The following is a 121,896-nucleotide window of genomic DNA, read 5'->3' as shown; positions in this document are numbered from 1 at the left end:
TAATTCTGTTAGTACTTTTAATTCCAGTAATGTATCCAGTACATGTCACTTTCTGACATCTCTGTAGGGATTCAATCATTTATATGTAGAATCAGGATTTCAGTGTGTGTAAATCTAGCAAAATCTAAGGATGCGTAGCAGGATGATGTGACAATAAGCTTTATCTGTTCATGTGCAGTGAAATCAACGGCTCTCCCATGCCTTATTTGACAGAAAATTGAGCATTTACTTGATATGTATGATTATTTGATGATCAAGAAACTGTATACTTGAATAAATCATGCAACAGTTTAGTTTAAAAAAAAAAAGTTTAGCAAAATTAATTTTACTACAACACTGATGACTTTCCTTTGGCTCTAGCTAGTAAAGTTGTTTTTTTGTTTTTTGTTTTAATTAAATGGACAGAAATAAAAGAAAACATACTATTACCTATTACAAAACATAGTAATCATACTCAGTCAGAGCCCTTTGAATAAAGCTTACTCAACAGCTCTGAGTGATGGTGGACTCCGACCCAGTGACGAGGCGTCACTGTCTAGAGGCTGGTGCAGTGTGGAGGTGGAGGTGGGGAACTGGGGCAGCCAGGTATCCCAGAATGCACTTCAACAATCAGGGATTTTCCAGGCTCTAAATCTAATCTGTTTTAATTTTATTAACAAAATTGTCCATTTCCTGTTGTTTCTGTCCATTTGATAAACAAATAATTACCTCGTGCTTGAAATAAAAGGTCACATACAACTAGCATTCTTACTGCAAAACATATTTGAAATGTACTAACTTTGCATGAAAATTCTCAGGAGTTTAGTGTAAGATAATCTGATTAGTTTGCAGTACTGTGCTAATTACCCTAAGTATGTTGGGGGTCACTGTTAGGTTACATGAAGTGCATCAGACATCAGATTAAATTAAAGTTGTTGATGCTGATCAGATTCAGACACTGACTTCCACCTTTACATTTTCCAGGGGTTAGAGGTCAGCCAAGACAAGTCACGTAACATCTGTTAGCTTGTTTAATCCAGTTAGCTAAATCCACAAAAAGCATCAGCTGATCACAGCCTGTACACAGAAAAATCTACTGGAGCTCACAACAGAAATTATTGTGACTCATTTCTAAGTGATTCTTTCCACCACACGGCGCCACTGCAACCAATCTGAGTCCCACTTTAACCCCTGACTCATTTTTCTGTTTAGATGTGGAGCCAAAGTCACCCATCTACAATGCAGGCAACATCAAGCTAGTTATTATTATTCCCTTTATTCTCTTGTTTTCTACAAAGCTGACGTTCAAACCAAATACATTCAGTAGTAAGAATTTAACTTGAAATAATGACTGATATCCCCAGTATTAATATAATTGTATCATGGCATTAATATGACAAGAGGTCAAGAAAGCTTGGCATAAATAAAGAAATAATTAAAAAAAAATTTAAGCCAATATAAATGTCCTACAAAGAGTTACTTTTACTTTAATACTTTAAGTAGATTTCAGAGCCTGTACGTTTTCACTTTTACCAGAGGTTTTTTGTTTTTTTGTTAAAGTATGTGTACTTCTACTTGTATGGGACTAATGTGTGTACTTTTGCCACCTGTGGTGAACAGACTTTCAGAGCTTGGCAAGTTGGAGCTACATTATCTTCTGTTTAGCACCACAGAGGAATTTACTGGGGAAGCACATCCTTTGCAGAGATTATTAATAATAATAATATTGCTATATTACATTTTAAAATATTTTAAGGCAGTAGTAAGATTTTTGTAACTGTGTGTTTATTGAGTTTTAAACTTTACACTGACACCAAGATTAAACAAAACAAAACCAACATAGCAGAACAAAACAAAACAGACAAAACAAAACAAACAGACTGGCAACCCGGCTCATGAATACAGAGAAATCAATGGAAAATCCAGACATTTTGATTATGAGATACGATTAGCAATACATATATGTGTATTGCAGTGATCTGCTTGCATTATACCAGGGCCCGTGAGAAAATAGCAGAAATATCCAAACCGACATAAATAATAAATGGGTCCCATATTTTATGAAACCTTTTGTCCCTACTATGTAGCCTGCATGTTAGCCATTGAGTCTTAGATGGGGCCGTGTCCGTGATCTAGTTCAAGAGGACACATTTCCTTGCACAGAATGTTAACAGTGCATAGAGCTGCTTTCCAAACTTCCCCCTGATTTTGTCGTTTGCCACTCCAAGTAGCATACACAGTGGATTGCATTCAGTGTCAGTGGTGAAGATCTTATCCAATTCACACTTTATGAGAAACCAGAATTATTGTATTTTCCGGCAGGACCATAGACAGTGCGTGAGGTTGCCCACCTCTATTTTACATTTAGGGCACAGCGGAGAAAGGTCTGAATTGTATTTATGGCATTGAGAAGGTGATATGTGAGCTCTGTGTAGGATTTAAATTTGGATTGCCTATACTTTATTAGACACGCTCAGAGATTTAGCATTCTCCCAGACTTCGTCACTGATCTCTATATGTAATTCCTTTTCCCAAGTGCTCTTCAAATAGGTTGTGTCAGTGACCCCAAATTCTGTTAACAGGCCATAACAAATTTTTATAGAAGTTCTGAGATTTGGCTGAAATATCTGCTTTTCACATTTAGAGACGGTTTGATTAGTGAGTATTGTTGTAGCCCTCTGTATATGGTCCCTCACTTGTAAATATCTAAAGAAGTCATGCCTATGAATGTTGTATTTATCGATTAGCTGGTAAAAGCACATAAGGTTAGACCCGTCCATTAAGTCAGAAAAGGTAGAAATACCATTCGCAGCCCAATTCGGAAAGCTGGGGTCAGTGGTCCCAGGCAAAAAAAAGAGGATAATCGGATAAGGGAGTGAAAAGAGATGTTAAGTGAGACCTTCCTTCTAGTTTTTGAGCCATTCGCCTTTAACAGTAGATAATGTGAGTGGGTTGCTACAGAACGTTGTTAAGGTCTTAAGTTTCCCCACAAAAAGCAAACTTTTCAAACGGAAGTTAGACATAGAGCTCTCAATATCCAACCAGACAGGAGTATACCCAGTCGGCAGCTATACGCATGGGTGCTCAGCTGATACTTCCTTATATCTGGAAAATCAAGGCCCCCTTTTGAGGATGGAAAACATAACGTGGATATTTTAAGACGAGGTTTCCTCCCTGCCCAAACAAAGGAGCTAAACCAGCCATTTAGAGTTAGGATAGTTTTATGTGGAAAAAGGGTCGGAACCATCTGTATTGGGTGAAGTAGCCTGGGTAGAATATTCATTTCAGAAGACCGAGCCAGGATAACGGTAAGGACTTCCATCTCTCCAGATCTAATTTGGCCTGCTCAAATAGGGGGGTAAAGTTATTTTTATACATCTGTTCAAAGGCAAGTGTGACCCTAATCCCCAGATACGTAAAGCCCTGTGGGGACCAAGTGAAGGGAGATGGAGAAGGGGCCCGTGGTTTTTGTTTCAGACTGCCCAATGGCATCTTCTGAGTGTAGTGTAAAAAACAGGTAAGACTATTCAACACGGTCAAATGCCTTCTCGGCATCAAGGGAAATTACCACACCAGGCAGAGATTTTTGTTGGAAGAACTGGATCATATTCAACAACCTCCGCATGTTATTATATGAATTGTGCCCTTTAATGAATGCCGTTTGGTCCTCATTAATAAGCGAGGGGAGTAAAAGTTCCAGACGTTTTGCTAATATCTTGGAGAGGATTTTCAGATCCACATTCAACAAAGAGATTGGCCTGTAGGAGGCACAATCTTCAGGTAGCTTACCTTTTTTAAGTATAAGGGATATATTGGCTTCCCTTAAAGAATTGGGCAAGAGACCCTTTTTAAAGGAGTCATTGTACATGTTCAGCAGCGGGCCAGCTAAAATTTCTCTGAATTCTTTATAAAACTCGGCACATAGTCCGTCTGGTACTGCTACTTTGCCAGCCTTCAGCTCTTTAATGGCATCTGTTTTGATATGGGAGAGTCCAATTTGAGGTTCTGGTCTCCAGACACCCTGGGAAGGTTAAGAGGGGCAAAAAATACATCCAATAGGTCTGCTGTATTAGTCTGAATTTGTGGTTTATAAAGGTCTTCATAGAAATTTCTAAATATATTATTAATACTGGTGTTGTCAAAAAACTGTTTACCATTTACATCTTGGATTTGCCTAGTAAATCTAATTTTAGTCTCTGCATCTTTTGTCAGTAGACAGTCTAATGCCGAGCATAGAGCATAAATTTCTTTGAGTTTACCCTTAGAAGGTTTTTTAAGATAATCTCCTTCTGTGTGTTTTAGCTTGGATTCCAAAACCTTCCTTTGCTCTGCTTGTCTACGCTTCTTACCTTTAGTATATGAAATAATGAGACCTCTTGAGTAGGCCTTTAATGTCTCCCAGAGTAACGACGGGTTATCCGTGGAGGGTGTATTAATTAACAAGAACTGTCAATCCAAGATCGTACAGGATAGAGGGGTCAAAGTGCCAATGGCTATCCTGGGGGGCGGATTCCTGACGTTGCAATGAAGGAAAACTGTCGCATGGTCTGATATAACTATGTTACCAATCGAGCTAAACGTAACTGATGGCAAAATAAGGTTTGGGACGAAGAAGTAGTCAATTCTTAGTAGTAAGATTATAACTGATTCAGCTTTTTTCCAAGAGGTTTAATGCAATAAAAACGCTACAAACTGTGTTTTTTACTGCGTGGTTAAGTAAATGAGCATTTTTACATCACTTGCAGCAGCATTGCGTGATTCTCTGTGGATTTTATTTTTATGTACATATAAATGTGGGCTTGCCTGCAGAGCTTTTTTGTTGGTAGGCGTGTTTCTGCTCCACCTGCCAAGAAGACTGCCGGGACACATTCCGCCCTGCTGGCCTGCAAAAACACTCAAAACTATGAAAGGAGAAAAGAAATAAAGGAGGACCCGCTTTGAATTGTTGTTGAACCGTGCACCCTGTGATTGACGTGAGAAACTAGGGGGAGGATCCTGTCTGGGCTCAGACGCAGTTTGGGTTGCACGCTGCTGCTCGGGCATACAGAAACTTCAGGACGGAGAAGAGGCATCCATCAGGAGGACTAATAAAAGTTTTAAAGGATTTCTCTTCGGGAGTCTTCTTCTTTTATCGGGCAGGCTCGTCCCGGTGGAAACATGAAACATAAATGATGTTCAACGTTTCCATAGATGGAGGTTCATTCTCTAAGAACCTGGAGGACTTTGACTCCATCCGCAGTGTTCTCCTTTACAGGTCAGTCTAAACTTCACTTTACCCTCAGTGAGCATACAGAGCATTTACGCACTTTATTTATTTATTTATGTATGTATTTATGTATTTATTTATTTTTCTACAAAGGCGACGTCCCGTGCTTTCATTTGCTCGGAGACACTGTTTTGCTGAAATCCTGAGGGGATTTAAAAAACCTTATGTATTCAGGGAGGTGGAGGCACCGGGCATCAAAATAAAGGTGCAAATTAACAAAATAAAAGCCTATATTGTCATATTTTATAGGCTACTTAAGGCTCCATATTCTTTCAGTTTCTTTACTGGATTTTTTAAAAAATTTAAAACATATAAATCATTAGCAGTTAAACTGAATTATTACTCATAGTACGTATAATATGAGCAGGCTTGAGCTGTTGTCTGTGTGCTTGCTGCATTATTTTATAGGAAATAGCTTCACGGTGCCAAATAAACCGTTAAGTGTGTTATCGTACGTAAACATGAAGTAAACCGTATCCCCGACCCGTTATAACATGATATGCTTATGTTGCTAATAATTGGCGGCGTGATTGACGGAAAACACTATTTTAACAGGAAACTTCAGCAGGAAAGCAGCTAGCAAGAAGCAAAAGCTTCTGCGTTGTCAGGGGCAACTGTGCTATCCACCAATAGAATTCGGTGCTCACGTGTCACGTGACCACACCACAGCGCTCACCACTGCTTACAACATGGCGAGTGGATGTTGGTGCTTGTTTTGGTGAAAGTTCCTCTGTTTTTTCGCGCTTTTGGTGAACTAAGCCGTCCATAAACCGATGGCCACCGCGAATCCCCGCCACTGTGCCGGGAAAAGTATATCCAGCCGCCACACGGACGAAGAGACAGCCCAGAGCGACGAAGGTAGTGACTGTGGATCCACAGCATCGAGTTTCAGCAGCTCCGACTCCTCAGAGTAAGGACACACTATGTGTCAGAGACTAGAAACGTTTCACCTGTCTGTTCATTTCAAATGTCCAGATAAATGTTGCTTTTGAGTGGGAGTACTGCTAGGTTGTCAGAGAGCGGTGTCCGCAGTTTCCGTCTCCTCCCTTGTGCTTTTCATAGCTCTGGGCAATGTTTTCAACTTGGGAGGTAAACCTTCATAAATAATTACATGCTTTCTTAGTAAATTTATGGATGCCGTGTAAAAGCTACTTACCGCAACTTCTTAAAGTTAAAAGAAGAAAGACCCGAGGCAAAAATAGCTCCAACTCTTTTACATATGATGTTTGTACATATGGTGTTTTTCTCTGTTCTGTTTTTACAGCATGCACATGGTAGACATTGACATATTTTAGGAGTTTTGATATTTGTTCTACAGTTCACTCAGAAACCCCCCAGAAACAAACAAAAGTGCAACATGTTTGTGTGTATTTTTTTAAGGGGCAGTGAGACCTTGACACTGTTACAGGACCTTTCTGTATTTCCACCACATCTACCTAGATTCCTACAGAGACTGCTGCTGGCCTGTTAGGGATCAGGGATGAATATTCAAACACTAAAATAGTGATTATATGTGGTGCACAATAGGAACAGAGGTCGCACAGAGGTCAGATGTTGGCTTAACAGAAATATGAGATCTTATTAAAGGGTGGCACAGTGTTGGAGTAGTTTGCACTGTCGCCTAGGTTCCTAGTTTGAATCCTGGCTGGTGTCTTTCTGTGTGAAGTTTAGAAAATGCTATATAAATATATAGTTATACAAGTTTTCAGTGGTCAGTACGAGTAGAAAAGTGTTATATAAGTGCAAGTCATTTACATACCTATTTGTTGGCACTAATAAAAAGTAATCTAGTAATAAAGAAGTTAGAATCCATTTATTTTGAGCTAACTGAGAATAAAACAGAGATCAAAGAGGGGTTGGAGATTATAACCATTTGATATAATAGGATTTAAAGCCACCTGAGCTGGCATTTCAGTAAGTGTGGGAAACATATTTAGGTCAAACAGGACCTGATATTGTGTGATAATGGTTGCTTTTCTGCAAAAACAACTGTTGTAAAACCTAAAAAATAAACTCCCCGCTCTCTGAAGCATTAATTCATGATTAATCCTCCATTTATTAATGGCAAACATGCCATTTATACATTCTAAATTCAGCTGCAGTTCAAAATTTGTTGTAGACACTTATTATGAGTGAATTCTTGGAACCATACGGTGAATATGAACAGTACATAAGGCTTAAATCCTCTGCTTTCTCTCAGTGACCTGGAACCAGAATGGCTGGACGACATTCAGAAGAACGGCGAGCTCTTCTACCTCGAGTTGAGCGAGGGCGAAGAGGAGGCTGCGTTGGCCCAGCAGGTGAATCAAGGTGTATCCACCAATCATGTTCGCTTCAGTGAAAAAGAGGCAGAGATCATCACAGAGCAAAACAAGAAGCAGCGCTGCGGCTCACGGGCAAAAGGTGAGCCCACGCTTAAAAAGCTGGCTAGGATCCTGAGGAGGAAACGGCGGCCTTCACAGCGTAGAGGAGGGAAGGATGGGTGTAAAGACAGCTCATCGCCTCCAGCATCAATCCTGAAGAACCAGCAAGGCCAAAGGCAGGGTGTGACTGTTCAGCAGCAGCAGCTGAAGGAGGTGTGTGTCTACCTCAACCCTAAACGTTTAGGAGGTTCTTCGACCCCTTTGAGTGATGGCGGAGGCCTGCTGGAAGCACTGCTGGGTGTGGTGCATCGCCCTGCCTGGAGCAGAGGTCAGGAAGACCCTGCAGTGCTCACACGGGAGGAAAGACTGACTGTTCATGGATTAATACCAAACAGTCCAGCCATCAAATGTGGCCAAATCCTAATTGGTAAGAACATAAATCCAAAAGTCAGCTGGTTTTATCAGTGAGGGATATATTTGTTACTTCAAAGCTTATACTTCAGAGAAAGAAAAGTATCTGGGTAGAAATTAATCACTTAATTGTAACAAAACTGTTTGCGGAGGAGCTTGCGCCATCCTCAGAACTAAACTCCTACCTTCACAAGTGAGGAAAAAGTAGCTATGTAGCCATTAAGATTCTGTAACAATCATCAGCAGAGTCTAGATATTAGTTGTTTTAGTACTGATAAAGATGAAAATTTAAAAAGTAGAAGAAATGGGAGGAAAAAAAATACAGCCAGTGCTTGGGATTTAAAAAATCACCAAATATTGGTATCGGTTTTTAAAACCCTAGATTGGTCAGGCTTTAGTGGAGTCGTGTTTTAGTACTGACACATTAGTTTCCACACCACACAAGTGCCCTGCCAAAGCACGGGCTGTAATTATGACGACATATCCATAGTGACTGCACGCAGATTTCTTTTTTAATAATCACCTAAGCAAAGCCTAAATGTTGACTCTAGCATGCAACACAAGAAAAAAATCTTAGGGAAAAGAGAAAAGTCTGCACACCGTTTGCCTTCTGTTTGATAATCTGTTTTATTTTAAATTACACAATTAAACTCAAATTGGGATGTGAACTGTATCTAAATGATGTTTATAAATAAAGTTCATTTCTTAGGATTTGTTAATTGACTTGTTATTATCATCATTATCATAGTAAACAAAGTAACCTAAGTTTGTCATATCTTATTTATTTAATTTTGCTTCTTGCAGTGTAGGTAGCAGCCATGTGTGTTGAAACCATAGTGCTAGTAAGCAGTATAAATCTGTCTGGAGCACACTGACCTATCTGCCCTGTTTAAAGAAATTTATTCAGTGCCATATTTTTATTCATGTATTCGCTCAGAGCAGCTTTACATGATTCACAGTTGTGTTTTTTTAACTCCTTATTTGTTTATCCCAGGCTGTGTTGGAGTCCCTCAGTTTATTGTCTGCTTGAAGCAAAAAGGTTTCAGCTTAGCTTTCTTCTGATTGATTTCCCTTCACAAACACAATGTTTGTGGGTTGGGCTCTTGTGTGTTGCATGACATGTTAGGGATATCCTCTAGCGAAGATCCAAGAGGAGAACAAACTAGGGGTCGACTTATGTCAGTTTTATAGGGGGAGATAATCACGTTCAGTTTTCTTACCAGAGCCACATTTCTTATGATCCAGTCCTCACATACTTGTTTGCGTTGTCCCTTAAAAAAGCCTCTGTTAACATTTTACAGTAGCTGAAGCTCTGCGTGCTTGTCAGCGATGAAATCGAGAACAGTTGTGGTCCTGTAACTTCAGCCGAGAGGACTGCGATGTTTATCGCAACTCCAGCGATAACCGCTGCCTTACTTTCAAACCGCAGCTCTGTCAGATTTCAGGAGCTGCTTCAGACTAAATGCACTTGTGTGATGGCCTTTTACTCTTGTCATGTAACCAATCAGATAGCGGGTGTAGGTGAGATATTGCTCTAGACTTCAGAGTGGCGACTGCAAAGAGAGATGTGGCTGCGTTAGAGCCAAATCAGCAAAATCCACATGAATTATTTTTATTGTAAATCTGTAAAAATAAAAATAATAATAATGATACCAATGATTAGCAAAAAAATGCCTTAAACCTAATTCATCTACTTTAAAGAAAATCGTTATTCATGACCAACTCTAAACCTTTACAATCCTCCGCCTTAAATAAAGCTTTTACTGCAGATTTGCAGAGTGACTGGAACTTTGTGCGGTCAGATGTGGTCCTGTCTGTCTGAAAGCTAAGCATCTCTGAAGTGATTTTCTTCTTGGAGGACTAATCTTTTTTTTGTTGTACCAGCAAACAGAGGAATGCCAGTTGTGCTTCACCACAAATGACTACCCACATCAGTTACGGTTTAGAGGAGCTTTTATGCAGTGCAGCTACATGTTTGAACAATTAGACTGCTTAAATACCTGAAATAGCTCCGTTACTGAGTCGGTGGAGCGCTTCTCTGCACAAGAGCAGGTGAAGCTCTTTACCGAATGCAAACAGCAGTGGGTTTAGTAGCAGATTGCAGTTGCATATAATTAGTTTTTACAGGAAAGGGGTTGGCATAAAAAAATGAAGGTACATTTCCTTGTTATGGTTACATTAAAGAAACCTGTTTTGTATATCTACCAGATGCTTTCTAACTCTCACTGTATGTCTCAGTCCTAATATACACGGCGTGTCTATCTTTCTGTATGATGACAGTGTATTTGTTAAAACTTGCTGCTTTTGTCCTGATTGAGCCAGTTTACTTGATAAATATATACTTTCTGCATGTTTTTCTCAGGCGATGCGCTCGTAGCTGTAGACGATGTCGACGTGACCTCGGAGAACATCGAGAGGGTTCTCTCCTGCATCCCGGGACCAACGCAGGTCAGTGTGTGCGTGAGGCAGCCAAAATCACTTTTTCTGCTGGTGTTTGGAATTGGTGACATGCCGGTGGTGTAGTCAGTGATGATTTCCAGATCTGGATAAAGCTGACACGGGGAGTTGACGATAGCTCTGACGTACCTGGATTACCTGTAGCAGCATTCATTTATGGCTTTTATGGCCTTTTTTTTTTTTTTTTTTTTTTTTGACACAGCGAATCAACAGGAGTTTGTATTCTCAGCCTCTGTTAACAGTTAGCTCCAAAGTGACGTGTTTTTTTGTTTTGTAGTTATGCCTCTGTGAACTACCACGGTGGATTTTAATGAAGAAGTGCGGACTTTCAGCTTATCTTTTTAAACTAGTTTTCCACTAACTGTTTATGAATTACAGACATTTTTTCTGTAAACACAGGCTCAACATTAATTGTAAAGATTAACATAATTTAAATATAAGGAATACTTTTTTACACTGAAATCCTTTGCAGTCTAAAGTCTAGAACCCGTAAACTTCACAAAATGCTGTATTTCCACCTTAAGTTGCTCCTTGTTTTTGGGTCTCTCTGCCTTATGTTTGATTTTCAGTAACAGTTATGCTCTATTGGGTTGAAGAATATCCCATTTCTTTACAAACTCTTGGCTTGTTTTTTGTGTACTTGGGAACTGACCTTACCTGGTCATGAAGCTGCTCATCAGTCAGTTGTCAAATTACTTTTGAGCCTTTTGTATAAAAATGGCTCCAAGTCGTAAAGAGTTAATGTATAACATAAATAAAGCTAGAAGTCTTACTGTCAATATTGGGAGGCCCCTTTTTTATTTGATGGCCACTTAATGAGTGTTTTGTGTTGCCCTCTTTTCATTTGGTTTGATTTCTAAACGTATAAGGCAGCATGTATGCTTTTAAGATCCCGCTGCCTGTCATGAGCAGCAGTTGTCGAATGCAGATACAGATCAAATTGCTTTAAAACGCAGCGGGCCTGCCAAGCTGCTAAATTGTGAGTAAAAAAGCATAAGCCAGCACTGTTTAGAAAGCCTTCAATGATCCTTTGATCGTCAGCAAAGAAAAAAAAACAACAACCCGCAGTCTGCGTCTCAGATGTGCATTTTCACCAAAAAGCAGACCATCAAAAAGAAGGAATTTGCAAATGACAGAGTGTACGCAGAGTTGATGGCAAACATGGCGGATGCACAGGACGGCGGTGTGACTATTTTTCGGTGCCACAGGAAGCTGTTGCGGGACTGAAAGCTCAGCTGATTAGAAGTTGTAGTCGGAAACTAAATTACATCGTACGGGAAGAGCGAGAGAGATTTTTGGGGAAAAATGCGCAGCTCCTCGGGCACTGTGATGACTTTCAGAAACTTGAAATAGAGCTGTGCTGCTGACAGAATCATTGTTTGGTGTGCGTGTGGGTTTGTTGGAGGATAGAGTGTGTTTCTGTGCGCCGAGCCTGCCAAATGGAACACAGACAGTAGTTATTAAGTTTGAAGGAACAAATATTAGTATTAAAGTCAGTCCACCATGGCCTTTACCAACCCTGAATGAACTACAGCTTTTCCTTTGTGCCTGCATGTGTGTGTCCATCCATGAATGAGCGGTAAATGACTGACATCAACAGACTGGAATTCTAGCAAGAGCACACTCCAGTCTAACCACATCCTTATTATTTATGATGAGAGAAAGTGCTGCAGTTAGCCCACTCGGCCTCTTTACTCAGAGATTTCCCCAATTTATGCTCAGCCTCTTTCAAACTGTGGTACACCCTTATTTTTCATGTCATTTCAATTTGATGTCCACAGCTCAGAACTTACCGCTTTCATCATCTGTGCACCCAAAATAATTAAAGATATGCTATCATTAAATCAGTTTTTTTTTTCTTTCTTTCTTTTTTTTTTACAGCTTTTAGAAGTCACTTTGCAGCACTGAGTTTGAAAGGTAGATCAGCTGGTGTTTCTCCAGCGCTAACTTCTTCTTTAATAATACCCTTAAATTGGCTCAAATGGCCGAGCTCCCAGATGTAGGCGCCTGCTGGAGAGGCGGGTGGCCTGTGGTTAGTGCTGACAGGCCTTGGAGAGTTCTCAGGGAGCGATCGCTGGTTTAAAGAAATACGATTTAAACATTTTGACCAGGTAATTTGATCTTTTTTCTAAAATATATTGGGTAGGCTCCATGTAGTCTAAAGTTGGGAGAAATAAATACAGATTTATACCTTTGGAAAGTCTGCATCGGCTTATTATTTACTTCTCCGAGCAAACAATGCCCGTGTTAGAGTTTTAACTCCAGATTGAGTTTTTTTTTCTTTAGAAAACTGTTCGCATAAATCAGTGTGAGCGGTTCTACGGTGTGCAATAAATGGCATAGTTCACATTCTGTGTTTCACAACCAGATTGTAGTTTTGGTGTGACTAGTGACAGTGAAGATGTAGTGGTTAAAACTTACTCACTGTGGGTTGAGGTTAAGTCTCAATTCTGTTCACTTCGCCTTTCTGCTTTTCCTGCAAACATTTTACTTAGAAAAACGACTTAAAGCAGCTTGGTTCACCCCATAGGGTGCTGACCTTGGACATGAGATAAACAGCATACAAGCACAACCATATTGCTTCAGTTCATGTCAGCTTATTAACTTTTAATCAGGAAAGACACTTAACCCTTTAATCCCAAGTGTATCATGTTTGATACAAGAGTTTTTGAGACCTCTATATCAGCGGTCCTCAACCTTTTCTGTGCCACGGACCGGTTTAATGTCAGTCAATATTTTCACGGACCAACCTTTAAGGTGTCGCAGTTAAATACAACAAATAAAATGATACGACCAAGAAAAAATTGTGGTATTTTGTAAATATAATAATAAACGCAAATTCACTGTGTAATTGTGTAACTTTATTAGCAGCGTCCTCCTGAAATGCGCCAACAACATTGAGAGTAAAATCCTCCTCTCTGCCCCTTAATGCTCTCTGGTCGCTATGGTAACGCGTAAATATTTCTTTCAAAATCAGACACACAGCTACAACACGGGAAAAGACCGATTTAACAGTAAAAACCCTGAAAACCATAAATTTCACACCCGATCCTCAACTCTCGCGGTCCGGTACCAAACGACTCACGGACCAGTACCGATCGTGGCCGGGGGGTTGGGGACCGCTGCTCTATATCATCAGTGTGATTTATAGGTTTTTGTTTAAGGTAAACAAAATATGATTGCACAAAAATGAAAACACACACAAATTAATATATCTTTTTTTATGTCCGATGGTCAAATAAACATACCAGCTTAAAAAAAGTAATTAAGTGCCCTGCCCATATGGTATTTATAAGGCTTTTTATTTACTATTCATTTGGAAATCATGAAAGTGGGACTGCGCTCTGTGTTTTAGCAGGAGCAGTTTCTTATAAACAAAAGTCTTGAGTTAAAACAAAAGAAATTGAGCTGGTCTAAAAATATCCCATAAATTTATACTTGGTTAAACACAGTATTTTAAGCAATACTCTGCTTTGCCCCTTTGTGCCACGCTAAAGTCTCACTGGCGCTCACGGGTTGAAATACTAAATAAAATGTGATGTGGTGAGAACCTGACTTTTTTAGCTGAAGATATCTCAAATACCAACGCTAACTGAATCGTTAATTTTTGGGTTTAATCCTCATATAAATGTGACCTAGTTTAAGACAACCACATAAAGGAAATGTCTTTTTCTTCAGCCGGTTTTTACAAAAGATTCATTACATATAATATTTATGTGTGTAAAAATGAAGAATGAAGTATAGCTTTGGCTAATATTGTGTAGTTTAGCCACAACAAGCTGTTGTCTCCCCATATCAACTTGATGAATGTTGAGTGCATGAAAGGTCGGGAAGGTGTAGTGGTTGCGTTATGGGTGTTAGAGGGCACCATGTCTGTTCACCGATGGTCAGTCACAGTGGACGTAGGTGGCCTCCTTTATTCATCTCTCAAACCATATATCTCTCTTTTCTTTGGGTGCAGGTGTACAGCTGAGTCCTGTCCTGTTTAATTGCCTGTTTCAAATTCCCCTCCAGCATTTGAGTACAATTCAAACCCTGTGCTTCTGTGGCAGAGCCTTCCACAAACTATAGCTGTGGTCTTCTTCCAGCTCAGCTTCTGCTTTAACACAGATTGCCTCTCTGTGTCATAAATCTGTTTGATATGATGCAGAATTCGCATTCGAATGAATGATGGCATATTTTCTAGTCCCCGAGGCAGTGAAGTAACCCCAGACTCTAATATTTCCACCACCATGCTTCACATTTGGTATGAGCATCTTCTCCTGAAGAACTGTCTGTTCTAAAGACGTCTGGTAATACTAACCCTGGTCCGTGTGTCCATCCGTCTGTAACTCTGACCCGTCTGTCTGGAGCACATTATTATAAAAAGCCAGGGTTCACTCAGATGGTTGTTTTTTTGTTCAACTTATAGTTTTGCTCTATTGCTCTTTTTGGAGTACAAAGTCTTTTTCCTGGCACACCTCCCATGTAGGTTAAATTTAAATGAGGTAAATTTGTGCAGTCTCGATCATAGATGGACTTCGACATCAAGAGTTACCTACAGGTCCTCTAATGAAATTAGGGAGTTCTTGGAGACGTCTTTTAACATCAGTTTGGTGTTGGATTAAACTTGCTTGGGCCACCAGCCCTTTAAAATCTCTGCCACTTGTAGGTAATTTTCCTTGGAGTGAAATATATTTTTAAAAAATAATTTAAATATGTTTTTTTTTCCACGTCCTTTTCCTCCTAAAGAGCTCTTTAGGTCTTGGCATTATAGCAAACTGAACAACAGACCCTAAATGTTGCTGTCACTCATCTTCTATTACTTTTATTTTCGTAGATTAAACAGTCTTTTAATAAGTTGTGAAAAGACTTGCTTATTTGTTTCAGTGTATCATCTTTAATAATATCCACAACATTTTTTGTCCCGCTTTTAACTCAGCTTTGTTTTGATTGGTTGTACCTCATAAACAGAAGGTTTGAATGGTATGTGGGCGGGGCTTCTGCGCTCACAGACTATGTGCTCTGATGAACATGATAGTGATATGGTTTCTATACCACATCATACAGATTAAAGATTTGAAGAAAAAAATGCGTGGAACTCACTGTTTAAAGCACTCTGAGTTCTTTTGCACATGCTCAGCTCAGTATTTGAAATTTGACCACGTTTAATATGACCACTATAATCCAATGTTGTATAACCACTGACAGAAAACAAGGAAAAGCTCCAGAGGCCTGCTTCAAATTGTTAAAGGAAGGAAGAAGGTAAAGCTTTATTCATCCAGCTCTTCCTGAGCAACTCTTGCACACATTATGTTAACCAGCTGTTCCCTCTCACATCTGGACTCTGGCTCTGATTTACTTGAATTAGCATCAGCTTAGCTCCATAATTGGCCTCTGTGGCGCTGACAGCCTTCAGCCCAGAGTCAACACAGCGTGTGCGCAGGTATGCCGCTATAGCGTGTCTTTACTGTGAGCCGTCAGCACTAACTTCAGCCTGAACGATTCTTTAATTCAGTGTTTGCGTATGAGCGCACATACGTCCACACGGTCTTTCTTTGTGTTGATTCATTTTTGGTGTGTTTCTAATCTGTATGTGCATAAAAGAGGCTCTCTTGAAATGGAGAAAGCAGTAATCACAGGGCCTAACTAAAAAGTTTATTTAAATAAATACAGATCTTCTTTAATCAAAACTCCAGCACGATGATTTTAATTCATCTGTCTCCAGACTCGTCTATCGTGTCCTAATCTGTGAGGTCAGCAGGCAGCCTCTGACTCCAGCTATAATCACACTTAAATGTAGGTCTGACAAATTGTTTAAACAGAGACACCGCAGAGTTGCAGTTTCTCATCCTCCTGTGCGTCTCGGACACATGTGTTTCCATGTGCGGATGGTCCGATTTCCATGCGGCTCTTGTGTCTGTTTCCACTGCGACTTTCTATGAATGACAATGTGAAATGGAGGACTGTGGATGGAAAGTAAAACTGCTGCATGAATGAGAGCAGCAGTGCTGTCCGCTGCCTCAGCGCTGTTCCTCGGCCTTGTGAAGCAGTCTGGTTTTAATTTTAGTCAAACACACACACACAACCGCACCGATCTCTGCTATGTGTCATACTGCGGTTAAGCCTAGATGTCAGTGTCACTTTCTCTTTGACAGTCGCCGTCCCGCTTTTCACTTTTCTCCTTAGTGAATGTGTAATGATTGAAGGGTTTTTTTTTCTTTTTTCCCGTCTTTTGGAAGCATGGCGCACATGCACACCTCGCCAAGTATAATCAAGTGGAGACGCAGTGACTTGCAGAATTTTTAGAAATGAATGAAATCTCTGAGAGGCCCTGGCAGGCAGACTGATGAAGTGATATTGTAAAAGAATGGCTGATTTTCTTCTTTGTCTCTCGGTTTGTTCCTTTACACTCAGAACTATTTCTCCGTAGTCTTTCTCTGATTTCCCTCATGTGTTGCTCCTCCAGGTGAGGCTGACCTTGGAGACCGTGGCTCCGTTGGACCGGGTCAGCGCTGGCGACACTTCCCTGATCCGTAGGACAAAGGCCTCTCCTCCAGTCAGCCAGCTGGTGCGGCTGCTGTGGGGCGAGGACACAGCCGAACTTCAGATGTCCATATCGCACATCCCTCATATCGTCATGTACCTGTCACTCAAACTGGACTCCACATCACCACAGGAGGAGGTTAGACAATAAAAATGCTACGATGAACAGTCTTTAAAGTTCATTTAGTGAAATCTTTGTGCTGCGTTGGTGCTGCGCTGAGCTTTGCAGTCTGCAGTCTCACTCTTGTTCATGTTTGTGCTGTTGTTGATCCTTTAGGTTTGCCACGTCACAGAGAATTACAAGTTTTATAGACAAAGAACTTCTTTGAAGTTAAATGAAACTCGAGTGTTTAAAAACAGAGAAAAGTCTCCAGTGGAGACATTGTTTGTGCTTGTTCTCTTTGTTTCTCTGATCGTCATTGTTTTTTGCTTTGCTTATTTCTCACGATGACAAAGTCCGATGTGGCTTCTTTTTCTGTTTGAGCCAGCTTTTCAGCCAGTCAGTATTTAACCACACAGATATCTTATTCCAGATGGCAGACTTTTTGGAGGTTTGTGCATGAACGTGTCTCAGTAATCTTCCTGCTCAATATTCTGTGTGAAACTCAAAAGTTACACAGACAGACATGGAGCCATAAATCATACTCAAAGACCTACACTAGCACTAAATGGCGTTTGGACCGTCTTTTGCCTTCAGATCGTCCTTAATTCTTTATGGCACAGATTCAACAAGGTGCTGGAAACATTCCTCAGAGATTTTGGTCCTTTTTGACATGACATCATCACACAGTTGCTGCACATTTGTTCACTCCACATCCACGATGACAATCTCCTGTTCCAACACGTGCCAAAGGTGCTCTACTGGATTGAAATCTGGTGACTGTGTACACTACTGTGAGCTCACTGTCATGTTCTTGAAGCCAGTTTGAGAGGATCTGAGCTCCGTGGCATGGTGTGTTATCCTGCTGTGATCAATAGTGGGTCAGCCACCACCTCCAAAGGGGACAACCTCCATTAGGGTTTAAGCGCCTGGTTCTCATCATCTTTTTGAAGAAGCTTCTTGGATAAAAGGTGACGCGCCTTCACAAACTTAAAGTCCTCTTTTTCCATTTTCAAAAAAATTTGCAGAGCTTCAAAACATATTTGAGTTAAATAATGACCCAGCCTATTAAGTATAAGTGAGCCTGTCAACATTACTAATAAACTATTTAAATGTTTGAATTAATAACCACATGGGTACTCTACAGTGAGCTATACAGTATATAATTATTTGGTACTTTGAATGCTCATTGCAGTGATACCAGGTTAACTGCTTTATGTAGGAAAAAAAATAAAACGACTTATTTTGTTATGAAACATTTGCATCTGCAGACATGTCCTATTTTGAAACAGTAGCTATAAAACTTTACAGTACCTGTTTTTGTTTGTCTGTTTAATTTTGCCTGAAGTGCAGCGTAAGTGTAAACCAGCAGCTTGTTGTTTGGTGAAAGCAAACTTAAAGTATTTGGGGGAATTTTTGTATCCTTCCCCAGTTATGTCTATGCAACCATGCTAGCCACCAGTACTGAGGTTTAGCAACATCTAGGATATTATTAAAGATAAAGCATTGGCTTTGACACAATTTTTTTGGCAAAATGTTAAAACATTTTTGCATTTAAAGACTCCATTGAATCCCAAAAGGATAGACAAATAAAAAAATAGCAATTGTTTATTTTCCTATTCATCTAGTTTTCTGTCAAAGTCTCTGGTGCTTCTGTTTCACTCATTTATAGCTAGTATTTAAAGTTATAACGAAGAAAAAAGTGTTTGCTGGGAAAAAAGGCAGTGCTGCTGACTCCACAGTGGTTATAAGTACTGTCACCAAAGCACTAAAGGTACGATTTGAAGGATTTATTGGCCAAAGAGCTACATTTAGACTTTGGGTCTTCCAGTTGAATTACAAGCAGAGTTCCTGTGTTTCTCTGCAAAAGGTTCCTGGAGGTCCTCCACTGAAAACAGGCTGCTATTAAAGAACAACATGTAGGGAGCTGTTAAAAGAGAAAGCCACCTTCAGACCTTAAATACTGCTGATAGGTTTGACCTAACTGAAACTGGCAGAATAAACAGAACCCTAAAGGCTGCTGTTGATATCCAAACCCCGGATGACCACATATTTTCCCATTCCTTTGGAGAGTAAATTGGTTTTTGGGGAAATCTGATCGTGACTTTTGTGGTCAACGGCTCTCATGACTCGGAGCAAACTCTATAAAACTCAATTTAAGACACTGAGCTGTGCTGAACAGACTGATTTAATTATCCACATTCTGACAAAGGGCATTCTGATAATGGAGTATTGAGTATTGGCCGTAGCTGTGTAGGAAACCCCAAGATTGGGAGTGGTGAGCTTCTCTTCTCTTCTGAATTTCTCTGATGTGAGTCAGACACTTCAGAAAACTACTACTCTGGACAGCGTCCAGCGCCTGCGGGTGCTACCAACCAAAACTAGAGAGTGGAGAGAAAAGCGAGAGGTGCTCTCCATCATTTTAATGCCGTGAACTTTCTATCCTGCCCCACGTTCCCTTTGCAGCAGCAGCGAGCTGTTCTTCCAGTCGGGCTATAAACAAAATAACATTTCCTATTTTAATTAGATCCATGTGCATGGTGCTGTTTTAACATCCCGTAGGTAGGACACAGCTCACTTGTAGTAAAGTGTTAATCCCAAAGTCTCTGCTGACCCACACCTCCCACACTGTAATCACATTTTCCCCGTGGACGCTGCTGGCAGGTTGACGTTGCCTTTATGGTTGCACTTCACTGTTCTGCAGTTCCTTTTTGTGTCTCTGCACGCCAGAGTTTTTTCTTTTTTTTTTTTTTATCTCGACCTAAAGAGCACTGGTGATAGAGAGTACAGCTTGTCTGGAGCCACATCAGCCAGCGGTTGATTTTTCTAAATGACAGTGCTGCGCACGAACCCGCTAAACTCTGACTTTGATTTTTTAAGTCCTTTGATTGTAGGGTAGTAGGAACCGGAGAGGTTCAGTGGTGATATTTTTGAGCTTTAGCTGTGCGATGTTTTGCTGATGTTTGTGTACAGGCTGAAGTTGCTTTCTGTGGTGGTTGTTCTGTAGCAGCCTCTCCGTGCGTGCTTTGTCCCCCAAGGTGAATATCTCCCATCGGCACTTGTTTGTGCCTTTGTTCTGGTTGCCAAGGCTATAAGAGGCCGTTCATTCAAAGTTTTTACCCCTCACCCACCATCCTCTTATCCTCTTGGCGGCTTGGATCTTATCCGCTCCTTTAAAGTTGCCAGCGTGCTGGGAGGAATACTAATAACTCAAACAATGCGCTGGATCTGCCCCAGAGCGCTCTGATTCTCTGCTGCTCTTTCTGCAGATTTTGGACCTGCAGATTTTTGCAGTCGCAGGAATAAGAGTTGTACAGAAACTAGCTGAACATTAACCGTGTGCCGCTATGTCCCTGAGAACGAATGGCAATTAAATTCCTGTGTGTCCTCCAGGACAGGAAAGTCAAATATTTAAAATGTGTTTGGAAACATTGGTCTTTAAAGTGACATATTTTTGTTGCTTTTTGGAGCCAAAGTGACATTGTTGAGTTGTGGCTCATCCATTCTTTCTTTTTTTTCTCTCCATAATTTATGGCAGAGAGCATTTGGTAGCAGCCAAGTTCAGATATTTCACATTCTGCTATTGAAAAACTAACCAGAGTTTGTTTTCCCCTCTATGCAGCGTGCGCGATTTTAACAATAGAGTTTGTTTCAATGCTAAGCGACGCTGCTGTCTGTGTCTGCAGGAGGAAGTCTTGTACCAGTACCCTGTGTCTGGAGCATCCAGCCAGCTGAAAGGAGTGAGGGGGATCTTCATCACTCTGTGTGACATGCTGGAGATTGTCACAGGCGGGCGGATCATCAGGTAGGAAAGATAAAATGTGCTGCAGCGTGCTGAATCCAGGCTACGCACACAAGAAAATCAGCAGAGCCATCTAATCATCATATAATGCTTAGCCCTATAGATCTGTTATAAGATGATAAGGGGATCTTTGGAAGATATCTTCACATGTAAGGGGAAAGAGAACTCCTGTATTGCGTGTACTGCCAGTGACACTGGTCTCTTGTCACACATGGTGCGCTTATGATTCCAAACGCTCTGATACTTTGTCAGGCTGGAGCTCACTGCCTTTATAGACACTTACTGCCTATTAACCTGATTAACCTGGTTGTGGTCACAATGAAGCCACTTTTAATTTAAGTTTCCAATAAATTTTTGTAGCAGCTCCGCCCCAGTAGGTCGCTCCATGGTGTACTGGTTAACTCACCCACCCACATTACGTACGTAAAAAAAAAAAAAAATCAAAGAAAACAAACTACAACACTTTTCCCTTAAAGTGATCACTGCCCAGAGGGTGAGCTGCCTTGGCAGATGTGTGTACTACTAAGAGTGTTTCTTGTATTGTATTAAAATTAAGTCACCCATTTCACCATCTCTCATATCCTCATCCATCCTCTTTTTCCCTCCCAGTTCGTCTCTTCTACTCGGCAAACATCTGGTACATGTTGGCTACTGGAAAGAAAGCAACAATCTTCTGGTCATCGGCCTTCCTGCTGAGAGGTAGCCTCAGGCAGCGTTACACACACACACGCACACACACACACACACACACTTATGCTGTGAGGTCAACTGCAGGCACATTCGACATGCTGTGTAGATATTACACAAGTCGATAGCACATGGCAGGTGTTAAAGTTTGACAGTAATTTTTCACGTATATCTTTTTTCCTTTTTTAAATTGCTGCCCTGTCACTGATGTGGCAATAAATCCTCCGAGCATGACCTGTGCTCCAGAAATGAAGTATTTTTGGAAAGAAGGAAAGATTTAAGAGCACAATCTGTAAAAACAATCGGAAAGGACCGTCTTTTTTTCTTCATCTCCTCGCTTTTAACTTTACCATGTGCTTCTCTTTGTCCTTTGTTGGCCAGATGAATGCCTCTTTAAGAAGCACGTGGTCGTAAAACGCTTGGCGAGATGAGTCACATTAGCCACCTTTATGTTTGTAGCGGGTCAGCCCCGACCAGTCATCGTCTCACGCCTGGAAATAATGGATCGATTCTTGAAGAACACCCACAAGCAGAAAAAAAAAGCACTGCCGTAAAAATGTTTTTCTCCGTGGCTGCTGGCTGTTAATCCAAATATTTGATAAGCTTGAATTTTTCCATTTCCCTCCAGGGTTCCTCTGCTGTATCTGCAGACCGTGGTAGGAGACGTAGTCCGCACACTAAAAGTGATGTACGGCTCCTTAGACAGGTTGGTCACTGTTGCCTTTCCCTCAGTCCTGCTGAGAGCTGGTTGGAACTTCCTCTTTCTGGTTGCCATTTTTCCACATTATGCAAAATATGCTGAAATCAAAGTAAAATGTCTTAGCTGTAAAGCGCAAACCTTCCCCACAAACTCATTATTGTCTCAATTTGTCTACTTGATCTACTTTCTTCTCATGAGCATGTTTTTTTTCTTTTAAAGGGGACCTGTTCCACTCATTTCTAGGCCCATGTATGTAAGGAGGGAGTAGGGGGAATGTAGTCACTTGTTTGTTTGTCTCTCTTTGTTAGCAGGTTTCTAGCTGTCATTTTTCATATTTTGCGTGATGGTAGATCACAGATGGTACAGCTTGGACAAGGCCACAGCAAATGTAACAATAAGTCTAAACATTTGACCTTAACCTTCATTGTTGGCGCCAAAGTTCAAACCTGACCTTGAGGAAAAAATGTCAAGAAACCATATTGAACAATACATTATATAAAAGGGATGGAGAGAGCTGTGCAACACACTTTTTAAGTTTATTTCCAGACTGTATAAATCTCTGCAGGAGGGAAAAATGTATATCATGTATATTGTGTGCAGATGGGAGGCAGAGGCAAATATAAAATTAACAAAAAATCCTGATTGGATGAATTTATGTGAGACACGCTGATACACCACAATTTACTTGGAAGAACATGGTAAAGATTTTATACCTCAAAGATAAAGTGTGAGAAACTGTTCATCCTGAGCAGGAGCACTACTGGACAATGTGTAGGAATAAATCTGCAGGTCTCTTCCAAAGCTGTTCTCCCACTGAGGCAGCTGGCAGAAAAAAATGTAATAATTGGTTCAGGAGTTGGTCTTTGACTTCACTGTAATTTATCTAGGAAACCTACCATCTGGACTCGATGAAAAAGATAAATACTTAGAATAAATACTTTTTAAATACTAATGGTGGGTAGCGAAACATGCCAGACTATTAAAGACTGGATAGAAATCACACAGGAAGTAGATGACATTTTATATGACACAAGCTGTGTCCAAATTCATGAATTTGGACACAGCTAAAGACTGGTCAAAATGCAACACATTTTTGAATCAGAGGTGTTTCTTCTCTGTCTGTGCATCTGTGATTTATCTGTAATTTAAATGTGTTATATGTTATAGTTTTTCAACTCTAGAAATGAATCTAAAAGGTGCTTATGTCATATGCCTGAAAAGACTAATTACAAGGAACACGACTGTGAGTGCAGTGATGTGTGCAATTTTATTTCATCTTTTCAGTTGTTTTTCTCATGTCTGTTATTAGTAGATGAACTTGTGCTTTTGCATGTTTGCCAATTTCATGAATTAACATTAAACAATAAAATTAAATATATTTTTTTTAAAAAGATTTCTTCTAATTGTGTCCTCCCACAGTGCGTTCTGTAAGGCGGACCACGCTCCCAGGTTGGACCATTTCTTCTGCCTGTTCTTCCAGCAGCTCATCCAGCCCTCGCGTCTGAGGGAAGGCTCCTCCTCGGCACCTCCGCCCGACATCTCAGGGACTCTCTTCCTGGACGGACTGCCGGCGGTTCGATGGCTCACGCTGCCTCCAGAAATCAAGGTACACTGCTGGATCTGTGAATGTAAAGTTTCTTCTATCTTTCTGTTCTTACATGTGGCTTTTGCTTGTTAGTTTAGCTCTGGTGCCCCCTTGTGTTCAATATTAAAAACAATACCTGCTTGATTTTGATTGATTTATTAAATCTGATTAAATTTTAATGGACTTCATAATGACAGTGGGTGGTGGGAATAAAGCGTAAGAGTTCATGAAAAATCGCATTTAAAATGACTGCAGAAGGCAGCTTTAGTGTTAATAATATTTATGTGTGTGCGTTTTGTTTGGTTGTTTGTTTTCATCTGTAGATGGAGGTGGACACGGTTCTGTCTGACTTTGAGTCTTCTGATTTTGGAGAAATGGTAAGAAATGTTAGTTTTCCACCTTTATACGTTCTCTCCTGCACATATAAAGCTGTGCTGTCTTTGCAGTCAGCTGCAAGTCAGTGAGGTTTAACTCTTTCTCATAAAGAACGTCTAACGACCTGCCCCTGGACCCTTAATGACGAGTTTTCACACTCATTATACATCAATAAACCACTCTGTTCAGAAACGAGCTTCAAGGTTTACTCGCAGCAGGCTTTCAGGGGTAAAAGGTTAAGTGGGCAAAGACACACGACCATCATAAGGGCTTCTCTTGAGCATGTGTGCATGTTTGCTGAGATCTGTCTTCTGTCTTGAGCAGCAGAAGGGAGAAGGTCAGACTATTTATAGGAAGGCGTTCATGTCTCTGTGTGTATTTTTAATGAGCAGCTAATGAGGTCTGGTCTGTCCCTTTGTACGCGCAGCGCTAACAGGTTAGAGATGGATTATTGATGCTGGGAGCAGTGAAGCTGTTACTGCTTTCACTTAAATGATCATTCTGTTGAGCTCCACTGATTTAATGTTGCACTCACACAACACACAGAAAACCTTAAATGTGACTTTTTTTGTTCTATGTGCTTTTACAGTCTGAGGATTTCTTTGGCCTGAGGCGTCTGTATATAATCCTCGGCTCCTGTTTGTTCTATAAGGTAAGTTTCATAGTCACAACACGCACATGCCTGCTTCAGCGCCAGCAGCCTTATCATGTTTTTACTTCCTGATAGCATCTACGGTCTACACAGCTATTCTCGTCCAGATAACAGTCATTGTGTACATTAGGTGGCCTCTCACACGGGATAACAGGATGATGAGTGTGTTCTGTGGCTCAACAGCAAATTTACAAACAAATTAAGCTGTTAAATTATTAACTGAGAGGATAAGGGAGACAGTAATTTATCCTTTCATGTTTCCACTCCCTCCCCTTCCAGTCCTACCTGATCGCCAACCACCTGCCTAAGGAGGACTTGCTGGACGTGTGTCTGTACTGCCAGCACTACTGCCTGCTGCCGCTGGCGTCAGAGCAGCGCGTGGGTCAGCTGGTCATCTGGAGAGAGGTGTTTCCCCAGCAGAGGGCTAACGGAGCCACGCCGGGCTACAGCCAGCCAGAGGGCCGACACTTCCTCCTCATTGTGGGGCTGGTAGGGAAGGAAATCACTGACTTGTTTTATTGATATTTATTCTTTTCCTTGACAAAACTCCTTTTCTCATTTCAAATAAAAGGAGCATTTAATTATCGTGTTTACACAAAACCCACTTTAATCCCTCTTTACATTCACCCTCCTTGTGTGAAGAAAAAAGTACATCATCTCTAAATTCTAAGCATATATTATCTGGTCCTTAGTATTCTAGTCTTAAAATGAGGTAAGTAAAACCTCAGATAAATGACAAAACATGACATATTACACCTGAACCAAAATTAAAATGTCTATGCAAACTTGCATAGGAATTAAGTAGCAGTAGCAGCAGCAACCAGGTGCTGCTAATCAAATGCACTTGATTAACTGATCATCAAGTATGAAAGCAGAGGTTTTGGTGCAATGTTCCCTCTAATTTTTACGTGGCCGATCAACACAATTTAAAAAGTGGTATAAAATCCACACTTTTTCCAGCAATTGTTCCGTCTATGCTGCTCACATCTCCAATGGTTGTACACGTTGTTATTAACGTGGCTTCACTCCTCATCAGCCGCTTTTCCAGCTAAAACACCGGTGTCGGCACATAAGGACGCTGTCATAGCCTGTCAACGACGTTGATTATCTGCGTATATACAAATGTGAATCGCATTATTGTCTGGACTATGGGATAAGGTGGCATCGTTCTAATCCCATACAGGAGCAGCCAGTCACTGACTGACTAACACTGCAAAACAGAATTGTTAAAGTATTAATTTTAATTTCAATTCAGGTTAGATTTTTTTTTTTGTGCGCAACACAGATTTTCTGTGCGCAGAGACCGTGCCAGCAGTGCACAATTGCGCACACGCGCAGCTTAGAGGGAACATTGTTTTGGTGTGTGTTAACGCAGTTCCAAGGAGGGAAGACAATCAATTGGAAATCCATCATTGTAGAGCAAAAAAGATTATTTACATTCGAGGCAGTTGTCAGTCTTCCCAGGAGTGGACGTGAGACAGACGGTGCAATGCTGAGAGAAACTGCACAAAAACCAACAAAAAACAAGAGCCACATCTCAGACTCAGACTCTCAGTTAGCATGTTAAATGTTAAAGTTCATGACAGTCTTTGGAACCTGTTTGTTTACAGGGGTTTGCAGGAGAAAGCTTCTTTTCTCTAAAAATATAATAACAACATGGCTTATGTTTGCAAAGTTAGATCTGAACAAACCACAAGACTTCTAGTTGATGTTCTTCGGACAACACCTCATAACAGCTGTCAGCACGGCGGTGGAGGGGTGATGATTTGGGTTTGGGTTGCAGCCACAGGACCTGGGCATCTTGCAGTGTTTGAGACGACCATGAATTCCTCTGTATACCAAAATATTCTTGAGTTAAATGTGAAGCCAGCCGTCTGAGAAGCTTTAAACTTGGCCTAAACTGAGTAATGCCACAGAACATTGATCCTGAGCACAGCAGCACATCTACAACAGAGTAGCTATAAAAGAAAAAAGTGTCACAGCGATCCAGTCAAAGTCCAGCCTGATATAAATTTTGTGGTGGGACCTTAAGAAAGATGAATACCTGCAAGCCTCAATAACATTATACACAGAGAGTGGGCCAAAATTCATCCGACTCAATGTGAGAGTCTGACAGAAAACAGCTGCCTCAAGTTGTTGCTGCTAAAGGTGGTTCTACAAGCTATGCAGTCATGGGGTGCTTTTTATCATGACTGTAATTCTGCCTCATCTCCTCAGTCTCTGCCCATGTGTGTGTTATCTGCCAGTATCGATGCTTCTTCATGATATCATTTTCCCTCTGTCCTCAGAGACACTTTATGCAGTGTGTACTGTTGGAAGCAGGCGGCTGTGCTTCCCCAGCTTTAGGCTCTCCTGGACCTGATTGTGTTTACATTGATCAGGTGGGCTTTTTTAAACCTGAAGATGAATTCCTGCCATGATCATTTACGTCAAACTGAAGCTCTGTGTTGTTCTGGCCCCCAGGTGAAAGCCACCCTGCTGCAGCTGGAGGTGTTGGAACCAGGTATCGAAGAGCGTCTGAATGCTCCGCCTGCTCCCTGCCTGTCCTGCGCCGACTGGTTCCTCCCTGCTGCCACAGCTCGTGACCGGCTCGACAGCCTGGCCTCCTCCTCGCCCGTCTTCAGCAAGCTCGCCGGTGCCGTTAAAGCCTCCTCGTCCGGGTACAGAGCTCGCGCCCTGTTTGGGGAGAAGTCGTGGAGGGCCAGCCCGCAGAGGAGCTTGTCGGACAGCGGGAGCGAGGGGCAGATGGATGCCGGGTCGGGGTCCAGTTCGTCAGCGGCTCCAGGCCTCAGTCCGCATTCCACACCGGACTCAGCCAGGAAGCTGGGAGGTCGTCGGGACTCGCTGGGGTCTGGAGGGTCTGATGGGAGCGGAGGCAGCGGAGGACTCTTCAAGGTTCATCTGTAATCTTTTAAGGAGTTTATATTTGTTCCTGTTTATTTTTTCATCTGTTAGCCAATATCAGTGAATTAAATTTGTTACAGGATGTGAAATATCTCATTTATTTTCTAATAAATCTGCACATAAATGGAAAAGTGCTGAACACAGAGGTTTTGAACAAGGTTTGGCTCAAAGTATTTTCATTGAAAATACAGAAAACTTGCCCGAATTGTTTGCAACAAGCCAGCTGGTCACAAATAAAACAAGTTATAGGGAACAAAGCTGGAAGTCGATGGACTGCATTAACTTTAAAGAAATTAAAAGCACACTAATAGAATTTCTTTTTAAATAGGTAAAGTGAGAGTGGCTTAAATGTTTGTTTTTTTTGTCTAAAAGCCAATTAAAAGCAGATTTTATTAAACCTTGACATTTTGATACACTTTATATGTTTTTATCAGATACCCAGGATGAAGCACCCAAACCCTTTTTACCTGGGCACCCTGAAGAAGACCCTGACTGAGAGAGAAACAGAGGAGATGTACAACACCATGAAGTAAGTGACCGCTTATCCGGTTCCTTTTACTAACCAGATAAAAACGATCTCTTTTCAGTTTGACCTGAGGTCCTGTGTTTGCCACAGACTAACATCGGGTGCAGAGAACACCTTGTTCCACTACGTCCTGATGGAAACCGTACAGGGAATCTTCATCGCTCCCACTCACAGAGAGGTGGCTCAGCTGAGCGGCTCCATTCACCCACAGCTCATTCGCAACTTCCACCACTGCTGCCTCTCCATACGAGCCGCCTTCCAGCAGAGTCTGCCAGCCAGGGTGAGACAGAAAGGTGTTTCCTTTAAGTGTGAGGTTTCCAGAATTATGTGGAAGCTCGTTTCTGCCGCTGACAATAAAAAGGGTTCGCTGGGATTTCTTTCATAGACAAACACATCAGGACCATCATGAATACAGCAGATTTTCCTGATCTTACACATTAACGGAGGCTACAGACTCATATTTCCCTCAACAGTAACTTTTTGGTCAGGACTTCTTTACCCAGCATGGAGAGACTAAGGTGTGGAAACACGAGTTTCCACTGTGGTTAAAGGAAACCCGTTTCCTGCAGGGCTCAGCGGGCGTTTTCTGTATTCTGCGCATTAATGTGTTGAATGAATCAGGTGATTGTTGGTGTGATTTTTGTTTCCCGTAGAGCCGCCGTGCAGCAGACAGGCCGCAGGGCGGCGGCTGGGGTCTGGGTCCCGTCAAAGAACACGGGGTTCTGTTTCAGTGTAAACCCGAGAACTGGACCGACCAGAAGAAACCTGCTCCCACCATGACTTACTGGGTCATTGGGTACGTCAGCTTCCACTTATCCACTTATTTGCTTTTTTAACCGCACAGGTTTACATGTTCAGATTATTCAGGCGGCAGCTGGAGCAATGAAGTGTGCTCAGGTTGAGTCCTCATCTGGGGACTGCAACCATTCAACTTTCTGTCTTCACCTGAATGATCGAGCAGCCAAACCTGATTCATAGCTTTAGTAAATAATATTACTGGAGGATAAAGCTGGTCTCAGTCCCATTCAGGGAGACTTCCAGTAACTCTGTTTTCTCAGTCTGCTGTTTAATGGCTGAAATGAATACGAAGCATTGTGCAGTGTGTTCAGTGAAACACGGGGAGGAGACGGGGAACTCGTCATGTTGGACCCGATGTTGGTACTTTGTGTTTATCCTGGAAAAACTCCCAGTCTCAGTAAGTCAAAGAGGAGAGGGGCAGGCAGATTAGAGATGGAGTTAAAACGGGATTTGTAAGGGTCACAGGGGAACAATTTAGAATGAATTAACTGAGCTCCTTTGTCGATTCATAACATGAATTTTAACATTTCTTGTTTCTATCCAAGGCGTTTTGTAAATGTGCCCCCGCCTCATTCTCACATACACTATATATATCATATGTTGTCTCCTCACATACAAAGTTTGGAATAATAATGGCCCACCTTGTTTTAAAGACCTTACAGTACAGTATCACCCCATTAGAGCACTTGGCTCTCTGCTTTTAAGATCAGGCTTAAAACTTTCCGTTTTGGTAAAGCATATAGTTAGGGCTGGATCAGGTGACCCTGAATCCTCCCTTAGTTATGCTGTAATAAGTGTAGGCTGCTGGGGGATTCCCATGATGCATTGTGTCTTCTTCACTCACTGCGTTTATACTCTGCATTTAATCATATCTGGCTATCTTTGTTTTTTTCCTCCGTCTTCCTCCCCTCACCTCCAACTGGTTAGAGCAGATGGCTGGTTCTGATGGAGTTTTTCCTTCTCACTGTCACCAAGTGCTTGCTCATAAGGGGTCATATGATTGTTTGTCTCTATTATTGTACGGTCTTTACCTTAGACTAGTCTTTGAGGCGACTGCTGTTACGATTCGGCACTATATAAATTAAGTAAATTGAATTTCTCATCTCAGTCTCCTTCCTTCGGCTTTCAGACGCATGCTGCTGGAGCCCGTTCCTCAGGAGTTCTACGTGTGCTTCCATGACTCTGTGCCCGAGGTTCCCGTGGAAATGGCCTTCAGACTCTCCTTTGGTTTGGCTTTGTGACCTGTCGCTATCCTCTTCTGCACCAGATCAGCGGCAGTGATGAACAGAAACTTTAAGACTTCGTTTACCAGTGAAGCATCCGTAACATCCTCAGGAAGATAATTCAAATTGTGACGCTTGTCAAAGCACGCGAGCATAAATGTAGGGAGCCTTTTTACATTTTTTTTTTTCAACAGTGATATTAGGCTGACTGCTATTTTGTACCTTATTGCACATATAAAAGACCCTAGACACATTTTTTATGTGCACATGAAAATCCACTCAAGTCAATCAGGGAATACCTCATGACGCCATTGTGCAGAAACTCATGCAAGACCTTCCTGCAGCAGCAGCAGCGTACATGTCCACGCGGACACAGCACACAGGGGTGTAGTGATGTTTTCACAAACAGTTTACAGTGATGTAAAAATGCCTTTCAGTTGCTTAATTTAAACTTTGTACAGTTTTGTAAGGAAATTGACTCATTTGTTACATTAATGAATGAACATTAAAAAGGAAAATTATTATTATTTTATTGCTTCCAGACCAATTTGTTTTTTCACATTATTAACAACGAAAAGTGGAAACAGCTACTCTCAAAACTCAGAAACCAAAAAGATGCACTTTATCTGCACCAACAATGACGATGTTCTACAAATCATAATTACTGAATATTCGATTTGTACACAGATTGATCTTTTTAAAATATATATATATTGTACATAATTGGACGAGCAGCTCCACAGAGAATCATTATCATGACACATGAAAAAAGCATGTTGATATACAGTCTCCTCACACAGGTCAGGAAAGTCCAAAATCACCTTCCTACCACTACACAGTCACCAGTGTCCTGTTAACGTAAATACACGAGCATGAATACTCGCCATCGTCACATCCCAGGGTGGCATAAACTCAACTGTCTGGGGTTCACGCTGCGCTCTGCACGAGCATGAGGTTCCTCTTGTAGCACTCGAGGCTGCAGAGAGCAACTCCGGTCTTTGAGCACGAGTACTTCTTGAGGTTTGTGCACCCGCTCACTCCACAGTTCAATGGGGCTGGAGGAGGAGGGCAGGGAGGTGCCGGGGTAGGAGCGGGGACCCCTGCTGGGAAGGAGATGGCCATTCCCTGGACAGAATCGCTGTACCGAACCATGGGGCACTGGCTCTGCTTGGACTTCTTCTCCTTCATGCTTTTGATCTTGGCCTTGCTGGTTTTCGTCAGTCTCTCTATCGTCTGGTTCTTGTTCTCCTCTGCCTTCTTGGCAGCCTGCAGGCGTCTCTTTCGGGCACGCTCCTCCCGCTTCTGCATCATCTCAGCGGTCATCTCTTTCTCCTTGTAGCCCATGGGGAGCTCCAGGAGAGGCTGACTCTGCTGCTTGTGTAGCAGAGCTTTCTGAGGGGGAGAGACAAGGAAAGAAAAACATGTTTTAAGCTACTTTTAAAAAAAAAAAAGAAAAAAAGTTTTACCCCTGATTTCAAATGCTGGAAGACCTTTCATATTAAAGTCAGGCACAGGTGAAAATGTTCTCCACAACACTGACAGCTGCTTCTTACCTGTCTGGCAGTGAGCAGAGACTCATCGATCTCCTTCTTCAGCTCTCCATTGTCATCGAGCTCTCCTTTCTCCAGAGCGTCCAGCCACCGCTCCTCCTCGTCCACGGGCCCGCCCAGCATGGAATCTGAGTCCATATCCGGCAGAGGGGATGTGGCCAGGTTGCTGTCTTCATCTGGTACAAAACAATCAAGATACAGACAGTCTTTGTTGCAAGGCTAAAATAAAATCAAGATCAAGCTCTGTTGTGCTATTCTGTACCATCAGCAGATTCTCAGACATCACTGTTTGTTTCAGCTCTGAAGTTGGAGTCATGTAGGGATGCAGGCAGATTCTACTTATTAATGTGTGGAGTATTTCTTTCAAACCACAGTTTATAAACTGGTTTGTAAATATCAGAGGATGTTGTCCAGGTGATAAAAAAAATATTCAGTTCATGACCAGATTAGACAAAAGCAGTAAGTATTTGGGAATAAGAAAATATCTGGCAACAAACAGCACAAATGTTTTAATCTTTGGCAAAGGAACCATTTCTAACATAAAAATAGTATGTCAAAGACGTGTGACAAACACATGCAGAAAAAACCAACAAAACTGCCAGAAAAAAACAGAAAAAACAAAACCAGGTTTTTTTAAAGTATGCAACAAAGCTTTTACAAGAGCTTAGATCTCAGGAGGTTGGCAGAAACTTGAAACTAAACAGCAGGAACTAGTAATCATTTCTTTCAAATATGACTTCCTTCATGGTTTCATCCATGAAGTGTCAACAGTCCCGATCAAGCTGAGGTCATCCCTCCTCCTATATTAGAATTGAGTCCACTTGTTTTGCTAACTCACCGAGCCAGGCTCGATACTGCTCCAAAGGAACAGAGGGCTCGTCATCATCATCTTCATCGTCGTCATCATCGTCGTCATCAACGTTGTTGTCAATGATCATTAAAGGTGAGGGTGGACGAGCCACACCAGGATGGACGGTGAAAGTGGGAACACTGGAGAGCACAATGTCCTTTTAACTGACTGATCAAACTGATTCATGAACAGTTATCGATACTGAAATCTGGCTCAAACGTCTCACCTCTTGGTTCCCAGCGTCTGTCCTCCCAGTTTGATCTTCAGTCGGAGCTGCGGCGGAGGCCGAGGCACCACTACAGGCTCAGGCTCCGGCACCTCGGGGAAGCTGTGGTGCTTCTTCTTGTGCTTCTTGTGTTTTTTGTGTTTCCGCTTGTGAGCGCTGTGCAGGCTGGAGCCGCCTTCACCTGCAGAGGACGGGACAAAGCACAGATTAATACAAAGACCGTCAGTGAGTTAGTTGCTCATCCAGCTCATGGTACATCGCCTCTGTCAGTGCGCCCCAGGGTGGCTGTGGCTACAATGTAGCTTGCCATCACCAGTGTGTGAATGTGTGCGTGAATGGGTGGATGACTGGATATGTAAAGCGCTTTGGGGTCCTTAGGGACTAGTAAAGCGCACAGTTCACAATTTAGAACTTTTAAATGGCTAATTGAGCACAGTTTAGGTTAAGATGATGAGACAATCACTGTGTGCAAGTTTGATTAAATTCTGATCAAATCTGTAGGAGGAGAACTGTGGAAGAACAGACACCTTGCCACAGCGTAAGGGCAGTGGTCCATCAGCTCGATGAGCTAAAACGCAAAATGATTTCTTTTCAAATAAAATGTTTACATCCACATCCATTCATCTTCTGCTTATCAAATTCAGATTCACAGAGCCAGACGGTTTTTCTAATTTGTTTTCTACAGAATTGAACCAGAAATCAAAGGTCAAGAATCAGAACTCCAAGTTGGTTTTAATATAAACAATCCACATCTTTGGATCTAGTTGTGTCATTTATATCCCCCTTTGAGTCAGGTAAACAAAGAAACTCATTACAAGAGATAACTGTTTCCAAGTCTTTCAGCTTTCCATCACAACATATACCAACATGTATTTAACATAGGAATAATGTGACACAAGTAAAATAACCTGCATTGGAAACATCAACCTCATTAAAAAGCAAACAAACAAACAAATCCCTTTCTATTCTCGGGTTCTGATTATTTTTCTTGTTTTATTTGTGTGTGTTCTTTTAAAAACCACGTAATTTTTTAATTACTTACTTACATTAATTACATCACTTTGTTCAGTGATGGCTGCCTTTTAAAAGGTCTAATAAACAGACTCGGTTTGAACCCTATAACAATAAAATTACAAATGAATCAGCTCAGAGTAAAAACAATATGATTTCACCTTTTTTTTTTTTTAAATACATTCAGCAAAAAAGTATTTCATTCTAGTTTGCCATTTTTAATAGAGTGGCCGCTCCTACAGAGGTCACTGAAGCAGATAATCTGCCTATATGTATTCCTATCATCCTCCTCTGTCACACCATGTCCATCACTACATCCATGAACCTGCTTTGTGGTCTTCCCCTCCTGCCTGGAAGCTCCATCTCTCCTTTGTCCAGTATATCCACTACGCCTCTTCTGTACATAGCCACACCATCTCGGCTTTGCCTCTCTCCCTTTCTGTGTGGCCTGAGTTGTCCCTCTGTTACATTCATTTCTATTCTTGTCTATTCTGGTCACTCCCACTGAAAATCTTAACATCTCCAGCTAGGGCTGCTCAATTAATCGAATTTTAATCACGATTACGATCTGGGCTTTCAACGATCATTAAAAATGACTGAGCCGATTATTAGCCCCTCCCTCATTTATCCGCGACACCTTAAAGGCCGGTCCGTGAAAATATTGTCGGGCATAAACCGGTCCGTGGCGCAAAAAAGGTTGGAGACCGCTGATTAAGAGGACCCGAGGGAAGCTCGGAAAGCTAAGCAGAAGTTATTTGGAGAGGAGAGTGACTGCTGTTGGTTGAAAAGAGAGGTTAAAAAAAAAAAAAAACTTCAGTGGTGTTGCACACTATTTTATATTATTTTCTAAAGTCATTGAAGCCGGTCAGAGCAGCACGCTCCGTTTTGTGTAACTATTTTTAAATCCCTGTAGAACCTGAACCGTGTAAGCTAGCGCAATAATTTTTTTTGCATATGAAACCGGAGGAGTTGTACTTACATCTGATGCCATCAGCTTGTCCTCGGTCACGGTTTCCTTCCACATAAAGCTTTGCAAAAACTGCATAGAAAGCGCTTGCAGGAACAAAAACATAATATTCCAGAAACACGCTTTGCCGATCTGATCAGCTGTTCATAACACTTCCCACAGTGAATCAGACGTCAGCACGAACTATCACATGTCGGCCATTTCCTCCCCGAAACCGGAAGTGACGTCATTTTCGCGGAAATGTAGTTTTTTACTTGTAGGCCTTAAAAGCCTATACTGGTCATGTTTGACTTTTCTGAATAGTTTCTGGGATGCTTAGAACTCGAATTGCACTGCTGGAAATCGTTTATTTTGATGCACCTTCTGTTTTCTTTGCAAATTTGCATCATAGGACTGTTTTTTGTTTTTCCTGCAGTATATAAAAATTGGTGTATCTCCAAAATAAAACTATGAAGACACTCAAAATAAATTTCCTGTTGTTGTAAACTATTTTTTGCAACTTTTTTGTATTTAAAGTTTTGAGGGATAAGCCTCTTAAATTTCTCCAAGTAGAAATATATGTAAAAAAACAAAACCGATTTTCAATTTTTTTGTAGTTTATTGCAACTTTTTTGCAATTTATGCAGTTACTATGGACATAATGCATACATATTATTAAAATATGGGCTATAACAGTTGTATAGCAACTTGAAATGCTCCCACAAATGGCACTACAACATGTAAAAAAATAATATAAGCTCTGGCGGACTTGGTTCTATGGTAGGTCTTAAAGGGTTAAATAAATATCGTCAAATAATCGAGATCTCAATTTCAGTGAAAATAATCGTGATTATCATTTTTGCCATAATCGAGCAGCCCTATCTCCAGCTCAACCACCTGTCTTTGTCAGTGCCACCGTCTCCAAATCACACAACATTTGTTGTGTGTAGTTTATGTGTTGTTGGGCTCACAACTGACCCACAGTCTGAATGCTGGCAGATTTAAAAAAACAAAAAAACAAAACACAACAACAACAACAACAACAACGAAAAGACCTTTTCTACTGCTGTAAGAAACTCTTTAAATCTACAAAGTAAACTGTGAAGGGACATGTTTTGTCCCAACTTGGAGGTGGTTTCTCCTATAAACATTTGTTTAAGATGCATTTCAAAATATCAGCCAAACTTCCTGTTTGTTATCCCCCCCAAACTATCAACACACACAGCCTCCATTTACTGCTAAAAACGGAGGCCAGCCACTACAAAAGGCCCACGTTAAGCTTTATATGAGGATGGGATATTCCAAGAGATCACCCCTGGTTTAGATGCGCTTATGTTTTGTTTTGTTTTATGGATATGTTTAATCAGCTTTTTGCAGGCTGTGGTTTTAAGCAGACAAACTGGAGACTTTAAGCACAAGGAAAGAATATACGAAAACGTGCGACTGCAACAGTACAAGCTTTCTCAAATACTCACCGAGAAATCTGGGGTGAATCATGTCTTTCCTTTTTCCCATTGAAACGACGAAACAAAAGCAGCTTACATAGCAGCAGAAACCTCACGGTAAACAAACATTAAAGCTTAAACACTGAGCGGCCTCATTCAGCCTCCTCTGCTAGCATCAAACAACTGCTAATATAGTCAAAAGGCTCAAAATAATGATAAAAAAACCCAATTACCAATAAACTTTGGAGAAGAAACGCTACACAAAACATTAACTAACTCATTTTAGATATTAACTAAGCGAGATTACGCTACATTTTCTCACTCCATGTTGAACAACACGGAAGTTCCGCTTCTTCGTCGTTTTCCTGCTGTTTCCGCTTTCCCGCGCTTCACTGCACCCTAGCGGGGACCAGAGGAATAAACATTCACCAGAGACTGCTGCACAACGTCTCGTTCAGGCTTCGCATCTGTGAAATGTCGAGCAGCCGATATTTTCTTTAACGTGAAATAATTTCTAACGCTTCGTGACACAGACTCGTACAACAGAAAATGCAGACATTTCTGCCCGGTAAGCAGGCAGGCGTTAATATTTTTCTTTGTAGTACATCTTGGGTAATGTAGTTCAAGAAGCGGTCACCGGCGCTAACCACCACAGAAAGTCGCCACGCATCTAGAAATACACTGACCAGAAGCCCCCGCGTCGATTCTGCCACACGCGCAAGGTCAGTTACACTGCAGAGTGTGGTAGAGCAAATGTCATAACTACAGTTAAAATAATTGTTTACACCTATGATATGTTTAGTCCTGTGTTCACTGTAGCCTCCCATAGTGTGTGTCCGTGTTAGCTCACCTTATAGCTGTTTCGGGTTTATATCTATATATGTATATATAGATATATGTATATATATAGATATAGATATGAATCTGTTTTTACGTTACATACCAAAAAAAAGGTAACACATTTCTACCATAGCCGCTGGCTCAGTTAAGAGCTACAGTTACAGATTAACTTATAGAAACAGCGTAAATGCTTCACTGAAAGCCTGTGGAAGGAGGTGTAAGCTTAATGGGCAGATAACCCCGCTGTGTGAGGGGAGGCAGCTGATATTTTTCACCTTGTAATTTGACAGGAAACATGAATTACGCTCGGTTTCTGACAGCTGTCAGTGCAGCGAGAAAGCCTTCCCCCATCAGGATGCTGAGTGAGTACTTTTCATATATTAATACACTTGTGTCCGGTTGTACAGCGAGACTAATGCACCCATTACAATAGCCAGTTTGACACAAAATGGTAAAAACGGGTGTTCCTAATCACCTTAAGGGTCTGTAGCTAATGTGGAATAGAGCCTATGATGTCACTGGTAGCACCCGTGTTTGGTGTTTACCTCTCTTTCGTGTGAGTTATGTCTGTGTGAGAATGCAAAAAAACAGCAAGTCTTCTGAGTTTTTTTCAGTTTTTCCTTGTCTGCTGTGGTTTTTATTTAACTACAACAAAAATGACCAATTAAACCGGTGATCTTTCTAACCGCAAGGTTCATATTTTCCATGCCATCTCTATTTACTCCACCGGAAACAGATGAAATAAACAGAACACATTAAAACACGAGTTTTATTTAGTTTATATGGTTAAAAAAAAAAAAACGTCAGAGGCGTATAAATGACGCTAAAGACATACTTCATAACGTCTCAAACGGCTCACTAGAACAGAAATGGGGAACATCATGAAACGTGAAAATTATACACATCCCTCATTTGTTCACTTACATTTAAACAAAACACATTATTGTAAACATCTCTAACAGCTTAGCTTTGAATAAGGCATGAATGGATAACTTCAGAGAATTACACATCCAGTCTTTCAGGAGGTCTCACCACTCGACCAGATCTGGTAATAGTCCCTGTTGGTCTGAGGTGGCTCCTATTTCTCCTCAGAAAACCCCTGTCTGTCTCTACCACATAGGATCTGGGAGCACTGGCAGGTCCAACTACTGCTCCGGTAGTTCCTTCAGTGGTAATCCACACTTTCTGTCCTGACGATAGTTCCGGAAGCGGTCTGACTCTATGTCTGCGGTTGTAGTGTTTTGCCTGCTCACGCCTCCCCTCCTCATCTTTTTTGCGAAAAGCCTGTAGGTCAGGCCACTTTGGCACCAGCTTTGCCACAGCTTGTGGCAGCGTGGTCCGCAGGTGTCTCCCCATAAGCAACTGCGCTGGCGAGAGCCCATGTTCCAGTGGGGTGGCCCTGTACGCTAGCAGTGCTCTGGTGTAGTCACAGTGCTTTTTCCACAAGTCTTTAATGGTACGAACAGCGCGTTCTGCCTCCCCATTGGCTTGGGAGTACCTAGGGCTGCTCGTTTCATGTGTGAACTGGTACTCTTTGGCAAAGTGCTTGAACTGTTCTGATGAAAATTGCGGCCCGTTATCCGATACCACAGTCTCGGCAACACCATGTCTTGCAAAGGCTTCTTTTACAGCATTAATAGTGACCTCTGCAGTTGTGTGTCTCAGTTCAGCTATCTCAATGTACCTTGAGAAAAAATGAATAATCAGCAGGAAGTGTTTCTTTGACCACTCGAACAGATCCATGCCGACTTTTTGCCATGGGCGGTCGGGAACAGGAGTTGCCAGCATTGGTTCACGGCACTGTAACCTATGTTTTTGACATGTTTCGCACCTGTCTACCATTTGACATATTTGGGTTGAGATTCCCGGCCACCACACAGACTCTTTTGCTCTGGCCCTGCATTTTGAAACGCCCTGGTGGCCTTCATGCAAACGTGACAAAACCTCCGCTCTCATTTGAGGTGGTATCACAAGTCTCTCCCCTTTCATGAGAAGACCATGGACTAGATTGAAGTCCATTCTGTATTCCCAGCACCCCTTTAACTCTGGATCTAGTTTACCTTTTTCTGGCCAGCCTGTCCCACATTGATACACCACCTTTCTACACAGGTCATCCATTTCCTGCGCCAACTTAATCTCCTCCAACCTTTTATCTGTTGCTGGGAGATGGGAAACTACACCGTCCACGAAAACCTCCACCTCTTTTTCCAGCTGAAGATCCCCAGCAGAAGGAGGCCCTGCCAGCGGTGCTCGTGAGAGAGCATCAGCAGTGACAAGGTTTTTCCCTGGAACATGGACAATGGTGAAAGTAAAGCGCAGCAGCCTGAGGCGGAATCTCAGGATGCGTGGAGGCAGGTCGTCCAGGCCTCTTGTGCTCAGAAGAGGGACCAGGGGTTTGTGATCTGTGATTAGAGTGAACTGTAGGCCCATGAGGTAAGATGACAGTCGTTCACACACCCACGTTACAGCGAGCGCCTCCTTTTCTATCTGCGCGTAGCGTTTCTCTGTGTCTGTGAGACCTCTTGAGATATATGTGACCGGTCGCCAGGAGTTGTCAGACTGTTTCTGAGTGAGAACAGCCCCGACACCGTATGCCGATGCATCTGCAGCGACTCATGTATCTGCTGAGTTGGAGTACTGAGCGAGCACTTCTGGAGAGCTTAATATCCCTTTTAGTCTCCTAAATGCTTTTTCCTGTGGCTCCCCCCATATCCACTCGTTTCTGTCTTTTAGCAGTTCCTTTAATGGTGTGGTGATTGTGGCTAGTTGTGGCATAAACTTGGCAAGATAGTTGGCCATGCCCATGAGACGGCGCACATCTCCCACACTCTGAGGCTGCGGCAGCTGCTGGATTGCTGTTATCTTGTTGGGATCAGCCTCAATGCCTTTTGCTGACACTTTGTGTCCCACAAAGATTATTAGACTTTTAGCAAACTCACACTTCTCATTCAGAGTGAGACCCTCCTTCTGAAACATTTGGCGCACACAGTGCAACCTCTGGTCGTGCTCCTGCCTGTCTCTGCCATATACAAGCACATCATCGGCGTGACAAATCACCCCTTCAAAATCTTCCAGCATCTGTGACATTCGCCTTTGGAAATGTTCCGGCGCCGATGCAATGCCAAAAGGAAGGCGGTTGAACTGAAACCTTCCAAAAGGCGTGATGAAGGTAGTGAGTGGCCTTGACTCTGGCGTGAGCGGAATTTGCCAGAATCCAGACCGGGCGTCGAGCTTTGTGAACACTTTAGCATCTTTCATCATCGCTAGTGTTTGATCTACTGCTGCTTGCTCTATCTCAATGTGATAAGGCTCCCTCAGCACGCCTAAACCTTTAAAAACGTTTGGGTATGCTGCCCTGAAATCTGTCACCAATTCCGTTACTGTGCTTACTCTGTACACAAGACCCAGAGCCTCACACGCTGGCCTGCTTAGCAGTGGCTGTACTAGACCTGACACAAGGTAGACGTCTTGAGAAACATTGCGCCCTTTCACTGCTAGCTGTGCCTCGAAGCAGCCTTTAACATTGAGTGGGTTACTGCCCGGCCCTAGTAACTTCTTTCTGGGTCTCTGCAGCTTACCATCCCTGTCTGGACTGTACAAACCCTCTGGAATAGATGTAACATCCGCCCCTGTGTCAAGTTTAAAATATACATTTTCCTCATTTAACTTGACCTTTTACACCCAGGGCTGTGACCTCCCAGTCTCTACTTCACCCAAGAACACACAATCCTCGCTGTCTGTATCTTTCGGATTTTCTGTCACTTCGCGTAGCGCTGTAGCTTCACTACTGCGACAGACCGCAGCAAAGTGCCCTTTTTTCTGACATTTTCGACACTGTACCTCTTTGGCTGGACATTCTTTCCATGAGTGTTTGTTCTTGCGACCACAGCGGCCACATTCCTTTCCGCTTTGCTTGATTGGCTTTTGTTCTTTCTTCTGCCACGTCTGCGTTTTCCCGCTTGTTGTATTTGTCCGTATTGTGTCCATGTTCAGTGTTTTCTCCACTGCCGCGCTGCTGTGAAGTATTGGTTGTTGTTTCTTTACCGTTTCGCTCTGCCTAACTTTCTCAGTGGCTTTAGCAAGAGTCAACTCTGAGTCCATTTGCAGCAGCTCCGACAGTCTTTTGTCTTTTATGTCAACTACAATTCTGTCCCTTATGAGTTCGTCTTTGAGTGCTCCAAATGCACAATTTTCTGCAAGTTTGTGCACAGCAGTGATGAACGACTCTGTACTTTCCCCTTCCTGTTGCCGTCTGGAGTTAAACTGTGCTCTTTCAAAAATTACGTTGTGTTTTCCTACGTAATGTTTGTCAAATGCCTCTTTGACAGTTGCATATTTCTTTTTATCTGCATCGCACAGTGGTAAAACTGCCGAAACATCATCATCAGCGTCTCCTATAGCGTACAGGAGTGCATTAACTTGATACTCGTCTGATTTGTTATCAAGAGCAGTTGCAATGCGAAATCTTTCGAACCTTCTGATCCACTTTGGCCATTCGGCAGGATGAGAAAAGTCAAATGTTTCTGGGTACCGTGGTCGCCATCGTGACGTGTGGATCCCTGGCTTCCTCGCGTTCAGAATCCAAGCTTTCCGGTGCGCCGACCTCGTCTCCTCCCTCCGACATGTGAGGCTCGTGCTCGACCGCGCGCGCGCACGCGCCCTGTTGCTAGCGCCGGTCACAGCCTCGGCCGCGCTTCACCTGCATGCCGGTCTTGTTCGGGTTACCGATGCGAAAACTTCTCTCGCAGTTAACTGCACCGTACTGTACTCGAAAAAGAAGAAGAAGAAAAAATCAGTGGAGACCGCCGTTCGCACTTCTGACACCACGTATAAATGATGACACTGGACGCAGCGTGTTCGGGTGATGTTTTCCAACTTTACTCGAAGCTCCCCCCACACACAGCCTTATGGGAACAGTAGTCTACCGCTACAAGAGGCACATCCCAAATCTGCCCTGTTTCATTGCACATAACAGATTAGGTGAAAAGACCAGCTGAAATAATAGAACAGAAGAAAAAGCAAGCAGATGACAATTTCAGTTTTTTAACTTTTTCTGTTATATACAAATATTTCTGTTACAACTAAACATTTGTAAGTCTGGGTGGTGATGAGACTATAAGCTGGGACCTTTCTGTGTGCAGTTTGTATGTTCTCTCTCTTCCTGTGTGGGCACAATCAGAATTAAGCATGCATTTTAGACCAACTGGTGACTCTAAATTGATGGGGTGCAAAATGAGAAACTGTGATACTGCATCTGGAAGTCAGGAGTGGCAAAGATGTATGTGAGGTGGTGCAGGAAATGCATGAGGAGAGTGAGACAGTGATGGGGTGTGCAGTTGGAGTAACGGGTGAGTTCAAGATGGTGGTGGGATTACATCAGGGATTCACTCTGAGCCCCTTCTTGTTTGCAGTGGTGATGAACAGGCTGACAGATGAGGTCAGGCAGGAATCTGTGTGGGCTATGATGTTTGCAGATGACACTGATCTGTAGTGAGAGTGTGGAGCAGGTTGATAGAGAGCCTGCAGAGGTGGAGATATGCACTGAAGAAAAGAGAAATTAAGGTCAGGAGAAACAAGGCAGAACACGTGTGTAAATGAGAGGGACACCAGTATAACAGCAAAGAGCAGAAGTAGTGATCGTGGATGAGTTTAAACACCTAAAGTCATCCATGCAAAGCAACAGAAAGCACACGAGAAGTAAAGAGGAGAGTGCAGGCAGGGTGGAGTGGGTGGAGACTAATATCAGTGGTGGATTGTGACAGAAAGATAGCAGCAAGAGTAAAAGGGAAGGTTTACAAGATGGTAGTGATGCTGTGATGTATGGTTTGGTGAGACAGTGGAACTGAATAAAAGACAGGACGCTGAGCTGAAGGTTTCATCATCTTCTCTCTGTGATCCCACATGAAGCTGAGCTGCAGCAGCGGTCACCTCCATCGCTGATTTCTTTGGCCGGAGGAGCTCCTAACTCCAACACCTTCCCCTTCCAGTCAGCGTCCATCACGGTGAAGAACGGGCAGACAGTCACCTTCGATGAGGTGGCGATGAAGAGAGCTCTGCAGTACTCCGCCTCTAATGGGTGAGAAATCCAGATGACAGAATCGGTCACTGCTTTGTGACAATTTTCAGAACAGCATTTCAGTTTGGATTAGAGGATTAAGACAGACACTCGTGCAGACATGTGCAGTATTTGTGTGAAAATAAAACAGATTACTATTTTATGAAAATAGATTTGTCTTGGAAACACCTGATTTCTCTTCAATGCGTAGAATACCTGAGCTGCTGACGTGGATGAAAAACCTGCAGAAGAACCTCCACAACCCGCCGACTGCTAGCTACAGCCCTGAGAGCGGGCAGATGGAGATGTGTGTGACGACGGGGAGCCAGGAGGGGCTCTGCAAGGTACTGACACCATCACCTGTAGATTTACCTGTCCATCTGACATCAGCTGAACAGCTTAGACCCACTGAAACCCTTAAGCTATAGCTTTAAAGTAAGAATCTCTATATTTTAATATAGTTTTATTTATTATAGCAGTTTTTCATGTCAAGGAAAACATTCACAGCCTGTGTCTTAGCCTCGTATGTTTGCTGGTTTTGGTGCAGGTGTTTGAGATGTTGGTCAACCCCGGAGACAATGTTCTTCTGGATGCGCCCACGTATTCGGGCACGCTCGCAGTAGTAAGAGCATTTTTCTTCTGCACAACACAAACATTGCGACACGAAGCACTGCGACCACCTGACGCTCTCATTTCCTGTGCAGCTCCATCCTCTCGGCTGCAACTTGATAAACGTTCCCAGCGATCAGCATGGCATGATACCTGCAGCTCTGAAGGAAGTCCTGTCCCGGTGGGATCCGTCAGAGATCCACAAGCCCGGAAGCACCGCTCCCAAAATCCTCTACACTATCCCTAATGGAGGAAACCCCACCGGGGCCTCCATGACAGCAGAGAGGAAGAAGGAAGTGTATGAGGTAAGTCGTCGCCAAAGTCATACTCAGTGAGATAAATACATGCACACGCTGCAGATTTTGACTCTCTTGAGTCACGGTCGTACAAAGCAAACCAGTGAAGCGTGCACTCTGCTAATTACAGCTTGTTGTAAAGCTGCTTTCCCTGCAGATTCACTCTGACGTTTTTTATTTAAACCTCTCTTCTCTTTAATAGCTGGCCAGGCAGTACGACATGCTCATCATCGAGGATGACCCCTACTATTTCCTACAGTTTGAAAAGGTGCAAAGACAAGAGATTTTTTCTTTAAATGACAAACGGCAGCCTGTTAATCTGACCTTCATTAATAATGAATAAAGGTCACAGTTAGTTCATGTCATGTTTACTTGTGTGGCAGCCGTGGGCTCCCACGTTTCTCTCCATGGATGTTGATGGGAGGGTCATCAGGACCGACTCCTTCTCCAAAATTCTGTCTTCAGGGTGAGTTTCTCAACCTTTGTGACCGTTTAGGTGGGTGGATTTGTTTTACTCCCAGTACATGTGGAACTGATGTTCCCATTTCTTGATTTGCCCTAGCGACTATGAACCTGACACATAAATTTCTTTTACGTTTGTTGGAATGAAAACGTCAGGATCCTTCAGGAACACATATATTTGGGTCCAACCCTCAAGTAAACAAACTATTTTAGCGACTAAAATGACAGAATAGGGTGATGTATGACCTGTAATATGTTCTGCAGGAATAGTTTGTTTAAATGGCTGAATATGTGTTTATCACAACTGTAGCGTTCCCTTTTGTCTATGACAGACATGTTAAATAATGTTCTAATGTACTTATTTGTGGTTCTGGCATCACATTTTTTCATCAGATCTTTATGCCATATTTGGCTGCTTTTTTTTTAAGAGACTGAAACACCACCTGCCTCTAAAGGCCACCAACTGTTCATGTACACAGAGATCAGTAACAGGGAGAAAGTATTTCAGGCAGCAAACGTTGTCCAAATATGCCTGAAAGCAACAAGTTTGTCCGTGGCCTGTGTCTGAGCTCCAGCTGCTCAGTTGTGAAACTGCACACACCTCAGGATACCTTGTAATCTTGTTCTGTTAGCTGCAGTTCACAGTAAAAAAATTTGTATTTAATGGTAAAAGTGGAAAATCAGTACTATTAATGTTAAAATAACATGTTTCCAGTGTCATGTGTTGCTCTATTGGTATTCTTGCCACATCACTGGACCCGTGAAAAGCTGTAGGAGTTATAGATTGGGGGGGGGGGGAAATGTCAGGAAACATTTTTATGAGTCAAAGTACCTCAAAGATCAGACACTGATGTAGCATACAGGTCTAGAAGGCAGCCCATGTGCTAAAGGGTCACTGCAGGGGTCCAGGTTCGAGTCTGCTCTCAGCCATTTTCAGTTTAGGTAAAAACGCTCAAAAATAAACTCCTAAAAAAGAAATATCACAGTGCCACATAAAAATATATGGCTCACTCACTCGCTTGAAGTTTATCTAGAAAAATCCCTCCGGTTATTTTTTTATTTATGTTTTTAACTACATGATGTGATGGCTTTGGAGAGTGGCTCCATAGTTTTTTACATATTGACCTAACAAGCAAAAGTTCCCCGGTTTGTTTCCGGGAGGAGACACGAATCCCTTTTGTGTCATCAGGCATAAAAATCTGCCAAATCAAACACAGAGCGCTACCTGCTGTGGTGAAGCCTTGTGACTAAGAGAGCAGCCAAAGGTAACGCATGGAATAACTTTTACACTTTAACCACAAATAAAAAACAACAAATGCAGTTTTTTAAACAATCGTAAGTATAGTAGTGAGGTGAATTGTAGGAAATTATAAAGATTACAGTAGTATAGTGTGTAGCTATTTCTAAAGGGGTTCAAGCAGGGTTTACTGACTTATGTTGTCGACACATTCAGCGGCTTCCAGCCAAGTGACATAGTACAGACACTCGTTTATCAAGCAACATCCTCATGGACACAAAATGTAAATATGGCACCCCAGCCTTTATCTGCACAGTAATGTGTGTTTCCAGCATTGCTTATCCAGGCTCCAGTTCCTCAGTTTCAGTGAAGTCACATTGCGAAACACAGTCTGTTAAAACAGGATCCGGTCACAGAGAGTTTATGTCTTAGGTTTAAGAGTGAAGTTAATATTTGACTCCAGGTTTTATGTACTGTGAGTGTTTCTGACTTGAATTATTCAGCTGGTTGTGTTGTTGCTTCAGACTGAGGATAGGTTTCGTGACCGGCCCCAAACCGCTTGTAGACCGGGTGGTGCTGCACATCCAGGCTTCGACGATGCACACAAGCACCTTCACACAGGTGAGAAATCTCCCACTTAACACCACCCAGAATCTCATCGTATTCACCCTGAATGGACTAAAAGAAATCTTTCAGCGTGAAGTGCTGTTGATAGTGACAGTATGCCATCACATAAAGCAGCAGTAAACACAGAGCAGGGCAGCACAGTTGCGCAGTGTGCTAGCAATGAAGCATATTTGTGAGCAGAGTCATTACTGACTTTTATACTCTGCCAGATTAAGTTCCCACCCACCAGGCACGCCTGATTTGCACAGACATAAACTCAAACCAGGCGAGGATGAGTGGTGTGCTGCTGTCACGCTACATTTAAAGCTGAAAAAGAATTTATCGCGTGTCTGAACTAGCAGAAGCAGCAGAGCAGATTTTACTCAGAAAGAAGGAGGAGAGGATTAATGAGGACCTCCAAAAGATCTGCCTCCAACCTCTTATTTAATCCTCACCTCTGCATATTCATCTAATCTAAACCAGAAATGTTATTAATGCATGAAAGATTTAAAATGCAAACAGCTCAGGCATAAAAACCCCATGTGAGAAGGAGGAAAGTGTGCCTCTTCAACTCATTAAACTATTAATATGCAGTTTTATTATCTGCTGTACAGTCATTTTACAGTCAAATGATTTGGAGTGATGCCAATATATAATCAGAGTGCCCTGCTTTCTTTCAGCTCATGGTGTCTCAGTTGTTGCACAGCTGGGGACAGGAGGGTTTCCTCCAGCACATAGACAAGTATGTCACTTCCTGTCTGACCAGTTTGACTTGTTAAAAACTGACTTGGATCCAGTTACGTTTCCAACAGGAAATCAAACAGTTCTTTTCTTTCCTCTTGCAGGGTGATTGAGTTTTACAGGAAACAGCGAGATGCCATGATCAGCTCTGCAGACAAATGGCTCAAAGGTTTGTGCACTCACTGATGAAGCCCAAAGTATCCACATGTAAACAAGCAGTGACCTGTTCACTTTACTTCATGTTTCCTTTAAGCTGGACTCATAGACTCTATATAACAGGTGATGTAGCCACAGTCAGATCAGCTTTGATGTGTGAACACTCCAGACTGACATGAGTGATTCTGATAGGCAAACAGTAACGGCTTTTAAACATGGCCAAGCCGTGAAGGGTACCATGTTTTATATTCTAGTTCACTTTAAATTGTTCCATGCTGTATTAGGTATGTCTATAAACTAGTGGTTGAACCATAAAGTCAGCAGGTAGGCATTTAATGAGGTCAAGTTACCAATAGGGTAATTTTCTCTTTGCATCCAGAGGTGTCGCCTCCTGCTGGAAGCAACAGTCATCCTTTATATACAGTCTGTGCTTGCAAACATAAATTTAGATCTTTGATGGAAGGCTCACACCCACTGAGGCTGAAGGTGAAATCTGTTGTCAGCATACTCCGTTTTAAGGTTCCTGTATAGTTTTCTGAAGAAGAGCAACACTATTAAGCAATGACCAAGATTATTTGAGTGTGCTGAGGCCCTTTCTGTGCCTGTGTGGGTCTTTCTGGGTATGTGAATGTGGGTGTGAATTGGTGGATGACTGAATGGAGTGTAAAGCGCTTTGGGGTCCATAGGGGCTAAGTAAAGCACGATACAAATACAGGCCATTTACCATTTTACTCCAGCTTCCTCCCACAATCCAAACACCAACTCGTTAGGTTAACCGGTATTTCTAAGTTTGTGTGTGTGTGTTTCAAATTATTAGGAAAATGTCTGGTTTACAGTTGGTTTCTCAGGAAGGAAATGGATTAAACATATTTAATATTTATTATATCCCCATTAATGGAAAAAGGAAAACTTACCTCTGCATCCAGACAGCTCTGACCTTCATTCATAACGGGCGGGAGCCAAAAGGTCATGCTGTATAAATGGAAAAGTACTGTAGTGGGGCCACACTCATATAAAAGTGTTAGTTATTTACATTCATCATAAAGCTTATGATTACTTACAATTAGACTTTGGACAGGTTGCCAGTCTGTTACAGGGCTAACACAGAGAAACAGACAACCACTGACACTCAGAGGCAGTTTAATCACCAGTTAACCTAACCCCACTAACTGCATGTCTAACTATGGGATGAAGCCAGAGTACTCACAGAGAACACACACACACACACACACACACACACACACACACAAACATGCAAACTCCACAAAGGAAGGCCACGGCCGGCCTGTGGAGTCGAACTCTGGACCTTCTTGCTGTAAGGCAATAGTGCCGTCATCTAACAGCAGTCATTTTTGTAAAATTACTTACATTTGGCAGCAGATTCACTAACAAACCCAGAACTAAGGTGTAGTGAACTATCAGTGATTTTTGACACTTCCTCTCATCCTTCTTCATCTTCCTCAGTCACTTTTCTTGGACTTTCTGCCCAGCAGCCTTTTCAGGAACCAAAGACACTGAATCTAAGTGAGATTTTGTGGCTCACTGCACCAGCAGCCGCTAAACCAGTGACTGTCTGGCCTACTTAAAGCACTGTATGACCAAAGAGGCATTGTGAATCACAGAAAAAAATGCTCAGGCACTTTTGTTTGTGTGTGTGCGTGCAGATGTAGCAGAGTGGCACACACCATCAGCAGGCATGTTCCTGTGGATGAAACTGAAGGGCATAGCTGATACCCAGCAGCTGATCATGGAGAAGGCGTTGGAGAAAGAGGTCAGTGTGAACAAACATGCAGGTGCTGTTCTCTTTTCAGGTTAAGACCTGCCTATTGAACAGCAGATACCCCAGAGGCACTTGTGTGCGTGTGTGTGCGTGAGAGGGAAAACACTTGCACAAAGGCTGCTTTACAAGCACCATCCCACACTCTGCCGAGACACAAAACCTGCATCGGCCTTGGTGCAAACATCTCCTCACAAACACACACACTCACACACAGTGTGTTTGTAATTCCATGCTACTGAATTAGCTGTGTATGAACAAGAGTGGGTACAATCGGGATTTTCCAAGGCCTCTGCACAGCAGGCTCGTGTCCTGAGTCCTGAGCATTTAAAGCCTTCATACAGCAGATAATAACACCACTGTGTCATTGGGCAGAGGAGGAATAATGGACAGCTGAATCTAAAATGAGTCTTTCAGTGCTGTCATAAATGCCACGGCGAACAGTTTACAGCCTGTGAGATCAAAACAGATACCAGAATATTTATACCCAATCCAAACTGCTATATCAGAGTGAGAAAGCTGGTTATCAGAGACAGAGAAGACAGGATGTTGACCAAACATGGAGGATATCCTGGACGTTATTCCTAGTGTTCCTCTCACTTCACATGAATAATGCCACAAATAGTAATTTTTTTTAAAAAGTTACCAAACAGAGAAAAATACGACGGTGACACAACCTGGCATAAAGGGAAACATTTGGCCTCACAGTTTGTAACCAGTACCTGAAATCCTAACAAAAAGCCTGCAGTAACTAAAATATATCACAAAGTTGTCATTTTACTCAGTGAGCTGTTTGAAAGCTAATGTAAGCTTTTTTTTGGACTTTTCTGGACTTAGACGGACACGATTGTAATTTTTATCATTTAGAGTAAAATCTGGTGACCTGCCTGGCTTTATGTTAGCTCAAGACACAGTTTGGCTGGGGTGAATGTAGGAAAAGACAATATGTAATATGTTTTATTCCCTATGTAAAAACTGGAGATGTGTAAGAACTGGTGATACATGTTTGTGTGTGTGTGTTACAGGTCCTGCTAGTTCCTGGAGGCGTGTTCATGATCAACAGTAGTGAGCCCTGCCCCTACGTCAGAGCGGCCTTTTCTCTCAGCACACCGGAGCAGATTGATGAGGTAAACAAATGGATAAACAACCAGATAAACACATACAATCTCTACAACTCAATCTAATCTTGTATTTCTTTCCCCACCAGGCTTTGAAAAGACTCTCTGCGCTCATCAAAGAGGCTTTGTGATGGTTTATTCGTCCTTGGCAGATGCAGGATTTTTTAAATATGTGGTTGAAGGGCTTAGTTTAGATTTAATAGTGCGTTCTTATGACTGTCAAAATTATAGTGTTACAAGCCCAAAATCAGGACCTACACAGAAAAAACTATATGTGTGCTGACTGGGTGAAGAAGGTATCTGATCATTTGAGTGATGCCCGCCTTCCTCAGCTCAGAGTTTGTTTAGCAGACCAAGAAATCGGTACAGCACACCCTAAACGCTTAATGAAGTTCTTCTAAATCTAGTTTTTCCAAATCTAACCATCACCCATCACAGAGACGTCATAATCTCTGGGATGAATTCATGTTAACAAACAGATCATTTTCCAGAAGAAAAATGATCCCTTTCTTAGCGAGCAGGAAGTCAGAGAGCTCCGTCTTAACAGTTCTTGATATAATTATTTTAAAGTAGACCAGAGGCCTCTGCGACAAAGCAAGATTTAGGTTTATCTGGGTAACTTCAAGGTTAGCCCTGAGTTTTGTGTACTATGAAAGTGGTTCACTTTCATGCTGAAACATTCAAGCAAGTAAGTAATACAAAGGGAAACGGAGAAGGACGAGGTGGAGGGAGGAACAGAAAACGAAACCCTGAAAACACTAAACATAAATAAACTAAAACTAGGAACTGAAACCACGTAGAAAAAGCAAGGACTCAACTCCAAGAAAGAAGAATACAGCAAGACCTGAAGCACCACATAGCTGAATCGAAACCTCAGCACAGCAGCAACCTCAAACTAAGAGGATCAGAATATCCAACACATTAAAAACCCTCTAAAGAAACTCTGACCCCTGGGACCCAAACCAGGGCAAACATGGCAGACACAGCCTCACTGCTGTATAATGAACAATGGCTACACAAACTCATTACTGCATGAGAACATGGTTTTATCTCATCTGTGAAATAAAGTAAGGACTTTTTACCTTTTGTATTTTGTTGTATTTTTTTTTGAGTCTGTTTGTAGTTTGCTGCTCAGGGATTGGTGCAGATGATAAAATCAGATCATATTGCAGGTGGCCTGATCTGATTTCACTTTACAAAGTAATTGGTGTGGTTCTTACATAGTGCTTTTCTACTCTGAGCACTCAAAGCGCTTTAGAAAACTTGCCTCATTCACACCAGTGCTTTTTCTACGCTTGTTCTAGCTAACATTCACACACATCCATAGCAACTTGAGGATAGTATCTTGCCCAAGGATATTTGGTATGCAAAGTGGAGGGACCTGAGAGCTGGTCAGGTTCAGGTGGAGTCATGAACAATTCAGCACCGACTCGTCTTCCTCTTCATCCTTTTTTCTAAAGTCTGCTGGCTCTCACATAACAGCACCTGCTGACAACAGCAACAACAGGGTCTATCTGTTTGGTGGGAACTGTTTTCTTCTCCTTTGTACAGACTTTCTGCCCCCGCTGTGTTAATATGTAGCAGTCTGAAGTGTTTGTGTACTGCTCAAACATTCATCTGGAAAGGAGGACGGGGTCAGCGAGGTGGCTTAGATACAAGACTGTTAACACTTTACCCCTCTCACTGCAGTCGTGGATGAAGCGTTCAAATTTGAATGCAAAGATTTCTGTAAATACCAGGATGGGAATCTGAACAACAACTGAAGAGGAGCAACTGTGAAGAGGTCTCTCTTTGAATGTGTTTCAGTCAACAGTAACTTTAAAACCGAAGCAGTGCCCCAGATTTGTTTGGTAGAATGTGAAACATTAACACAGAAATGGATGAAAGCACCAAAATCCTCTCTAGAGCAGAAAAGTTGAAATTCTCTTAAAGTTACTGAATAAACTTTTGTTTTGTTTTTACTTTGAAACAATAAAAACAACCGTCCACACAAGCTAAAACACACACCACCTCCTTAACCTCCACAGCTTCTATACATAGATGAAGCATTGACTTAATTATTGACTGCCTGCTGAGGTTCTGGCATATAACGTCAATCCCCGACTCGCGCTGTGGCTTCAGGGTCTCCTTTTATCAGGCCTGGTAAACAGAATAACAGCCTGTACAGGCTGAATGACCCTGGCCGGGTCTAAATTTAGAGCAGCCTTTATTCTGCCTTTAATTGTTTCAAAAGGAAGCTGGCACTGTGATCCACATACAGTCTTTTCCTTGAACGGCCTTTTAGAATGTGTTTTCACCACAGCCCATTTACCTCTTACTATAGGCCTACGCTGTAATGCAGACATGCACAAAATAACCTACTTAGTGTGCCATGCTATTAAATGCCACAAGGCTTTATGTGAGCGAGGTTATCAGTCTTTTGCACTGGAAAGCTGTTCAGACCTTACTTCTGTCCTCGTGGGAGTCTGGAGGCCGGGCTGCATAAACATGCAGCAGTTATATCCTGTGTGAGGAAGGATAAACGAGGCTCCAGCACTGATGCTCACAGGTGTGTTGTGTATTAAAGCTTCCAATTAATATCTTACTTCGTGTGTCTAGGTTTGTCTGATCTATCTGAAAGTAAACCATGTAAACACAAGTATCATTTTAAATCAGCCCATGGTGCTTAATTTTTAATTAAATTTAAAAAATCTACATTTTTTAAACCTGTTTTGTGTATTAACTTGTGGCTTTTTGTGGTTTAACTTGTCAAGCTCAAGTTAACATAATTTCCAATATCTTCCCTGCCTTGTGTAAGCTGCTAATAAATTAACCAGAGAGCATAAGAGAACCGGTTTAGTGATGGTTTGGATAAGTTGAAGTACTGGCAGCATATTAGCGGTATTAGATCGTATTGCACTGCACCAGTATTTGTTCATGTGTTGCATTTTTCCCACCCTCTGCGCACCCCACGTGATCAAAAATCAAGCAAAGAATGTTAAAATGGATTAAGTTATAGAAACCATGTCACAAATATTCTTTTATTGTATAAAGTGAGAATTGAGTTTGAGTCTGGCAGCCATCTGTACAGGCAGGGCAACCCAAGCAACTGGGCGACGTTGCCTCCCTCCGTGCCTTGAAGCAGCTCAGTCGTCGTTTGCAGAGCGAGCTGTCAGCGGTCCGATGAGGAGGACGATGATGCCCGAGCAGAAATAGCACAGCGATAACCGCCGACTATGGTAGTTTCTACCAAACTTTCGAGGTGAAACAGCGGCCGACCATGATGTGAGTATGAAGCCCGAGTTTTATTAGCGGGGGAGTCGCGGATTTTGCCGTTTTTAGGACCGTTTATCCGCCGCCGCTGCCATTGTCAACGGTAAGGACCGGCTTGCTGGACCGCTTGGCTCTCCGCCGAGGAGGTAACGTTGCAGCATTACCCGGTGTCTTTTCAGCTATTTGTTTCTCCTCTTTTGGTCCAGTAACGTTGACAATTTAACTGTAGCGATACATGAAATGAACCCTCGTCCTGTGTAAACAGTCTGCGGTGGCACAGTTCTGGAAGGGTCCCCATACATATATCTGCTGTCCAGCACGTAGCCGGGCCCCACGCCCTTGTTTTATTTTATTTTATCCTCAAGCACAGTTTAAAATCTTAACAGCTCAACCACACATGACTAATATCCGCATTGACATATCTGTATTCTACCTAATTGATAAAGTAATGTAGGTAACGTTATTTTTGTCGGAGGGACTTTACGTGTGACAGCGGAAAATAGCCGGAGCCCACACACAGCTCCGTTATGTGGCAGTCTCCCTTTGTTTTCATACTAATCGAGCCCAAAGATGCGGTTGTAACGCAAAGCAAGGCTGCCTATATGGATAAAACGTTAAAAAAACAACAACAACATTGTTAATCGTAGTTGTTGTTAAGCTGTACTATGTGCGTTATATCTGTCTGATGTAACACTACCAGCCTTTAGCTGGAATATTAGCTCGATGTCAGCTTCAGACTAGCAAAAATGCTGCCGTTTGATGTTGCTAACTTTGAAGTCTATGAATGAACATTTAACGGTGTTTTAGAGAGGATTTCTGTGTGACTGGCTCAGATGCGGATGCAGTTTATTGCAGTGGAAGCTGATTGAACAGTAGATACCGTTAACCCTGCGAGACATAAAGGAAATGGGTGATTAGTGTAATAACAGCAGCAGTGGTCAAAAATATGGTATTTACCGGAATAAGAACGCAGTGTAGGGGAAGTAACTGCGAGGTTGCAGGGTTAAGATTGTTGTCACTTTAAATCTAGCACAGAAACAGAATCTGCTGCAGGTTATTAAACATGGAGTGCGTTTCTTCATAGTGTATATAAAGCAAAGTGCTGGGCCACACCTCATAATCTTTGAATTCAGGTGGTTAAAATCAACCCTGAGTGGTGTTATTGGAGCGTGGGAGCCTTTAGGAACCACAGCAACTCACCCACAAAGTCCCAGATACAGTTACGGAGCGGGGTCGCTGAGTGCTGAGGGATGTGGCATAGGCATTAACATCAGCACAAACACTGCCCTGGGAGCTTTGAGGCCAAGGAGCTCTTGTAGGAGCAATATGCAGGTGGCCCAGTACTTTTGTCCATATAGTGTAATTGTAAATGGATACTTTTAGATCTTAGATCTTTGTGTGAACAAAATTCAAATGTAAAAACGTAATCCTGTCTCACAGAAGTGTATTAACCTATGGTTGGAGTTCTAGTTATCAAAACATCTGATTATTATTAGTTTGTTCCTGGGCTGTCTCTAATTATTGCATGCCCCTCACTTTCTTGCTTCAGTGAGATACTTCATGGACCTGAGCTGAATACCAAATTACCCTCAAGCATCACGAGATAGCCAGTCTGCAGGATGGAGTCCCTGGAGGAATGACAGTTTCGTCCCCCTTGGGTAACAAACCTTCAGCTAGAGAAAATGAACTGGGCCGGTGGATTCGTTTTTCTGGTCCTGGTGTTCTTCGTCGCCTCGCAAACTGCCGGGGCCTCACAGCTTAACGCAGACGGAAACTACACGGAAACCGGTAACGCGACAGACGGAGGATCTGTCCCCGCTGTGTTCACAAGCGTGAGCCAGATAATTGCCCGAGAGGGGAGCTGCACACTGATTGATTGCAATGTCACTGGAGACCCATTCCCCAGCGTTCAGTGGTTCAACTCCCACGGTCACCGGGTGGACACAAGCGGTGAGATAGACTTTTTTTAAAATTCATTATAAACCTGGTTTCCTGCTCTCACTTTCCTATTATAAAATGATCACATTAAAGCAGCCCACTGAAGTGAGTGGTTCCTGACTGTTTTTCTTTTTGCAGTGACATTTTTATTTACTTGCAGCATCATCATTGTTACCACATGAGTTTAGGGTGATTTTCTTAATTGGAGTAAGTTAACGAGGACTTAGAAATCAGCATAAACACTACAGGTTTCTCCCCACGGGAGCTTGTGCTGTGGGCTTTAAACATTCTGAGCAGTCATCGTAAGAATCTAAAGACCAGAAGCGTTGCTGGCTCTGTATTCAAAGAGGAGTCTGACTTGTGTTCCTGGGGGGATTGTGGCCCAATTATTCTCCATTTTGTCTGGCAGCAGTGATTATTCTTTTTCTGATGGATGGTCTGTGTCAATTAGATTCAGGAAGCCTTAAACTAGTGATTTTCTTTCGAGCCCACTATCCTTTTGTCTGTGATCCACCTTAGTAGAAACAGGGAGGGAGCAGTGGTTTGTTGTTTTCGCGATCCTCCTGAGCCGACCTGTTGAAACCTGCAGTTGAGAGCGAGAGAAAGAGAAGCCGCAGTTGTTATTATGACCTACAAACCCAGAAGTGCGTCTGTACCCACCACTCAGCTTTTCCCTTGGGTTACACTCAGGAATATAATTAGGGGCAGATAGACTTTCCCATAGCTGGCAGTACTTCACTGAGCAATAAACGTAGCAGAGTCACTAACCTGGATCCTGTAAAACGAAGCCAGTTCATCATACCCAGGACATATTTCTGTTATCAGGTCTCACTTACTGTAACATTACCAGTCAAACTGTCACAAGAAGCTGGTTATCGACTCGAAAAGTCTACCCAGGGTTTATCAGTCTAGCTGCCAACACTTTCAAATGAAAGAGGGGTGACGTTAGCAGTACCTGGCCAATCAGAAACACGCACAGATCTGCTGGTGAAAGTTCTATGCATGCTTTTTACAAAGATAAAGGGAGCAGATGTGGGTGTGCGAGAGGAAAAGGGCTGTATGAATGTGTGTGTCTGGCTTTATCAAAGGATAAGTGAAGGTCCAAAAGTACATATGTGTCCTGTTTATGATTAAGGTTAAAAGAACAAAAACTATTTTCAAACAATTAAAACTGATGCTCATCTGGGAACAATAGCGACTTTTAGACCCAATTTAAAAAACCAAACCTTAAACCTTCTTACTAACTCAGCGCTAAGATCTGAGGGATACTCCAGGAATAGTGCCTTTCCCTAGAGCTGATTGATCAGTAGTTTTGTACCTGTTGATCTCTTATTTTAAACAGAACATGCTCAAGAGCAGGTGGCGTGTGAAGCAAGAGTAAAACACCCAAGGTTAACCCTGAAGTTCCCTCGATAAGCCCCACATCCTACTTGGTAGCACAGGCTTCTGCAGTTTGTTAGCTCGTAGTACTCGGCAGCACATCAGTCATTTTATAATCTGGTGGTGGTGATAAAATTAGAAATGCTCGCCTCCACATGAAAAAGGCGGATGGGCGGGACACTGTTTGCCGGCCAGGCTACATTTCCTGAATGCCCATTCATCCTTCTCCTCCGGAGGATAGCAGTGTGGGAAATTGATCGTGATTGCCGAGTAGAAAGGAGCAGAAGTGGTTTTTAGACCTCATACTGCAGATTTGTAAAAGCCCTCTGTGATTTCTGTCCATCTCTTGCTCCCACACAGTAGAGACAGTGAGTAGCTGGGGAGGAGGTGAATGCACTAAAACGTTGCTCTGTGGGGGAAACATGCAGCAAATAGGGTCGTTAAAAACAACTTTCAGCCAAAGGTAGAAAACGGTAATAACTCAGGAATGTTAACTGCATCTGCAGAAAGACTGCAGAGCGACTACAACGCACCTGCGCTGTGCTGGGCTGCAAAACCTTATCAGACAAGCATCTCTTAAGCTGAGCTCAGCACAAAGATTGGAATCAGGTTGAAACAACAAACTTTGTTTGGTCTGTAAGTAACAATATCTCCACCAGCACCTGGTACCACCTGGTATGTGGTACCTCACTAACAAGCACGTCTTTGGACTGTGAGAGGAAGTCGTCTGCTTCTCCATCACTCACTAGAATAGCTCATGAGGGTGAGAACAGCAGGCATCGAGTGCTTTTCTCCTTTCCCTTTAAACCACACACAGGTGTTAACAGCACCACTCTGACTCCAGGCAGTTTCTCAGCTAAAACAGCCACTTCACTATTCTAATGAGAACTGATACAGAACCAGCAAACATTTAGGCTACACACACACACACACACACACCCTGTATGAATCGCTCTGCCATGGATTTGACTGTAAACCACATTTTAATTAAGCACTTCTCGAGTTACCTCCTGTGCTGCCTGACAGGTGCTGTTAGTTATCTGTCACCACAACTGGTGGCCAACCCTGTGACTGAGGTTATCAAATGTAGGCTAGCAGGGAACCAAACTTTATAGATGACGTCATTACCCGTGATCTGTTTACAAGTGGGTAAACAGATCGCTTGTGTGCCGATCAGTGCTGGAAACCTCAGCACATCGAGACATGTTTAAATATTGAAAGCATGGCAGGAACACTAAGGTCACTTCAGCTCTGCGCTCACACGCACATATGCAAACCACATGTTACCTTAAAACGAGTCAGTTCATTTATCTCATTAACATGTAGCACTGTTGACTTCAGCATAGAGGTAAATAAGAGAGTGCCGATGCTTTAAAGGACTTTCTGTACAGTAACAGGACAGGCATGAAGATAAAACGCCGTGTTTTTCTGAGCGGACGGATTCTAAAACGCAGAGTGAGAAGGAATAAAAAAACAAAGTGCTCCTATTCAAAAGCAGCAGCTGCAGAAACACAGCTGAGGAGAGGTTACAGCAGACTCGCAGAGCAGGGAGACTGATGCATTAAGAGGATTTTCAGGGTTTAAACTCTGACTTCAGTAGGCCGTGTTGTACCACTGAGTGGTCATGATTCTAAATCTGGTCAGGATGTCCAGTTTCTGCTAAAACTAATGACGGGATTTTCTTTCTGCGTGGTCTAAAATGTTTGGCAACCGCGAAGACGTCTCAGTCGGAGCTGCTGTAATAAAATGATTTTTAACCAGATTTTTTGATTGGGATTTAGTTTACTCCAACATAGCAGACAGCTTTTCTTATTAAATGATAGAAGATAAAAATGTCTACATTTCTGTCAAACAAGGTAACAGAGTCATTGCCTTGAATAGACAAAGACCATTTGTGCCCATAAGTCACTTCTCAGAGGCTCAGTGCAGGCCAGGAAAAAGCTCATGTTGTTGGCTCAGTCGGTTAGGATAACACAGCCATGACCAAAATAACTTCCAAGGAACCGAATCTGCACATTAACAGGGAAAAGCAGCAGCAGTGACACAGTCAAATCCTCCAAACTCATTTCAAACAGATGGGCCACAAAAACAAAAATCCTGATTCTTTACAAGTTTTTTTATTCCATGTTTTACACATTCGTGACCTTCTCTGTGTCTGCAGGAGGGAAGTGGTCGCTGCTCGACAACGGTGTCCTCAACATCACTGGCATTGAGTTCGCGGACCGTGGGAAGTACACCTGCATGGCGTCCAACGCGTACGGCAGCTCCAACTGCACGGTGACGCTGCGCGTGGTGTTCACCAACGGCGACATGGGCGTGTACTACATGGTGGTGTGCCTGGTCACCTTCACCATCATCATGATCTTGAACGTCACACGCCTCTGCATGATGAGCAGCCACCTGAAGAAGACGGAGAAAGCCATCAACGAGTTCTTCCGCACCGAAGGCGCAGAGAAGCTGCAGAAGGCCTTTGAGATCGCCAAGAGGATCCCCATCATCACCTCGGCCAAGACGCTGGAGCTCGCCAAGGTGACGCAGTTCAAGACCATGGAGTTTGCGCGGTACATCGAGGAGCTGGCCCGGAGCATCCCGCTGCCCCCACTCATCATGAACTGCCGCACCTTCATGGAGGAGATCCTGGAGGTGGTGGGGGTGGAGGAGATGAGGCACACCTTCCTCAGGCAGGCTCCCGACGGACGCCGGCTCCCCTCCATCGGGGTGAGAGATGTCTTCACAATCCTGCAGGAGAGGGAGCGGGGACGCAGCGAGTCACCCGCCGCCGATTCCGACAACTCCTCCGATCACGAGCAGCCGCAGCACATCGCCATCCAGGTGTCGGTCCACCCGCCACTCGTTGTCGGCGGGTACAGCGAGGAAGCCGCAGAGCAGCCAGAGGCTACGGCGTCCCCGTCCCCGCCGCCGTCTTCTCTTCACCACAATGAGCAGCCCGAGGACACCGAGGAGGTCGCTGCCGCCGACGAACCGGTGGCAAGCAAGACCCCAACATGCCAGGTGTTCTACGAGAGCCACGTGTGACGAACTGTGGCGAGCTCCGGAGAGACGATACGTTACCCTGCTATGCATTTCCACTTGAAAAAGGTCCATAAACATTTGTAAGTTCACATTTTGAAGAGAAACAATCAGTTGTATTTATCGTTTGTGAACAATCTCTCTAAACCTCTGCAGGCTCATCTACTGAAAATCAATCAAAAGGAGACTCTGGGTGCTTGAATGTATCCGGGCGGAGGAATATCAGTGTAAATGTAACAAGCAAAGCATTGTAAACGGGCATTTCCTGTGTTCTTATTTAAAGAGTTGTGGGGATTTTTCAGTTGGTAGTTTCTTACAGTGCTAGGGGTTTTTAACGACATACTTCAGAAATCTGCCTCAAGCTGCTCTGCGTGCTCTTGTTTTCGGATTGTGAAAGCGAGCTTCCTAGATCCACTCCAGAATTCACATCCAGCTACTGTCACAGCCTACAGATGCATGCCGGACTCTAGGAGCAATAGCCGACAGTCCGACTGCTTACTCATGATTGTACAAGCTCTCTGCATCTCTAACAACATGGAAGTAAGCGAGGAGAGAGAGCACACACACACTGGGTGGAGCTTAGATCTGTTTCCTTTAAAATACTTTGAGTATTTTTATTATTACTGCCCATTTTGTGCTGTGATTTTTGTTTCTTAGTCATTTTTATCTTCTTACTAAGACTAGTGTCTTGTTTTCGCTTGAGTAGAGAAGAGCAGCTTCGCTTCCTTTGTGATTTTATTTTAATTTGACTCCTGACCCGATTTCTGCGTCTTCGTCTTGCTTCTGCAGAAGCTTTACAGTACAGTCGTATTTCTGCTGCATGTTGGGATTTTAGACATCTTTCTCTGGGACTGAAATGACTCCTTTTGTTTGGCCCTTCGCTTGGCTTACGGTCCAGTCTGTGGCAGATATGAGTGGGCGATGTTCTGCTTCTTCTGGTGCTCTTCGATGCTTCTCTTTTGTAGTGGAATAAAATGAAAGTGCTGTGCTTAAAATGATTCCACAGTTTGGTCTGATGTCTGTTTTTCATTATCAGTCATGAAGTTGGCATATTAAATGGAACTTATTATGCTCATTTCCAGCTATTACAGCAGCTTTGCATGATTCACAGTTCAAAGTAATCATTTATCACAAGTAACCCTGTATGAAATAAGCCATTATTAGCACCTCTCCATTTACACCAGTAGTTCTCAGCTTTTTCTGGTGTTTCCTTTTTTCCCAACAAGCAAAAGGTTCCTGGTTCAATTGTAGGAGGAGACAAAGTCTTTGGGGTTGTATCAGAAAGAGCATCCAGTGTAACATGACAAAAACAAAACAAAAACATGGAGCTGTGCTGACCTCTTGTGACAAAAATGGAACAGTCATCTTACTTCTGATTGGCTGAGAGAAGAGAAGCTAAAGCATCAAGTGGCTGCAACTATGCCCTTTAATAATACACTAACAAGGCTTATTTTGAGCCATGACTCATGTAAAGTTACTCTAGTAGAATCAAGAATAAAAATCTAAGATGGAAGTGGGAGTAGCTGACCTTTAAAAGCTGAATAAAGACAAAACAAGTTGCATTGAAGTTTTGGTCCTTTTATTCTTTTTCACTGCAGTCCAATAACAAACCATTCAAGGTCTGCTTTTTCCTCAGCTTGAAATCGTATGCTCCCGAAGGCATTCATGTGAAGGGCGTTAATAATGCAAGTTAGACCTTTTTGTGTAATGGCTGTGGTAGCCATGGCTACGAGGCTGTGCCAGACACAGGTGATGGAGGAAACAGATCTCCTGAGGAGAGAAAAAAATAAAATAAGTCTCATTTCTTTCAGAATGCAGGTGAACAGCAGCACATTCATTCAAACAACAAACCCACAAACTGAGAAGCTGCACACAAAATGTTCACACAGCTAATCCGATGTTAATATGGATTTAGGTGAGAAAGCCCTGTTTGTTTCTGAATCTGCAAGAGGATCAGACACCGTTTTGTGAATAGAGGTGAACAGGGAAAGGACAGAGTCATGAATGATAGATGTGTAAGTGGATCGCTGTCAGGTCGCTGAGACACTGGGCAGGGACTGCTCACAGAAGCTGGTCCATCTCTGGGAAACCTGAACCTCTCAAACTCAACCCCATTCCTGCGTTTGGGACAACATTATAAGACTTCCTGTCTGCACTAATTAGCTTCTGCTAGTCTGAGGACAAGAGATAAATCACAAAGTGCAGTGCGAATAAACAAATGTCTCGATCTGAGAGAAGCCTTTTCTGTTTCAGCAGCAGGCTGTTGCATTACACCTAAAGGGAACCTCAGACGCTTCAGTAAGACACGAGTTCATTTTAGGCTTGAAATCCTTTTTTAACATCACAAAAAAAGCAATTAATATCTGTTTTACAAACATGTATAAACAGAAATGACTTCACGTCTCAGATTTCTTACAATATGACTGAGCAGTTGTTGAGAAAGCTGCAACCACAGAGATTATTAGGAGAGACTGAATGAGAGAGAAGATGTTTCATACCGTCTATGCACAGCAAATCATCAGTGGAAGAATCATCAGTGGAAACCTATTAGCTGTTTGTTCTGTCCTGCCACACACACACACACAGTGTCAGCGTGTCCTTGGAGGAAAGTGGGGTAAGATGAGCCAGTGGGTAAGTAGATCCACCCTAAATTTAGGTGACATTTCCTGTTTCAACTGGCTCTGGAGGAAGAACCTGATAAAGTGGATAACATTCTTTTTTAAACAAGATTTTCTTTGCATCATCAGTTGCATATCAAATTCTGCTTTTATCTTAGATTATATACAGTAAAGTTATACCACAGCTGCCAGATGTGCCACATCTGTGTCAACAATATGGCAAATTATGGCTGTGGAGCAACATGAGAACAGAGAGTGAGTGCGTGCCTATCCATGCTAATGTTTCTAAGTGCCCGAATAAACAACGTGCAAAGCAGGGTGGAGAGTATTTGCACAGCATTTGACTACAAACAATAATGAAATCCTTACGTTTACAGTAAGTGATAGCTCGGCCTGCAGGTTCTTCCTCTGGCAAAGACCACAAGATTGCAACCACAACTCCGAAGAAAACCTGATGACCTGAAATACAAAGCAGCCATTACATGAAAGGAAAAGAGACAGCAAATCAAGAGTTACACTCACTGGACAGTTTATTAGGTACCTTCATGGTCCATGTTGGCATGACAGCATCACACATCTATGATTTGAATCTCCTCTTCTTCCGCATCTCAAAGCTGCTCTATCACACTGAGATCTGGAGACTGTGGAGGTTGTTTGAGTTGAGTGAACTCATTATGTTCAAGAAACCAGTTTGATCTGAGCTTTCTGACATGGTGTGTTGTCCTGCTCGAAGCAGCCATCAGATGGTGCACTGTGGTCATAAAGGGATTGACATGACTGGCATTAATACTCAGGCAGGCTGTGGTTTTTAAATGATGCCCAGTTAGTACCGAGGGGCTCAAAGTTTGCCAAGAAAATATAAGCTTCCACACTCAACTGATTATGTGAAGATGTTATGGGAAAAGGAGGGAGGGATGTGTATTTCTAGGGAAGAATGGACTCAGATGTGGGAATGGCAATGGAGGAGCACTTCCTCCAAAAGCTGGAGGGAGTTCGGATGGAAAACTCTGATAAGGTTCTTTATCACTCCATGTCAAAAGGCTCACTATGATGGGAATCCTCCCGTGTGCTGGCGAAACTGTGGATACCAAGGAGCCCATCATACCCATATTATGTGGGACTGTCCTGTGCTACGGACTTACTGGAAAGACATTCATGGTATATTACAAGGCATTTTTAACTGTACATTCCCTCAGGATATGAAGACAATTTTTTTTGGCTGTATACCGCAGAACTGGTCCAAAAGTGACATATGTCTGTTAAGAGCTTTATTGGTTGCAAGTAAGAAATGTATAACAAAGAAATGGTCCTCGCAAGACATACCGACTTTGTCATTATGGTGGGAAATTACGTTAGAGATATATAGGATGGAGGAAGTAACAGCTCATGTTAATGACAGGATGGCCTGGTTCCATCTGTGCTGGGATAAGTGGGTCCAATACGTTAATACCTATAAACCGAATTTTCTCTTTAAAGCTTGAAACCACCAATTTAGTTAATTGTTTACTCCCGACAGAGCTTTCTCCTTTTATTTTATATATATATATTTTTTTCCCTTTTTTTTTTTTTTTTTTTTTCTTTCTCTTTCTTTCTATCTGTCTTTCTTCTCGTTTTGTTTCGTTTTTCTCTTGTAAACTGTGTTAATTAATGCCTGTAATCATCTTTATGAGGTAATATTGTAGAAATAAAGAATATAAAAAAAAAAAAAAAAAAAAAAAAAAAGAAAATATCCCCAACATTATACCGCCACCAGCCTGGACTGATGATACAAGGCAGGATGGAGCCACGCTTTCATGCAATTGACACCAACTTCTAATCCTACCTTCTGAAAGTTCCAGAGACTCATCAGACCAGACGCCGTCTATTGTTGTCCAATTTTGGTGAACCTGTGAACTCAGTTTCCTGATCTTAGCTGACAGCAGTGGCAGCTGCTGCTGAAGCCCATCTGCTTCAAGATTCAACATTCAGAGATGCTCTTCTGCATCGTCTACTATGGTAACAATAGTTATTTGAGTTACTGCTGCCTGCCTTCAGCTTGAAGCAGTCTGCCCAAAATAAAATCCTCCAGAAAACTGCTGCTCACTGGATATTTTCCCGATGTGGGGAAAATCCCAGCAGTTTCTGTAACAATTATACCAGTGTCAGTTTAAACTTCAGTAGGTCGTCTTGATCACGTCCACATGAATAAATGTGTTGAGCTGCTGCCATGTGATTGGCTGATTAGATTTACAAGCAGTTGATCAGGTGTACCTGGTAACCTGTCGGTCAACAGGTGAATGGTTTGTATTTTATAGAGCACCTTTTTCTTTTTTGTAAGAATGAGTTTCTATTTTAATGAAAAGGGTAAATAAACTTTGTCTTCGTGGAAACTATAAAGTTTTCTGAAAAGTCTGTCTGATTCTAAAATCGAGGACTTTTGTGAGCTTCATGACAGCTAACAAGTGGAGCTCAACAACCTGACAACAAGCAAAACCTGCCGAGAACAAATCACACATCAGTCCTCGTGTGCAACTTGAATCTTTTTTTTTTTAATTTAAAACAAATTTTAATCTTTACAGGTTTTATTTTTAATATACAATCAAACAATTGTTGCAATCATACATGAAATTTATTATAGTAATGCACAACTCTATCCAGACTACCCATAAATAAAAAAAAGAGAAACAAAAAAAAGAAAAACATCGAGATCAGTATGAAACACAACGTTAGGCAACACCACAGGTAACAAAGACGATCCTGTCACACCACAGCAGGACAGTCACTGCAATGCAAAGACGGACACAGGAACACACACACCTCACTTCATTTCCCTTCATCGAGTGATGACGTTTGATTAAAAAAAAAAAAAAAAAAAGAGGGAGCAGAGAGATCGGGGTGTGAAAAGCCTAAAGAAAAAACAAAACAAAAAAAACTTGTGCCAGGCACTTGGCAGACGTGGGGAGAAAAGAAAGAAACCTGGTGTGATTGAAAGCGACAGACAGTTGCAGCCAGATGTTCTGCAGTATTATCCTCTACAACCTTGAAAACAATGCAGGGCAAAAAGCAAGCTTCATCCGAGGCGTTAGTGACATGTTAGACCCAACAAACACGCGTGGATTTAAGGTGGCGGCAGCTTTGGATCAGAGTACAAACTCTATATAAAAATCTCTCAAACTCCAACAACTGTAGTGCAGATAAAGTTGAATGTTTTTTAATTACCGTCTGCTGGCTTCATCTTCTAAAACGTGACAATTTACAGCTTCACAGCCTCTGAATGTTGGGACGAAGCACGTTTATTAAAAACACTGAGAATCTGTGGATCAAAGCATCGATCACGGAGTGCTGATCAGTTGATCTCTCTTTCTGTCAGTCTTTGTTGTGTAAATGAGTTTGGAGTGTTGAACGCCACCTGTGGGGGCTCAGACGATCAACTTTTACATATTCTATAATTATAAAAGGCGGGCTGAAGGTACGCGAGTCATGTTACTGATGAAGTTACTGATCACTTAAAGCAGACTTTGGAAATGATTGGAGAGCAATAATCTAAAGGTCACATGGGGAGAAACAAACTGCGATTCCACAAAACTCAACCTTTTTCCTTTTTCCCTTCCTTTTCTCTCGCTCTCTCTCACACACACACACACACTCTCTGTCTCACACACACACACAGACACACACACAGCACAAACTGGCTCAGAAATGGACGCACAGAGATCTTCACTTCTTCCCTCCTCACTGGGAACACGTTTGTTCTTGAAATACAGTACCGTCCTCTCTTCCTCGCACTCTCTCACACACACACACACACACACACACACACACGTCTCATTTTCACATGACCCAGGGAAGCAGCAGCGTGCCATGATGCGATCACAAGAGGCTGCCGTGTTTTCGGGGTGAGGAGCGTAAGATCATCCCCTCACTTCCGATGATAACCTGGCTGGAATGTAGTGGTGCTAACGACACGCACACACACACACACACACACACACACACACACACACACACACACACACACACACACACACACACACACACACACACACACACACACTTCACAGGTAAACAAGGTAATCTTCTGCAGGACGGACAGCTCAGGTGTGCGCAGGGGTGAGGGAAGTGAGTTGTTTTTATGTTGCTTTTTGTTTTAAACTTTATTTAAACGAGAGCCTGGAGGCTTCAAGGTCCCTCATCGCGTCCCTCATCAGCGGTTCATCCTGACCTTTGACCCCAGCCAGGCGGCATCCACCACAGAGGAGGGAGACAGTACAAGGGGGTGAGGCACGTGTAGAGTGCAAACGGGCGTAGCTGTACAGGTTTAGGGAGTCTTTTGTGTGTGTGTGTGTGTGTGTGTGTGTGTGTGTGTGTGTGTGTGTGTGTGTGTACAGCATGCATGAGTGAGGTGTCTGCGAGTGCAAAAGTGTGTGTGTAAAAAGTGCATTCCTTGTGTGTGTGCGTGCCTTCGACCCGTGACCTCATCGTGTCCTCGGCAGCCGGACGATGAGAACAAAGTCTCGTGTCATCGTCTTCTCCTCGGGTGGCCTGAAAGTCTCTGGAGGCCTCAGTCAATCAGTCAGTGAGGTTCAGGGTCTACAGCTGAAAACTAAAAACGAACAAACAAAAACGGGGTCCGCGTGTCAGAGACTGGAGCCGTTCAGGAGGCACACCTCTTCCTCCTCCTCCTCCTCCTCGTTGCCCCCTCCACCCCAGCCGTCCTGGAAAGAGCGGATCAGTTGAACATGATGGACTCTGGATCCTGATTTGCCATTTGAGCCATGTGACGAAGGATATCTTTTTTTGTGATAATACCAAGAAGCCGCCTGCAGAGGGAGACAAAGAGGGACAGAAGCATGAGGAGGTGGTGGTGGTGGTGTTGGTGGTTGGCAGCTGAAGTAAAGCAGGAAACAATAAAAACATCATGTTTTTGTTGGCAAAAACAGAATCGCATGGTTTAATTTTGGCTCTGGTATGACATTAATTATATGAATCTGTGTCAGAATGAGGCCAACAAAAGCACGAGTCCCTGAGGAAGCAAAAGTCAGCAGCAGGAGGTGGAAGAGGAAAAAGGCAGGTGAGAAACAGCACCCAGCTTCCCCCGCTTCAGACCCCTGCCACGGCCGTTTGAGATTTGCTGCTGAGCAAAAGGAGGAGCTGGATCCTTCAGAGGAGACAGGAAGCAGTGAACAGGAGTAAAGTCAGAGGAGCAGAGGAAGAGGCGGTGCCCATCACAGGAGTCGGGACATTTCTATCTTTTACCTTTTCTTTTTATTCAGTCCAATTTAAAGCTTTTGCAGTAAGATCACAGTGATGTGCAAAAGTCTCAAGCCAGCATCACTTCTTTATATTTTGTTTCCAAGCAGTCCGGCTTTTGTATTTTTTAAAGTGCTCTTGAGCAACAGTTCTCCAGTCTTTTTTGAAGGACTTTCAAAGTTTTTCATTGGATGCTTTTTCACTCATTTTCAGTCCTTGTACTTGACCATTTTCACAGGAATGCTTTGTTCGTTGGGCTGCGTAACACTGGTTCATCCTTTGATATTTTACAGGTTCATGATGTGCCTACACGTAATTGACAACTTGTATCTTTAGACACTTTGTTACTGCCTGTCACAAAAACACATCAATTGCTCCTGTTCTTTAAACCTGTGAGAAATATTTCTAATGTTTGACATTTTTCAAAGTGCTTTCTGTAACATCATTTTCATAATACGAAGCCCTGAATGTCTGACAGGTGACAGAGTCCCCGTTGGTAACCAGGCGACAGTGTCACATTAAAGGGCCGTTCACACAGGAAGTGACTCACATTAAAGCATCATTGGTTGCTAGTGGAGAGTCCAAGCTCCAGTTGCCAAGGTAACCCTCTAATCTGTTTACCACTCTGTCATATATCAATCAGCAGTGCACTTCACCCTCATTTCTAGTCGATCGCCTCAAAGATTAACTCTCGACAGACCCGCTTTGTGTCGCCAGCGGTTATATCGCTCGCATGAAGTCAGTCATCATGGGTCTGTGGAGATGAACAACATTCTGACTCGAATTTCATTAAAAATGTAATCATGTTTATTTCAGATTGCTAAAAAACTTAATGGTGAAGGGTTTGAACTGTGTAGAGCCAGAAAGTCTACATCGCCCAGTCGTTGTACAGAAAAACATTCAAAGTCTGTTTTTTAGTGTGAAGTTCCACATTTTAGGATTTATTTTCCCTTCCAGGTTGCATTTCTGATTTCTCTTTTCCTGAAAGTTTCCACAAAACACAGGTGATTTCAAGTTGTGATAAATTACAGCTCATTTCATAATCATGTTTCAATAGCGATTTCTGACTCCTGTGATGAATCCACCTCGCAGCACTACGGAGCACTTTCTCTCTGTATGACACTGTAAAGGATTTAGTCAGTCAGCTGGGGCCATTAAGGACTAACACGGCAGCTTTTTAAACATCGGCGACGCTCCTGCTGACTGCAGTGAGGTCAGGTGAAGAGGAGAAACAGCTGAGAGCAGTGAGAAGAAGAAGCAGTGAGCTATGTGACTCCTACAGAGCTCAAATCATGTAGAGCTGGGTCCAAAGAGCTCAGTGTGCTTTGTGTTAATGCAGTCAGGTGACCACAAGGAGTTCATGCGTTTATGATTAATCGTGATCTTCAGCTGCGTTTTGACCCTAGAAGGCAAATAATTGAAAGCGAACCCAGGTCTGAGTGGGTGGAGCTGAGGTACCTGTGGAGGGCGGAGGTGTGAAGCAGCAGTCACACAGATCAGACCTGGGTTCCCCCGCCGGCCGATCAGACCGGCAGCAGAGGCTCGGGAAGCCAGGTGCAGATCAGAGTGGGTCAGGTGAAGAGTGACCACAATGTTTCCAGTTAAACCAGCAGTGACCTGCCCCAGCTAATTTCAGGTAAAAATCTGGGCCAGGAAGTGAGCGTAGCACCACCTGCACTAACATTACAACACATTAATAATAAAGCAGCCTGTAACTGTGCTGTACACCTGACTCTTCTCTGCATGCACAGCAAGGTCATAAATCTGTGCTGCAGACCGTCATTATTCCTCTGGTGCTGATACACGAGTGTGCGAGCTGCAGTTTACGTGTGCAGCCATGTTAGCTGATAAACGAGCCCTCCATCCTTTCGTCCACACTCGGACGTTTCTAACGTCTGATATGATGGCACCAAAAATACTGAAGCTTCAAAATCTGGCAACAGAAGCAGATGGGTGGTGTCACAGTAGCTGATGTAGCCATGTTGCTTATTACAGATTATTATATCAACTGGAGCTTGTGCAAATGGTGTTTTTTGTGTGTTTCTAATGACAATATACACAATTTACTTATAATTTACTTTGAAAGTTTCTATTTTCCTTCCTATTGCTTCTCATAATCGTGCTTTTTTAACATTTACTCCAGAGTATATTCTAACACCTTCTCCATGTCTGCTGTGGGCCCACACGCAGAAGGCGGGACACTGCTGGCTCAGAGGAAACATCGGCAGGTTAAAGAACAGGATTAGTAATCACTTCATAAAAGGAATCATGTGATCATCGCACGCTAGCTACATAAGCTACAGCACTACTGGCACCAGTCAACACAACATCGTCACTCCACCACGCGCACTACCACTACAGGATGAGGGGGATTATAGGAATGAGTCGCATCACTACAGATTGCCCCCCTCCCTCCCTCCTACTAACATCCCCCCCCCTTCAATCTTTAAAAGGACTAAAGCAACGGTGGTCCGCTTTCCCAAGGCGGCTAACTACTCGCCCAGTCGTTGCACAGGTGACGGCTCACATGTCGTTGATCTGTGGAGCCCCCGGGGCGGTTGTGGTCGAGAGGGGAGGGGTTTTAAAAAAAAAGGGGGGGGGGAGGGAAAAAGCAGTCGTTAATGAAAACAGAAAACTTTGGGAGGCTGAACTTGAAATGACTTCTGTTGTGAGGGGGAGATGGGAAACACACAACAGGCTTCACGGTTACACGACTGCACACATGCTGAGTGTCTCTGATCACACAGTCAGCCAGGAACACAACAGGGTGCTGTGAGTGAACGGGGCTAGCACGAAACAGCTACTGTGTGTACAAATGCAGGTCGATGGGATGAACTCTGCTCTGTGGGAATCTACTGAGCCCCTTTCAGACACCGTCAGCAGCACTCGTCACACGTCTGCTAAACTACCGTTTATTTTTAAAAACCAGGAAATCACTGTTTCAGTTAATATCAGTCAATTTATGTTAAACGTCTTTTACTGAATAGTGTTGAAAATCTCAAGCCGTGTGAAACAAAATGTCCATGAAAAGCAAAAGAGTGCATCTGAATCTGGATTAGTGACGGAGAACTGTGCATAAAATCCAGAGATTTACAGCGACTACAACGTGCCATCATTGTTCATCACACACAATCACTAGCTCAGCCTGCTTTATAGCCTGAAGTATCTCAGTTATCAGGCACAGTGTTAGTTTATGACTCACTTCTGTTTGCTTACACACTCCATGCAAACTGCAGCTTTTAAGTGGTGCGTGTGCATTAACGCACTTTATGGATGCAAACAGTTTTAGGGAGGGCGATGCTCGTTATCTTTACTATCAATTAATACTTAATGGACACCGTTTTTTCTAGACCAATATTAAAACGTGTAACAGAGTTTGTTTACTCTGATGCAGCTGCTCAGGTGCGCGCTCAGAGGCTCTGGTGGTTTCCCCACTAATGTGTTTGAAGTTGAAGGTTTTGAGTGTAAGAGGCATATCTGATCAAATCAAGGCCCTGATCATGCTACAACCTGGCTCGATGAATATCTTCAGGTTCTCAGTAAACTCTGATTTATGTCCCAAACTAAACACACAGTTAAGTCAAAGGACAGCAAAAAGGAAGTTCAGGCACTAAATGTAAGAGAGGCAGCTTTATCCACCTGCCACGAGGCTCTGTTTGACTCCAAAAAGCAAAAACAAGAAAGCCACAGAAAGAGAAGAGAGTCATTTAAATTAAATAGCCATGCAGCTGAAACACAGTGTGCTTCTCCTTGAGACAAATATCAAAGTAATGGAGTTGAAAGCAAAGATAAGCTTTGTTTTCATGTGCAGCTGGTTTTATGCCACAAAGCTGGGCTGTACGGCGCAGAAAAACTACATGATGACAGATTCTTTACTTTTCAACTGAAGCTTCCTCCATCATCAAAAATCAGTCATTTTTTCCCTTTTACATCAGGATACAGTCTAGTTTTATTAAATGCTTCGCACTACCAGAAGCTACTGTTGTCATGAGTTTGAGATGTTTATGTGCTGGACTAAACCAGAGTTATGACGGTTTTGTGTTTTCTGATTAGTTTCAGCGTCGACTTCAGTTTAGTTTGTTCTGTTGTGTTTTAGTTTAGCTGCCGTTAGTCATAACGCTCAGTTTTAATTTTATGAGTGATTAAAATACTGAAGTTTAACTGTCAGCGGTGAGATTGAGCATTTTCCTTTGTTTTTTAAGTAAAATTAATAATATTAGTTCATTCTTTGTGTTTTTTGCTGCTTTTAAACTACTTTTAGTTTTTATTAACAATATTATTAACAATAACCTTGAACTAAGCATTTTAACGGTTATTAGACTTTTTCCTTGAGGACCAAATGACAAGTTTGATGAAGGCTGTGTTGTTTGTATTACAGGACGTCAATAAACTCTGTTGTCCAGTTTCTCAGACATGAGAAGCTGCCATGCCTGAGCAGCTGAGCCTTTGTCTGGCCCTTCGTGTGACTCCTTCTGCGTCCAACACGAGTCACAGTAAGCGCTGAAGCTCGTGTCTGAAAGGGGCTCTGAACTGATGTGGGCGACAGTTCCCATCGAGGTCCAACATTACAGGACCAGCCTAATGCTTCTCTACGCGATGTCTCCGAAACTGCTACAGCTACCATGAAGATGGAGGTCAGACTAGTCTGTCTACGCATGTTTGGCTTCATTAGAGGTAAATCCACAACAAACAAACCCAGGAGCAGAAAAGTGCTTGAAGTAAGGAAGAGGGCAGGAAGTCTGGATGTTTTAGCCGGGAACTGCCATCAGCTTTTCACACTACACTTCATGCATCCCCCCCTCCCCTCCCCTAAGAGGCAGAGCCTAAGAGACAGGTGCAAAAAAAAAAAAAAAAAAAGGTGGGGGAACAGATCACGTGTGAAAGGGGCGGGGCTAGTCACCAGGGGCGGCGTGTGCTGCTTGAGCTCCTCCAGATGCTCTAATATATTCTTCTTAGTGATGATGCCCAACACAATCCTGAAACACACACCTGTTACTCAGCAGACTGCCCAAAACAACAACAACAACAGACAGACACAGAGAGAACACACAGCAGCAGTACACAATAAACACAACAAAAAATACAACTCAAAACTAACAAAACTAAACAAGCAAATACAACTAAAGTTATAAATGAAGTCAAAGTGTAATGATAAAAGAATAACGGTTTAATTACTCATAATATGACTGATTCTTCTGTCAACAAATCCCATGAAGAGGGATTTTACACTCATCTGCCACTTTATTAGGTACACCTGTTAGACTGCTCGTGGCACTGCCATCCTGGATGTGCAGCAGACAGATGTGCAGCAACTGTGTGAACGTCTCATGTCAACATGGACGAAAATGTCTGAGGAATGTTTTAAACACCTTGTTGAAGAATTAAAGCAGCTGTGAAGACAAACCTGGGTCCCACCCAGTACTAGCCAGGTGTACCTAATAAAGTGTACAGTGTCTTTTGTAAGCTGTAAAAAAGATTACGTTACAGCAGAGTATCAGACAGGTGCATTAAATGACTTTAGGTTTATCCAACGCGAATGTAAGAATCATTAAGAACCAGCATTTATTAGCAGCTAATAATAATCCAACCAATGAACCTAATCCCTCTAATCTCCGTAGGATTGCTCAGTGTTTTATAAGTACTTGTTTTTCAATCATTGTGTAACGTTGTTCTTCTTCATACGTATAAAGGAGGCCTTGCTCCTTCCTTACTCTTACAGGAGTGAGTGTTCATATTAAACATTTTAAATTATGAGATAAGTGTGTGACTCTGAGCCACAAACTCAGCATTCGGACTGCTCTATGTGCTCAGTTCTTTCTGTGTTTTGCTCTGTATGACATCACTGTCTATCACTAAAACAGTCATCTCAGGAACTCTGAGCAAATCCCCTGCTGTTCAAACCTTCTGCTTAGGAGGGGCAGCCAATGAGAAGGAAGCTGGCTAAAGTAGCTGCCTATATTCAGGTGGATGAAGACCCAGTATCAGGTAAATACAGATTATTCTGAACTATTAATCAAGCAAAGCTACTCTAGCAAAGCCCAATAACAATAGAAGGAAATATCGTAATAAATTTACATCTTTAAATCATCCTGAACCTCCTTCATGACTGACAGTTTAGGTCTTTTCATGAGATTTGTTGACAACAACAAAAATATGAAAAATAAAAAAAACTAGTGTCATTATTTAAGAAAGAAATAAAAGGTTAATCCTAAAAAAGGTAAATGAAACAAACACTGCTGCACAGTTCCTCTCCAGTGATCATCACAGCAAATTAACACGGTCTGTCTCGTAGTTTCAACATCGCACATCTGCAAAGACCCAAACAGACCGGATCTCCTGCAGGCGTCTCCACACGTGGACGAGACTTTACTTTTAAATTAGTTTCACTGAAGGTTTCTCGCGGAGGTAAAACCTTTAACGTTCCTCCTCAGATTCAGACCACACATCAGCTCCTCTTACTGTCTATACTCCCACTGCGTGACACCTGTTATGTGTTTGTGGTTAGTTTCCGTCAGCAGCTCAGCCTCTCCTGTAAAGGAGACCGTCACTGCTCACCGGGAGGATAAAAGGAGGTGCAGCACAGCGATTAGGCCAGGCCATGCAGATTACAGCATAAATCCAGGGATCCCAGAGCTCATGCAACACCAGACAGTGTGTGTGTGTGTGTGTGTGTGTGTGTGTGTGTGTTAAGCAATCACTACACCAGAAACAACGATGTGAGACGGATCCACCTTCAGCTCCTACAGCACCTCCTTCCTTCCGAGACACACTTACCCGTTGTGAGTAACCAGGCACTGGCGCAGACCCAGCTTCCTGAAAATGTCCACCACGATCTCCATGGGGGTGTGGTCAGTGACGGTGAAGGGGCTCATGTCCAGGATGGAGCGAAGCTTGAGGGGTCGAGGGCTGTCGGCAGGCAGCGTGGGTGCATGCTGGGTGAAGTACACCCTTGAGTTCAGCACGATGCCCTCCTGTTTGCGGCGTGCGTTCTCTGTAGAGATATGAAAAGCATTCACTTTACACCATCTTTAAACTCCAGAAGGTCACGGGGGGTTCAGGTGTTGTCTCTCCAGTCTTACCTATAGCGATTGTGATGTCTCTGCGCAGAGCGAAGCCCACTAGCCTCTGGGACTCCTTAGACACGATCACAGGGAAACCATTATAACTGGTTTCATTGATAATGCCCTGCAGCTCCTCCACAGTCAGGTCGTCCTGCGTGAGCACTGCCAACGGCGGGTCGTTGCGTCGGGGCCTCATCACCTCCCGGGCCAGCGTGGTGTGCGTGAACTCCTCCTTTGAATCCAGGAAGGGGTATCCGTTCAGTCGGATGTGGGCCTCGTAGATTCCCTCTCGACCGAATGCATCGCCCACCCATTTGCTGGTCATCACGGCGGCCATGAGGGGGACGATGTACTCCAGCCCGCCGGTCAGCTCGAACACGATGATGACGAGGGAGACAGTCATACGAGTCACTCCACCTACAGAGGGAGGAAGGCGTGACAGTAACACGTATTAAACTACGACTCCAACTAAACAAGTGTTTATTTCTATAACAGATGAGGCAAAGCTACACATCCCTGATCACATGTTACTCACAGTGAGTAACATGTTCTGACACAGCCAGTTATTGCAATAGCAGCAGGATATCTCATATATGCTCATCACCCGCCCCTCGGTGCTGAAACGTGAAGGCTTTGGCACAAACTGGTGGCAAAGCTTAACAATCCCATTAAGTGCTGACTCACCCAGGCACGCTGCAGCTCCCACCATAGCGTAGAGCCCTGGAGTGATGCAGTCAGCTCCGACTTCGCACCACTCTTTGAACAGGAACCAGTCGTGGTGATAATATGCAAGCTGCTCCATGGCAATGCCAACAATCCGCCCCGCGATCGCCCCGATGGCCATGCTGGGGATGAACAAACCCGACGGTACCTAACGATGAGAAAGGAACATGTTTCAGTGCTGATGAAGACTCGCAGGGCAAAACATCTGCTTCATTATTAAGGAAAAAAATCTCTCACCTTGAGTCCAAATGTGAATATAGTCATGATGATTTTAAAGATGAGCGCCAGGCACAGCTGCCACATGGCCGAGTAGACGCCGGGCCCCGCCGGCTGGTCATCAGAGAAGGCTTTGGTGCCGTTCATCTGGCTGCGGTACTGACAGAGCTGCGAAGACTCCAGCGGACCGCAGTCGGTGAACAGCTCCTTTATCAGCTCGCTGGTGTTCTTACGCGTGTAAGGGTTTGGGAAAGCAACCACCGCAGTGATGGCCGCCACCAGGATCACCTCCAACACCGGGTACCTGCCTACAGAGCGAGACAGAGGTTTGTGTGAAACGCCTCAAATGCAGATTAAACACTGTTGCTCTGCTTCATGGAAAGATGCTTTTATACATTTGATTTTAAGAAAAGAGGATTTTAAAATTCAGACACGGCACTGTGGACTCACTAAAATCATAAAAAGCACATGAGAGGAGAGTATCGACTGATAGAAACAGTCTTTATTCCATTTCACTTTTTTCCACCATTAAGCTCTCAGTAAAAGTTTTAAATAGTGAGGTCACCACGAGGTCACATCATACCGAAACGTGTCGACTTGCGCCGCCGGCACCAGGCGATGTTGGCTTTGATGAAGAAGGCGCCCCAGAGGCCCCCGAACACTCCCAGCAGGATGAACGGGAGGAGCTCAAACAGGTACCATGGCGTGTGGTACTCCACGTAGAACAGCACCAGGCGGCTGTTCCCAAACGGGTTAATGGAGCGAAGCACGAAGGCCGCCACCAGGGCCGCAAAGAATGAGCGCCACAACGTCTTTAGAGGGAAATAGTAGCTCACCTGAAGGAGCGAGGAGAGCATTGGTGGATTAATACTGTTGCTGTTACCATCACATTAAAACAACACCACATAGTAACTTGTTTAAGTGCTGATGCACCTCCTCTAAGCTGAAGAGGACTCCCCCGATTGGTGCTCCAAAAGCAACAGACACCCCGGCAGCTGACGCGGCAGAGAGAACCTGAGAGCACAAAACAAACACACCTCAGCACCAGCGCCGGGCTCGTTCACACAGGCACAAACTACTAAAAACACTCCTACGTATTAAACATTTATTACTCGTGCTACAGGGACCTGGACTTTTTTGCTCTCACCTCTCGTTTCTTGGCCTCGTTCTTGCTGTACTTGGGGAAGAGGTAGGAGAAGATGTTCCCACAGCAGCAGGCCACATGGACCAGGGGGCCCTCTTTCCCCAGGCTCAGGCCCGACGCCACAGCCAACACCAGAGTGATGGTTTTGATCATCAAGGTCCACTTGCCCAGATATCCCCGGATGATGAACCCACTCAGGATGGTCTTGATCTATGGCAGAGGCAGGAGTGAGGAAAGCGAGGTGCTCAGGATCAGACACGTAAACACATGAAAGTTAAAATGAAATAATGACATAAATTCACTGGGTTGTTAGTTGAGCTGCATCTCTGCTTTCAGGTCATTGTCTAACACGTGCCGCTTTTGTGTTTCCATGGCAACAAAGAGCCCCCCCCCCCTTTTTTTTTCTTAGCAGTAAAATATTTCACATCTCCCAGCTGAATTAATCATTTTTAAGTGCTTCAGTACATTAAAAGATCCTGAAACCCATCAGACTCTTTCACAGAGTCACCGGGAGACAAATCGATCACCCAGCGAACAGTCGAACAACATTTCCCATTTAAGAGTTCAAGGATTTCCTTCATACACATCGATGTATCACCAGAAGAGGTTAAAATGAAGAAAGTTTCAGCTGTACCAGGACTTACAAAAGCAATGTTTTCCTCACCTCTGGGATCCCTGAGCCGCAGGCGTACGGCGCAAACACCTTAACCAGACAAACTGCCAGGAAGGCGAAGGACAGAGCCCAGTAGATGTACATGAAATAGTTCATGATGTACGAGCCGGGGCCCTGCAGAGAGGGGCGGATGAAGAGGGAGGGAAAAGTTAAAGAGTGGAAGAAAAACGTCCAAACCTTCAATAAAAAATTAAAAAAAAACTCGTGTGGACGCCTGAGACTACGTCTGCCCTTATGTGTCAGTGTCACTGCAGTCAGCTCATGAGAAAAGGTGCAAAGCTTTTGCAAACTGTCTACTTTTTAATTGAAATTTTTTTTTTTAGATGAATTTGAACAACAAGGGTTTTATTTTTGCATCGTTGCTTAGAAGCCGTAGCCTCTTGGTCTCACTGCAGTGACGAATACGTACTGCAGAAAATGTCTGGTTTTAAATCGACAGCATGCGCTCCCTTTCATGTGCCCGTGTTCCTCTACCTCAGCCTGCCCCAGTATTAGCTCAGCCCAGCTCTTCCACTGAGGACACTTGTCCCTCTCAGCGAAGGTGGTCTCATTGGACGTCCAGCAGCACTGCTCGTGGTTGAACCACAAGGCGCTCAGACACACGCCCTCCTTCAGGTCGTTCATCCAATCAGCAGCAATGTCAATCAGGCCAGCCAAAGCACCTGGCGGGAGGAGGGAACCAGGAAAGGAAAGGAAATAAAAGGGCAAAGAAGTGAAGGCAGGGACGAGTGGGAAAGGTGAAGAACAGAAAAACAGAGAGAGAGATGAGTTCCTAACTACACTACCAGGCTTACTACCTGACAAAGATGTTTTCAGGTGATTTAACAATAATTCTGAGAAACATCCTCACTGAATATGAACCTAAACGCACACTAGAAAACTCTGCAGCAAATCTTCACATTAGACGATCTTCAGCTCTCAATGCATAAATATTACAGCACAAAAATCAGTGTCTGACTTAAACAGCAAAGCTTCTTTCGGCTGCTCCTTTATTCACAAACCTTGCCACAGTGGAAAGATTCACATGTTTGATCTGACAGATGTTTAATGCCTGATACCTGGATATCCTGATACTGGGATCTGGGTCTCCTCCTGTTCTCTAACCAGTGACCTTTGGCATGTAAGGGGACTGTGTGGCTGACATTTTCATATCAGATGGATCTTTGTAAACATCACAGGCTCGCTGACCTTCACGTGAGTGAGTGCAGCCACATTTCTAGATTTCTACATATTATTACCATCATTTTATCTGCCTACTTCTCCCACAACCTGTCAGTTTTTTGGGGAGAGTGGGGAAAAGGCCTGTTGGTGTGATAAAGATAATGGAAAGTGGTATCTGTAAGTTTATCAGTAATAATTATCTCATTTCAAAAGGCTGTATTTTATGAAGTAATGGACATTTTAGGCCCTAAAACAGCTCAGTCACCCCAGTTTTAAATCTATATAATGTGATATCACAGTGCAGAGCTTCTTTTACACAAAGAGCCCAACAGGCATACTCATTTTACTCATTTCTCCCCTCTGTAGCCTGGACCTTTTCATAACTACTCCACTTTGACTAGCTCAGCTAGAAAAAGATTTTCTGTTATTTAGTGGCCATAAAACACACACGGCGAGGATTTCATGGCTCTGAGATGTGTCACGTGGGGCTCTGCAGGAAGAACAGTGTGCTTATAAGAGGTGGGTGAGCGAAAGCACAAGACAGTGAACAAGAGAAAGACTGAGTGTGAGCTGCCTGAGGCAAAGCATGTGAGAGTCACCGGCAGGGCAGATAAGAGCTGTGTGCACTTTAGTACCACATGTATGTTACCTGATGCCAAGCCAGTGAGCGTCACCACCAGCCAGCCGGACCAAGCGTCGTACAGGCTCTTGGTGAACTCCCATGCAGACTCCTTTTTCTTACTATTGATCTGTATCAACACACACAAAAGACTCAATAACAAGCATCGATGGCTAAAAATAAAACTATTAGATCAACTTACAGTGAGATTCATGCAAGTGAGGGAAAGGTTAACAATACCTCATCAGCCTTTTACAGCTGAGGGGTAAAAACAGTGACCTTCAGTGACAATACACCACCTCTACAGCCATGATTTCCACTGTTGCCTCAATATAACAGTCAGCTGAGGGGCGGAGAACACCGGGTATGCGAATAACATTCAGATTGTCCTGCAGCGTCTTGCAGTAAAACACTTGGATAAAAGTGTTGGCAGACCCGAAATGTGCTCATGACCAACTGAAGGGCCGTAAAATCTCCCACACACTTAGCCCATGAATGCTAGTGGTGGATAAGAAACTGATCTCTTAATTTATAATTTGGAAACTGTGGTCGAGTTTGTATAAATGAAAAACATTATAAGACGGGATCATTTTTGTTGGAAAAGTGTTGTTTACCCTCTCTGTTAAGCCATCAGAGCAGTAGGTGCTGATCCTACCTGACATTTCTTTCTTTTATGTGACCCAAACAAACTGTTTATACAACAGGAAGTGCATAACACAGTGGTGGGAAATGTATTTTTTTCTTTAAATTAAGTAGGGCTGTTTGTGGCCCGTGAAGAAAAATATTTTCTTTACAAAATATTAAAAGTATTTTTCTGTCTCTGGGTCAGCTTCGGTCTCTGTTCGAAGCTGAAAAGTGGCTGGTTTGTAGCTGGTTTGGCGTCGGGGTCCTCACCTTCCGGTGTCTCTCGCGGTCCTTGCACTTCTCACGGACCCAGTCGATGGTGTGAAAGTCATCGTAGGTCCCAACACCAGGGATGGGCTCCTCTAGGAAGTCCAGCAGGTGGGTGGAGCTGCTGGGAGCCCCGCCCCCGTTCGACATGGCGTAGTTAGATCCTGAAGAAAAAACAACAAGCACAAGTTCACGGTCCAATTTTTTAAAAGAAGACTATTGACATTTAAAACATATTTGAAAGAGTAAAAAACAAGAAATATGATTTTTTTCCCCACAATGTATGAAACCAGAAGGCTGTGTGAGCAGGCTTACAGTGTTACACCATACATCAGTCTGATGACTTTTCAAACGATACATTTTGGCAGTTTATACTTCTGATTCTTACACATAATCCTTGGAAAAGAAAGAAAGAGATCCATCACAGTGCTGCCTCGGCTGCATTAGAGTTACACCTCCTCCATAATCGAGCCCCATCACAAGCACCGCAGAGATCACTGCACGTCCATCACTGAGATCTAATGAGACTGCTGGAAACACTGCAGCCCATCACCTCATGTGGAACAAAACCCATAACTAATCATAACAGCTTACCTCTACAAACTAGATGTAACCATTAAAGGCCATTACATTTTAAATATATTTATGTATGTTTAGGTTTGCTTTGAGGGTAAAAGCCATTTTGAATTCTGCTTCACTGGTCCACAGGCTGCAGGACCATGTGACTCCCTTCAGGCCAAATAACCACTTCTATCTTGTAAGTAATGACTTGAACATGACTTGGATTATTATCAGGAAAAATTCATTAATGATAAGCGAAACAGCAGCAAACATTGTTAGCCGAATACTATATGAATACCCATATAGTATTCAGAGATGGGCTGATCCTCTCATTCTGTGCAATGACTTTGCTCATTATGCTGGGACGAGACGCCGGCAGTCATTGGTTAGGTCTGACCTGCTCTGGCAGGACGGACATGCTCAGTATGAACACAGAACAAAACATACTGAGTCATCTGCACACACAGACGCACACACATCAGGGCGAGTTGAGGGGCCGATTCTCTGCTTCTTATCTGAGAAGCATCACAGGCTTTACACGGCTGACATTTCTCTTTGCTGCCTGAGGCGGCGGCGTGATGAGAAACGATCTCTGATGTACAAGAGCGACCTGTGGGAGACTTAAAAATCCCTCCACAACATCCGTATAATGCAGCAGGTTTCCTTAAGAGCGCCATTTAGTTTGTTTAACTTGGGACAAAGCCTGTTTGAGAAATCAGAGAAAAGTCCATCCTCTGACATTTGAAACTGTCAGCAAATCGAGCCCGAGCCTCCTCCTTCAGATGACACAAGTATTCATCTGAAAACAAAGACTGAACTGTGCGCAACAATCAGATTAAATGACACAACAACAAGGCCTGCAAATCCAACAAGTATAGCTCATTTCTCCTGTGTGGGGACAGTCAACAATATGAGATTAATGAACAAATAAGAACATGGGTGTAATTACTGCGTGTGTTAAAACCAACACCACCAAAGCAGACAGTAAGATGGCTCACAAGTCCTACCTGACCCAGCTGATAATGACGGAGACAAAAGATCCAATGTTTGTATTTTACTGTCTTTAACAGATGAGCAGCTAAACCAGGACATCTTCATAAACAAGGCTTTCAGATATTTTACTGGGACATCTAAGCAAAAAGGCTTTTTCAGATCTTCATGCTGAGCTCGTTTAATACTTTGGTGCTCTCTGAGCTTAGAGATGAACACGCGGAAATACAAGATAGTCATCTTCAGAAAGTTACTCACAGGAAGTAACAAGGCTGCATGTGAGTGCAATGACACTTTCTAATATTTAGACAACTTTAAAAGACTATTTTATAAACAAACCTCACAAGTTCTGAATAGGAAACTAGAGCAGGGTCAGCACACTGTGATGAACTACTAGTAGAGCTACACTCTACTAGTACTCTACTACTAGTAGCTCAGCTTTTGCACAGTCTTCTTTTTTTACTCAAGTCCAATAAAGAACAGAATGAGCTCCCTAAAGGATTAAAAACATGGATAGATTTTCATATTTATATCTCCTGACACACACACACACACACACACGTTCAGCTTTCTCTCTTTTATTGACATAATGCTTTCCCTAGCCCCTTACCCTAACCATTACAAATGAATGCCTAACCCTAACCATAACCTAATTGTAACCCTGACACTAAAACCCCATTTTGAGCCTCAAAAATGCCTTCAAAAATGTGAGGACCAGGTTGTGTGTCCTCACAAGTGACTGCTGGTTCTCACAAGTACATTAGAATGCAGATTTTGGTCCTCACAAAGATAGCTAGACAGGAACACACACACACACAAGCCAATTCCCAGAAGCCATACTTGTCAGTATTAATTAGATGCACAGTCACCCTGACTGAAATAAAAGCGCTGCAAACATGGAAGGATAAAAAAGAAATCCCTGCAGTTCCTCTTCTGGCCACTTGAGGCAATTTCCAAAAACGAGCCAATCATGCCATGACACCACTGTTTTTGCGCACAGTCCCTGAGACAAAGAGTAAAACTAAACTAAATAACTGTGTCAGAAGTTTACAACACAAATTATAATTGTTTTATTTAAGTATTTAGTAAGATATGCAAATATAATATCAGATAAATTTACCTTCAATAAAAAGAAACAGCCTACAGTAGAAACAGCATTTCATTATATGGTACCCACACACAGAGAGAAGTATAAATACAGTATAAGTGCCAAACCAGTCAAAACATACAACGGGGTAACTCTCATGACCTTCAGTACAGGAAACACATCCATTCCAGGCACCACAACAAAACTCCTCTTTACATTTTTAATATCTTGAGAAACTAAGAATGAACGCGGCTTATCACACAAAGGTTTGTTCATCACTGTGACCTTAAGTGGTTGGGATCATTAAAACAGATCATGAAACACATCCTCATGTTGTCCTCTGCATTCCTACACAGCCACATCATTAACTACTACTGCAGGGGGGTAACGTCAAAATCTTTCTGAGACATTAGTCCAGAGTAAAGCCCGATTCCCACAGACCTGAACGGGGCCGTAACAGAGATTCTGAAAGAGCTGCTTATTAGCTCATGTCGCTCCCTTTGAGGTTTGACAGGATGTAGGAGGAGAAGAAGCAGGGATGAAATGCTCCTGATTAGACGCTGCCTATCCTGTCCAGTGAACAGTAAGGAGTAGTGACTGTGTAAGACACTACTGCAGCTGCTGTGGAGTCAGCAGCAATAAGGAGAAGCATTACAGAGATTGTATCCGTCTCCATTTTGATTTCAGAGTGACGGTTACAGATGGATTGGCTGAGTGATGGGGCGATGACTCAGTGCACAACACAAGCCTCATATGTTTGCTTTGGACAGGTCAATAAACTAGGTGCACCTGTAAGGGCTCAACAAATAACAAAGGTAGAAATAAACCTTCTGTTTATGTATCGAGTTTCCTTTGACTAATCAAGGTTACATCTGCATAGTAACTACAAAAGAGTGACAAAAATCCTTCTATAATTTCGGTGGTTTTAGTTTATTGAGAACAAATTTCAATTACTTACTTTGTTGCGACACCACAAGTTGGACATCCTGTTGCTATAACAACCTCTGCTGACAGAGCTCTGTGCTGTTTAGCTGACATTAAATATATCAAGACAAATTTAAAACTCAGATTCGTAAAGGATCAAGCTCTGGAAAAAGGCCTTTAGAGTTTGCAGTTTTTATTTAATGAAATTAAATGATGTTATTTTAAGTATAATCCTAAATTTATCTTCACCTGCCTCTTGCATCCTCAGTTGTATGTGTGGCAGAGAGGAAAACACACAGTGCATCACCAATGGACCGGCCAGAGACCGGACTGATCAGACAGCCAGCTTCATATATGTTTGATTATGAGGCAGTCAGTTTCAGGCAAACAGTCGTCACGCAGCCACATGCTAACAAGTGGTTAGCATGGAAGCTCCTCACCGTGATTGAAGATGCCATTTTGCCAGGGTAAATCAGAGGGAGACCACCTCAAAAATGAAACGATACCCTACTTAGACACTTGTATCATCCTCACGCAGCTGACGCAGGGACTTTTCAAAGAAGCTTACAAAGAAAAAGGCGCTAAAGCTAAAGCTATCCAGGGCTCACAGGCGGCCAGCAGCCTCGGTATGAGCAACGTATCAAAATCGTTACAAGGATGACTGAAAAAGATTTTTAAAAAGTTGATGGCTTGTAAATACTGAACTGAAGCCTGACTCACTGTAAAAAAAACAACAACAGAATTTTGTCACAAAAAATAATTTTCTCAGAATCCTTTAGCCCTGATGTTACCCCTTAATTGAAAAAGTTATTATCCAAAATTATTATCCTGGCATCTCTGTAGATGATTCACAGCCTGACTCATGAGAGGAGTGAAAGAAAAAAAACAGCCTGATTGAACAGGAAATAAAAAGACTCCAACACACAGCTGACAACTGGTTAATAAATGCTAACCACGAACACGACCACAAACAGTTTGGTTAGAGCAATGTCCAATGTTAGAACAGGTTCATCATACCACAGCTAATGTGACCCAATTTATTTGTGTGTTGAACTCTTTTTCATGACAACGTGAAGAGCAGCACATATTACACAGAATCTAGAATCTAATCATTTCACTTCTCATTTTCATAAGCGAGAATCGAGTACACAGCACATCTAAATAGTCAAATCAGAAGTAAAGGGACTTGTATGTCACTTCCTGGACTCTAGTATCTTACCGTGAGAGTCATCTAGCGAAGTGCTCATGGATGTGGTTAACAATGTTTCCTCACATCCTTAAATTGTGCCTAACTGCGTTTCAATGTAGTCATCTAAGTCACAACCCTAACCCTCCATGCAGAAGTGGCAGCCACAGAAGCCCATAGTTGGCTCCATTTATCCTGGAGCTCAGGTTTTGCAGGTTTCCACAGCACATCGACATAACCGACACCATAAATGCTGACTACACTGGCCTCCATGTTTACGTCAGTGCACCACGTGCTGCTATTGCTCTTTTGCAGATGTGCCAGCCCATCCTTGAACCTGACAAAGGCCACATTTATAGAAAAACAAAAGAGAAAAGTGAATGCTTTACGAAAGAGACGAACTGCCTTTAATATTTTCTGCTGTCGACTGGTTTGTTGATCACAGCAGTATCTGCCTATGAATACGACGGAGGATGAAGACACGACTGCTGCTCTACACTGCAGAACCAACGTGGCTCGATTAAGAAGGGAAACGTTTCAAAACAACAGATTTCACTGATGGAATAAACCAGACGAGCCCCTCCTGATGATGCTGCGCTTTCAGGCACTCATTAGTCCCACTGCAGGTGTGGATGGTGACGCCACGGAAACCAGAGGGGATTGTATGTGCGCACATTTCCAGCATCGTGCTTGGATGGTTCAGCAGACATGCAGACAATACACATGCATATTAAAAAAGAAAAGAAAAAGAAGGCTTCAGCTATGTTCCCCTGTGCATTGGCACCGCGACGCTGCGGTTCTGCATTGGAGGAAGAACACCACGTCAGTGTGCACGGAGTCTTGCTGACAGTGGAGAACACACTTCTCTAAATGAACAGACAGCCTTCCTGTACAACCATCACCAATGAAATGAGAAGTGACTAGAGGTTTCATGCTTCACTCCAACAACCACAGCTGTATTAATCTTCATTAGATCTACTCTACTACTGTTGAGTAATTCAAAGAAGGGTTTAGAGGCAGCTGGGTCATCAGGGTTAGACTTCTCAGCCATCATGTGATCATAAATGATCCCATTAGAGCCCGAGGACAGACAGCAGCGTGCTGTCCACACTGCTGGAGTCTCTGGAGTACCATGAACCAGGCGGACAGAAAAATGGATCAAAGTCCAAAAGGTTGTGCTGCTCACCAAGCTGAGACAAGGCCACAGTGTTTCAGGTCAACGACCACAAGACGATCGACTTACTATAAGTTTGTTTTGCAGTGCCTGTACTCTGCGCACTGCACCGTGTCCACTTTCACCTTTAATTCAAACTTTTCAGCAGTACAGCTAGTGTGCTTTTGACCGTAAAATTGCTAGAAATTCCAGAGTAACAACATTAAACTGATGAAAACAGAAGACATTTGCCGACTGAAGCGTGAATGCTGGGAGTAGGGGTTGCCTACTAAGCTTACGACAAGTGTTTTGTCCCTGCTCGCTCACCATAAAAAAATCTAACAAGGCCAAAAGGAACCAACTCCTGACTCCCTGAACGCCACAGAGGAAAGATAAAGATTAGAGCGGAGAACATGTCATAAAAAAAAAAAATGATAGCCTGGCTGATTGATGCGAGTTGACATCCTGTATCTTGCCAACAGGTGTCCTCACACTCACTGCAGGAAAGACTGTGAGAGGTGCAAAGACGCACAGCAGCGCAGATGTACAAACATCCAGCTTACATGTGCACAACCAGCAGTTTCTGCAGAACGTCTGTGCACAAATTAAAATGGATGCCCGTGATGTTCTCAGGCCCGAGCTCGAGTCTTCACACCAAATCCACCCTGTGTTTATCTCATTATCTTTGGCTGACGTGCACACACTGCTGGTTAATCATCAGCAGGAGAGGCCAGAGCAGGAATGTGCCGGCTAGGTAGCTTGTTGACTGTGGAAATGGCAGCTTGTGGTCCATAAAGCAGAGGAGGCAGTCGTTTGCTCCACCTGCCATATGGATACATGCACTCAAGTGTACAAGCAGAAGGAGGTCGACCTATGTTATCGCAGCAGCGTTATAAAAGGAGGGAATCAAGAGGGAGACGTGTCGTTACCTCTTCTAGGGATCTCCTGCAGGGGGATGGTGTCACCTCCCCCGTCGTAAGGCAAATAGGGATCGGCCGCCGCGTCCTCCTCCTCCATGTTGACAGTCTAGATGAGGCTAAACTAAACCGTGCTCAGTTTCATTACGCTATGCTCGCTGCGTGTGCCATTCGCTGCTCCCGCTGCCATGTTTACCAGAGGAGGACAAATGGGGCTGTGTGAGAGAGAGAGCGCGCGTGTCTGTTTGAGCGGAAAAACGTGCCTGTGTGTGTTAGAGAGCGCGCACAGTCCTCCCTCCCTTCCTTTTCCTCCTCGCTCGCTCCTCACTGCAGCAGCTGACTGCTAGAGTTGATGATGTCATCATACACAGGGAAAGACGATCACAGGCCGGTCGGCCCTACCCGCTTTAGTTGCTAAGGGAGATCAGTGAGCCGTGCCTCTTACGGAAGAAACCATAGTGTCGGGTCACAGGGGTGTGCGTGTGTTTTACAAGCGGTGGAGTTGGTGAGCTCTAAAATGGAAAATTCCACTCTAAGCACTGCAGTACGGAGGATAAAAGAAAGTTTTTACAGAGCCGTATGGAGTGAAACACATACACCATGCTTTAAAAAAGACAAAATAGCTAACTAGCAACAAATTTGACCAGAGATTTACGATTAATTAATTTTTCTGAGCCTAAATGTCCAACTGTGAATGTTTCTTGCTTTTCTTTGTATCATATTGTAGTTAATTAAATTAATTAATGATAAAAAAAAAAAATAAAGTCGGACTAATATTAATTTTAGTGTAACGTGCGCACGAAATGCTAATTTGCGTGCACGAATTGGGTATAACGTGGCAACGAATTACGTATTTGTGGCAACGAAATAGATGACGTGCGCACATCACAGTTGCGTAGAACCATAGGCATAAGAGTAGGCTAAACCTATACACCATGGACAGAGACGGTATGATTGAGTTTTATTTTAGGCTGGGAATGAGCTACAAATGCATTTTGAAAAGCCTGCAATGCAAGGAACCATTATTACGGAGAGACATTTAAACAGGATGTTGAGAGCCACGTTGCTTTACAGACGTAATTGCTACCTAAATAATAGATTTTATTGTCAACCAACTGCAAGGGCCTGGGAAGGATCGCGGTTATCGGTCAAGTGTTTCGTGCCCACAAATTAGCATTTCGTGCGCACGTTATACCCGTTTCGTGCCCTCGAAATAGTATTTCGTGGCCAGGCGGGGAATCGAACCCTCAGCAGCGAGGACAAAACCTTCAGTGCCATCGAAATAGTATTTCGTGGGCACGTTATACCCATTTCGTGCCCACGAAGTAGTATTTTGTGGCCACAGTTTATTTATTTTTTGGACCATGTCATCAGAGGGGCTGATGTTGTTAAACAAATTTCTTCCAGTCAGAGAATGTTGCATATAATTAATTTTTTGCTTGATGCATAAAGTTAAAAGGTTAAAACAAATAAAACAAGTTTTAAAAAGGGACCTTTCCATTTGATTACATTTTGTATGATGGATTATGCAGAAAAGTAGAATTGGGCTGAAAGATCTATCGCTTTATCACCTATTCAGGTTGTAAATCGTGTTTTTAAAAAGTAACTAAGTAATTAATTACTTTTGAAAATAAGTAATCAGTAAAGTAACGGGATTACTTTTTCCCGTTCCTGTTTAAGACTGATGTGCGTTATTTCAGGAAAATCAAATCCCCATTAGATCTGCCTAGTCTCCGCAGGGAGGACTAAAACGGCCAAAAAACCCACATAATGACCATATATGTAACAGTATAGAGGTCAAGGGATGACATGCAAATGGCCAGGCGGGGAATTGAACCCTCAGCAGCGAGGACAAAACCTTCAGTGCAAAGCTCCTTCAAATCCCAAAGGCAAACAAGCACTGTGACACATTAAACAGTGGACGTAAACAAAGACAGAAAAGTAAATGCTAGCAACGTTTTTGAAGGCTAGTGAAATTGAGCTAGTTAGCGTATATCTGCTGTCTTGTGACCAGCAGTAGAGCTATGGTTACACCAATGTAAAACACATTAGCACAGGAAGGATGTAGGATGTGGGTTAGACTGTTCTCAGTAAACATTCATGTTTAGCCAAGAGTTGAGCTCACCCAGAGCACAAGGTTAGTCATTAATATGTTGCTGTTTAGTTTGAGTCACTAACATCCACGTTGAAATCTTACTCCACAACAGACTGATTCATTTCTGAAGTGCATCAATATTTGCTGTCCGTGACACTGTGAAGTTGTAAAACCTCACTTGAAGACGCACTACACATGAAGAATGCCAATAAAAGCCAATAAAAAGCACTTTGAAAAGACTAGAGCCTCAGCCAGCACAGTACACCTCTACTTACATCCTAAAATGATAAAGAAAACTTTCCACACCAGTTTTTATCTGAAATCTCTGTCAGTCCATGGATGGAAAGAAAGAAAGCAGAATGTAGTAGTTGGGCACTGATGTGTTGTCTTGCCTTTAGCATCCAAGAAGAAAATGAAACATTTATGAGGGTTGCAAAAGAAACTGAATCCCGAATAAAAACTAAAAACAAAGTTTCAACCACGTCAGAACAGCAGACACAGACCAAAACAAACAAAAACAAAAATCACCCGAGATATTATCCCAGAACTTAGGCACTATGACTCAACATTACTGGTTAAACATCTCCAAAATAACTGAAAACAATGTCACGGGTAAAATCCAAAAAGAATCAGTCCCTATGTTTCAAAGATGTTTTGTAAACTCAGTGTAATCACGTGTTATTATATGAAACAAAAACCAGACTCAGTTCCCTCTTTTGTGGTTTCAGGCTTAACATGTGTTATTCTAGGATTTCACAAATTGAAATCCTTTTACCTTCACGCCCCCTTACCTTTTGTCACGCCGCGTTATCGCTGCTCAGCAGTGGCACAGGTGATATCAGCCATAGTTTGTCACCTCCCTCCTTTAAAAAAAGCCCTCGTCAGCACTTCAAAGCAGCAAAACCACAACAAGTCTCTCAGGTTTCCATAAAATGTGTTCCAGTAAAAGTCCAGTGCAACAAGTCTCACTCCAACACTCCATGGGACTACTGAGTGATCCGGCTCCTTGGTCACACTGCAGTCTAAGCTCAGAGGAGGGCTTTACGGGGCTTTCTATGAACCCACCCCTCACGTAAAAATAGCACAGAGAAGCAGACACGGGCAGCACACCAACTTCAAGGAAAGGCATTCATCCAGAGATTTCCTTCGCTCACACCAAGACTGGTTCATGGGAATGCTGTTCCACGTCTATCACACACAAAGCATGAATGACGAGTCAGGTAGGTGGAGCTCAGACCTGTAGTAATGTGCTGCATTACAATATGGTCCAAAATATCAATGTGGAAAGGAAGCCAGTCATTAGCTGTTAATTACTGTTAGTTATTAAAGATTTCTTAAAGAAAGAAAAGGGTTTCTCTGTCTGACTGTGTCATTAGTGTATAATTAGTGTTTTCTCTCACAGTTTTCTGTTTGTAGCAGCAGTGAGAACACAAAAGGTGACAGCTTAAAGTTAATTTATGCTTTCACCTTTTCACCACGTTCAGAGTACATCAACAGAACCTGAAGACACGGAACTTTAAGCCAAACCCTCTTATATAAACACTCAGTACCTGAAACACACCCTCTGCTACTCTCTGCACATAAAGAGACGAGACAAAGACGACAACTCTCAGAGCCATCCTCAATATTTCCACACAGGATGAATTTCAGTGACTTCAATGATCCAGCTCCATGGTTGGTGTATACCCTGGATTGGTATACACCAAACAATTACTATAAAATGTACTATAAGACATTTAAGGAACTATAATACTATCAGGCCATATCTCCTAAATATTACTTTTACTACCTGCGTCAAAAATATTGGGTGGGCTATTTTACGAACACTAATATACTAATATCTATAAAACATGTTCAGAATTTTATACTAATAAGCTAACATGTCAAAATGCTAAATCAGAGCAAAAACTAACATCAGTGCTGTAATTGTGTATCCGATGTCACTGTGTTCGTAGTTTTCTAACAATATATACAGTGTTGCTGTTCCAGCGCCATCACTGCAACTGTCCAATCACAACATTGTGATGTCACAGCTTTGCGGCTCAGTGAGAAACACTAAGGTGTAGCTCATGTTGAAGTGGAAGGGGTGTGCTCCATATAAAGATGGTTTCTTTTGAAGTGGAAATTTACGGCTGGAACATGCCCTCAAGTCAGATTTCCAACTTGGAACGTCAAAGCAACCCCACCGACCCCAGCTTAACAATCCAAGATGGTGGCAGTGCACATAAACAGCAGTTAAACTGTAAACGGTGTGGTCAGTATAGCCACTGTTATGTATTTGTGACTTTGGCTAAATAAGCCACACACAGAACTGACCAGGGTCTACCCGGGAACGTGCTGCAGTGTTTTTGAGTTACAAAGAAAAAAGGATCGAGCTGTGTTCTAGAGGTCGCTTTCAGAGCTTGACTTTGCTAAGGAGCAAAACCAACCCCCTAAATTTGCCAACATTACTTTAAGATAAAACAAAGACTATTTCATAATACATTTTTAAAAAATGCTGTAAGAAAAGCAGTTATCAATCACTATTTCGTTTTAGGCAGAAAATGAACTGCATGGTGCAGCAGAGTGGTTAGCACTATCACTGCTCACAGGAACAAGTTCCTCAGTTTAAATCCACTGGCTGGGTTCACATCTTCTTCCTGTGCCTGTATTGGTTCTCTCCAGCTGGTAACTATAAATGCTTGTGCATCACTCAGTGCTGGCCCTGCGACAGAATCCCGACCGGACAGCTAGGATAAGCTCTAGCCCCTATGGATGGGTGTAAACTACACATTTAGTTTTAGAAGGGGATTTGCTCTAAAATAGGTCTTTAGGTAACACATTAATTTGCCTTTCTGTTTTTGTCTTTTTTTTACAAAAAGCCCTGCAGGCAAACTTCTCCCATGTGCAGTCTTTCAAAACTGTATATAAACATGATTTTCAGTCCCAATGACTGAAGAAATCCTGATAACGAACAATATCAGGTTGTGTAATAGCCATGACACGTGTTAGCATGCTAAACCTACCTGCAGACATAAATCATGCTTCAAGCAATCAGCTCTACAGCTGATGCCTTTGCTGCTCCTGTTAAGATCCTGCCAGGATACTTTTGTTTAATCCAGCCAAACTTGATTTACTTATTTCTAATGATCATTACAACAAAGCTAGCCAGACTGATCTTGTTCCGTACAATCTCCCTCTTGTCTGGTCGCCCATGCAGTTAAAAGTCATGTGTCTCTCCTCTGACTAGCCTGGTCACCCTCAGTTTCACTGTGTAATAATGAAAATGCTCAGTCAAGACTCAACATTTTACTTTACTAAAGGGAATCTCCCCTGTGAAACCTTTCAACCTTTACTTAGACTGACTCTTAGGGTATGTGTGTATGCTTGGCTACAGGTATTAGTGTTTACTTTGCAGATTTAAAGTCAGGAGAAGGAGCAGGAAAAGTGGCAGAGATGCACGGCTGCACTATTCAGTATGCAAGAAGAGCTGCAATCACCGGGACCACAGAAAAGAAAGATGACAGTCAGGATTGTGCTTTCAGCACAGGCTTACCAAAAAAAAGAAAACAATTATTGTCGTGTACTGTATCTTCATTTTAAGTCATCTGCAATTCAAGAAATGTATCAAATAGAAACAGTTGATCCTAATTATCCTTTTATCAAAGAGGGAAAATAACCTCTGTGCTAAACAAACACTCAAAACAGGGTTGAAACTGAATGCGGTGCCTTTATCGCCTGCATAAACACACTAGCTTGCCAAAATCAGTCTTCGTTCTGCATTCAAAGAGAGACACCGCTTCAGCGCAGAGATATCCTGACTAAACACGAGCGGCTCATATTTGGAGAGCCGAGCTCGGCCGACACCTCTGACACCATCCTCAGCACGACGCGCGCTCTCTGTTTGATCAGCTGCGAGTAAGAAATTAAACGAATCAGCATATTTACTGAGACGAGGAAGAGAAAACAGGAAGCTGCGGATTGGGTGCTGATGGGGATAAGCGAGTCGGAGCACCACTGAGACGCTGACTGACTGAGAAGCGGGTGACCGCGCTGAAAAATGATAGGCATGATGGGAATTATGAAACACGGCAGCTTGGCACAGAGATCACATTCAGCGCTGTCTGTGATTGAAGTAATTAAGTAACTGTAACATTTGCTCCAACATGGCAAAACACAGCCAATCAACTCGCTCTGCCACATGACAGTACTACTACCACCACCTCTGCTTAACAGCTACCTGACAGGAACGTCTGCATGTGCCAAGGGATGAAAGGAGGAGGAGAACGCACAAAAGCAGAAATGACAACATGCAATGAGGCACACTTTAGGAAACAGGAAGCAAGAACATTAAAGAGGTGATAAGGTCAAACTGATCGAGGGAAACAGCACGGCAAGATAAACAGGATGCTAGAAGAGGACAAACTATAAAACCACGCAACAGAGCAACAATTATAAATAAGGTGGTATGCAGAGACAGCAACAAATGAACAAAGGAAGAAAAAAAACTACATGGAGCTGCTGAAACTGCCTTACATATGATTACAAAACAGCTAATTAACTCAGTTTTAATTGGACGATATTGATAATCAGTTAAGTACCATGTCTGTTTTACATGTTTGTTACTTCTGTTACATTTAATTGATGAAAACTATCATATTTGGTAATACAGCTCCAGAAATTTTCATGGGTGAAAACAGGAAGAAGTTAATGGTTCTTAAAGAAAATCTAGAAAGTGAATACGAGATAAGATAAGTTAAAGTTCTTTGTCTTCAATGGTGAAAATGGAAGCAGGACAATGATGCTGGGTGGATGGTTTAAGAGAAAGTTTTTCCAGGGTTTGACATAGAGAACAGTTGATGATGATGAAGATGAGGGTGGCGGTGGCACAAGACAGAAGCACACACAAGCGTCAGCAGTGCGATGACTCACAACCAGAGACCAACAGAGAGCCGTAAGATGGCAACGATGGGGAAACTCACTGAGAGTTCAAGGAAAGGAGGGTCGGGGGATTCGTGAAGGGAAGCTCAAGATGTCCAGATTCTGACCAATCAAAGCGCTGGAAAAGAATTTCCCGTACTCCCTACCTGGGGAGGCAGCGTCCCCATCCAGCAGGTTGTCGTCCTCGGTGGTGTGGAAGTCCATGATGACGCCGGCTCCATCCAGCAGCTCCTCGTCGCTGCTGGCGCTGGCGATGCTGTTGTAGCTGTTCCTGCAGTAACCTCTGTGGTACAGCTGCTCCGACTCCATTTAGCAACGCGCCGGGACCCTGGGTGATAAGGAGGGGAGTGGTGGAGTTATACATATTGTGCTTGATTAGAGTCTACATGGTGAAGTGAGTCTATGATGGGCACAGGTGAGCAGGGTGGTATGTTAGCAGGTAAATAGCAACGATGGACGGGCACAACAAACACATCAGAATCAAATACAGCAACGCTTTGATGGTTGATACATTCATCGAATGGTCTGTAGACCTGTGTGACTGGGGCGCGCAACTGGTCGAAGAATACCCATCATTACTTCATGACCAGTGGATGCCAAATGGTTGCAGACTGGTCTCTCGTCCAGTGTGAATGCAGACTTATTCACATGATCCTACGCTGTCACACATCCACACACGTCATGGGTCTGCAAGTACACTTTATCCCACCTCAAACAGAAAATTTTACCCTCTCTCTTTTTCATGCATCACACATGCTTTGTATCTCCATCTGTACTAACTGAATAATATAAAAAAGAGATAACAAGATCCAATATATAAAATACACAGCATAATAAAGATATTACACCATTTAATCTGTTGGCGTTTTGCAGAGCGTAGCTTTGATATGATAAACCATCTGCAGCCATTAATTTCTTTCTGCAGACGAGAGGGATGAGACATCCATTCAGCTGAAAGATGAATGCAGGCTGACAGCGGGTAATGAGAAGAGAAAAACGCACGATGATGAAGATGATGATCAGACCCAAAGTGAACCCTTCATGGCAATGACGTGGTACAGCAACAAATCAGACCTGAGGCGCAGTGAGCAGAAGAAACCTCCAGCCTCTAACTGAAGAGATCAGTCCATCAACAAATCCCAGTGTTGGGGTTATTTTTCAGACTTAAATGGGTCATTTAACCACAACCCCCCCCCCAAAACCTAACAACCCTATATTATTACTTATTCTTAACGCTCGTCTAAAGTCTTTTTTCCCTTTTTGTGTAAAAGCTTTATTTTGTTTTGTATGCCCAATTTTTCAATGGTGTTTGGCATATGAATAAGAGACATTTCTTAATTTTTGTTTCTTAGCCTACTTGTTTTCTTCAGACAACACTAAAAACTTTAAATCTTAAGTATTTGATACACCAAGATGGCGCCGAGTATGGCAGCCTCGTCACGAGCTCCCCCAAGCAACAGCTACACTCTTATTTTGCACATATATTTATTACTCTCAGATTTAGCCATTCTTATATTTTTCTTGTTTTATGTTATTGTATTTTTGCACAACTCTGTTGCTTGTGAAGCTCGCACACAAGAATTTCACTCGCATGTACTGTACCAGTGTACCTGCACATGTGACGTGACAATAAAAGTGATTTGGTGATTTATTTGGCAAAGATGATGCACCAAACCGAAGGCCCTTCCACTCGCAGCGCAGCCAAGGGAAGGTTATTTATAGACTGAGGGATTAAAATGACACATGGGTATCCTCTCCACAATGAGAGCACGATTATGATAATATTCCTGCTGGGGGAAAAATTACAGAGCCTGTTCAATGCCACTGCATGCCACCTGCTCTTACATCTCGCCCCCTTGTGGAAAAGTTGGAAATTACAACTCAATACGTAACCACAAACGTGACTCAGGACCAAACCAAAAGTGATCCTCAGCAGGCCCCACACACGATGACAGTGCAGCGGGTCCTGAAGATTAAAGGTGACCTTCGGCTATTAATAGAAATATGTACCCCGAAACATGATGAGCCACGCTGTAATGGGGAAAGATGGAATATCAGCAGCCTGGTGCTGAATAATGGAGGGTCTTTATTAATCAAGGATGCACAGGTGGCTCTATATTTATCCAACACACTTGTGAAAGGAGATTTGGGCTTAAAACAGACATTAGCTCTCTATATTTATATTCCACAGGAGCTAAACTTCCTACAGAAAAGTAGCGTAGAGCTGAAACCTGACCACTGCTGATTTGTGTGTGTGTGTGTGTGTGTGTGTGTGTGTGTGTGTGTGTGTGTGTGTGTGTGTGTGTGTGTGTGTGTGTTTTCCTGCTTGGATAACACTGACTGAATTATGGCCAGAAGTAAAACATGCTTAGTCAGCCCTGTAGTTCCTACGTTGCTTCACGCTAAAGTCGTTCATTTCCTGACGAGTGTTTCTCCACACAGTGCTTTTCTTCATATTACTTCCTGAAACCAGTTAAATTTAGACTTCAAGGTGCACAAAACTCTGTTTTAAGATAAAAACCGCGGGGAAGGCACTGCTATTGTTCATCTATCTTCTCCTTGTCAGATTATATCTGACATAAAGTTTGAGGGTTTTCCCCCGCTCTGTTGCTTTTTCAGGATTATAAGGAAGTATTTTTTTCTTCATTAAGTATTGGGATACTGGAACTCACTGTGGAACTCTAGATTGACTTTTAAAATAACCATATGTCCATCAGTGATACAGATTCTGTCATTGGATCCAGATTGAATATAATAGTATAAAAGTAGACAGGAAAAAGGGAATAGCGGGAGACCCAGCTTTCCAGTGCAGGCCAGAGTCACACTGGGCCTGTCACAATTAAGTGGCATCGTCCTTAAATTCGCCCCAAAAATTAAGCCCATCTTAACCTCTGCACACTGCACTGCTGAAAGTCTTTGTGTGTGAATCACAGCTGGTGGTCACAGCATGTTTTGAGGCTGTGTTAACAATGAAGTGAATTGTGTGGTTCACAGAAAGACACACACAACGGCTTTTTGAAAGAATAAATATAGATCAAATACAATCCTCTGCAAACATGAGTAACCTGGCTTTGTGACATCTCTCTCCTGTCTTGCTAGCCTTCATTCAACAGCCCCATATGAGGTACTTCTCCACACCCTGCAGCGGTGGTTGCATTGAATTTTTTTGTCACATTTGGCAACTGCTTCGATGTAACTGAGGCTAAGTCCACACTAGCCCGGATAGATCTGAAAACCGTGTTTTCGTCTGAAAACGCTCTGCGCCCACACTAGCGTTTTCAGTGGTTTTCACAGAGTTGTGCGTCCACATTGAAACGGCCCAAAACGCTTACGTTTCAGTCCTGCGCATGCGCACAAGCGAGTGAGAATTAAAGAATTTGAAGAAAAGCTATCTGGAGCATGTACAAACTGATATTCATCTGTCAAAATTGAGAGCAATCAAAACAACTGCTGTATAATGCCCTCCGCTATCTTTGTTTAATTGGTCAAATGACTGCATCACATGACTAAAATGCGTCATCATTTTAGAAAGGCTGCGTTTTCGAGTGTCCACACTACGACGGGGCAGCTCCGTTTTGAAATGAATGCGTTTTCGAGAGCGTTTTCAAAACGCTGCGTTTCTCAGTGTGGACGGGGGCCAAAACGGAGAGAAAACAAGAGAAACGTGTGGACGTAGCCTGTGATGATCAACTGGTCACCCAGAGGTGGAACATGCGACACATGGCAACCTGTTTCCAACGATCGTGGTCCGCCTCAGATTGACTTCAATCATTCTCAGACAGATTGGTGCAGGGGGAGGTTTCTGGTTTCAGGGTTTCTCCCTATGGCATTTGGCAGTTGAATCACTATCTGGCAGCACCTACCTCACGATTTGTGGAGGCATCTATGTGAATTTCTTTAATGTCATTTTCTCCATATGTACAGCAGACGGCAACAGATCTGCAATTTTCAATTATTACTCATCACAATTAATAATTGTGCACTAATACACAATTTATCATCATCTATCCCGCACAGTTTGCAAATAAAAATGCTAAGTCATTAAATATCCCGTTCTTACCCACCCGCAGGAATCACACAAACATGTTTCCCATAACTGGACCCCTCCCTTCAGACGCTGTTCTGTAGTGAAAATCTCTCACCTCCAACAAGCAAACGCTGACACTTGTTATGACAGCACACGACAGCCTTCTGCAAAGGCCAACGGTGCAGCTACAGAGCAGTAATCCTCACTGGAACCAACTCCACAATGTGAGGAAAAAAGAAAAGACAAACTTTCCCCGAGCCAACAATCACACTCATTCACTGTGAGACGGGATTTCCCTTTGAGCTTTATCAAATCAGTACGGTCAGGAAATTCAATTCAGCCTATTTGCAGAAACAACCCTGAGGCAGAGATTGTTTTCTCTTCGCTGTTTGACCTCCAGTTACATAAAAACTGCCAAGATCTTGGATCCATACTCTGCCAATTCTGGCATTTAAATAAAGCGCACAGCAGGGGTGCTGACTCACGAAGCATCGCAAGCTAAGACAATAAAATGCACGTATGAGATGAACCACACTGCTGCGTCTCTTAATGATGGACAGCTTCACTTCTAACCATCGTGTTTTCTTTTACTCAGCTCTGCTAGTGCCATGTGATAGCTATAATTATGACAGTCTGCAGTGTACTTGTTCAAGTTTCCCCTCTTTCTCTGCAACAGAAATCAAAACAATAATTACACCAGGGAGACCGGAGGGTGTTGATTATTTAGGAGCTGCAACCGAGCAACTCAGATTGCAGCTCGCTGTTTGAGGGTAAGCTGATAAGTGCGGCATAATCAGCAGCGCAGCAACAAAATGCTGCAGGGTCTGCTGATGTTATACAACTAGTTGAGCAGCGAGGGACCTTATCTTTCTTCAGCCGGTCACTATGGAGGTGTTGCCCAGGCGACTGTTGCTGAGATGTGACTCAGCTTTTTACCCTCCCTCTAACGGCTGGGCTCGTACCTCCTTCACAGAGAGGACTTGACATGCGTATCCATCATAGGCAGCGGGCGGTCGATATATGGATCGTGAACATCCGATGTAGAGCAGCCCAGCACAGCACGGGGCTTTCACTCATCATAATTAACAGCACTTCAGCAACAAGCAGCCAACTGCTCTGACTGTGTCACTGACACTGATGGCTGAAGGTGTGAAGTCATGCAGGGAAGTCAATTTGAGAAAATAACACACGCATATACAGCCAAACATGCACATATAATAAATGTAAGCAGTTATTAGTTTACTGAAACAGACGAGTATCATTTAATCAACTTATATCATCATTTTTCTGCCACTTCAGCACCAAAGTTACACCCAATAGAAATGATCGTTTCCAAAATGCTTTATAATTATTTAACGAGCAGTCAAAGTAAAATGTAATAAGGGTAATACTTATAATAACACTACTACTATCAGTGATAATATATTTGATCAGATAGGCCGTAGTCAAACAGGGCTATAGACTATCTGGCAACCACCAGCTACAAGTGGAAAAAGCCCCCCCAAAAAGCAAAGTGTATTCTCTCCCCAGTTGGCTAGTGTTGCTAAAAGTTGATAGCAGTGTCTGTGAAGACTGCTAAAGGCCCAGGCACATTTGTTGGTCAGTGGCAGGTGGCCTGGGTTGCCTGTAGTCTGCAGTGAGGACTCAGACTTGTCTGCAAACGCTCAATAGTTGCTCTACAAGCAGTTGAGAACCTGAGAAAGATGCAACACAAACTGCAAAATATTTGCCTTCAAAGTAAAAGCTGCACCTATGGAAACATGTTGTTTGCTGCAGGAAGGCACATCTTTACTTTGATGATGAACGTGTCAGCTGGGGAATACTCATTTTTCCCTAGAGACCGGTGGTTGCCAGATAGTCACCAACCCGTCTCTAGGTCTGTGTGACTGGGTTTAGCTTAAAGGCACAACGGTTCAAACTACATGTACCTAGTTTATAACATTAAATCTGTACTTGGAAAACTATACGAAGTGGACAATGTGTTTGGCAGATGATTATAAAAGTATGATTAATAATAATAAAGTTATTTATCTTATAGTGAGCTATAGACATAAGCTGCATATCTATTTAAAATCTACATTTTCAAACAGACCAGTGAAGACTGAAGCACAGCATTGAGAGTATTTGCAGTGTGACTCAGCAGACAAGGATAAACTAACAATAACCTAAAAATGTAAAAGTTGGACGTTATAAAACAAACAATTGTTAAAAAATAAAAAACAGTAACGAAAAAGAAGATAGTTGTGAAGTTCAGGCTCTTCTGCCTGCCTGGCTAACAGCAAACACTCAGTTGTGTTTTGTATTAAAGAGGCGGTGCAGAACAGTCAGGAGGTGACTGCAGAGCCAATACTGGGACAATGAAAGGCTTTAACAGTAGAGTTAAACATACTTCTAAAACAAACTGGGAGCCGGTGCAGAGTCCTTAAACTGGTCTACTATGTTCACTTGTCTTTGCTCTTGCAGGAATTCTTGCTGCTCCATTTTGAACAAATTGAAATCTATTAAGTGGTGTTCTGACTGATAACTGTTAAAAGGCCACAGCAGTAATCTAATTGAGAGGAAATAAAAGAATGAATAATAGCTAGACTGCCTCTAAAACTCAGTATTGATCGGGTCCCAGTTTCTCAAACGGTGGGAGCAAAATATGCATTTCTCCAAAGCGAGTTTTGTATCACAAAGAACAAATGTGTGATTCAATAACAACAGATTGATACAGGTGCTGATACACAAGGACCACAGAGGAATTCAAAGTTGTATTTATTTATTTAACCTTTATTTATACAAGTTGTCGTATTGAGATCCAATGTGTCATTTGCAAGAGCGACCTGTTCCAGACAAACAAATTAAAATGACCAATAAATAGCTAAATTTGTCAAATGTACACAGTCAAAATAAGTTCTGTATGCACATACACATTATTGTGAAGTGGTGCTACATAAATAAACCTGAATGGAACTGAACTGCATGTTGTTTACTACACAGCACGTCAGCAGTGGCGTATTGGTAGCTAGCAGGAGAGTTAATGTAGTGTGGAGGACACTACCAGTAAAAGGTCGGCAGCTTGAGGGACTGCACTCCAACTACAGACAGTTTTTATTTATAAGTTCACTGAAGTATCAGTAAATCTTTACCTAAAAAAACTAAATTAATTGTCATCAATTGTGTATAAACCGCAGGCCTCACTTTGAAAGCGATTGTATTTTGGTTGCTGAATACACACACACACACACACACACGGAAGTAACTTGACAGAAAAGTATATACTCAGCAGTCAAAAGCACTAATACTATTTCTATTACTGTCAATAACAATGAAAACAAGTCTCACTAAAGACACAGGCTGTATTTTTCTTGTAAGGAAGAAGACAAACTGAGACTTAGCAGGATTTGTAAGTAAATGTTCAACCAGTCTCAGGCAGTGTGTGTAATCTGACCTACAACATAGCAAGGAGCAAAGCTTACAGACCAGGTCATAAGTGGATAGGAGGGAGAGAAACAGTTGAACGAGCTGCTGTGAGTGCTGATTAACCCAGCAGAGAGCAAATCAGATAAAGAGCATTGCAGCGCCTTTGGTCTGACCTGTCTGTGTCTGCCAGGGTGGAAAAAGTGAAAGCGCCACAGATGCTGATTGTGCTGTGACGGGACTACCGGCTAATCAGAAATCACACACACACACACACCGGGTTTTTAAGCACAGATGGATATACAAGAGTAAGGGAACATCACCATGAGGTTATGCATAATATTAAGAATTTTTTCAATGTCAAGGTCACTTTGTCAACAAGTTAATGTCAGAGCTACATGAATAGAATAAAAGTGAATATTAATATGAATGTTGATCATGATCAGGCTCATCACTAATCACACAGAATATCTGTGTGTCTGCAGCATCCCACATTTCACATCATGTGTTTGACATGATTTTTACAGGAGAAATGTTTAGTTGACTTAAAAGAAATCTAAAAGTATTATTACTGATTAGTACATATTGTAATTCCAGCTTTGTAAAAGTGGGGACTCACTGTTTTTGTCTTTATATTTACTTTGAATTCAGTCTTTTGAAGTGTTGAAAGTTGCTTAAAAACAGTTTAAAAAAATGATTATTAGGTCATTTGTGATGATCATTCGTTACAGTTCAGGAAGTTAAACACAACCAAAAACTGCATGATTTATCAACCATGCAATCGGTGGATTTCATAACTAGATGTTCCTGATGAGGAACATTTTTAGTATTTGAAAAATTCAATATTAGATCCACTTAAAAATATTTTTCTACCAAACTTTTTTTTACTCATACACCATCAAGCTGGGACCTTTCTGTGTGGAGTTTGTGTCTGCGTGGGTTCTCTCCCTGGGTACTCCGGCTTTCTCCTACAGTCCAAAGACACGCAGTTAGTGGGGTTAGGTTAACTGGTGCATCGAAATTGCCCATAGGTGTGAATGTGAGCAGTGATCATTATCAACTAAAACTGTCGACCTGCCCAGGGTGTACCCCGCCTTTTGCCCTATGGTAGCTGGGACAGGCTCCAGCCTTTCTCCAGTGTGAAATGGTTGTACAGGATACATCTACAGTGGGGCAAAAAAGTATTTAGTCAGCCACCGATTGTGCAAGTTCCCCCACCTAAAATGATGACAGAGGTCAGTAATTTGCACCAGAGGTACACTTCAACTGTGAGAGACAGAATGTGAAAAAAAAAATCCATGAATCCACATGGTAGGATTTGTAAAGAATTTATTCGTAAATCAGGGTGGAAAATAAGTATTTGGTCAATAACAAAAATACAACTCAATACTTTGTAACATAACCTTTGTTGGCAATAACAGAGGTCAAATGTTTACTATAGGTCTTTACCAGGTTTGCACACACAGTAGCTGGTGTTTTGGCCCATTCCTCCATGCAGATCTTCTCGAGAGCAGTGATGTTTTGGGGCTGTCGCCGAGCAACACGGACTTTCAACTCCCGCCACAGATTTTCTATGGGGTTGAGGTCTGGAGACTGGCTAGGCCACTCCAGGACTTTCAAATGCTTCTTACGGAGCCATTCCTTTGTTGCCCGGGCGGTGTGTTTTGGATCATTGTCATGTTGGAAGACCCAGCCTGGTTTCATCTTCAAAGTTCTCACTGATGGAAGGAGGTTTTGGCTCAAAATCTCACGATACATGGCCCCATTCATTCTGTCCTTAACACGGATCAGTCGTCCTGTCCCCTTGGCAGAAAAACAGCCCCATAGCATGATGTTTCCACCCCCATGCTTCACAGTAGGTATGGTGTTCTTGGGATGCAACTCGGTATTCTTCTTCCTCCAAACACGACGAGTTGAGTTTATACCAAAAAGTTCTACTTTGGTTTCATCTGACCACATGACATTCTCCCAATCCTCTGCTGTATCATCCATGTGCTCTCTGGCAAACTTCAGACGGGCCTGGACATGCACTGGCTTCAGCAGCGGAACACGTCTGGCACTGCGGGATTTGATTCCCTGCCGTTGTAGTGTGTTACTGATGGTGACCTTTGTTACTTTGGTCCCAGCTCTCTGCAGGTCATTCACCAGGTCCCCCCGTGTGGTTCTGGGATCTTTGCCCACCGTTCTCATGATCATTTTGACCCCACGGGATGAGATCTTGGGTGGAGCCCCAGATCGTGGGAGATTATCAGTGGTCTTGTATGTCTTCCATTTTCTGATGATTGCTCCCACAGTTGATTTTTTCACACCAAGCTGCTTGCCTATTGTAGATTCACTCTTCCCAGTCTGGTGCAGGTCTACAATACTTTTCCTGGTGTCCTTCGAAAGCTCTTTGGTCTTGGCCATGGCGGAGTTTGGAGTCTGACTGTTTGAGGCTGTGGACAGGTGTCTTTTATACAGATGATGAGTTCAAACAGGTGCCATTCATACAGGTAACGAGTGGGGGACAGAAAAGCTTCTTACAGAAAACGTTACAGGTCTGTGAGAGCCAGAGATTTTCCTTGTTTGAGGTGACCAAATACTTATTTTCCACCCTGATTTACGAATAAATTCTTTACAAATCCTACCATGTGAATTCATGGATTTTTTTTTCACATTCTGTCTCTCACAGTTGAAGTGTACCTCTGGTGCAAATTACTGACCTCTGTCATCATTTTAAGTGGGGGAACTTGCACAATCGGTGGCTGACTAAATACTTTTTTGCCCCACTGTACATGCATGTTTAATCCATCCATCCTCTTCCACATAGCCTTATCAGAGTCGCCTATCCCAGCTCTCCTATAAGGCAGGGTACACCCAGGACAGGTTGCCAGTCTGTCACAGGGCTAACACATAGAGACAGACAACCATTCACATTCACACCTATGGGCAATTTAGAATCACCAATTAACCTAACCCCACTAACTGCATGTCTTTGGACTGTGGGAGGAAGACGGATTGCCTGGAGAGAACCCACGCAGACACAGAGAGAACATGCAAACTCCACACAGAAAGACACTGACCCAATGGTGGAATTGAACTCGGGACCTTCTTGCTGTGAGGTAGAGCTGGGCGATATGAGATTTTTTCATATCACGATATGTTTTTTTCATTTCAGGCGATAACGATATCTATCATGATATAAGCCAAATAACTATATTTGTAAGATTTAAATGTGCCGTTGCTCACAAGTAAAATGTGAAATAATCAGCAGCTTGTTTTGATTTAAATATTTATTTCCCATAATAAGTTCAACAGGGTAGATGTACTTAAGGAACATGAGACTTTTTCAGATAAATAAAGGCAAATATTGCAAACTACACAAAAGGCAGCCGCTAAAGCGTTTAAGTTTCAAAATAGAACAAACGAAACAGACTAAATTGTCAATTCCACTTAGAAACAAAATATTAATTCTAAAAATAAATCTTAGTTTGTTTTACAGAAGAACAGACAAAACTGACTAACTTTTGTCAGTATCAAATAAACTGAGAACTAAAAGGAAATTCTCAATCTCTCCTTGTTGTATAGCTGAGCTTTTCAAACAGTTTTAACAGTTACTTTAGTCTGACAAAAGCCGAATGACGAATTAGCGCTTCCAGTCAGAGACTGAGGCTACGTCCACACGTACACGGGTATTTTTGAAAACGGAGATTTTCCGTTTTCGTTTTAAAAAATAATCCCGTCCACACATAAAGGCAGAAATGAAGGAAAACGCTGCTATGAACATGCCAAAGCAGCAGGTGGCGCTAGATTCCTAACCGTGCAGAAATGTTGGCCAATCAGAAGTCTAGAAGCCTCGGTGGGAAAAAGTAAACAAAGCTGGGGCATAGAAGCAGAACCGAGTCGTATGTGTGGAGGGACAGTAACTGTGTGTATATGTAAGCATTTAAACACTGCAGAGAGTAGAATTAACAGTATTGTAGAAATTCATTTCACCGAAACAATAACGTGGCGCACAGTGTGACGCATGCACCAGTTTATTGTATTTCCAGACTTGCTTTCGGCACAATTTACAGTGCACGCTACTCTGTTTTTGTCAGACTTGAAATAGCCGAAATACCTTCACACTACAGAACTTCTTTGGCTCTTCCGTTCGACAATCTCTCCGGCATTGGAACCATCATCTGTTTTCTCTTCGGTCACGCTCGGTTGATTTTTCTAGTCGGCACACTCATTTCCTCCATTACGCGCTGGCTCCATTACCCGCTGGCTGCTTCCCAAACAAACACACGTGCGGCTTGGCACTTGTGCTGTACGTAACAAGTCACGCGACGTGACGCTGCGGCTGTGATTGGTTCGGCTCTGCGCTACTTAATTTGGATTGGCTGACCTTTTTTTTTTTTTTTTTTTTGAGGACAAGAGCGGCGAGGTCTATCGCGATAGCTTAATTTCTCTATCGAGTAAAAGTTATATCGCGATACATATCGTTATCGTTCTATCGCCCAGCTCTACTGTGAGGCAGCAGTGCTAAACGCCGGGCTGCCACCATACATCTTTAATTTCTTTCAAAAACATGAAAGAACAAGAAACTTATGCATCCAATTCTTGTTTTTGAATAATTTTAAATTTATTTAGAATTTTCTCTAATACACACATTCAAAAGTATATATACACTCACTTAACTATTAATAAGTAGTGTTTTTCAACATTTTTATCTTGACTTGGCCAAGGTTTAATAACTTGTTGTTAGTGATCATGATCAACTAAAACTGGTCGTTTCTCTTCGTCAGCATTAAAGGGAGTTGTGGTAGCATCATGCTCAGGAGCTGTTTTGCTGCCAGTGGTACTGATACATTACACAAAGTGGAGGAATAATAATAAAGGAGAACTTCCTCCAAATTCTTCAACTTTACCTCAAATCAGCAGCAAGACAGATAAAACTTGGACACATTTGGGTGTCCAAACTGACGATGATCCCAAACACACTTCAGATGTGGTTTTGGATCGATCAGGCTAACATTAAGCTTCTGGAATGGCCTCCCCAAAGTCCTGACCTCAACCCTATTGAAAATTTGTGGACTGCGCCTAACAGCAGAGACCATGCTAGCAAACCAACCAATTTAAATGGACTCCACACCTGCCAAGAAGAGTAGCCAATATTCAGAAGCTTGTTGATGACTACAAAAAGCATCGAGATGTGACTTGCTTAGGGACATTTAGCCAAATACTAGTGGGAATGTATGTATATATGTATTTCAGCTTTTACATATATATGTAATTTTGAATGGATTAGAGAAAATCAAGAGTAAATTCAAACTTTATTTGCACCAAGATCTGTTTTTAAACTCATTGCTGTATAATCATTCCAGCCTGGAAAAAAGAACAGTTTAAAATCACCATAACATTTCTGCACATGATGAGTGTATTGTAATTCTGACCTGTATGGTTGTGATAAATAACAGCGACCACAATTAGGACTTCATGCATATGACAGCATAATAGGTCAACTTCAAATGATCAATGATACCAAAAAACAAAAATCAGTTTCCCTTCACAGAAAGCCTGAAAACGTTCACTTTTCGAAAGCTACTACTTTCAGTGATTTGGGGACATTATGCCTGAAAAAAAAAATACTCATCAGTTTTCAAATGTATTTTCCACTTTGTAGAAAACACCTCAGAGTAAAATTAATAACATCATGCTGAATTATCTGGTGCACGAAAAGAAAACAACACCACTGTAAAGATGCAGCGCTTGACCTGCAGACCAACTTTTTTAAAGTCCCTGACAGTTAGTTAGTAAGCGAGTTATAGCTTAAAAATGCTCCTATACATGAGATTAAGTAAGGAAAAGCCAGCTTTCAGCTCCAGAGCTGCACAGGTACAGACGCACTGATGCTTCCTCGGCTCCAATGAAGAAAAACAACCCTGTCAGAGCCAGCATGGCAGAAACAGAATCGCACCGACAGTCCTTTCTCGCACCCACACGAGCTCGGCAGTTAGCCGCGCGTGCACTACTATTACATCTGCATTACAGGGTAAACAGGTCCAGAAAAAAAGCCAACAACAACAAGACAACAGCCCCAGCTAGACTCACCCTGAGCTGCAACCCGAGGGCCTGACTCCAGCAAACTGTTTGCAAAACACAGTGAAACGTGCAGCCAGGCTAACAGTAAATTTCCACTGAAGGGGCATCGACGCGGAGCCAGGCTAGTATCTACAGCTAGCTAGCAAACCCGCTAGCACCTGTTCGACAGCGCCGAGGATGAGAAATGAAGCCAAGTTCACTGAATCTGACAGCTACAGGAGGACGGGTGGATGGACGGAGAGCTTCGGAGGATGAAACACACATCTCTGTTCTCCAGCACACAGCTGGCTAACCTTCACCTCAGCACCCGCAAATGACAGCAAACGTACCTTCCTGATGCCTCAAATCCAGCTCGGACGCAGCAGTTCATCCTTTTCCTGAGCTGAAGCCGGGGTTTAGTTTCCTACGCCGAGGAGCTTGACATTCTCCTCATCCTGGTGGTGTTTTCCTTTTTTCAGTCCCATTCCTGTGTCAGTGACGTTCACTTCCTGTTCCCATCATATTCCAGCAGCAGCAGCGGCGGACATCGGCGGACAGCGGCTCCCACCCACCGTCTCTGTGATAGCACAACAGCCTGGAAGCAGCCAGCTGATCAATTATTCATCCCACACTGCAACCGAACAGACAGAGACGACCGAAGGCGCTGCTGCACAGACGTGTGTTGTTCGACTAATCACAAAATTCAACCATTTCAATCAGTTTTTAGTTATGCAATGCAATGGATAAGCTTGTGCACTGTGAAATGTCCAAATTCGAGGAGTGTGCAGAAACATGGTTGTCCAAACTACTTCCACCAGAAACAGTCATCATTTCTGGCCAGTGGACCAGTGGAAAGAAGTGAAGTTTCAATGACCTTGACCTTTGACCATAAAAATCTCACCAGCTCATTTTTCAGTCTGAGTGAACTTTGTCCCAGATGTGAAGGAATTCCCCTGAGGCCTTCAAGAGAGCAAATCATGACACTGGGATTGACGGACACACTATAATCGGACATAGTTAATGGAAAAAGTGGCAATTAAATCCACAAATAAAGCCCTAAATTAAGCTTGTTGACTAAAATTAAAATAAAACACAACTTTAAAGTAAAGTTGTGTTTTGTCTCTTACCCACTTGACTCCAGGTAAGCGACAGATCGGGATTGTTGTCTCTGTCCTCTTTTGTGTCAGTCTGTCTGGTTAAAGCCGCACTCACACTGGCCTAGGAGAATGGTTGGCAAACACCGATCACACCGATCCCTGGAGAAAAATATGTATTCCCTAACAGCAGCCATGTATATGATGAAAATAGGAATTTCAAGCTTTTAGAGGTTGCTGGAAGTTGCAACGATTTTCAGCTGTCAGCTGTTCTTCAATAAAATACTGGGCTTCAATTAAGAAAAAAACAAACAACTTACATTCATGGTTTGGTCATGTTTTCAAAACCAAACATTTCTGAGAATAAAGGTGTTTTGTTTTGGTTTTTTTACACCTCTTGAATGTGTTCATCCAGGTTCATTTAGTTAATATTTGATTTTATTTGATTGTGTGTGTTTCTGGTTGCATGTGGCTTTTTATTGTGTGGTCACTTTGTCCTACAAAAATAAATAAGGCAAGAATATTACCCAAATATGAAGCAAAGATTTGTGGATACACCCATGGACCTGAAAACATGCTGTGTTTTTTGTTTTTTCCAATTTAAAAAAACTACACCAACAAGCATTAAACCTTAGTGCATGACTGCTCGTATTAATATTCATATTTAGAGCTGTTATACATGTTTAACTGTATGCATAAGTTTCTTGCTGGAACTGGGATTTTGACCCATCAGACAGAAACAAGTCATCACTGCAGAAAAGCAAAGACTCATTTTTTTATTAGTGAACACAAGAAAACAAACAGAGTCGTGTTTTTAGATAATTCACATTTTAATAAATTAACTGTGAAAGACAATTCAGTTTTAACCCCGCTGTTTCTCATCACATCTTTCACAATATCTTCTCTTACTGAAAGATTTTGCTTTCCTCCCTTCCTGTGCTCTTATTGGCCAACAGCACCACCTATTGATGAGGAGGAGTAATGTCACTTACAGACTCGTGGGATGATTTTAGAATTATTTTCTTTATCGGAAGAGCTAAAAGGCTGAGTGAGCTTTAATAACTGGAAATAAGATGACCTACTACACTGATGACTCAGAGTTTAAATCAATACATCTCAGATTTCTCCATCATGAGCAGAGAAAACTAATTTGAACTTCCTCAATTTCTGTCAACTACTGATGTAAAAACACTGACGGTTTCTTTCCACACAGGAAAGAAAAATTTCCACCACCTCGGTTTGTTGATTCTGAGCTCACAATGATGTCTTTTTTGATCTCCTGTTAATGCTTGAAGTCTGAAGTGAAAAAAGGACACCTTATTCTGCCGCCTGTTACAGACATCCTGATTTGTAGATCCATCATTAAACACCTCCCACGTTCCTCTCAGGTTTGAGGCAGGCTGCGGTAGAAGGCATTGTCTCTGCAGTGCTGCTGGACCGGCATGTTCCTCCTTGTGCTTCTAACTTTCCCCAGGTCCACCTCCACAAGCACCAAACCTGGCTTCTCCTCCCCGCAGTCACCCAGCACCTCGCCCCAGGGGTCCACGGCCAGGGCGTGTCCGTATGACGAGCGCTTCTCGTGGTGGCGTCCAACTTGTGCCGCTGCCAGGACGAAGCACTGGGTCTCAATTGCCCGGGCACGTAGTAACACCTGAGTGTGAATGCATTTAAAGGGACATTTTTATGGACACTGTTGGTTTATATCTCACAGCAATCCAGCTGTCCTATAATGAGCCAGCTCACCTCCCAGTGAGCAGCTCCTGTGGCTACAGTAAAGGCTGACGGGTATGTCAGGATCTCAGCCCCGTGTCTCTGCAGGGCGACCGACAACTCAGGAAATCTTAGATCGTAGCAGATGCCCAAGCCCACCTGGATTAAGCACAGGGTCAGTAGAAACACAAAGTGCACGTGCCCACCTTAATGTTACTGCACTTAATCAGTGCTTTGGTGTTTCAAACACTGCAAATCATCATCTTTGAAGTAGTCCAAACAAGACCTTGTAGGATAAATAACCCTGACTTACTTTTGGTAGATATTTAACATTAAATGTAAAGAGAAACTTCAAGTTTCTGTGAAACCAGCATGAAAACTGTAGTAAATATTCTTATTTCATTTACCTTTTTTCTCAGTTGTCATCTTTCCCTCATTTCCTCTCTGAGTTTCTTTTATCTTAACTGACCTCACCTGGCACACATGTAAGGACTGTAAAATAAAACCAGCTGCAGAATCACTGCTTTCTTTTGCATTCTGACTGGATTCCCATGATTATAGCAACCTTAGCTTACATTTGAACCCCTAAATAACTAAATGTTTAATTTAATAAGAGGAATTAAAATTAATTTGCATGTTTAAAATCTCTTAAAGTGACACCTTTCCGATTGGAGTCTGGACCGGGGCCACGAGGGAGGGTCCAGGAATGGTGAAAGCGCTTTCTTTGAGGGACACGCCTTTTTCTGGCAGCTCCACATCGAACAAGTGGGACTTCCTGTAGACTGAAACGATGTCACCTGTGGAGGAAACGACAGCGTGTCAGCGTGAATGAACTAGATTTATTTTAAAGGGCTTTAAACAGAGACAGGGAGGGAGACAGGGAGGGAGGGAGACAGGGAGGGAGGGAGGGAGGGAGGGCAGACAGCGGGAAAGCACCTCTATCGTTAATTATGACGTGACTGTTGTAGATCCGTCGGTCAGCCTCCCAGTCGTGTCCCCTCTCATGAAATCCTCCAAGAGACAACCACAACTCCAACTTCCTGAAAGAAACAGCGATTTAAATACTTATCCACACGTTTCCAGCTGACTCCAGTTCATGCACATTATGAAACCAAGAGCACATTTTGCCTTAACAAGCTGATTGTACCAACATTGCACTTCAGCAGTTAGTGAGAAGTTAATCTCTCCAGTGCGTTTCATTGTTGGCGCTGGATAAAACAGACTGAAGGCTGTGTGTTTACCTGGCCAGCTGAGTGTATCTGGAGATCGTGTCTCCTGCCAGGCTCTCTGACAGCGCCAGCGTCTCCTCTCTGCTGGATCCAATGTAGTCAAAGCCCTCAGGCAGGAAGACCATGCTGGCCCCTCGCTGCTTGGCTTCCTCCACCAGCTGTTTGCAGGCAGAGAAGTTGGCCTCTTTGTCAGGGGTGGCTGTCACCTGACAGACAGCGGCCAGCGGGCGAAGTGAGCCAGACATGCTGCGCAGAGAAGAGGTTGTTTTTCAGCTGCAGGCTGGAGAAAACTTTCAGGTCAACCACCACCACAGCTGATCATTAACTACTGCTCTTACTACTCTGTTATACAGTTACTGACTGCAGCTCACTGTGGCTTTTAAGGACAGGTAGACATCTGTAAAACGAAACCTACAAATAAATCAGTATTTGAACCAACTCTTCAAGTTTTTATGCTCTTATTTGCTGACATAACCCAAAATTTGCAAATCCATGACACTTTGTTACAAAGGCTAGCTCACAGCTGTAAGAATAATCAAGAACAACAGCAACAACATACCTGTTTTGCAGCCTGGTGTTGTGCCTCAAAGCTGGGAACGAGACCAGAAACTTTGCAGATGATCCCAAAACGCACCTGAGCGTCAACATCGGCCCCAGACACTGTCACCTTCCCTGATTAGGCGATTTTAGTATTATCATATAAACATTTACTTCTGTGTTCTGCTCTGTCCTCTTCAACAGGAAGAGTTAAGGTTCATTCTTCTTCTCCTGTGAGCTCAGACATAAAGCACACCAGCTCCACCTAGTGGAGAGTCATCGTATTGGCCTGTGACTAACAAAGAAGCACCCTGAGAGCGCAAATCTCCACCACGGCAGCTCACTATCTGAGCAGCATGTACTTTTAAGGTAAATCAAGTAATTTGATATATAAACATTTTGTTTTCTTTTTGCTCTATAGAGGTGTTTTAGGAAATTGCCAAGTGCTTGCAGTAAAAACAACAAATTTTCAGGTCAACTTGAAAGAAAGGCAGATGTGGTCAAATTTGATATATTTGATGGAAAATCAAAAATGAGTCTTTCAACTGCTGCAGTTTCCACAGTTTTCACTCTACAGTCATCGTTTTACCATCAAAACTTAGGAGTGTTTTTCTTCTTTTAAACAGTGCATTTCTCAAAGCTAAGGGATGTAAATGTTTAGAAATGTGTGGATCCAAGTAGAGGATGAATCTTCTAACTGAAGCATAGAACATAAAAAACTAGATAGTGTTTTCAGTGAGGACTTTGTCTCAACAGCAGGGAAGACCCTACTTTTTAAACTGCTCATGTGACCACTTTATTGACATCAGGAACATAAAACACACACCGTTGTGTAGGACAAGTCCTCAGCACCCTCGCGGTTATGGTCTTGATTTTGAAACTTTTGTTCAACAAATGTACGGAGGCAGATTTCACAGGGATTTGTCACAGTATTTGCTGCAGTCACACTGAAAACTGTTGGCAGTTGTTTTCAGATGGTGAATTTAAATATATGGGAATTGTGATGGCCAAACCCGTGGCCACACTCAAGTCGGTGTCTTATGTATTTTCATTCTTCATTTGAACATAGTAATACATTTTAGTTTCCAATAACTTTATTGATTGGTTTGGATACATTTGTTCTATTTGTAAGCGTGCACATTTAGTTTACTTATGTATTCATACTACTTCATTTCTTTGCTTTCTGACTAACCTTTGTCTTTTTATTTCTTACCTGCCATCATCCCTGGGAGTTGCTGGACAAAAGATGGTAGCCAGGGTTTGAAACCATTAAATACAAAGGAAGATAATTGGACCACACCACCACTTCCTGCTGAAGGGGGGCATGTGTGTTTTCTTTACTTTAAAAACAAAGTATTTGTATTTAATTAAATATTTGAGTTTAGGGTTTAATGGGGTTTTGATTTTCTTCTTTAGGGTTTAGTTTATTAACAAACTAGATTGTACTGCATCGGTTGTGATTTATGATTGTGTTTTGTTTGTTACCCCTCATGTGTCACAATGGTCTGATCAGCCATTATATATACCCTTGTATGTCATTTCATGTTTAGGTCAATTATGTATGTTTGAGCAGTCATTTGGTTTGTTAAGTTTGCAGTCTTTGTCTGAGTTCAGTTTTGTTTCTTTGACCTGTTTTATGAGCTCAACATTTATTAGTCTTGTAAATATAATTTTTGGGGGTTAAATAAATGGAAACTATATTTTTCTAATAATTCCTGGGCTCCTCCTGTTTTTCAACTCGGTCCATCACAGGAATGATGGGTCATCCTGATTGGCACATTAACTTCAGGCTTGTTTTTCATTGGCGGACTGTTCTTCAGCAGACAGGTGGTTCATATCTGGGCAGTTACAGTCAGTTTTAGAATCTGTGGTGGATTGTCCCACACGTCTACTCAACTAACCTAATTGAATGCCTCTGTTTTTAGTCTGTATAGTTTCACACGCACACAAACACACACAGTTTAGACATTTAGAAATTTAAAATACATAATTCCAATCTTAAAGTGATATACTTATTTAAAACAAAACATATCCATGTGTTAGAATGGCCCAGTCAAAGTCCAGATCTAAATCCAATCGAGAATCTGTGGCAAGATCTGAAAACTGCTGTTCACAAACGCTGTCCATCTAATCTGACTGAACTGGAGCTGTTTTGCAGAGAAGAATGGGCAAGAATTTCAGTCTCTAGATGTGCAAAGCTGGTAGAGACATATCCTAAAAGACTGGCAGCTGTAATTGCAGCAAAAAGTGGTTCTACAAAGTATTGACTCAGGGGGCTGAATAATCACGCACACCCCACTTTGCAGTTATTTATTTGTAAAAAATGTTTGGAATCATGTATGATTTTGGTTCCACTTCTCACGTGTACACCACTTTGTATTGGTCTTTCACGTGGAATTCCAATAAAATTGATTCATGTTTGTGGCTGTAATGTGACAAAATGTGGAAAAGTTCAAAATTATTTTGCCAGGGGGGCAGTTGAAGATGGAGTCCACCAAGCTCAAAGCCATCACGGAATGGCCCACTCCCACAACCCTGTGAGATGGACACTGTCATCAGCCCACACTGTCGTCAAACTGAAATTGCCATCCTCTTCTGGATTCTCTTTGCCTGCCCTCCATCAGCTCAGCTCTCTTTCATATCTCTGGCTCCTGAAATTTAGTCACCACCGCTTACCTAGTTTCTCCTGTATTTCAGACACATTACCTGAGTGACTCACTGCCCCAGTTCCATGACAAGTCAGTCCCCATGTGTTCCCCATGTTATCTGACAAAGGCCCTCTGTATTTGGTTAAGTCACCCCAGTGACTTATTGACGTATTCCTTGTGTTATAATTGTTCTAACAGTAAAGATTTGTGAATCTCATTTCTGTCTATGCATTGGTATCTGCAGTTGGGTCCTACTTTCGTGGTGGCCTCCGGGCGTTTTGACACTGCTAGTCACAGCACACAGCTTTAGGCTTTGGGCTGGGGCAGTGGCTGTTCCAGCTCGGGAATCACAGGTGGTCCAGAGTTTACCAGCACAGACTCTATGGATGTCTGGGCAGAGTTACAGTCTCTGAGTCAGTTGGTGTTGGAACATTGCAAAAGGTTTCAAAAGAGTCTAGCTCTGAAGAGAAGTCTCTTAAAAAAAAAGAAGCCAGCTCAAGTGCACAGCTGACAGTTTCAAGAGAGGCCAACACAGTCTCTAGCCTTGTCCAAATTCATAGGCTGCATCCTCCTGAGGACCCGGCCTTCGCGGTCTATGTGGGGCGGGTCCTCCGAAAGCCGGGTAGGCCGGAAGTGAGCACATGTGAAATTGCACGGTCTAGCCTTCAGATTTGGGTCACCAGCTGTCTCGGTGGAGTTTAATAAACTCGGCCATCTGCTCCTTGCTATCTAAAATATAACAGGACACTGGAGTAAATTCTCGATCATCTCATACTTCTGTTTAATCAGTTTTCTGTTTGACGTTTATTCAGCTGTAATCTTAGCCAAACTGATTTACTCACCAACAAGTAAAACACTGAAACAAGCCAAACAATAACATTTTAAGTTATCTAAGTGGCTTACATATCATGTTTAACCTGAGTAACGAAAGACTGCGGGGGTCTGAAAACAATGTGATGGGAGTTCACTGTTCTCGCCGGCTAGTTAGCCGGTCAGCTATCGATATGGTGGGTAACAAACATCTCCGAAAACGTTGGAGCATGAATTTGGACACCCCATCTGATAGGGCTGCCTCTGAAACATTATGAGTCTCAGAATGAGCTGGCAGGAAAAAAGAAATAGATTGTGGAAAGGAGAATGTGACAAAGCAAAGTAAGACTGAGACAATAAACAATCATACACAGGATAACAAGAAGGTGGAAACAGGTGGGAACACAGCTGGAGATAACCTAATGACTAAGGATTATGTAAAAGACACACAAGATAGGGAAGAACAGACAGCAAGAGAAAGAACGCAACAACAGAAACTCCAACTTGAGACAAAGACAGAAGGTTAAACACATAAGAAGACAGGCCACAGAGATCAGACAGACACGGGGACACAGCTGAAGAAACAGAAAAGAGTAACAGAAAATAACGAAATACCACATAGCCAAGACACAAAGATACATGGCCTCAACTAGAACATAATCAGAGAAGATGAACTTTACATCAGGTATGTTAAAAGCTTATAAATTTGTAACAAACAAGGGTTTCTTTTGTTTCATTCTCATTTTTGACCTTGATTATGATTCTGAATTTTATTGATTGATTTCTGTATAGAGATTTTCTTTCATCTGCAGAAAACATTTGTGCACTAAATCATCTGAGGCAGTTTGCTCTCAAAAACTTAACAGGAAGTCCCATGATCCTGAGTAAAAGTGAAAGTGTTCTAACGGTACGAAAAGGGGGAGGTCAGAACCTCCCCTGCACACACTGCATTTAAACAGACACTATAAAGAGATTTACATGTAAATACATATTGAAAGTGAAAATGAAAGTGTTCCTCTAATGGCATAAGGGGATTATCCTGTTATCTACAGCAGGAAACAGGAAAGCAATCATACTGCCAATGGTGCACAAGCTGGAAAAAAATTGATGACATTTTCAAACAATAAAAACTAAACTGAAGCAAGAAGTCCAGTCTGTAAACTAAATGAAACTAAAGAGAATTAAAAGCAATAGTTGCTTCTTTAAGAGGATTTTAACTGTTAAATGGAATTTCCCCACATAAGAGAGCACTAAGTGTGTGTGTTTGGTTGTGTGTGTGTGTATGTGGGATATAACCAGCTATTGTTATTCTCATATTTGAGCTTGGTTATAACCCTGAATTTTGTTTTTGAATTCCAAGATAATCTACATGTTAAACGATTAGTTTCATAGCTTTAACCATTCACTTTCTAAGAAATTGTCTTTAATCTGCAGAAAACATTGTTGCACTAATTTCCTGAGTAAAGGTGAAAGTGTTCAAAAGAAGCAGATCAGAATCCCCGCCTGCTGGTACTGTAACTTCTGTATGTGTGTCCACGGACATGGTGGACCGGCGTGTCTATTACATGCTTTTCTGTGATATTGGATTTCTTATTTTGAGCACAGAACGAACATGCAGCCTCAGCCTCAGACATCCTTAATGAGAGATGGCGACTGTTGGAGTGATTTTGTTAAAAGTTGTCATTGTTGTGCTTAAGTTGTAAACCTTGTCTTGAACTGCATGTTTAGATATTTCTATGTTCCTCCCTTACATGTAGGATGTTGGGGGAAGCTATTTAGCAATAGTTTCCAACTGCAGGTACACTTGCATGTAAGATTCTGGTTTCCTTATTTGGTAAGGAATGTTCACTTCCTGCCTTTATGGTTTCACCTATGCTTGAATATGGTGCACCGTTAAAGGAGTTGAGCCATATATGGGGTGAGGGGAGATGACCCTTTTTGTGACTAGGGATGTTGTTAAACGGTTGTAACCACATATAGCTAGCAGGAAGTCACGTATACAGAGACACACACACACACGCACTCACATGTTTACACATGCATGCACACACAGTGCCTTAGCTTTTACAACACACCATATGGGTTTTACAATGGGGGGTTGTGTAACTGTTTTCAATCAATAGAATGGCCTCAACTAGAACATAATCAGAGAAGATGAACTTTACATCAGGTATGTTACAAGCTTATAAATTTGTAACAAACAAGGGTTTCTTTTGTTTCATTCTCATTTTTGACCTTGATTATGATTCTGAATTTTATTGATTAATTTCTGTATAGAGATTTTCTTTCATCTGCAGTAAACATTTGTGCACTAAATCATCTGAGGCAGTTTGCTCTCAAAAACTTAACAGGAAGTCCCATGATCCTGAGTAAAAGTGAAAGTGTTCTAACGGTACGAAAAGGGGGAGGTCAGAACCTCCCCTGCACACACTGGCTCAGAGATGGAGAGAAGGTGATTTTTACTACAGTAACAGGACAGCAGTCTTACTGAAAAGCAGGAAAGCATTTAAACAGACACTATAAAGAGATTTACATGTAAATACATATTGAAAGGCATTAAAAACTAGAAAAAAAAAATCAGATGTAAAGATGCTAAGTGAAAATGAAAGTGTTCCTCTAACGGCATAATAATAATAATAATGGATACTTTATTGATTCCCATGGGGAAATTACTTGTTTTTCTCTGCATTTGACCCATTCACTCAGTGAAGCAGTGGGCAGCCACTAAGCAGGCGCCCAGGGAGCAGTGTGTAGGGACAGTACCTTGCTCAGGGGTACCTCAGGGTAGCCGTTAGGAGATTCGAACCCCCGACCTTCCGATCATGGGGTGACCACTTTACCTACTGAGCTATCCCTGCCCAAGGGGATTATCCTGGACTCTGGCACCCTCGGAGGTGGTTTTAGAGGTGAAAAATTGATGGGAGAGGACTGGTTTCACATTGTGGGATCCAAATCTGTAGGTGATAGCTAGGTTAAATCTAGTGGTGAAATTGGCCCACCTGGCATAGCGAGCATTGAGCAGCATGGTTGGTTTCAGGTACACAAGGTGTTTAAAGGTTGCTCAGCTTCCTCCAGCAAATGTCTCCATTCTTTCAATGTCATAATTACATCCTGTGGGAGAGAGAGAGCAGGAGAGGAAGGCGGAGGGATACATTAAATCTTCTCTTTGAGAGCATGGCACCAACTCCTGAATCAAAGGCATCCACCTCCAAAATGAACTGCTGTGAAGGATCTTAACAAGTGCAGTGCATATTTTAGTTCTTAATTGCTGTTGTGTGTGTGTGGTTTTTTTAAATTTAAATTTAAATTTTTTACAAGAACTAGACCAATTTCAATATGTCCACTGGAATGGCCAGTAGTTGGGCTTTTGCACAGTGAAAAAGCTGCTCTACAGTTGGAGTTTCACTAAACTCCCGCTTCTTAAATTTCTAGTATAGCCAAGGAAAAAGAGGTGGCTACGACCAGTGCAAAGGTCCCGTTAAGCCAGCACAATATAACAAATTCTCATGTGATAAGTTTTTAATATGTCTAATGTGTCTCTAAGTACATTAAAACTATCACACAAAACACAGGCCTACACCAAGCTAAGAGTGAGGAAAACTTTGACTGAAACACTTGACTGCAACCAGCACCATTTCTTCCAAATTATTTTAGAGTTCAGAACCACTGCAACCTCTATACACCTAATCATAAATAAGTAATCATAGTGTTACTTATTTTTATACTATTTAAATTTAACTTTTGAAGCACATTACACAGCTGCGCATCATTATTTTTGTGCTTGCATGTTTGTGTGGAACATAAAGCTATTGTCATAACATGTCATTCTCATGTTTACTCTTCACTGAAGGGGCAGTTACAATCCCCTCTGCACTACACTGCCTCAAGGAATGAAAGTAAGTGAGGCACTAAACCCCTTTACAAGAAATCACATGATCTTGACTGAAAATGAAAGTGTTCCATCTAACGGTATAAAGGGGTGGCCAGCATCCCCGCTGCACTACACTATTTGAAGAATTCAAAGGAAGTGACTTATCTACAGAAACAGGAAAACTGTCTTACTGCCTACAGTGCAGAAGCAGAAAGGTTAGACGGACAGATCTCTTCGGTAATGGTAAGTTGTTTAATGCTTTTTCCACCCCATTCTTTGTGGCCACACAGTCTGATTAATGGGTTGTGATTTAACCTTAAATCTAGTGGTGATAAGATTGCATTACGTGCATTTTTAGGTTGCAAATGATAACAGGTCACAAAGTCTGGTGTAGTGGGACAGATATTATAATGTGATTATCACTGTCTAGATCAGGGGTACATACATGAACCTTCAACATCAAAAGAGCTATTTTAGACCCTCCAGCCGAACACTGTGACAAAAAGAGCCATGCGTGCTTGTGTGTGTCTGTGGTTTGTGTGGTGCAGGTGGGGGCTAAGAAAATGATGCCATTCAGAGAGGATAATGCATATACTTATTACAAGAATAATAAGATGTCATAAAAAGAAGAAGAGCTTTTTAAGAACTGTTTAACAATCACTTGAATAGGAGAATAAACAACACGGGCATGTGCAGGCCTACTTTTAAATAAAAATGCGTACGATATGATCTACAAGCATAAACTAAGCTTTAGAAATGTATCCAATGATTTGTGTGTAACCTTTAAGGGCTCGTGAATGCTTCAATCCACACACAACTACAAAGCAATCTGACCACAAATAATTTTTACGTTCAGCTTCATGAATCCGATCACTTTGACTTTCAAATGTCTAAAGCTACATGTAACATGTCTCTTGCTCACTCACAAAACCCTAAATATGCGTGAATGAATCGCCTGATAACCACAGATCGTGTTGCTCGCCTACATGGGGTTTTGAGGCAAATTCAAGCCTTCCAGCTTCTGCATTCAAGTCTCAGCATGGAACAAATGTGTACAAATGTGTGTCATATCGTATCAATATGCAACCCTTCTGAGACATATTTCTATATGTCCATATCGAAAGCATAATTTTTCATTTTCAAATAAGAGTCGGGATCGGCAGATTATTAAAAAATATATTTAAATGTTTTTTTTTTCACGTCTAATTTTATTTTTCAAGTTTAGTTTTAGTTCATTTTCATGTAAATGGTTTTTTCTACCCTGTTTCATGGCTTCTTTTGGACAAAATGTCTTTAATCTGCTGAAAAGTTAATCTGCAGAGTTAAATTACTGTAAAATCTGTACAAGAAATCACACAAACCTGAGTAAAATTGAAAGTGTTAAACTAACACTTTGTACAGCACCTAAGATGCACTACACTGCTTTACAGAATGAAAGGAAATGAGGCACTAAACAACTTTACAAAAGGTCACATGATCCTGAGTGAAAACAAAAGTGTTCATCTAACAGTGTAAGAGGAGTGGTCAGAATTATCAACCTGTGACCTAGTTTGTCCTGGTGCCACGTGCATGTATGGAAAATGTTAAAACACTCTGTTTGTTATTGTATTGACACTTATATGGATCTTAGGGCATATTTTAGGGCATGGTGCTGTAAAGTATAAAAATCGTGCACAGTGTTTTGTTTATTTGCTTTCTATTGCTTAATTTTTAGAAAGCGCTCCAATTGTTTGTGAGATGAAAGGACAGGCAGAGAGTTTGTAGCCTTTTTCAAAATGTGAACTATTAAACAGTCATGGAGCATAAATAGTTGCTCCAATAGTTACTCCCTGATGGCAGATTCTATCAACAATGGAGGTAAAGTGTGTAAAACAGAGATATTGTTCTCTGGAGATATTGCATTTGCAAAAATATATTCATATGTGTTTTTTTTCTTGTTTTATCATCATTTGTAAAAGGAAAACAATGATGAAGATTTAGTTGTTGAGCTATACTGTGAGGAAGTAAACGACCCTCCGTCAGCACCATCTTCTGCCTGCAGACATGACTGTCAGCAGATTGTTGCAGGAGGTAAAAGTCAGCTTTATGCTTTTTATTGCTACAGCAGAAAGACATGAAATAATGTGAGGTCTGTACGTAAGACCATTATTAATATTATCAGTATAACTATTATTATCCCCACAGATACTTGTCGTGATGTAAAGACAACAGTGTTCAATATCAGCAGTGAGTTAGTGTATCAGCATTTGGACACTCCTGCTGGTGACAGTGAGAACTACACAGTGATTACATGCAGAGAGGAAGAAACTGAGCAAGATTCGATAGACATGAAGAGCTCAGAGTCCAACAACCTGAAAACAGAGGAAGAAAAGTCCAGCCATGCTCCTGAAGACATGAAGGATCAAATTAAAGGTCAGTCTGTTCTTACCCTACACACACAAGTAAATGTTAACACACACTAGAAAAATTGCATTTCC

At 42.5% G+C, this 121,896-nt stretch overlaps 7 protein-coding genes and 1 long non-coding RNA gene across 24 annotated transcripts in view; 4 read left to right on the top strand and 4 right to left on the bottom strand.

Annotated features, from left to right (window-relative positions):
* The first annotated feature begins 4,925 nt into the window (after positions 1 to 4,925).
* Positions 4,926 to 30,880, top strand: intu (inturned planar cell polarity protein). Of its 2 annotated transcripts, none has more exons than XM_004570696.2 (17): positions 4,926 to 5,233; positions 7,446 to 8,035; positions 10,382 to 10,467; positions 16,925 to 17,140; positions 20,788 to 20,906; positions 21,513 to 21,602; positions 22,219 to 22,296; positions 23,710 to 23,896; positions 24,199 to 24,252; positions 24,840 to 24,902; positions 25,182 to 25,391; positions 27,191 to 27,283; positions 27,366 to 27,797; positions 28,241 to 28,335; positions 28,423 to 28,612; positions 28,986 to 29,128; positions 30,260 to 30,880. In XM_004570696.2, the coding sequence occupies exons 1-17, from the start codon at positions 5,148 to 5,150 to the stop codon at positions 30,369 to 30,371; spliced, it is 2,844 nt and encodes a 947-aa protein (XP_004570753.1). In that variant the 5' UTR covers positions 4,926 to 5,147; the 3' UTR covers positions 30,372 to 30,880. The 2 variants fall into 2 exon arrangements, with proteins under 2 accessions (XP_004570753.1, XP_004570752.1); XM_004570695.2 differs by lacking the exon at positions 4,926 to 5,233 and adding an exon at positions 5,903 to 6,155.
* ino80b (INO80 complex subunit B) lies at positions 30,867 to 41,805 on the bottom strand. 3 transcript variants are annotated; one of them, XM_004570698.2, is made up of 6 exons: positions 36,694 to 36,826; positions 36,412 to 36,440; positions 32,980 to 33,160; positions 32,742 to 32,893; positions 31,907 to 32,079; positions 30,867 to 31,745 (listed from the first exon to the last, which is right to left on the bottom strand). In XM_004570698.2, coding segments are annotated over exons 1-6 (1,002 nt in total). In that variant the 5' UTR covers positions 36,696 to 36,826; the 3' UTR covers positions 30,867 to 31,280. The 3 variants fall into 3 exon arrangements, with proteins under 3 accessions (XP_004570755.1, XP_076737817.1, XP_004570754.1); XM_076881702.1 differs by lacking the exons at positions 36,412 to 36,440; positions 36,694 to 36,826 and adding an exon at positions 41,062 to 41,805; XM_004570697.4 differs by having other exon boundaries at positions 36,412 to 36,713.
* aadat (aminoadipate aminotransferase) lies at positions 36,812 to 51,368 on the top strand. Of its 2 annotated transcripts, none has more exons than XM_012924508.5 (14): positions 36,812 to 36,949; positions 37,512 to 37,583; positions 43,129 to 43,297; positions 43,488 to 43,620; positions 43,824 to 43,898; positions 43,981 to 44,190; positions 44,384 to 44,449; positions 44,565 to 44,647; positions 46,405 to 46,501; positions 47,167 to 47,228; positions 47,332 to 47,396; positions 49,048 to 49,154; positions 50,186 to 50,287; positions 50,368 to 51,368. In XM_012924508.5, the coding sequence occupies exons 1-14, from the start codon at positions 36,931 to 36,933 to the stop codon at positions 50,407 to 50,409; spliced, it is 1,302 nt and encodes a 433-aa protein (XP_012779962.1). In that variant the 5' UTR covers positions 36,812 to 36,930; the 3' UTR covers positions 50,410 to 51,368. The 2 variants fall into 2 exon arrangements, with proteins under 2 accessions (XP_012779962.1, XP_012779963.1); XM_012924509.5 differs by having other exon boundaries at positions 36,841 to 37,103.
* Positions 51,369 to 53,276: 1,908 nt separating this feature from the next.
* Positions 53,277 to 60,876, top strand: mfap3l (microfibril associated protein 3 like). Of its 3 annotated transcripts, none has more exons than XM_004570693.6 (3): positions 53,277 to 53,542; positions 55,080 to 55,480; positions 59,010 to 60,876. In XM_004570693.6, the coding sequence occupies exons 2-3, from the start codon at positions 55,213 to 55,215 to the stop codon at positions 59,882 to 59,884; spliced, it is 1,143 nt and encodes a 380-aa protein (XP_004570750.2). In that variant the 5' UTR covers positions 53,277 to 53,542; positions 55,080 to 55,212; the 3' UTR covers positions 59,885 to 60,876. The 3 variants fall into 3 exon arrangements, with proteins under 3 accessions (XP_004570750.2, XP_076737816.1, XP_004570748.2); XM_076881701.1 differs by having other exon boundaries at positions 53,277 to 53,633; XM_004570691.6 differs by having other exon boundaries at positions 53,277 to 53,676.
* A 564-nt stretch (positions 60,877 to 61,440) lies between these two features.
* LOC101485149 (uncharacterized) lies at positions 61,441 to 64,009 on the bottom strand. The gene is made up of 2 exons (XR_013096846.1): positions 63,038 to 64,009; positions 61,441 to 62,955 (listed from the first exon to the last, which is right to left on the bottom strand). It is a non-coding gene; the product is annotated as an uncharacterized LOC101485149 (long non-coding RNA).
* A 993-nt stretch (positions 64,010 to 65,002) lies between these two features.
* clcn3 (chloride channel 3) lies at positions 65,003 to 108,197 on the bottom strand. Of its 9 annotated transcripts, XM_012924507.4 has the most exons (16): positions 107,871 to 108,196; positions 94,193 to 94,374; positions 80,217 to 80,377; positions 79,353 to 79,452; positions 78,017 to 78,204; positions 77,534 to 77,656; positions 76,873 to 77,079; positions 76,659 to 76,739; positions 76,309 to 76,561; positions 75,747 to 76,033; positions 75,471 to 75,657; positions 74,805 to 75,203; positions 74,500 to 74,716; positions 72,626 to 72,701; positions 70,226 to 70,263; positions 67,171 to 67,295 (listed from the first exon to the last, which is right to left on the bottom strand). In XM_012924507.4, the coding sequence occupies exons 2-15, from the start codon at positions 94,353 to 94,355 to the stop codon at positions 70,249 to 70,251; spliced, it is 2,457 nt and encodes an 818-aa protein (XP_012779961.1). In that variant the 5' UTR covers positions 94,356 to 94,374; positions 107,871 to 108,196; the 3' UTR covers positions 67,171 to 67,295; positions 70,226 to 70,248. The 9 variants fall into 9 exon arrangements, with proteins under 9 accessions (XP_004570739.2, XP_004570738.2, XP_012779960.1 ...); XM_004570682.6 differs by lacking the exon at positions 70,226 to 70,263 and having other exon boundaries at positions 65,003 to 67,295; positions 107,871 to 108,197; XM_004570681.5 differs by lacking the exons at positions 70,226 to 70,263; positions 107,871 to 108,196 and adding an exon at positions 107,551 to 107,815 and having other exon boundaries at positions 65,003 to 67,295.
* A 1,168-nt stretch (positions 108,198 to 109,365) lies between these two features.
* nit1 (nitrilase 1) lies at positions 109,366 to 112,331 on the bottom strand. 3 transcript variants are annotated; one of them, XR_191740.5, is made up of 7 exons: positions 112,113 to 112,331; positions 111,566 to 111,799; positions 111,261 to 111,364; positions 110,985 to 111,121; positions 110,358 to 110,483; positions 109,943 to 110,265; positions 109,366 to 109,839 (listed from the first exon to the last, which is right to left on the bottom strand). XR_191740.5 is itself a non-coding variant. In XM_004570680.5 (6 exons), the coding sequence occupies exons 1-6, from the start codon at positions 112,199 to 112,201 to the stop codon at positions 109,999 to 110,001; spliced, it is 957 nt and encodes a 318-aa protein (XP_004570737.1). In that variant the 5' UTR covers positions 112,202 to 112,331; the 3' UTR covers positions 109,366 to 109,998. The 3 variants fall into 3 exon arrangements, 2 of the variants coding, with proteins under 2 accessions (XP_004570737.1, XP_076737814.1); XM_004570680.5 differs by having other exon boundaries at positions 109,366 to 110,265; XM_076881699.1 differs by having other exon boundaries at positions 109,366 to 110,265; positions 111,566 to 111,833; positions 112,113 to 112,325.
* Positions 112,332 to 119,547: 7,216 nt separating this feature from the next.
* LOC101482503 (interferon-induced very large GTPase 1) overlaps positions 119,548 to 121,896 on the top strand; it is a 13,781-nt gene continuing 11,432 nt past the window's right edge. Inside the window, exons 1-3 of the mRNA XM_004570679.6 lie at positions 119,548 to 119,662; positions 121,378 to 121,489; positions 121,604 to 121,831. Of these exons, the coding sequence (XP_004570736.3) occupies positions 119,660 to 119,662; positions 121,378 to 121,489; positions 121,604 to 121,831 (343 nt within the window). The 5' untranslated portion in view covers positions 119,548 to 119,659. The remainder of the gene's footprint in view (positions 119,663 to 121,377; positions 121,490 to 121,603; positions 121,832 to 121,896) is intronic.

This window comes from Maylandia zebra, linkage group LG3, assembly GCF_041146795.1.
Source record: "Maylandia zebra isolate NMK-2024a linkage group LG3, Mzebra_GT3a, whole genome shotgun sequence".
In the NCBI taxonomy this organism is placed as follows: Eukaryota; Metazoa; Chordata; class Actinopteri; order Cichliformes; family Cichlidae; genus Maylandia; species Maylandia zebra.
This window is presented reverse-complemented; position numbering and strand designations above follow the sequence as displayed.

Coding starts and splice junctions, on each gene's coding strand:
- clcn3 (XM_004570682.6), bottom strand. CDS start 94,355: ATGGAGTCGGAGCAGCTGTACCACAGAGGTTACTGCAGGAACAGCTAC. Junction 77,080..77,533: donor GCGGCTCAGGGATCCCAGAG/GTGAGGAAAACA, acceptor CCTCTGCCATAG/ATCAAGACCATCCTGAGTGG. Junction 76,740..76,872: donor ACGAGGCCAAGAAACGAGAG/GTGAGAGCAAAA, acceptor TTGTGCTCTCAG/GTTCTCTCTGCCGCGTCAGC.
- mfap3l (XM_004570693.6), top strand. CDS start 55,213: ATGAACTGGGCCGGTGGATTCGTTTTTCTGGTCCTGGTGTTCTTCGTC. Junction 55,481..59,009: donor TCACCGGGTGGACACAAGCG/GTGAGATAGACT, acceptor CTGTGTCTGCAG/GAGGGAAGTGGTCGCTGCTC.
- nit1 (XM_004570680.5), bottom strand. CDS start 112,201: ATGTTGACGCTCAGGTGCGTTTTGGGATCATCTGCAAAGTTTCTGGTC. Junction 111,365..111,565: donor AGATACACTCAGCTGGCCAG/GTAAACACACAG, acceptor TGTTTCTTTCAG/GAAGTTGGAGTTGTGGTTGT. Junction 111,122..111,260: donor CGTCATAATTAACGATAGAG/GTGCTTTCCCGC, acceptor TTTCCTCCACAG/GTGACATCGTTTCAGTCTAC.
- ino80b (XM_076881702.1), bottom strand. CDS start 41,119: ATGTGGCCGCTGTGGTCGCAAGAACAAACACTCATGGAAAGAATGTCC. Junction 32,894..32,979: donor CAGACGCTGGGAACCAAGAG/GTGAGACGTTTG, acceptor TGTGCTCTCCAG/TGTTCCCACTTTCACCGTCC. Junction 32,080..32,741: donor GCAGTATCGAGCCTGGCTCG/GTGAGTTAGCAA, acceptor GTTTTGTACCAG/ATGAAGACAGCAACCTGGCC.
- intu (XM_004570695.2), top strand. CDS start 6,019: ATGGCCACCGCGAATCCCCGCCACTGTGCCGGGAAAAGTATATCCAGC. Junction 6,156..7,445: donor AGCAGCTCCGACTCCTCAGA/GTAAGGACACAC, acceptor GCTTTCTCTCAG/TGACCTGGAACCAGAATGGC. Junction 24,903..25,181: donor GCTCCTGTTTGTTCTATAAG/GTAAGTTTCATA, acceptor CTCCCCTTCCAG/TCCTACCTGATCGCCAACCA.
- aadat (XM_012924508.5), top strand. Junction 37,584..43,128: donor TTCCCCCATCAGGATGCTGA/GTGAGTACTTTT, acceptor TCCCACATGAAG/CTGAGCTGCAGCAGCGGTCA. Junction 49,155..50,185: donor AGAAGGCGTTGGAGAAAGAG/GTCAGTGTGAAC, acceptor TGTGTGTTACAG/GTCCTGCTAGTTCCTGGAGG.